Source organism: Scardinius erythrophthalmus (genome assembly GCF_964197995.2).
Source record: "Scardinius erythrophthalmus genome assembly, chromosome: 6".
Taxonomy (NCBI): domain Eukaryota; kingdom Metazoa; phylum Chordata; class Actinopteri; order Cypriniformes; family Leuciscidae; genus Scardinius; species Scardinius erythrophthalmus.
Genome location: NC_138226.1, coordinates 23,585,713 through 23,698,634, shown reverse-complemented (window position 1 = coordinate 23,698,634; position 112,922 = coordinate 23,585,713). Strand labels below are relative to the sequence as shown.

General features: G+C 39.7%; 2 protein-coding genes across 10 annotated transcripts; both read left to right on the top strand.

Moving 5' to 3' along the window:
- Positions 1–23,758: 23,758 nt before the first annotated feature.
- On the top strand, positions 23,759–91,951 carry LOC308692964 (UDP-glucuronosyltransferase-like; the record flags this gene model as incomplete). 7 transcript variants are annotated; one of them, XM_081369626.1, is made up of 5 exons in its annotated part: positions 23,759–24,111; positions 88,089–88,220; positions 89,792–89,879; positions 90,054–90,273; positions 90,608–91,951. In XM_081369626.1, 5 exons carry the CDS (start codon positions 23,845–23,847, stop codon positions 90,885–90,887), a joined length of 987 nt encoding a protein of 328 aa, XP_081225752.1. In that variant the 3' UTR covers positions 90,888–91,951. The 7 variants fall into 7 exon arrangements, with proteins under 7 accessions (XP_081225752.1, XP_081225749.1, XP_081225751.1 ...); XM_081369623.1 differs by having other exon boundaries at positions 23,866–24,708; XM_081369625.1 differs by lacking the exon at positions 23,759–24,111 and adding an exon at positions 51,230–52,072.
- A 2,305-nt stretch (positions 91,952–94,256) lies between these two features.
- prmt2 (protein arginine methyltransferase 2) lies at positions 94,257–100,531 on the top strand. 3 transcript variants are annotated; one of them, XM_081368092.1, is made up of 9 exons: positions 94,257–94,461; positions 95,378–95,551; positions 95,710–95,871; positions 97,741–97,905; positions 98,092–98,267; positions 98,837–98,966; positions 99,056–99,192; positions 99,366–99,528; positions 99,712–100,531. In XM_081368092.1, the coding sequence occupies exons 1-9, from the start codon at positions 94,378–94,380 to the stop codon at positions 99,742–99,744; spliced, it is 1,224 nt and encodes a 407-aa protein (XP_081224218.1). In that variant the 5' UTR covers positions 94,257–94,377; the 3' UTR covers positions 99,745–100,531. The 3 variants fall into 3 exon arrangements, with proteins under 3 accessions (XP_081224218.1, XP_081224219.1, XP_081224217.1); XM_081368093.1 differs by lacking the exon at positions 99,712–100,531 and adding an exon at positions 99,622–99,701; XM_081368091.1 differs by having other exon boundaries at positions 99,366–99,759.
- The last annotated feature ends 12,391 nt before the right edge of the window (positions 100,532–112,922 follow it).

Genomic DNA, 112,922 nt, shown 5'->3' with positions numbered 1-112,922 from the left:
GCTTGAGTGACGGTCATCTTTTCGAGTTGGCTCATCATGTAGCTGATGTCGGCTTCAGCGTGGTTGAGGGCGGCTTCGGTCCATCTGGCACCCGCCCAACTGTACTGGGCGATTGCCTTCGGGTAATGTGCTCGGTAGACGTTTCGAGGGTCGAGTCGCACGTACACCTTCTGTGTGTGTGTTCGGCAATTCGTGACAAGCAGTCCGGGCTGCTCTCTCAACACAATTCCCGAGGCTGGCCCTGGTGAGATGAGGTCGGATGGTGGCTGGCCTCTAGTCGTCTGAAGGCACATGATGACAATCCACAGCAGCATCCTATTACAGGCAAGAGAGAGAGAGGTGCGGAAAAGCAAAAGGGAAAGAGAAAAGGCACAGGTCAGCGAGGGTTGTCCCGTTGGAGGGTCCAGTCTTCTTTCCCTGTAACGACGGCGGTTGAGGTTAGCTTGCATTGGGCCCTTCCTGTCTGTTCCTGCTAGTAGCCACATATCTTTTAATCTGATTGCGGTGGACCCATTTGAGAACGGGTTCTCTTGGTCCCCGTTTTAGCTGGATTTGGTACGCTACGGAGGAGAGTTTGTTCACAATTTCATGAGGGCCAGTCCAGTGAGGCAGAAACTTTTTTGACAGTTGCTTGGGTGGCAAGGCGAAACTGTAGTACAGGACTTTGTCGCCCACGCTGAGTTCTTGGTGTGATGCCTTTCGGTCGTAATATGCTTTCTGGCCGTCAGCGCTGGTTTTCAGGTGTTGCTGGGCGAAAGCGAAAGTTGTTCTCAAGTGTTTATGGAGCTCGTCCAGGTACTGAGACGTGGTATAGGCGGTGACGAGGTTGTGGTCTCCTGATTGGTACAACAGGTGTAATGGCAGGGTCATCTGCCTCCCGGTCATGAGTTCAAATGGGGATACTCGTGTTGATTCCTGGGGGGTGGCTCTGAGGGCCATCAGCACCAGGGGAAGTTTCACATCCCAGTCTTTCTGGTTAGTTGCCACATATTTTCTCAACATGGCGACCACCGTTCGGTTAGACCTTTCTACCTGTACGGATGAGATCGGATGGTGGCTGATGTGAAGTTTGGCTTGTACCCCTAGGATTCTCCAGATCTTTTGCATGATTTCTGCGGTGAAGTGAGTTCCTCGATCTGAGTTGACTCTGAGCGGTAGGCCGAATCGGGAGAAGATGTGGTTCATCAGGAGATATGCCGTTGTTTGAGCAGTGTCGTTGGGTGCTGGTAGACACTCTACCCATTTGGTAAACTGGCACACTACCGTGAGGAAGTACTTATTGCCTCTTGATGACCGGGGGAGGGGTCCTACCCAGTCGATTTGAAGGTCTGACCAGGGGAACGTGATTCCTCTGCGTTGCAAAGGGGCTCTGTGAGTCAGGTTTGTTGGGTGAAACTGACAGCAGACCAGGCATTCTCTCACATATTCTGCCACATCCTGTTGCATACATGGCCAGTATGCCACCTGTCTAAGTGTCTCATACGTGGCTCTGGTACCGTGGTGCCCAGCATATGGTGCGTTGTGGGCGTGATTCATCATTTCCCCCCTTTGACAGCGGGGTACCACGAGTTTGAGCGAAGTGGTGTCATCGTTGAAAAACCAAAGAATGTCGTCCCGCACACGTAACATGTGTCTGGAGTTGTATAGATGTCTGAGATCGGAATCATCAGTGAGATTTGAAGGTGTGAGAGGGGAGGTGGTGGGGTCGAGGAGGTGCGTTTTAATCGCCTGTATGGCAGTGTCTGATGCTTGCATATCTGCAAGGTCGTTGTTGGAAATTTGTGGTGTAAGTGACAGAAGTTCTGACGCAGGTGCTGTTGCAGGTGTGGTTTGCTTGCTGCGGGTTAGCACTGCTACTTCTGGGGTGGGTGGGGCTTTTGGGGAAACCCACGGTTCCCCGTGTAGGGCGCCCGCTTTTGCGAGGGCGTCAGTGTGGTCGTTGAGGTCTTTGTCTTGGCCTGGGAGTTTAGAATGTCCTTTCACCTTCTTCCAGTACACGGTAATGTCGTGTGTTGTTGTGATGTTGACACATTCTTGGAACAGGTGTTGATGCTTGACAGGTTTGTTGTTAGCAGTTGTGAAACCATTTCGTTTCCAGGTTGGAAGATGGCATACAAAACTGAGTCTGGCATAGTTCGAGTCTGTGCAGATGAGCAGTTCTTTGAGGTTATGGGCTGCTGCGATTTGCAGAGTAATGAGAATTGCTGCTATTTCTGCGTATTGTGATGACTGGGGGCCCAGCTTGAAGTGTTGGGGAGGGCATGGTTGGTCGTTTACCCACAGTACCCCTGCTCCAGCTTTTAGGATGCCCTCGCTGTTGTAGGAACATCCGTCGACATAAGCTGTTGGCATACCTTCGCACGCATTCTTGTCAAAGTACCTGTGGCAGGTCAGTTGTGGCTGCTGGGGCTCAGGTGTATTTAGCGTTGCGGCAGGTGCGTTGTCCGAGCAATCTTGACATGCCGCCAAGCCGTTACCTAGAGCGGATTTGTGGTTTTGTGCATATCTGGCTTCGACGTTTCGTCCTTGGAGAGCCATTAGCCATGTAGCTATGCGTGAGTTGGTGACCACACCGTCTCTTATCCGTTGGCTGTTAAGGAACATGACGGGCTGGTGGCACGTCTCGATGATGACCTTCTGTGCTCCAATGTAGTTGGAGAAGCGCTGAATGGCCCATACCGTACAGAGCAAAGCTTTTTCACAGTCAGAGAATTTGCATTCTGGAGGAAGAAGTGTTTTGCTGGCATATGCGATCACTTTTTTGTCTTGGTCGTGTCGTTGGTATAGGCCAGCACTGAGACATTGGTCTGAAAACCCAGCGTCGAGGTGGAATTCTTTTTGTGGATCAGGGTACGCAAGGCAAGGGGCTGAGCACAAATGTCTTTTAAGTTCTTTCATGGCGTGTTCTTGAGCGTCTGACCAGACGAAAGGGCAGTCCTTCTTCAACAAAGCTGTGAGCGGTCTGGCGATGTCTGAATAGTGTTCGATGAATTGCCGGGAGTAATTGCATACTCCTAGAAAGCTACGAAGTTCAGAGACGTTGGTGGGAGGCTTGATGTTTTGGATGGCATGAATGCGGTTTGATTGTGGTTCAATGCCATGGCGTCCAATGAGCAGGCCCACGTAATTTACCTTTTTGCGACACCACTGCCCCTTGTGTTGGGCTATTTTGGCGCCGGCATCAGATAACTGGCTCAAGACATAGTCAATTTCTTTTAGGTGGTCGGCCACCGTCGTGCTTTTCATGAGCACATCGTCGACGTAAATCAGGTTACCTCTCACCCTGGCGTCTGGGCAGGCTTTGTTCAGGAAGATGTTGAACTCAGCTGGTGAATTGGCGTACCCAAACGGGCACCTTGTGAAGGTGTATTGGCGGTTGCCGAAGGTGAATGCCAACTTGTGTTGGTCGTCTGGGTGCACTGGAATCGTCCAGAATCCCGAGGCCACATCGAGTGTAGAGAAGATGGTGGCTCCCCTGATTCTGGGAATTTCTTGCTCCAGTTGTGTCATGGGCCATCGTGACAACGGCACCTGCTGATTTAGTTTGCGATAGTCGATCGTGGGTCTCCACTTTCCGTTCGGCTTGAGCACAGGCCAAATGGGGGCGGAGTAGGTACTGTTACAAGTTCGTATCACACCTTTCTCAAGCATAGATTCGATGATTTCCTGCACTGGCTCGTGTGAGGCGATTGGAATCTTGTATTGCTTGACAAAAGTGGGAGGAGCCTCGGGGTGCGTGGGGATACGCACTGTGTGGAGGTTGGTGAGACCACAGTCTAACGAATCTTTAGCAAAGTCTTCTTTGAATTTATACAGGACTTGTCGCAGCTTTTGGCGGTCTGCGTCGTCTTGAAGTGCGTCAGCATCTTGTAGGATTTGTTGCACTTGAGATTCAAAACCTGGATAGGGTTCGTCCGTTGGCTTGTCATCGGTCGAGTTGATTGTGACAGGCATGACAGGTGTATTAGTCTCAGTGACAGGCTGTTGGGAGACTGTGTACACTGCGAGTTGTTGGTCCTCTGTCAGCTCCGTTCTGCACACAAAGTCTTTGGCCGCTGACATGACAGATGTGATGGCAATGAATTGGAAAGGGGCTGTGAGCAGTGTGTTGTCAGTATGCCCTTCAGGTATCAGTGCAGGTGGAATTGGCCCTATGACGGGTAATGTCAGATCAAAGTCATGGAAGGCGTGACTGATTAGCCATCCCAGCCGGTAGGCTTTGGGGATGCTGATGTCAGTTGCTGTGCAATTGTTGAATAAAATGTAGACTACCCGAGATGACACTTCAGTGAGGGGTGTGGCTTCAAGGGTGAGTCTGAGTTCCACACACTCGGGTGACGGTTGGAAGAAAGCCAGTGTGTGGTTTAGGGTTTGGCCCTGTCGCAGGTTGAGTCGCACGGCGACCCCTTTTGTGTAAGCAGGTACCACCGTTCCCTGTTCGTTGATGAGAGTGCAGACTTCTGGGATGGTCTGCCCTGATAGTAGATTGTCATGACTGATGGGAACAGGTGGCTGTAAAGTTAATGGAGCCCATACAACTTCATTTATTATGTCCACATGAGCCTTGAGGCGAATCAAGATGTCTGCTCCGATGTAGACGTCGTGGGCTGGGTCCTCCAGGATCAGGAAGTAATGGGTCAACTGCCGGTGGTTCCAGTTCAAGTTTAAAGCACAGATCCCTTTGGCAGATGTCATTGAGGATGGATCTGGGTTCAAAGGAAAACGTGTGCGTTTGCAGGTGTAGGGCAGGTCTGGAGTCTTTTCAATGATTGCATTGAATAGGGAGAGACTTATGGCTGAGTTATCTGCCCATAGTGCCAGGGTAATGTCTGTTGTGGTCACATCCTGCAACTGCAGGGGAGTTTTCACTTGGGGGTGGTAATTATCAGAGTCTGGCGTTGTTCTGAATGTGCAGAGTAGCGAACTTGAACCCTGATCAGCTGTGAGGACTTTGTCCCCTTGTCTGGCTGATGGAACTTCCGTGAACCCTGTGGCTTGACAGTCGTTTGATGGAGTCGTGTGGTTGGAGGGGGTGTGGTTCGCGCACCTGCGCCCAAACTTGGAGGTGCTTGAGGTCTAATAATGGTTCAAAGCGGTCCAGCAGGTCCTTGCCTACGAGGAATTGATACGTATTGACAGGTGAAATATAGACGGGGTGGACTATGCTCATCGGACCGATAGCCAGGTGAATGGGAGCTACGTTCCGTAGCTGGATGTCATTTTGGCTGTATGACTGCACGTTCAGCTCACACGTGTGGAATTTAAGAGTTCTGTTTTGTCTTTGAGCTTCAAACTTCAGTTTTTCAAACAGTTGAGCAGAAATAAGCGTTAGATCGAAGCCGGTGTCCACCAGTGCTTCGATCTGCATTTCCTTTTCCAAGGTAATTGTTAAGTACAGTTTTCGTGCCACTCCTCTCTCAATTAGGTTACCCAGAAGTTGTGGTGTTGAATCTTGCGTGTTGATTGCCAAGCAGTGAGGGTAGGTATCGGGTGGCTCATTGTGGGTGCAGATCAACAAGACCGCACTGTCTGGTACTTTACCATGAGAGCTGCTGCAGTTCCGTTCAGGGAGTGGCGTTGTCAGCTGGTTGTGGTGAGTGCCGCGGTCATTTGGTGCTGTAACAGCAGGTTCAAAAGTCTGTGGTTTGACAGCAGGGTTTTGTGGGGCTGTCAGCTGAATGGAGTGAGTGGAGCTGTCATTGGGTAATGAAACAGCAAGTTCAAAAGTCTGTGGTTTGACAGCAGGGTTTTGTGGGGCTGTCAGCTGAATGGAGTGAGTGGAGCTGTCATTGGGTAATGAAACAGCAAGTTCAAAAGTCTGTGGTTTGACAGCAGGGTTTTGTGGGGCTGTCAGCTGAATGGAGTGAGTGGAGCTGTCATTGGGTAATGAAACAGCAAGTTCAAAAGTCTGTGGTTTGACAGCAGGGTTTTGTGGTGCTGTCAACTGGATGGAGTTAGTGGAGTTGGTAGTGTGGGAAACATTGTGTCCAGGCCGGTGGGTTAGTCATGCAGTGTCTGGTTTATCTTTGTCTTCCTTGTGGGGTTTCCTTTGGAGAAGCTCTTTCAGGATGTTTACAAGTTCTGTTGTGTCAGGCGTGGCTGCACTGTTCCCGCTGGATTTGGGCTCTATCTTGAGCTTACCGGTGTCTTGTCGGGAGGAGTCCCGTTGCCGGTTCTCTGGGCTTGTGTTTCGGGGAGATCGGGGTCGGCCTCTCCTGGGGTGTCGGTCGGCATCCCAGCTGCCTCCCCCCTTTTGGTTGTGGGAGAAGTGCTGCCGGTCCCAGGATCCCCTGAAACGGTCATTTTGTGGTTTTGGGCGGGCTCCCCCCCGCCCACGCTGTCCTCTGCCAGCTTGGAACGGTCGTGGCTGTCTGTTGCCAGGTCCGTAGTTGGTAGGCTGTGCACCTTCTAAGTTCAGTTCTGGAAAGGGTGCAGTGACGGGGAAAACTGTGGGGTATTTCCCAGGTTTGTCAGGCCCAGTCTTTTGTTTTACGTATGCTTTGTGGGCCAGGTCACGTAATTGTTGAATTGACAGGGTCCGTGGACAGACTAACACGCCCAGGTGGGCACTTTGAGTGGGGTGGAGATTCCGCAGGAAAAGCGTTTTGAAACTAACGTCTTCCTCCATATGTGCCTCATTCCTCGGTCCGAAATAGGCGAGTCGCAGACGTTCGTAGTAGGCTTGCGGTGTTTCCAGACGAGCTTGTTTGAGGTCCATCGCCGCGATGATGCCTTGGTCCGAATCTGGGTCAGAGAACTCGCGGATCAGGGCTTGTCGTAATTGTGGATAATTCTGTTTCACAGATTCTGGCTGTCTGTCAAGGAAACTTCTTACATTACGACCAGAAGTGGTCCGAAGGAGGTATAACTTGTCCCAAGTCGTGACGTTGTCCACAGTTTGTAAGTGGAATTCAATGTCGGTTAAGTAAGAGTACACGTCATTGCCCCCGGCTGGATTTGGATTGAATGTAGGGATATTTCTTGCCAGCTTGTCCAGTTCTTTGGATGCTGTGCGGTGACTGGTGGCTCGTCCTTCCGGGACGGGGCCAGCAGGTGAGATAGCGTCCAGACGTGGGTTTTCCTCTTCTTCTTTAGCTTGAAGGGTTTGGCTGTGACCTGCAGGTTTACGGGTGGGGAGAGACGGGGTGATGTGTGTCTCCCCCACCCGCTTACCTTGTAGTTCGTACGCATGTTTGAGTTCACGATGGATGATATCCAGCTCGTCCTTGAGATCATGTCTTTGTTGGACGAGCTCGTCAATTTCAACTTGGGCTTTCTGCAACAATGTTTCGCAAGCTTTGACTCTAGCGTTTCTGTCTTTTAATTCTGTGCGTGCTCTTGCTAGCAGTTCCTCTCCACGTGTTAGATCGTCACTGAGAGCTGCAGTGGTCTGTCTCTCCGCCTCCACTGTCCTGTCTGTGTCCAGCCGCAGGTCCTCCAGGGCCTGTTGTAGTCTCTCCACTTCCTGTTGTAGTTCCGGACGTGTGTCCTCCTCATCCTCCAGAAGTAGTTCCTCCAGACGCTGCTGTGTTTGTTCCTTTTGTTTGCAGGCCTCCTCCAGCTGAGTCTTTAGTCCAGCGGTGTTCTTTTCCAGCTTGGCTTTGTCCTCCTCCAGTAGTCGTGCCTGTGACACAAGATAGTGAGAGAGACTCCCGATGATGCGGCTCCAGTCTTTTGAACTGTAGGCCTGTGTGGGGTCCTGGGACATGATCTGGTCCACTTTGTTGTCCAGTTCATGTTGGGTCAGGAGTTTTGGATCACCGAAGTCTTTGGCTAGACAACCCGAAGTCATGGCGGATAACCACGCCTCCAGGCTGTTCCAGTATTCCGCAGGACTGGATGTACGTGACATTTTGACTCACTGTAGGCGAGAGAAACACAATACACAAGACACACAAGAAGGGCCAATGCAACCGGGTCATGAAACTAATAAACTATAGGACGGTGTGCCGTCTATAGAAATTTTGGGCTAACTGACTTTAGACAGTTAGGCGGGTCAGTTTGGGACCCGGAATAGAGACTGTTCAGTTGTCCCTGTGTTACTTAGCCTGTTGGGATCTCGTTGATACACTGAAAAACAGGTTATAACAGAACATGCACGGCACGCGTAGGTGAGGATTGAAAAGGAAGGAAGAAACAAAATTAAACAAAAAGGTCCGTGACTTGATCTGGACTGTAATTTGGACACTAATAGCACGAGGGATGTGCCCAGAGGAAAATATTTACGATTATGTGGTTCATAAGAAAGACAAGGGTTTGTTTTGTTTTTTGTTTGTTTGATTATCAAAGTTCAGTTTACCTGAAATGGACGGAGGTCAACCCAGCCGGCCCCTGCTGAGCTCGTTCAACCTTCCTGGCGCTCCAAACACTTGGCCGCCGTGACTTTGGATTCTCCGTTACTCTGCTCACGACCACGCCCACTCAAACAGAGTGACCGTAAACACAACCCTGGTAGTCCCGGAGGTACCAACCAACCAAACGCAATGTAAAGGTGGGTACTACCCAGAACCCACTAGGCCGTAGGCCTAGAGTGACAGGGACTGTCGTTGGTTTGTGCAGTGGTCCCAACAATTAACTTTTGCGTTGGCGTAGAGGCTGGCACTCCGAGGCACCGGATTGCTGATGTCACTACTGCGTGCCGCGGCCAGTGGCAGAGACAGGAGAAACTCAAGAGTCACCTGCACGGTCAGAGTCGGTAACGTCAGTCGGCCAACTTGCCCACAGGGGTCTGCTCGGGGCTCCCCCCTAGTCCACTGCAGGCGCTGAGAGTTTTGCCTATAGGACACACAAGATGGAGTGAACAGAGTAGCTTAAAGTGAATTTAAGATTTCTGGCTTACACCAAATTGAGTTATGGGGAAAATAGGACAAAAGTCAGATGGGCCTGCGAGGGGTAAATGAAAACAATAATAATACAAATGATAAAGAAAACTTTGAAGAGAGAAAGAAAATCAAAGTAACCTGGAAGAGGGTGTGGTGGACTGCTGCAGTGGGTTACTTAGACCTCAAGGGGGGCGTCTCTCTGTGGTGCACCCTAGTTGTTTGACACAATTTAAAATCTTAATTCAACATTGGTTCAAGATCACATCCAACTAAGCCTGAGGAAGAGTCACAAGTGAATTAGAATTGATTTCGTATAATAATCACAATAACTGAAGTTATTAAATTTAGTAACTCTATAAATTTGTAGCAGGCAGATGGCTGGCTTGAGAAAGGCTCGGCCACCAGAGGGCGGTGTCCTGCTCAGGGCTTAAGATGACTGGAATGTGAAACTGGAAATAACCAAATTAAATTAAGTTTAAATTTCACCTCAAATCTAAATTTCCTTGGAGAGAAAAGCTTGGTTGTTTTAGAGAAATAGGAAGATTTCTAAAAAAAAAATTAAAATAATTACTATAACATTGAATTTGTTATTAAAATGATTATTGAATGGGAATAAAACCAACCAAAATTACTGAGCGAAAAGGGAAGAAAGTAATAAAACAAGGGTTTTTTTTTTTTGAAATAGGAAGATTTCCAAAGCTGGAAATAATCAATATAACATTGAACTTGCTATTAAATGATTATTAGATGGAAATAAACCCTAACAGAATCATCGAGGCAGATTTAGAAATGGAAGCAGCAGAGTAGAGTGACCAGGAGAGGAGGAGGGATAGTTGACCCGGAGGGGCGTGGCCACGAGGGGCGCTGTTCGCTTCCGGGTGAGCTATCAGTGCTTTTGGATCGAGACACTCTATAATTTCCGGTTCCCTTTCTGGGAATTTAATATTCACAATAAAGTCTCAGTCCAAAATAACAGGGTTGTTTTAACGAACTTAGCGTGCTGTAAATACAAATAGGTATTTAAACAACTTCTTAGATACTTACGACCGTGAATTTTGACTCACCACGAGTCAGGGCGGAAGGAATAACGACCAACAGGTCTTTACCTGTGGTTGACCACGCGGTGGCAGTGTTACGCTAACGCGGAACGCGTCACCGGGGCGGTAATTTGAGACGTATCAGAAATTACACTTTGCAAACGTGCAGGCTTTCGCACGGCACCAAACAACGCTGCAAAATAAATTCTTTAAAGACCACGGCCGGTCTTTGCAAACATAAAACAACACTGCAAATCAAAAGTTCGCGGCGGAACTGTTTCTGGTCTTTATAGACGCTTGAAACGGGGTTTTTCCTTCTGGTTAGCTAGACCAGGGCTTTAACCCGTATTTTATCGTTTCTTAACGACATACCATCAAATATATATATTTGTTTCTGACCGGAGTAGCGTACTTTTGCTCTCGGGTTTTACAGAAATACCGGTAACAATGCCTGAGGGACTCCTCTGTTCCCATACAGGTCTCAAAACAGAATTACATGTAGGGTCACAATAAAAAGAGAATTTTTTTATTTTTCTCTAATTCTGGACTCGCAACAACACTGTAAATACTGCAGTTTCCCCAATAACCAGGCTTGCTGGCGGGTAATGGCTTTTCGCCCTTTGATCAGTTTTCGAGTCGACTTAGTACTTTTCAATAACGTTATAAGATTCAAGCGCGCACACAATCATTAAACTTTTGAAAAATCACACATGAATACAAACTTGCACAATCTGTATCAAACTGAGTATGAGAGTGCCCGCATTCTCCACCAATAAATATGTAACAACAATGACTTATGTTAGGGAATTAATTAGCTCAAATTAGCCTTAATGTGAATATGCATACGTTACTTACATGAATTAAAGAATTACCAAATAGGGAATTGGTCAAAACCTCGGCTTATATCAGCGGTTACACAATTACTTGTAGTACTCCCTGATATAGACGGGTAGAATATGTTCAATTTGGGGAAATTGTAGGTATAAGTTGAAGAATGTTCATTTATTGTACGAACTGTATGTCCAGCACACAAAAGGTACAATATCTGAACGGAAATCTCACGTCTTTAACACTGATAGACAATTTCTTTTCTGTGGCCACAAGAAAATAACTTATCTTAGTGTTTTGGACCATTTGAGATTTCTTTCAATAGCAAAATTTATCGTAGAGCGTTAAGAGGTAAAGATCTGCACTACTCAGGGACTCAGTATTGAAACAAACAGGCAAACTTAATTCAAATGATTTAACAAAGTTTATTCAAACGAGCTACTGATTACATATACTAATTTTAAATCACACAGGAGTAAATATGCATAAACAAAACAATATACGATCGCAAATAAGGAATATAACAAAATAAACGTAAGATCAAAGGTTAGAGCAGGGGAAGAAAAAGGGAGAATATAAGAGAGAGAGAGAGAGAGAGAGAGAATTTTAAGAATGGGTTTTGTGTGTGTACACTGAGAGCGTGGTAAGGAGAGGTGTGTGTGTGTGTGTGTGTAGGAGCACGCTTTTAGCAGCACGTGGCCGTGTGTTGCTGTCTAGGACCACGTGAATAGGTGGTCGTGTATGTGTGTATGTGCAGATGTGTGCGTCAAAGAGTGTGTAAGTGTGAGTGAAGAGAAATTAGAGATAGGTAGAACAGTTCAGTCATTCACACGAAACCCCAATAGACACCGTAATGTTAGACACTTTAAACAGCACTTCAGATTGTAAATTTAAAATCTACGTTACTCGGGGTGAAGCTCGGCCTTTGTGTGTCCGTGCGTCGAGTCGGAGTAGACAAAGCGTCTGGTCACGTGGTCACCGAAACAGAGGTCACAGCGTCTGGTTGCTATGGCGACTGGAAACGAGCGAAAACTTAGCAAGATGACTTTAGCTTTAAGTTGATTTCGTTGGTTGGTTGAAGGAGACTATCAACTGAAGTAAAAGTAGTTTCAAGAAAATAAAACTTGGAAGAAAAATGAAAATAAACGCGAACGAAGCTTCCAAGGATGGAAGAAGGCGTGTCGTTTCTCTCTCTCTGGCGATGTGCCCTGAGATCAGAGAAGCGCGGCATTTTGAAGGGGTTAAGCCCAGCCTCTTTAGGTGCATGACCCAATCGCCTGGAAGGGCGATTGTGACTACCTCCTGACGTTTTGCGGAGGCTCACGCCCCTTCTTAATAGTTATGGAGAAGCTAAACTTGTTCCTATCGTTAATAACACTGGATTTAATAAAATAATGCGTCTTCGGAGATTTTGGGTTAAAGATTCCACACCGTTGGGATTTATGGAGCACAATGATACCACGAATGGTATCTTTATGACATAGTCACCCGCGGATACATGATTTTTCGCGATTATAGTCACATCAAATGGATTACAAATCAATAAACTATATAGGCATAATATTTGGGACAAGGGATCATGCATACATCAAGAGAATACATTTTAAACATTTCACAAGATGATTTTGATTCACACGTGGTAGGATCTGTGTGTGTTTCCTTGTGTGTGTGTGTGCTGGAAGAGTCACTGAAGGTTCATCCTGCTGCGTTGAACTTTTGTCCCCGAGCACGGGATGAGAGTCTATGTGTGTGCGTGTTACTAGTTTTGATTAGATTAGCGGTCGAACAGAGTCTGGTTGTTTTCTTACGTGTTGACTGAGTGTCTAAATGTAAATGAATGTCAGAGAGAGGATCCTTGGGGTTCTCTCGAGATTGCTCTTATTGGTCAGCGGATGTTCGCCAAGCCATAATTCCGAGGTCAGCAGTAAGGAATCTCTGTTTTCAGATTAGGCAGTTAATGATTTGCGCCATTTATCGGCGCCGTTGGGTCTGGTGTCCAGGAAGGCAGAATCTTGAGGCAATAGAGGTGTTTGTGGATTAGGACACCAGTGATTTAATTAGGTCTCAGAGCAGAAGACAGGCTAATTTCAGTACATTAACATATAGAGAGATAGAGCTGGTGATCTGACCATCTGTTGTGTGTTACACCCTTTAAATGCAAATTAACTGCTGCTGCCGGCCCAGAGGGTGGAGCTTCACGAGCTCGTGCTCAGAGCCAGGACATTGGACAATCTCATCTGATAATATCAGAACAGAAACTCTCAGTTGCGGAGTTCATTTCAACTCGGAGTCAGACAATAATGTAGCCTGGGAAAACCCAGACAACTTTCGCAAATTTAGATTTGCTCTGCAAGTAAGTCTGGCAAAGAGCTCATTCACGTCCATTTCCCCATGCCGAGAAATCAAGGCACCAATCAGAAACGTTGAGGCGGGCTTTACACATGACGATCGCTCTGATTGGTTTTAGGTCTAGCCTATCCAGAGGCATTTGAGCGACGTCCACTCCGACGTCCGTTGGTGAAGCTTTTAAATGCATTATTATATTCAAATTGCAAACACATGAGGACAGTCTCCATGAAAGACCCACTGGCAGATGAACGTGCTACTAAATTTCTCTCCGAAACGGTAGGAAATTAAATTAGATTTAATAGAGGATTTTAACTGTGACAAGATTATTGACAGGGCAGTTTACATGACGGGATGCACGCGACAGATCCGTCCGATAAAGATGACGAAGTAGTATGTCCCAAAGTTGCCTAATTTTTTGCTACACATTCAAAAGTAAATACATTTTCTTCACAAAAAGAGTACATATGTTAGAGTTAGAGTTTTAGGTCTATCCAATTGTGCCCAGAGGCATTTGAGCGACGTCCGTTGGTGACGCCCCTTTGGAAATGAGTTATTAATGCAGCTTTGCCAGACCATATCTCAGTTACTACTGAGAATGGTCTGGTTTTAACCAGGCTAACAATAATGCCCACAGAGCCAGAGAACATATGCTGTATAGAGATAGAACAGGTTTAGTTTAGTTTAATTATGGTTATAATTTATTTGTCATCATCTGCTTTTAATACAAGCCTGCTGTAGCAAACCCCATCCGAATGATGACCAAAATATACTGATGTGTTCAGTGAAGTTTATTGTACATCACACAAAAGATGAGCGTTAGTTTTACTCCAGAGAATCACAGTAAGAGCTGAATAAACACAGTATAAGATGTGAGCATTAAAGTCTTATCCATAAACTCTCTCTCTCTCCCTTTCATTATCAACAACATACACAGCGAAATACACTAAACACTCGTTACAACTAACAGTAAACAAATACACACCTTTTCAGTGGGTGCTAAATAAACTGGTAAACCTTATATCCGTAAAACGACTCGATGAGCTGTGATAAAGAGCGCGCTCTCACTTTCATTTCTTCCGTGTCCAGTCACGTTAGTCCTGTTGCTCTGGAGACTGTAAGCTGGATCACAAACAGTACAGATCCATCCTCGAGTAACAACGAGAGTAAATGAAGACTGCTATGTTCATTCTTACATCCAACAACAAAACACCTCAATCGCTAAGGAGAAATTCTTGTCTACAGCTGCTCAAGCGTCGAACAATGGCGGACTCTGTGTCCAGCTCACTCAGGGCGGGTCTATGCTCAAACTGCAGTGTCAATCAACAGTCGTGGGATGGGCCTGTGCAAAGTGACATCACATTGCCCCTAATCTGAGAACAGCTCGTTCTGAGACAGTGCTTATGATTTATTGAGATTGTTAAAAAAACACTGGGTGGATTTTTATCATTCTAGGGTGGTTTTGCTCACACACTGCCAACATACATTTATGTTCAAACACCATGTAAAAGTGAATTTTGCATAGTAGGTGCCCTTTAAGAATTTCATACTTTTCAATCTTCTTTTTTTTTTTTTTCATTTTGATATCAGGACAGTTGTATCAACCAGATTTTTTTTTTTTTTTTTTACTTTATGCCTAAAAGTATCTATATATATATATATATATATATATATATATATATATATATATATATATATATATATATATATATATATATATATATATATATATATATATATATATTATTTTTATTTTTTTACTTTTACCTTTTTAAAAATTATTTATTTAAGAAAACAATTTATTAATATAGGTCAGTGCTGATTTGTAATAATTATTATTCATTGTTGTTATTCATATTTGTTTATAATAGATTACAATTAGTTTAAACAGTTTAAAAAGTTAATTATAAAGAAATTAACTTATATATTATATATATTACAGATATTAATAAATTCTGTAAACGTTTATTGTTATAGTTCATGGTACCTAATGCTTTAACTAATGTTAATATGACAAAAGTGCTATATCAGCTTATTAAGCTGGTGCAGGTCCTCTTTACCTTTGTATGAACAAAGCTCTTTATATAACTGTGAAAGTACTGTGATATGCTCGTACGTTCTTGAAATATTAACCCAGAGCTACATTTAACCCACTTGTTAGACTTTAAACCACAGTGCAGTGACGTAGCGTAAAAGTCTGAGCTTATTAGTTGTGCTGTACGCACATGCAGCCAGTGACCTATCAACACTCCTTTTGTTTAGAAGCACCTCCTTATTTGAAAACATTCACAGGCGTCTTAAATGTATCGTATATCCATTTGCTGTCTACTGTACGAATTTTAGAGCTATGGTGAGAGCACTGAGTTTTCCCGCTCTGGGTCTATTAGCCTGGCTAAGCTTGTTCTCCTAAGAGCATGTGCAGGCTGGAAAGGTGCTTGTCATGCCAATGGATGGCAGCCACTGGCTGAGCATGAAGATCTTGGTGGAAGAGTTGTCTCGGAGGGGTCATGAGATGGTGGTCCTGGTCCCTGAAACCAGTTTTCTGATTAGGGCATCTGGTAATTACACCACTAAGTCTTTCTGTGTGCCCTACACCATTGCTGAGCTAAATGTCAACTTGGACAACATAAAGAAGAATGCGTTTGAGAAGCCTCTGCAATTTACTGATGTTTTTGAGAATTTGGGGAACCTGATGCAGTTCACAAATATGCAGGTGAAAGGCTGTGAAGGGCTGCTGTACGACGAGCCCCTGATGAAGAGTCAAAGAGAGAATGGATTTGATATTTTGCTCACCGATCCTTTCCTGCCATGTGGCACTATCCTTGCCGATTCCTTCTCACTTCCCGCCATTTATTTATTGCGTGACTCATCAACCCTGTCGGCTTGATGAGTCAGCCGCTCAGTGTCCCTCGCCTCCATCTTTTGTCCCGCGCTTCTTCACTGTTACTCAGATAAGATGACTTTCCCTCAGAGAGTAAAAAATACGCTTATACGCAGGTTTTGAAATGTTCCTTTGCTGTAAACTGTGAACTGGCCAGTAGATAGAGCACGCTGCAGTTTGGCTTCATAGGTATGTCTTTACCTTTGAGTTCCCCAAACCTCAAATGCCAAACATGGTCCAAACAGGGGGCATACACCGTGCAAAGAGGGGTCCACTGACAAAGAATGTTCACAAGCACAGTCATTCTCAGATGTTTTAAGTTGTGCACAATATACAGTTTTCACTGAGTCACATGTCTTTTACAACAGTGAAAGGCACTTACTGGTAAGACAGTTAATGCGAAAAATTATTAATCTATGTTAATATTAATTAAGGTCAGGTCAATGCAAAGAAAAATATTTTTATCGCAGGATTAACTGAGTTGTATAGGCAGGGCAGGACTTAGGGGGCTGGGGGCCCCTGGGCTTAAGTTTGTTTGGGCCCTACTTACGCTACAAACATCATCAGGGCTCTCAAGTGTCACGCATTGAGCGTGGCAGTCACTCATTTCGGTCTTTTGTCACGCAGTCCCGCCACACATTGTATTCCTCACGCGGAAAAACTATTTATAATATATTAAATATGCCACAGAGCCAAAAATGTATCTAGCCGTGCCGCTCTTACATCGAGCCTGCCACTTATCAACCAATCAAAAAAAAAGAAAGGGGCTACACGATAGCCAATCAGAAAATAGCACTATTGTATCTGGGTAAGATTTAACGCAACAACTAATGAAAAAAAAACATATCCTGGAATTGTTCACGTGATTCTGCTACAACATCTTCCGAAAATTTCATTCACCCACACTGGAGCTCCAAGCTTCACTTTGAGCAATGTTACAACAAATTCACAACTTGTTTGACACAAACAATGACAACTTGACTGCTGTTTGAGAATGTTTCCCAGATAATTAGCATCAGTTTTTCATGAGTGTCTACTAATAGCCAACAAGTAGTCTAGGCCTAGTCATATTTTCTTTATCACACGATGACTGACATATTGTCAGATTATAAACATATCTCTCTCCAAATAGGTTTAATAATTTTATTGGCACTAAATAAATTAAAGTGTATTGCATAGTCAATGTTATAGGTCACTTTTAAAATCAGGTCAAATTCTGTAATTATATCCTGGCCATGGATGTCACTCTGGCCTGTCTTCAAAACTTGAGAGCCCTTCATCATTATGGAGTAGCACAAATTACACAAAAATTTAAATAGCCTATGCTTTGAGGTTCCTAGAACAATTAATATGCAACATGCCTATAGTCAAATTTTAGTGGTAGGCTAATATTAAATAGTCATTATAATACAATATAATGCAGGATGTGCTCTCTCGGTTGAGAGAAGATCAAAACTCTAATAATAAAGCCAAGAGAAAACAGTATTTTTAAATTCATTGTCATAGCTATCTGTCCTCTTAAAGGAGAACTCTGGTCAATTTTAACATAGAGCTCATTTTTTTGTAAATTTGGAGTGCTGTCAAAACAGAGAACAATGACAAAAATCGGTGTTGCCTACACCGAGTTATTCTATTTTTAAAATTTGCACCCTGTTGACTTCAATGGGGCAAGTTTTAAACCTGCTTTTAGCCTCTTAACATCCTTGATGTGTCATTACAAGTGCACAGAAAATGTGAGTGATTCCTTCTGAGTGAACACGAGTGAATCTGACTGCAGTAGATGTGAAAGAAAAATGATGTTATTTAAGCCAGCGCAAATACCTGTGTTTACATCCTGTTTTCGGTTGAAGTCCAGAGTAGCCGATTGCCGAGTTCACGCGCGTGATCATAGGCATAGATATCATATAAAGGCTAGATGTCTCGTCCGCGCTGCTGGCCAATGGAGGTCGACGTCCGCACACGGCGGCCATCTCACGACAGGGTGCTCGCTCACTCGTAACATGGTGCATGTACTTTTAAATAACCATAACTTGCTCAATTTTCTACCGATTTTCAAACGGTTTGGTTTGTTATAAACGTCAGAGATGTAGCTATGAAACTGCATACATATGAAAAATTATACAAATGGACTTCCATATGAAAGAATTATAGCCACGGTAATGACGTTTGTAAGAAACCAAACCGTTTGTAAGTCCGTCAAGATTTCACCGAGATAAGAGGATTTGTGTGCATGCTGATCACTCACCTTAATTCACAGAGCCCTGTAGTAAGATGGCCGCCGGTGATGCCGGAAGTGACTCCGCCTTAAGACATCTAGCCTTTATATGATATCTATGATCATAGGTAACTAAACCTATGCGCGTGAACTCGGCAATCGACTACTTTGCCGCACAAGTCCTGAAAAGTGAAGCCAAAACGTCTCGATCGCCCCCCGGTGACTGGTCCTAGTATAGGTCATAAGCCCCGCCTCCCCGTGTTATTCAACGGGACGTGAGACCAACTAAACAATTAAATTACACTTCAAATATCTTTTTTTTAAAGGTGGTTTCTTTCATTTGCTGTCATTTTTATCACGCTGATGTAAGTTCAAGTGTCTGTTTAAAAAATACTTTGTTTTTTACGTGATGCGGTGGTGTAACGTCATGATTGACAGCTGTGATTGACAGGTTCTCTGAGCGAAGTAGTGAAGCACCAACGGACATTTTTTTTCGGGATCTTCGGAGGACTGAGGAGATTGTATTTACTTTATTTTAACAAGCCTCTTGTCGTACTGAAATAATTTTTTAAAAAAGTGCACTCAGGGAGAGTGCATTCTGCGAGAGTGAGGGCGGAGCGTTGATTTCGCAGCTTTACTTCCTGCTCACTACTGCGCAGGTCTGGTCCCGAGATGGCTACTGCCAGAGCCCGTCTACGGAGAGCCTGCCCACTCCCTATTAAGTCCTATTGTACCGAATTTTGGTTGTAGTTCCACCAGAGTCCCACTGGGGGCGATTGCCAGGAGTGCAAAATGAATGGAAGTCTATGGGGCTAGACGGCTAAATGTATCTCTTTCACCCAATTGCCGTTGAGAAATCTCAGATTTGAGTGTAGGTTTTGCAAGTTCAACATGGGTTATAGGTCGAAAGTTGAATGAACAAGTACTTATGTCATTTCGATTTCTTACAGGTTGAGTTGTTGTTGCCCATAACACACTAGCATTCTGCTAATGAACGCTGATTGGTCAGTGAAGGACTGATTACGATCAGAGATACCGCTTGATGGCATCGTGGCATCCGAAGCGGGACCAGAAACAAACAAAACAAAAACTCTTCTAGCACGTGCATTTACCTGTGTCAGCTGTGTTGTCGATGCCTCGAGAGAAAAGAAAGTGCAGAGCGCGAAAGCACCAAAGTGACTGAAGGATTGCGCCTTATTAGACATTCTCTGCTACTGCACAGACTCTAGTTCCAAGATGTCAGTGCCATATCTGGACACTGGAGGCTTCAGTTCTCACCAATGGAAGAGAGCGAAGGGGAGTCGTCCATCTTTTTTTACAGTCTATGATTCGAACACCTTCAGTTCCACTAATGTTCACAAATCTGTTTAAAATCTCTTTTCATGTAGTCGCGATGTTATATTGTGTCATGTTTATCAAAATAAAACTGATAAAAAAACGTAGACCCCACTACATTGGTATTTAAAATGTATAGGCTTATGTTGAACTTTGTTATTGTACAAACAGACACTATATAAAGTAGCCTATTAAAAAGAAAAGTATCTGAAACGTAGATCATCAAATGTATTTGACAAATTGCATTTATTTCACTTCAGCTGTGATAAAATAAATGCAAACACCACAAGCTTCACTACGGGAACCAGCAAGTGTTCTACTTCACGTCTCCGTTTTCATCTCCTCCCCGACTGCACGCGGCAACTCTCGCCGATCGGCATCCAACCGCATTGTTGATACGCTGGAGCAGAATGGCGTCTAAACGATTGTGGTGTTCTGTTCTTGGGTGTAATAACACAGCATCATTTTGATGTTCCTGAATCCGAACCGCTGAAGACGCAGTGGCTGGGTTTTGTTTTCGAAGGGAATATTCCCCACGATCAACGCCAATGCTTTCATGTTTGCGCGAATCATTTCTCACCAGACCGCTTTATAAAGGAGGGTTAGTATAAAGCTGGTTTTGCTAAGAAGCTGCTCCTGAAAAAAGGATCGGTACCAACTATTCGTGTTCCTGCTGCACTTCCAGAAGAAGTGAGTGTAACGTTTTATTAACTTTTATATTAATCTTTATATTAATCTTTGCAAATCGCTTGCACGCTTCACGATGAATGCGGCTATTTTTACATTCAGGGTACATTACGGCATGTTTTCTATGTACGACGTTCTCAATATAATTCATAATCCCAAGTTTATAATGAACAACGTTATGGTTATTGTGTTATTATTACAAACGGTGTACGCACAGAACAGAGGGGCGGGGTGAGCAAAGCTCATTATCATTTAAAGACACATGCACTTAAACGGTGTGCTGAAAACAGAGCTGTTTTTGACCAGGTAAAATTAGTGTTTTCTTACAATACTAATGAGAATTTTTTAATTAAAATGTATTACAAACTTTTCATTTAGACCCTAAAGAATCATAATAACTTGTACAAAAATGGCATTATATGACCCCTTTAATAATCTTTAGTCAAATTGTAATAACACTTAATTTAAAAATAAATAAAAATATCACTCAGCTTTATTTATTTATGAGATCTGGATACTTTTCTCACTCTGCTACTAAGGGCATGCTTTGCCTCTCAAGAATCATTTTGAGATTGTCAACTTTTCAGGCCCAGCCTACTGTTGGTTGTTGAAACACCTCTTTTAGGATAAAAGTGTGTGTCGCGGTGCTTGCAGACCAGTAAAAGGCCAGTATTTGAAGACAGGCTGTGTTATATTGTTATCTTTAAGCTCATATAGTACTTCACTCTTGAAAAAGTTTAAAAGAGCACAACTTGCATTAATGATCTTTAATTACACATTATAGTGTCTATGTTATAGCATTTTAAAGTATGTTGGTTTTTTGTTAGTGCTTTTTATAGGTTATAAATTATAGATAAGTATTGCATTGTATTTTGAACAGATGCAGTTCCTTAAGTTTCTAAAGAGTGAAGGCACAATATTATTTAGGCTAATTATTAGGTTAATAGATATTAGGCTAGTTTTGCACCATTTGGTTGACTTGCATCATAGTTTCCATTGTATGTTGTGCAAAACTTTGTCATTTGTGATATTAACTGCTAAAAAAAATGTCATCTCTGTAATCACGCAAATAGAGGCTGGTTTTATTTGAGTTTGATCTTTAAGTTCATGCCTCACTTTAAAATACATGGGCGAAAAGCACATGTCTTCCTTCTGGATTACTGTAAATGTATGCAGTTAAAGTCCCCATGAAATCAAGATTGAAGTTTTTTGGCTTTTAGTATGTCTATGTTAGCCTTACTCTTATCTATAAACTAGTGTGCTCCAAAACAATGACAAAATTAGCATTTAGAAGATATAAGCATTCAAAACTCAGTCTCTCACTTCCGCCAATATGGATCAATGATTTTGATGACATCACTCTGCACTTAAGCTTCTCATCAGATTTTCTGTCCAATCAAATGCTCTCTAGAATCTAAAGCATCCTGCCCCCTACATTACACTGAAGCTGCGGCTAAAATAGGTCACTTGTTCATACATTTACTATTTTCTACATGGTGAATGGCACATATGGGATAGGGAATGATTCAAATGGTGTAAATATGCTTTCCATTGGGGCAAATTAAGTCTGGTTTCACGTTAGCACAGAGCGGATCATATGCGAGTTGGCGCATACCAGAAAACGTATCGGACCATTTGAATCCTGCACAGAATGTTAAAGCGATATGGAGGAGATTAGGAGGAGAAACAGTTACAGTGCGTGTCCACTGGTGCACGTCAGCTCACAGGAAGGACACGCGCTGTTAGAGATTAGGAGGAAACTAGGGCTGTACTGAGCTCAACTGCTCTGGCCGAGCTGTGATATAAACATAAAGCTATTAGCTATTCTTAAAAAGGGGAGGGGCTGTTCGATATGTCCCGCCCTGTCTTCCTGTTTCGGTGGAAATTACGTCAACACATTGAATAATGCTGCACGTTTCAAGGCACTTCATTGGGCCTCTAAACTGTGAGAAGTGCAACTTCAATGCAGTTAATGCAGTTCATGTGGATAAATGTGTCAACAGCGCCACCTTGTGAGTAAAAAGCTAAACTATTTAGAGTGCTATTTTGTAGCCTGTTCTTTTAGATATCAGCTGTTCTTTTGATAGTAAATACATAAATAATGATGATTGCACTTTAAATGATGGGTAGTATGGTATTTAATAGTCAAACTATCTAGTCAGAAACTAACTTAAATGAAAATATCAAATGTTACTTTTTACACTGTATTGTACTTTTGGAATTGGCAATCAAAGTGGACATGTCATTTTCCCATATAACTTTGAGGCCACCTTAAGTCACTATTTTCTCAGTGTCGTAACTATATAAGGTAGACAACACCAGATGTTAACTTCTTTTATATTCCTTTTAACAAATTATTTGCAGCATCATACCTGCGCTATCAGAGCATCAAGAGAAACATACCTTTTGTCATATAACCACATTCCAAACTTTCACGCAGTTTGGATCCCCAATGCAGTGCAAGCAGGAGCTTGCACATTCTAATAGAGATAATAAGTAAGCCACAAGCAGTCGATGTACTTTGTAAAAAAGTTGATGTGCTCGGTTGAAATGCTTTGATAGCTAGAGGACTCAGAATCTACCTTTTGTCCGAAAGGTGTCTTTATAAAAAATCTGAATCTGAATCTGAGAAAAATATGAATATTTAAAACTTAATCAAGTAAAATAACTAGCTTCCGGCCAAACGAACACACAGATTCCACTTGAGTCTCATATTTACTGCTCATATTTACACTATGATGCACGACGCTACTTCTGACATCATAAGTTTCGTAAGTTGCGCATTAGGGGCAAGTAGACTGCGTATGGACGTTTGGGCGGAAGCTAGAATTTTACTTTGTAATGTGTTAAATATGAATATTTTTCTTACACAAACTAATCACTTTGCTTCAGAAGGCCTTTATTAACCCCCCGGAGCCATGTGAAGTTCGTTTATGATGGATGGATACACGTTTTTGAGCTTCAATCTGTTGGTTGCAGTCCACTGACATTATAAAACTTTGAAGAGCCAGGATATTTTTAAAAATAACTCTGATTGTATTTGTCTGAAAGGAGAAAGTTATATACATCTAGGATGGCTTTAGGGTGAGTAAATCATGGGGTAATTTTCATTTTAAAGGGAACTAATCCTTTAAGGTTTAAAATCAGTAAAACAAGCAATTTACAGAATGCAACAGTGGCACCAAAAAGTATTTGGAGACTCACTTTTAAATGTTTGAATTTCACTGGTTTTTCCCACAAGAAATTCAATATAATAGCTGTCATCTTGCCCTTGCTGCTTGTCATCAGCTTCAAATGTAAAGAGAACCAGCATGTTCCTGATCTTGTTGTAAATGATTCACTAGTGAACTTTGTCTCAAAAAGAAAAAAAAGGTTTGCCTTCAAAATCTTTAGTCAAATTGTAATAAATTAATTTTAAATAGTTAAATATGGTTAAAATATCACTCAGCTTTTTTTAATTTATGAGATCTGGATACTTTTCTCACTCTGTTACTAAGGGCATGCTTTGCTGCTTAGGAATAGAGATTGTCAACTTTTCAGGCCCTGCCTACTGTTTGTTGTTTAAACTCCCCTTTCAGGATAAAAGCCTGTGCCGCATGATGTGCAAATTCATAAGTGCTTGCAGACTTATAAGACAATCTTCTTAGCTCTTACCAATACTACAAGCTCATATGCTTGTAATTATTGCTGATTATGTATGATAGGATTTTTAGAATGGCTGCTTCTGTGTTGCTCTTGTGTCTTTTCTGCCTGGGATCAGCAGAGGCTGGAAAGTTATTAGTAGTTCCTTCAGATGGCAGCCATTGGACAGGCATGAGGCCTTTGGTGGAGGAGCTTGGCCGTAGAGGAAACCTGGTGGTGGTCGTCATCCCAGAAGCGAGTCTGAGTATGGGTCCAGCACAGCACACCACTACTCTGACATATCCAGTACCCTACACCAAGACCCAGCTGCAAGAGCAGGTGAATGCAGGTGTTTCTACTTTGATAAGTAAAAATTTATCTACAGATTTGGCCAGGTTTCAGAGTTTCCACAACACTATGGATCTGCTTAATTTTCTTATAACCCGGAATGCTGAGGGTTTGCTCTCCAACGAAGCTTTGATGAAGAAACTGCAAGATTACAACTTTGATGCTATTCTCACAGATCCATTTGAGCCCACTGGAGCTATAGCTGGTGAATATCTCTCAGTTCCAGCCATTTATATACAAACAAGCCATCCTTGTGGTGCCGATGCTCTTGCCAGTCAGTGTCCAATTCCAGCCTCTTATGTTCCACAACCTTTAACTCACTTTACTGACCACATGAATCTTTGGCAAAGAAGTGTGAACCTGGTAAGGACTCTCCTGCAGCCCATGGCTTGCGGACGTATGTTTGCTCGTGCAGATGAGATTGCCTCACGTGTACTGCAGAAAAAAACATCGATGGTGGAGATCTTGAGCCGTGCAGCTCTCTGGTTTATGCATTCAGACTTTGTTTTACAATTTCCACGTCCGTTGATGCCAAACATGATCGTAGTCGGAGGAATGGACAGCAAGAAAGCAAAACCTCTGACACAGGTTAGTAATTTAATAGCTCTTATTTTGCCACTACTACTTATTATCATCCTCAAATGTAAAGTAAAATTTGCCAATATCACAGTTTCAAAAGGAAGACACTTCAGAAATAAACTTATTAATATATTCAACTGGAATGAAATACATCTCAATAGGTCTTTTCATGATCAGACAGCAGTTTTTTTGGAACTTTTGAGAGATTTTAAGTAATTTGTGAAATTTGCAACAGTAAGTGGGATCAAGTAATGCATGCATTAAGATGTTGGAAGAGGGAGAAACTCTCTGAGCCTTATCACAGTTCTGTGTAAGAAAAGAAAACAAAAGTTCTAAAACATGTTTGACAGTTTCTGGAATTTTATCTTTTTACAAAACTCTACGAACTAGTTCTTAGAGTTTCTGTGTCTAGTTCTCCAGTTTCTGTGTCCAGGGGCAAAGTGCAAAACCTCCCCAGCGCCCACACACCTCCTCCTCCAGTCCGTTCAGCACAATGTGCTCAATGAATGAATGTATAAACAGAAATATATTTAAATTTTCTCGCTCTAGATGTCATTAATATTTTAATCATACCATCCATTTTATTATTTATCTTTTCTGACAAATCCTTAATTTCAGTTGTCAACTAATTTACAGTAATTCCAGTAGCAGTGTGCAATCTCGCTCTAAACTGATGCAGTTGCCTTGCAGTTCCTACAGAGGGAAGTCTCACTTTTGGAAACTGTGAGGCATGCATGGTTTTGGACCGTTAGTTTTTGTATAAGCCAATCATGCCATACATGATCACAATTTGCAAGCTTATCTGGTCAACAAGGCTTCTATCCCTATAAACACACATGCAGATAAAAGGCCAGTATTTAAAGACAGGCTGTGTTTGATTTTTATCTTCAAGCTCATTCTTCACTATTTTAAAAAGAAATGTTTAATAGGGCACAACTAGAATTAGTAATGAACTTTAATAAGAAATTGTTTCACAGATTTTAGTGTCTGTTTCAAATGTAGCATTTTAAAGTGTCTTGGTTTTTGGTTAGTGCTTGTATAATAGGTTATAGATTAGTGATAAATAGATTTAATAGTATTCTGTAATATTTCGATTTCTGTTCAAATGTGAGGTAAAATTGAAAATACAAATTTTAACACGTCCTCATCCATTTTTAAATCTTTAGTTACTCTACCAGCACATCCAGTATTTTGCTTATGTTGCACCTTATGACATTTCATGCTACCATGAGTTTTGCATTTGACAAAAATCATTTATAAAAAGTAGTTTTCCTCACCCCCAACCCCCCACCCCCCTTTTTAAAAATATTTGTAAACTTTCACCCCGATTGGTTGTTTCGCCACCTTATTTAGATAAAGTCCCACCCAGCTGCAAGGATCTCCACCTCTGCTTGCATAAACCAGACTTATTGTGAGATATTGGAGTAGTTTAAGCTACACATTTCCTGGTTGTTTCTTGTCGACCTCACCTACAGCTGGCAAAAGCCACAGTGAGAGATTTTATTATACCACTGATAAAATGGCTGGCGTGTGGTTGCTCCTGGTTCTGTTCCTCTTGGGTTCAGCTGAAACTGGGAAACTGTTGGTTATTCCATCAGATGGCAGTCACTGGTTAGGAATGAAGCCTATTGTGGAGGAGCTGGGGAGGAGAGGAAACCAGGTGGTGGTCGTCATTCCAGAGGCGAGTCTGAGTATGGGTCCTTCACAGAATACCACCACTCTGACATATCCAGTGAACTACACCAAGGCTGAATTAGAAGCAGACTTAGCAGATCAGTTAAAGACAGTTCTAAGTATTGATATCTCTACAGACCTAGCCAAGTTCCAGGTGTTCATTATTTCACTGGATCTTCTTCAAAGCTTCATAGTGAGGAACGCAGAGGGTCTGCTCTTCAACAAGGACTTGATGAATAAACTGCAAGACTACAGATTTGATGCTATTCTCACAGATCCATTTGAGCCCATTGGAGCTATAGCTGGTGAATATCTCTCCATTCCAACTATTTATATGCAAATAAACCTTCCTTGTGGTGTTGATGCTCTTGCCAGTCAATGTCCAATTCCAGCCTCTTATGTTCCACAACCTTTAACTCACTTTACTTACTGCATGAATCTTTGGCAAAGAAGTGTGAACCTGGTAAGGACTCTCCTGCAGCCCATGGCTTGCAGACATTTGTTTACTCGTGCAGATGAGATCGCCTCACGTGTACTGCAGAGAAAAGCATCGATAGTTGAGATCATGAGCCGTGCAGCTCTCTGGTTTATGCGGTTTGACTTTGCCTTGGAATTTCCACGACCGTTGATGCCTAACATGGTCATGATTGGAGGAATGGCAACTAAGAGGCCAAAACCATTGTCACAAGTAAGCTCCCATAATTACATTTGCTTGCAATTGCATGTAGCCTACATGTGCACTAACAGTATCGTTGCTTACTTTAACAAGTGTGCTAACAATGTTCACAAAATAAAAAAGGACAAAGAAGTCATGTCAGCAAGGTTCCAGAGTCTTTTATTGTTCTCTCTCATAAACAAAATAAACAACGAAACGAAAGTAGCGATTCTGTGTCTTCAACATAATAACGAATGTTCAACAACATAAAATGTGCTCAGCGTCTTCCCCATTCCCAGGTCTGCTGGCTCTATTTATCCGGAATTAGTAACAGGTGTTAATCATTTGCACTTGACCCACTTCTCACTGCTCTTCTCCACACTGCAGAATCCACTTTACCACGCCCCCTTCCCAACAAACAACATCGAAAAGTCTGTCTCTTGTCACTGAGACAAAGTAGGCTACCTTTGTTGAAGGTTGACATCCTCCTTCCTCCTGAAATACGCTGACATTTGACCATTTTCGACCATTTTCGATCGCACGTTATAATTATAGCTGAAATAATAATTTATTTGGGCTAGCTTGTGCCAAATTAAGGCAGTATGTTTTACTTTGGTTTTCGTTACAGTTCAGTGTTGTGTTATATATAATCTCTGATTATAATTGCTGCAATCTTTGTTTTTTTCTAACAGATCAGCAATTCTACAAACTGATTCTGTTTCATATTTAGACATTTCAATTTCTTGTTTTCTCTCTTTAAAACGGCTAGTTTAACCAAAAGGCTTAAGAATGAGCAACATGTTTAATATAGTGTAAGCTATACTGTAGCTTTCACATTGGTTGGAGATATAGGCAAGGCAAGGCAAGTTTATTTATAGCACATTTCATACACAAAGGTAATTCAAAGTGCTTTACTCAGAAGAAATTAAAATAATCAATAGAAATAAGAATAATTAAAACAGTTTAGAATAAAAAATAAAATAAAATACAGTACAAATAGTCGAACGAACAGTGGCACAGTGCTCATAGCTAAACAGATACAGATAAACAGATTTGGTTTAATGGTCATTTATTGGCTTTTTTTTTTTTTATGAAACCACACATATAGTGGCTGGGTATGGTTGTAACATCACCACCAATTCCACCAATCAGGGATAAGCTAGGATTCATATGATCCTTTAGTTATACCCACTTCCTCCCCATATGGTTGTCAATGCTGTAAATACATGCAGATTTTATAAAGACAAAAATAGATTTTTAGTTAAGAATGTAATTTTATTTACCAAAACTATATTTTGTTTAGTACTTAAAATTTTGCAGATAAAATCATATAAATTATATTAGATTAAATTGTATAGTTTCTCAGGCAAAATTTGACGATTTTAACCTGCTAATACAGCTAAACAACAGCTGACAGATGTGGTTTGTAACATTTTTAAAATGAGCACAGTTATTTTTATTTTTGATAATACAGAATGCCTAGACAGTGGAAAAGAAAGACAGATGTGTGCCGGCCAGTGTTTTTATTTTATTTTATTTGAGTAATAAATGTAAGTGTGAGTAAATCATACCTTATATTCAGTTTCTGGGCCGACCTGCACTCCAGGGTTAACAACATTGATTTTTCACCATTGTGACTCTGATTGAGAATAATCACACATAGACACACAATCTCACACACACATTAACACATTTTTGTACGAAATGTGAAAAGGGTCCATTATCTGCAGCCTTGTTCCCACAGCGGAATCAGAGCAGTTTTGTCATCCGAAATGACACTAAAGTAAATAAAAAAAATAAAAAAAATATATTATTTTATTTCATAGGCCTATATAGACAAGAACAGCAAACCAATTATAGTATCAAACTGATTAGAACATTAATAGCTGAATTTATAAGGCCTTACAGTATTCATATATATTTGATATTTATGGTATTTAGGCACTGGATTTGAATTCAGTGTAGCCTATAATACGATTTGTGTGACAGAATAACCAGAGAGAAAGAGAGAGATTATTTTATGTAAGTAGGGTTTGTGGATGCATTCTAATCTATGTATGCTAGCATCTCTTTCGGTATACATGACAACCTTTTAAAAGTACATTTTTAAGTACATTTTAAGTGACCTACTAAAGCCACTTTTTCCACCTGCATCATGAAAGTGCTTTGTGAGATTGACTCTTGTATATATTTTAACAGTATGTTGGATCATGTTAGATTTACATGGGTACTGAATTGCTCTGAAACCAGTGCAGGATTTATATGTGTTTGGCTTTCTATAAATTCATTAGAATCGCATAATTGTTTTGAACATTTTGTCAAAAGGTAAAGATAAAAGCAGTAACTTTAACCTCTAATAAACTCTGAATGAACCAGAAAAAAATTTCTGGATTTATAAACAATTGTGAAGGGGAAAAAACTTCAGTGATTACAAATTACTATCAGTGACCTTACCTTAATTTTTTGTCTGATCAATTAAAAATGCAAATCATATATACAATGACTTGAATACACCTGTTTTATGATTGTGATGTTTTACATCTTTTTTTAATAGTTTTGAAAATAAATACACATGCAGAAACTGGGAGTTGTCTCAGAACTATTAAACAATATTAAGCCAAACTACGGTACTTCATAATACATTTTTAAGAATTTCATACTTGTCAATCTTTTTTTTTTCATTTTGATATCAGGACAGGTGTATCAACTGGAATTTTTTTTTTTACTTTATGCCTGAAAGTATCAATATATGTATGTGTGATTATTATTATTTTTCATTATTATTTTCTTTCTTTTTTTTACTTTTACCTTTTTAAAAATGATTTATTAAAAAAAATGTATTAATATCGGCCAGTGTTGAATTATAATATTTATTATTCATTGTAGTTATTCATATTTGTTTATAATAGATTACAATTAGTTTATACAGTTTAAAAAGTTAATCATAAAGCATATCTGTATATGTAGAAACTGACTTGGTACCTAATACCTTAAATTTTCATGGTACCTAATGCTTTAACTAATGTTAATATGATAAAAGTGCTATATCAACATATTAACCTGTTGCAGGTCCTTTGTACCTTTGTATGAACAAAGCTATCTTTATATAACTGTGACAGTTCTAATATGCTCGTACGTTCTTGAAATATTAACCCAGAGCTACATTTAACCCACTTGTCAGACTTTAAACCCCAGTGCAGACTTAGCGTAAAAGTCTGAGCTTATTAGTTATGCAGCCAGAGACCTATCAACACCCACTCCCCTTTTGTCTAGTTTAGAAACACCTCCTTAATTAAAAACATTCACAGTCATCTTAAATGCTGGCTGGCAGTGGATGGCAGCCACTGGCTGAGCATGAAGATCTTGGTGGAAGAGTTGTCTCGGAGGGGTCATGAGATGGTGGTCCTGGTCCCTGTAACCAGTTTTCTGATTAGGGCAACAAAATGCAACAAAAAACAATGCAAAACAACAACAACAACAACAAAAACACAGCAATTATTAATCTATGTTAATATTAATGCCTACCAGGTTCATTAATTGGGTATACCTTGGCTGCCTGGTCAGGTCAATGCAAAGAAAAATATTTTTATTGCAGGATTAACTGAGTTGTAGGCTATTACCTACATGTGTTGAATATAATAACCATAATGACCTTATTATAACAAACAAAGCTGAGACATGATGTAAATAAAATATTAATTGTGAAGTTGATTCCTATAATGGGCGCCGTATAGAGTCAGAGCGCAACGCGTCATAATCTGAAGACCACGCCCACCGGGGGGGGGGAAACAGTCCAACGGTCTCCATTGAATTTGCATTGCGAGAGGCTGCCTCCTTGTCATTTCTTGCTTCTAACAAAAGACAGAAAAATGCCTAAAAGCTGCTGTGTGACAAGGTGTACAGCAAACAAGCTTAGAAACCCAGAAATAAGTTTTCATAAGCTGTCAACCCCAAAAAACGAGCGTTTGAGGACATAAAAGTGGATATAGGCTGGAACGAATGGGTAAATTGTGGGATCCTGACACTCAGTATGCACTAAAAATACACCACGTGTGCAGTAAGTTAAACATTTGGTCACTGGTGAGTCAAATATCCAAATGTCAGTTTTATATATTATATTTCTGTAAGATAAACTATCCTGTGTTGCCGATTACGGTCTCCTCCAGCGGGCGTAGGTAGCCTACGTTAGTTCTCAGAGTAATGAGACACGTGACGCTCTGTCTCAACAGCCTGTATCCACTTTTATGTCCTAAACACTTGTTTTTTGGGGTCGAGAGCTAATAAAAACGTATTTCTGGGTTTTTTAGCTTGTTTGCTGTACACCCTCTCACACATCAGCTTTTAGGCATTTTTCTGTCTTTTGTTAAAAGCAAGAAATGACAAGGAGGCAGCCTCTCGCAATGCAAAGTCAATGGAGACTGTTGGCTTGTTTCCCCCCCGGGTGTGGGCGTGGCCTAAATGGCGGGAAAAGTTAGGACAATTCCAAGGGCCCCTGACTGACAGGGGCCCCAACAATTAGTTAACGATTAAGTAAAAACTTTTTTTATATTATACACTATATAAACCATCATCATTGAGTATATTTCAAATAATAATAACATGAATGATGTCTTTGATTTAACTTATTTTGGCAATACAAGTTTAATATCCCCATTGACCAAAAAGTAAACATTCATATTGACCGACCACACCCCCCTGTATCTGCATGAAATGGTTTGGTCCTGTGTTAGCGTGCGCGCAGTGTTTAAAGGGATACTTCAGGATTTAGCATTAAGCTTTGTATTAGTAGAAAACCTGTAGTATTTTCGAATTACCGTGCTTTCCACCCTCATATCCCCCTGAGACAAGAGATTTATGTATTTTTTGTCTGGAAAAAATCCTCCGATGACGCAAAAATCGTCATTTTGCGTCATCGGAGGATTTTCTGGCCAGAGGCTGAAGACTACAGCCAGTAGAAGGCGTTGTTCCGCATGTTTTCAGCCCGCCTATAGAGGGTGGGATCTCACTCACAGAATGTACACAGTGTCAGCCGTCTTTCTTTGGAAGCTAAGCTAGCAGGCTCTTGTTCTGTGGTCTGTGGAGAAAGCTGAATAGTAGGAGAAAGCTGAGTAAGTAGGGATTACCATCTTCCTTTTCCCGGACTTCCCGGCGAGCGAGATCGTTCAAAATGTCCGGGATTCAGCTTTTGCGTTCTGCGGTCGCCATTCATTGTTTACATGCACACCTTTTGTTTCAATCTAACTGAATTCATTCCGATTGGTGAATCTGAATGTAGTGTTTACATGAACGCTAAACAAGTGATCGGTTGATGTGCGTTTTACCCTTGCTAAGAAAATTCCCGCTCCTCCGTGAGAGATGGGAGACCCGGCGCGTCTCAGTAATGACGCCACCGGCCTCGCGCCGTTCTCCCGCGGCCGCCAGCCTCGTCCTGCTCGCCACACAGTAAACAATGAATGCCGACTGTAGAACGCAAAAGCCGAATCCCGGACATTTTGGACGATCTCTAGAGATCCCTGGCAAATCCCTGGCAAACTCATCACGTAGGCTAAGTTAGCCTTGTTGTTTTCAACTGCGCACTCTTACCGGTAGGTGTGGCCTCCTAAGGCAGCGAAGCAAGTGCATTCTGGGAGTTGTTGTCTTTCATCCACATAAGCCAAAAATACATTTTCTGGCTTTTCTCAGTCTAGAAAGCTCCAAATTCAAAAATTTCTTCACATTTCTTCTACTTAAATGACCTATTTTAAATACACATTCATCTTCCCAGAGGTGAAGTATCCCTTTAAACTTGCAGACAGTCAGTCAATGCGCCAGAAACACACAGAGACCACAATGTTGCATAGTAAAATAAAATCTGGTTTTCAACAAAGGATAGAGAGAAAAAAGAGAGGGGAAAGACAAAAGAAAGGGTGTCAATCTGTAACCCAGTTTTTCCCCAAGAAAGGTGGGTAGCCTTTAGTCTGTGAGTGGTATTAACCTGTTGTCCATAGTGAAATAAGCTAGCGTTAACTAGCTGCAGGCTAGTGTTAGCCTACATTTCATCAACATTTAATCAGTGCAGGGAAACGTTTAGCAAGATATTCATATTAAATCATTGTCCATGCCCATTTTAGTAGACTAAACAACAGACGAGTCAGCAGCACCCCAGTCTCCCCATAACTACCCCTCCCTGTCCCAGTGAAGAAGGTGAGCAACACTGTGTTAATGACTTAGCTGCATCATTCCAGGGAGTCTGTGTGGGGTTCTCTGACTGTCTCTCTTGCTCTTTTTCCCATAACAAAAAAAGAAAATGAAATATTTATTAATGACAGAAATCAAACACAAATTATTTTCTCACATAATGACCATCATGACAAATAAAATTAAAAAACAACCTCCTGTCTGTACTGGATGCAGTTAGAAACAATGAGCTTACCTCAACCTGCATGTAAGTTACAGACAATATTAAAATAATCCAGTTTGATGTGTTCATTTAGACTGAATTTTGGCCGTTAAATGATACAGATTTTATTATTCCCATCATTCCAAACCTCAAAACCTATTGTTTTAGTGATCACTTGATCTGTTTTGTAGCACTATAATAACCCTGATGTGGAAATTCCGTTTTACACGTCGGCTTTATTTTGTTGTTGGCATATATGTGCAGTTATGTTAAAAAATCTGCTGGTTTTTTTTATAGTTTTTCTTCTTTTTTTTTTTATCTGTCATTAATTTTACAATAAAAATACATTAAGAATGTGTAAAGGATTGCCTTAAGGACAGTTTTATGGTGGCTTTTAATCTTGCATCAAATAGTGAACTGCAGACTTGCATTTACAAATCACAGCATTAAATATTGTGCTAGTACTAGTATTGAACTACAAGAAGCAAGACAGTTGCAAGCCTTTGATTAGAGTTATGTAAAACTTTTGATGGGACAGTAAGGTCCTAGAGATGTGGTGACAACAGCTGCGCAGAGGGGGCCCAATTCGATTTTTTTGTCATGGGGCCCAAAATTCCTGGTGGCGCCCCTTATAAACTTCACACTTCAGTACAAGTGACAAAATATATTTTTAATGTTAGCAGCCCACACTGTAAAAATAAAAGGTGCCTGGAGGAACCTTTTGGGGTTCTTCACTTTGCCACACCGGCGGAACCGTCTGTAGATCCTCTAGGCACCCTTTAAAAAGGGCCGGTTCTCTGAGGAACCACACAGGTTTCCTGAGGAACTCTTATATAAGGCACTGTGTGGAACCACTTTGGGTGCCTCCAGGAACCAAATTTCATTTTTTTTAATATTTAATTTCATGGTGTTACTATGGTTACCTTTGACTTCTATTATAATAAACAAATTGAACCAAATACAAAATAAGAATTGTTTATTACATATTTGATATTCATTTTTATACATACACTTCCATGCACATGGGAAAAAAAGATAACTATAGATTAAAGGTCCCATGACATGCTACTTTTTGTAGGCTTTAATATAGTCCTTAGTGGTCCCTAGTACTGTATCTGAAATTTCTTTCCAAAAATTCAGCCTCGGTGCAGAATTATAGCCACTACAAGCCAGTCCCAGAATGAGCTTCCTTCAGACGGGCCGTTTCGGTGTCTGTAGCTTTTAATACTAATGAGGAGGAGAAAGGCGGCGCAAGGTGGAGGGTGGGTGTGGCCATGACCATCTTGCGCAACCGTACCATGCATGTTTGTTTACGTTGGATAGATTGCAATGGCACGAAGACACGCAGTCGTTCAAGCATTTCAGTTTAACAAAGAATCTGATCCGGATGGAGAAGCAACGGATGAAGAAGTTGCAACTCAGCGGCTCCAGCAGGACGTTTCCGAATGGTTAGTTTAAAATATTATGTCTGGATACGGTACTTTATTCGGATGGTTTATAGTTATTATCATGTAGCTAACGCTAACCTACTGTTGCCTTTTCATGAGAGATCTGTAACGTCTGTAATTTATCATGCGGATATCGCGCGCGCCATATAACCAACAGGAAAACGGTTATCTAAATAACAAAGAAATGTACAACACTCGCGTTACAGTATATGTAACTTGATGCTGTCTACCTTTACATTAGCGCAAGTAACTGCATTGCTGCATAGCTAATGTGACAGCCACATTCTACGAGTAACAAGCTAGGTAACCAAAACCAGTAAAGCAACACACTTATATATAATTTGTTGACTTACTTGTCCGACGTTCAGCAAGCCCAGCTCTGTATTGACCATTCGATGTTCATTTGTACATCCAATTATTGAGCAATTATTATGCTTCGCTCGCTCAAAAGCCATGATATCTCTCGTGGACAAACTAAAATCGCGCGTGCGCATTCTACTTCCTAGCTCATTTCTCATGGGCGAGAAATATTCTCTGGGCGGGCAAAGCAGAGACAAGGGAGGTAACATTCCTCCTTATAACGTCATAAGGAGGAGATTCAAGATCAGCGCGATTGAGCTTCCATTTTCTCAAAGGCAGAGAAAGATAGCAAAAGCTCAATTTACACTGATTAAAATTTCTAGAAACTTTGGGACCATATACAGGCTAGGGGAACTCATATTAATGTTAAAAAACCTCAGAAAGTGGAAATTTCATGTCATGGGACCTTTAATATCAATGAATACACAAAAAAATAGTATAATACATAAGCAACATGAATAATCAACCATGTATATACAATAGATAAACAAGAAAAGACATATCAACAAAATGCATGGAAACACATATGTTCCACGAAATAAATCAATGTAAAAAAATTACATTTTGACTAATTAAAAATGTCCATCTTTACTTAACTTTAAAAAGATTTGTGTTTCAGTCCGATGGTCCAAGTCCAAAACTCTATCAGATGCCAAAAACAAACAACAAACAGTGCTAATATGCAAGTGCTCATTGTGCTGTAATATTCCTGAAAATTATGATCCTAACCTTTATCTCTATACCGAAATCTCAGATGGTTAGTTATTCAGCTATTTTGAATCATAAAATGTGAAGTCTGGGATGCCATTAGACTGGAGACTGTAATGTTCACTATAGCTTTTGAAAAGCTTAAATGTGTGACTTGAATCAACAGTGTTCATAAATGGTTGTTGAGTATTCTCATGAAACAAGATAGAGGAAGTAGAGGCTTCGACCCGGAAACAGTATTAAGGTGCAGTAAAATGATCTGTTGTTCTGTGAATGTTCACTGGTGAATTCCAGTCATTTCAATAAGAATCCACACGATCAGCAATTTCGTTTGTGGTCAAAAATGTCACTATGGGACCAAGTTGGTGTGAGGTAGCCTACTTAAAGAGTTAGAAAAGTGAAAAGGTACAGCAGATTCGTTTTCCGTCTGGTTTCCCTCTTTTCTGGTGGATGGTCCAGGCACTTCAGTGATTTTCAGGTCTACAGGAGGATTTTTATTCTTGTTCAAACTTGTATTTCAGCTTACCGAGATCCCTGCAAAGTACAAAATTTACTGTTAGTAATGTTATTAAAGTGATAGTTGTGAAATTTAAATAATTTCCTCAGCTTTGTGATGTTCCAAACCTGTTTGACTTTCTGTCTGTGGAACCCAAAAGCAGATCTCAGGCATAATGCAGCCCCAGTCACCATTCAGTTTCACTGCATGAAACACAAGCAGAAAAAATTGTGTAAATCATTCATGAAACCATTCTTATGTACACTTGTCTAGTTCAATTCAATGCAACAATTTATGTAAAAATGGTTAAGCTCCAAAAATGTCCCAGAAAAGATCCTAAAAATAATCAATGAGTTCACAACTCATGTGTTATGGGTTGTGTTGTAAGTCTTCTGGAGCCATATAATATCCTAGCTTTTTCCTTTTTTTTTTTTTTTTTTTTTTTTGTCGAAAAATACTAAACTTGAAGTTATAATTCAGAGTTAAAATGTCTTATATTCAAATGCAAATGATAAAGATATAAGACAAAATGCATAGCATTATTTGTGAACCAAACCTGTGATATTATTTTTCTGAGTAACATGATTGAGATTTGAGAGCATGAGGGAAGATTTTCAGAGAATAACTGATTAAAAAACACAAGTACACAGTCAAACAATACAATTTCACACAGAGAAAGTTCATAGTAATAAAGTACTTGCATGTGGTGCAGGTAACTTACTGTAATTCAATGTTGCCACTGATATGTTCAGATCATTTTAGAAATGTAATGGTTGTTCTGGGGAAACAAAAGAACAAAGCTGATTATTCACAACATAATATTTATTGACCAGTAAATGGCTTTAAAATGGTATTTGAGAGAATGAGGGCACCTGTAGCAGTAAATTTAGGCTATAAAAATAGACCAAACTATATTAACCTGCTTTTGTTATTCATAACAAACGCCAATGACGAAATAAATTAGTTAGGCTATATCAGCAATTTGAAGACACAGTTGTACAGAATATGTTGAATTGAATGACTAAATCAATAATTTCCATTTGTTCATTAGATCAACGTAGTTAGCATCGCGGCTAAAACCTTCATACCAGATACTGTGCAATAAACAAATGGTAAACACTGTAAAAACGTAGTAATGTATAATACATTTAGTTTATATATGTGTGTGTTTGAATATATAGTAAGTAGACTCTGTATTTATATTTATTTGGCGAGTTTACAAACCTTGTAACGGAGAGCCGAACAAATGGCGGAAGCTTTGATGAGAGGAGCCGTTACTTCAAACCCGATGACGTCGATCAGCTGAGCTTTGTTGCGCGCGAGCAGCGCGAGCATCACTGAAGCGACGACAGCAGAGGAATAGCAGCAGTTCTCTTACGAGAGGTTCTCTCGTATTGCGTAGTTGCTTACGCTACGGGAAAGCCTTTCTTTCTCGAGATACTGAAGCCAAAAATTATCCTTAATTTTTATAATCTTGTCAACGCAGTGCGGCAGCCTGCAGACCTAGGGCAAGCTTACTAGCGTGCCCATTGGCTGCCCTGCGGCAACTGCAGCAGCCTACCGCTGAGCCCTTGGCGTGACGTCACGACCAATGAGCGCGCTTGGCGCGCTTAATGCGTCACAGCCCGCGAAAAGGGGTGTGGCTTAGCGTATATAAACAGGGCTCGGAGGCTGCTTCTCTGATTTCTGTCTTTTCAGCGAAGCTCTACGCATCGCTGCTCTCTGAGGAAGCCGCCGTCGAATCAAGCGACCAGCACGCCGAGGATCTCAGCCTGAGGACGCCGGCCGCCTTCGCCGCCTTCAGCTTTCCCTGCCTGCTTCGCTATCCGGCGAATATATCCTTTTACTGCTCTGTGTTGTATGTGTTTGTGTGTTCGCCCCGCGACACACTTTGCATCTAAAAGAGCGCGAGGCGTTGTTGCAAATGCCTCGCTCATCCTGTGGCTCGTGCAGAGCCGCGCTCAGCGACGGAGACCGCCACGTGATCTGCGCTCTCTGCCTGGGTTTCGACCACGCAGCCCGCGCCCTTCACGGGCGGCTGCGAACAGTGTGAGGACTTGCCGATGTCGACCCTGCGGGCTCGACTCGCCATGTTTCACGATCCTCCACCTTCTCCGGCTGCCTCTTCCGGGCCGCGTAAGAAAAAACGCCGCTCTCAAAGGCCTTCCGAGCCGGTGGTTATAGCTGAGCGCTCGCCGGAGCCCCTCCCGCGAGCCTCGCTCTCTCCTTCTCCCCCGCCCTTCACCGACGCGCAGCGGCCGGCCTCTGCCCGCACTGCCGTCGCCTCAGGGGATGAAGCAGACCAGCTGGTTACTCCCCTCTGTCAAGCCGCGCAAACGGCGCCGCTCACAAGGGATGTCAGAACGGACGGTCACGGGCTATAGCTTCCTTTACGTTACAAGGAAGCTACCCCCCCCGGATGACGCACGCCCTCTCCCCCTCTGTTCGAGCCGCGCAAGGCGCCGCTCACAAGGGATGTCAGAAGTAGACGGTCACGGGCTGGCTTCCTTTACGTTATAAGAAAGCTACCCCGCGTCTCGGTCGCGCGGGTCACTCTCCGGCCACCTCCGTTTCTCACACATTTCTCAGTCCCCTCCTAGCTCAGGCGACTAGAAATATCTATATTGCAGTAAACGAGCCTGTTATACACGCACGCCTGCAAACAAACGATGTCACAGCACATAATGACATCTTCCCGCTCTCTCTCCCTTTGTTCGAGCCGCGCAACTGCGCCGTTCTCAAGGGATATCAGAGCGGACGTCACGAGCACCGGCGAAAGGAGGAAGAGAGAGTGTTTACGTCCCGCTTAGGCCGGACTCCCTCCAATCCTCGCATATTTCTCAGTCCCCTCTAAGTTCAGGCGGCTGGAAATACTATTATTGCAGTAAACGAGCCTGTTGTAATACACGCGCGCCTGCAAACAAACGCTCGGTCATATGCTCGCACTGACTGGAAGCTCATGTGTGCCCCTGTGGCTCAGTGGCAGAACATTAGACTTCCGCACCAGAGACCCGTGTTCGAATCCGGCTCTGGCAGCAGAAAAACTTTTTTCTGCTTGCTTCTCTCGAGCTCGCGGCCAGCTTTCTTACATACAGAAAGCAAACCCGCATCTCACGGGATACAGATTTCTCAGTCCCCTCTAAGTTCAGGCGGCTGGAAATACTAATACTGCAGTAAACGGGCCTGTTTTAATACACGCGCGCCTGCAAACAAACGCCGAAACGAAACACGACGCTCGGTCATATGCTTGCACTGACCGGAAGCTCATGTGTGCCCCTGTGGCTCAGTGGCAGAACATTAGGCTTCCGCACCAGAGACCCGTGTTCGAATCCGGCTCTGGCAGCAGAAAAAAAAAAAAAAAAAAAAACTTTTTTCTGCTTGCTTCTCCGAGCTCGCGGCCAGCTTTCTTACATACAGAAAGCAAACCCGCATCTCAAGGGATACATATTTCTCAGTCCCCTCTAAGTTAGGCGGCTGGAAATACTAATGCTGCAGTAAACGGGCCTGTTTTAATACACGCGCGCCTGCAAACAAACGCCGAAACACGACGCTCGGTCATATGCTCGCACCAACTGGAAGCTCATGTGTGCCCCTGTGGCTCAGTGGCAGAATTTTACTGGAGAACCGTGTTCAAATCCGGCTCTGGCGGCAGAAAATATTTTTTCTGCTGTCTTCTCCAAGCTCGCGGCCAGCTTTCTTACATACAGAAAGCAAACCTGCATCTCACAGGATGGTGCTTGAGTATTTATGAGCGTCTAAACATATGAGCCATCAAAGCATTTGCTCTATAACGCCGATGGTGTTACAAGTGTAGAAAATGTGCCCACTCCCATGTGCTCACTGCTACACACAAACGCGGTCCCCATGGTAACGCGTTCAGAGCGCTCTCTCATAAAGCGGTCACACGCCGCTCGAGTAATAAGTGTAGTAAATGTGCCCACAACTCTGTGCTCACATCTACCTGTAACTCGCTCTGCCACTCGGTTACCCCGGGCAACAGCGGCTCAAGCCGAGGGTGTTATAAGTGTAGAAAATGTGCCCACTCCCATGTGCTCACTGCTTCACACAAACATGGTCCCCATGGTAACGCGCATAGAGCGCTCTCTCATAAAGCGGACACAAGCCGCTCGAGTACTAAGTGTAGTAAATGTGCCCACAACTTTGTGCTCACACCTACCCGCTGCTCGCTCTGCCATTCAGTTACCTCGGGTCGCACACCCTCTAAGCTCCCAAACTCTGGCCGTGTCATAAGTGTAAACTCTGCGCCCGCTCAGGTGCACGCGCACTCACTTTTAGACATTACAATCCCCACGCCGCTTTCGCGCCAGGGGTGTTTGTCAGCAAATCGCGCTCCATCCTCTGGGACCGAGCTACCGAACGCTGTACAGCCGGCCAATACTGTTCACCAGCCCCCGTGTTCGAGCACCAGCGGCGCGCACGCCGCTCCATCCTCTCTGATACAGGTTCCCCAATCCCGCGCAGCGCGGCGATCTGAACCCAGAGACCATTCGACCCCTAGCTATGCATGCGGAAGCATGGGAAGCTATTCAGGGCGCGTCAGAATGGGTGCTGAGTACTATAAAACACGGCTATTCGCTTCAATTCGCTCGTCGCCCTCCGCGCTTTCTAGCACAGACGGAGACGAAAGTGAGTTCAGAAGCTGCGCACCTGCTTCAAGCCGAAATAGCGAAGCTACTGCGCAAAAGGGCTATAGAACAGGTTCATCCTTCTCTAAGCGAGTCGAGCCTTTACAGCCGCTACTTCCTCGTACCCAAGAAGGACGGAGCGTTAAGACCTATTTTAGATCTGAGACATCTGAACAAAGCCCTCATGAGACGGCCGTTCAAAATGATCACAACCAGAAAATCCTCGCGCAGATTTGCCCAGGAGACTGGTTTATCTCTCTCGATCTAAAAGACGCATATTTTCAGATCCAGATAACTCCCCGTCACAGGCCATTCTTGAGATTCGCCTTCAACGGTCGAGTATATCAGTACACAATCCTGCCCTTCGGCCTGTCTTTGGCACCCCGTACATTACGAAATGCATGGACACGGCTCTCGCTCCCCTGAGAAAACAGGGAATGCGAATACTGAATTATCTGGACGATTGGCTTATTCTAGCGCTGTCAGAGACGGAACTTGTGTCTCACGGAACAGCGCTTCTCAGCCATCTGGAGGAGCTGGGTCTCTCGGTCACTGGACCAAGAGCTCGCTATCGCCCCGTCAGTCAATTTCCTTCTTGGAATAGAACTGGACTCGGTGGCTATGACGGCCAGACTGTCGGAGCAGCGCGCGCGCCGCATCCGCCTCCTCGCCGCATCCCTCCAAATAGGCAGCCGGGTTCCGCTGAGGACATTCCAGCGTATCCTGGGGCATATGGCCTCAGCTGCAGCAGTGCTCCAGCTGGGCTTACTGCGCATGCGCCCGCTTCAACGCTGGCTGAAAGCGCGCGTGCCCCACCGAGCCTGGGCGGCCGGCGGCTTGCGAGTCAGAGTGAATCAGAGCTGCTTTTCAGCCCTGCAGCCCTGGCTGGCAGCCGAATGGTATCACACAGGAGTGACTATGGGAGTGATTTCACACCGGAAAGTTGTCTCGACAGACGCTTCCAACCTAGATTGGGGAGCGCTCTTCGAAGGCAGACCGGTCTATGGCCGCTGGTCAGACCAGGAGAATCTCCTACACATAAACTGTCTAGAGATGCTCGCGGTCGAGAAAGCTCTCAAACACTTCCTCCCATTCCTCCACGGTCACCATGTTCTAGTCCGCACGGACAATACATTGGTAGTGGCCTATGTGAATCGCCAGGGCGGTGTCAGATCAGACGCTCTGCACCCTGGCGGAACGCCTCCTCGTGTGGGCTCAGTACTCTCTGCGCTCGCTGAGAGAGCCGCGCATGTGCCTGGCCACCTGAACGAGGGCCCCGACAGACTGTCCAGGGACAGCGTTCCCCCTGGGGAGTGGTCTCAACACCCCCAAACAGTCCAGTCACTGTGGCGCCGTTTCGGCAAAGCGAAAGTCGACCTTTTTGCGTCAAAAGACAACGCTCATTGCCCAGAGTTCTTCTCGAAGAACGAGGACACGCTGGCCCAGACCCGGCCCAGCGGCCCGCTGTATGCTTTTCCCCCGGTCTCTCTGCTGCCTCAGGTCATCAAGAGAATCAGGGAAGCGCGCCACACAGTGCTCCTCTTAGCCCCATACTGGGAGAACCAAGCTTGGTTCCCGGATCTAATACAGCTGGCAGACTCAGCCCCCTGGCCGATACCGGTGAAGAGAGACCTTTTCTCTCAAGCCCGTGGCTCGATATGGCATCCCCATCCAGAGCGCTGTCTCTGCATGCGTGGAGCCTCAACGATTACACGCTGATCTGCCAGACGGGGTCATGAACACGATCATACAATCTAGAGCCCCCTCTGCGAGGCGGCTCTACATGTCGAAATGGTCAGTGTTTAACAGATGGTGCACTGCTAAGGGGCTCGATCCACAGACATGTGGGGTATCGCGAGTACTGTGTTCCTTCAAGAGTTACTGGACGCGGGCAGGTCCCCCTCCACGCTCAAAGTCTATGTCACGGCCATTTCAGCGCTCTCTGTTCAGAGCTGGGCCGCGCATTAGGAAGGAACGAGTTCGTCATCCGCTTCCTTAGAGGAGCCAGGAGGATGAACCCCCCGCGACCCCCCTCGGTTCCTATGTGGGATCTTTCACTGGTCTTGGAGGCCCTGAAAGCGCATCCCTTCGAACCCTTGGAAACTGTGGATATGAAATACCTCACGCTCAAAACCGTTTTTCTGATAGCACTGTCTTCAGTCAAACGAGTGGTGGAACAGCTCTTTGTTTCGTTTGGCGGGCGCACCAAGGGTCTCGCCGCCTCGAAACACAGCCTGTCCAGATGGATAGTGGACGCTATTGCTGCTGCTTATGCGTCTAAAGACCTGCAGTGCCCATTGGGCATTCAAGCTCACTCCACCAGAGGCATGGCCTCGTCGTGGGCGTGGTCCAGCGGGATTCCCATTCATGACATTTGTGCAGCGGCAGGCTGGGCCTCCCCCTCCACATTTGTTAGGTTTTACAACCTGGATGTTCCCGCCTTGCAGGCTAAAGTGTTATCAGTCTAAGTCTCGCGTATGCCAGCCCACTATCTGTGCGCGGGCTACGTTGTGTGATTTAGCTCTACTGGTTGAGCTGCACTATGCAGGGAATTGTCAGTTCGGACCGGCCGTGCCGCTCCTAACCCCCTAGTGTGTGCTTATGTACGGCGCTAGCCCTCTTCGGGCCGCCCGGCTCTCTGCTATCACGTTCCCCGGGCTCTCCCTGGGACTCATTCAGTGGATGCTGGGCGCGCACGGCGTTGACAAGGGCGTTCCCGTAGCGTAAGCAACTACGCAATACGAGAGAACCTCTCGTAAGAGAACGTTTCGGTTACTCACGTAACCTCTGTTCTCTCTAGAAGAGGGAACGAGTATTGCGTAGCCCGCCGTGCTCGCACCACGAGCTCATTTCGCTTCATGCGACAGAAACCAGAGAAGCAGCCTCCGAGCCCTGTTTATATACGCTAAGCCACACCCCTTTTCGCGGGCTGTGACGCATTAAGCGCGCCAAGCGCGCTCATTGGTCGTGACGTCACGCCAAGGGCTCAGCGGTAGGCTGCTGCAGTTGCCGCAGGGCAGCCAATGGGCACGCTAGTAAGCTTGCCCTAGGTCTGCAGGCTGCCGCACTGCGTTGACAAGATTATAAAAATTAAGGATAATTTTTGGCTTCAGTATCTCGAGAAAGAAAGGCTTTCCCGTAGCGTAAGCAACTACGCAATACTCGTTCCCTCTTCTAGAGAGAACAGAGGTTACGTGAGTAACCGAAACGTTTCGTGACAGAATAAAACTTCTCTCCTCCTGGTTCTTCTTCATATTATTAATATTATTATTATTTAGTGTTGTTGTTTAAGGTTTAAATTACTTAATAAAATAGGCCTATACTAAATAAATGTAAGCTACCCAAGTGAAAAAGACGTAGGCTACTGTTAAATATATTAAAATGCATTAAAGTATATTTGTATTGTAGGTCTACTAAAAACACTCAAGTACATTTTTAATGCATTTAATAGTACGTCTTTTTCACCTGGGTATGTATACTGAATCAAACTTAAGTAGCCTATAATAATAATAATAATAGGATAATAATAATCTTATTCTGGCCTCACTGAACCATTGGGTTCCTCCAGATGCTGGCTTTAACATAAGAGATCTTCCAGGAACCACTTAAATGTTAAAAGATATTCCAGTAACCCTTTTATCACATTCAAGTTCCTCTATTTTCCCCCAAAGCACTTCGAGGTCTCATGGTAATGAAAAGGTGACTCCAGAACCTCTGAACTAAATACAAAGTGCTTAAAGGATCCCATAAGTTCCAGCAAGAACCTCAAATATTGTCAATGCTCCTCCAGTAACCCTACTATAGGAGAAAGAGCTTTGAGGCACCTAAATTACATTTTGAAGTTCCTTGAGTATCCGACAGGATATTTGAGGCTCCTTTAGTTTTTACAGTGCATGGGCCGCGCCCAGTAGGGGGCCCCCTCTCTTACCCATTTTCGTTTGTTTGTTTTGTTCGGTAACGGTTAACTTGTATGCCAGATATCCAGAAATTATTAGCCGTAGCGCTATAATCAGCCCAAAGTAGTGACTTGACCGCTTGAAAACGCGTCTTTCCGTGCTCACGGAGTAGTTTGAAAGGCTATAGTTTGAAAGGCGGGGGGAGCACATAATAAAATACCCGGGCCTTAATATCCTCCGACTGAGAGCTTCGAGGCCATAATCAAATGGCGCAACCTGATATTTATCTTTATTTCACAAAGAATAGCACGTAGGTTTATCCGCATCTGCTCCATTGCGATCGGCTACTTTAAAGAGCTTCAATTAGGCTTTTAGTCCAAAAGAGCGCAATATTTAGAAACATCTTGATAAATTCTCATATGTTCACGTCTCATTGCTTACAGAGAATGATCATTTCTATCAAATTTTTCACTAAATGATGTGCTCTGGAGAGTTTTGAGCGCAATATAGGAATAGACATTTACATATCATCAAAATGATAAAAACAAACAAAAAACATTTAGGCCTAACGAGTTCCCGTTTTATATATTTATAACACAAGCCTATGATATGTGAGTTATCACACCAGCAAGAGTGCTGTTTTTCTGAACATCTGCACAATCGCAAATGTGACATTTATACAACAGTTCAATAAAGTTACTGAGTAACTTTTATAGATACATTCTGTTTTTGCTCTGTCAAAGATAACGGAACAAACAGCAGAACCGCTGCGCCTCCGAGCAACACGTGTTTTGTTCCTCAAAATATCTGCATTTTTGACAGAATCAGACGAGTAAATGATTTAATTAGGCTACCCATTCATAAATACAGTCATTTGCTATCTTAAACAAATTAGGATTTTTGAAGGAATCTGGTGAATAAAGGATTCAACTCCCTCATTAAGATGGAGACTTGCCGCCACCTACTAGCAATGTTAGTTTATAGTTAAAAAGTAGACTTTTTAATTTTTTCAATCATTTCATATTTCTACATTAAAATGTTTACATTTTAAACATTAATCTCTTAACATAATTTATGTGTCAATCCAAAAATGGATTTTAATGATACCGACTTAGCCATACACCGTGTCTTTGAATTCTGATTGAATTTGTTGACTAAATGTAAGAATCTGACTTAAGAGGACAGATAGCTATGACAATGAATTTAAAAATATTGTTTTCTCTTGGCTTTATTATTAGAGTTTTGATCTTCTCTCAACCGAGAGAGCACATCCTGCATTATATTGTATTATAATGACTATTAGCCTACCACTAAACTTTGACTATAGGCATGTTGCATATTAATTGTTCTAGGAACCTCAAAGCATATTTTAATTTTTGTGTAATTTGTGCTACTCCATAATGATGAAGGGCTCTCAAGTTTTGAAGACAGGCAAGAGTGACATCCATGGCCAGGATATAATTACAGAATTTGACCTGATTTTAAAAGTGACCTATAACATCGACTATGCAATACACTTTAATTTATTTAGTGCTAATAAAATTATTAAACCTATTTGGAGAGAGATATGTTTATAATATGACAATATGTCAGTCATCGTGTGATAAAGAAAATATATAGGCCTAGACTACTTGTTGGCTATTAGTAGACACTCATGAAAAACTGATGCTAATTATCTGGGAAACATTCTCAAACAGCAGTCAAGTTGTCACTGTTTGTGTCAAACAAGTTGTGAATTTGTTGTAACATTACTCAAACTGATGCTCGGAGCTCCAGTGTGGGTGAACGAAACTTTTGGAAGATGTTGTAGCAGAATCACGTGAACAATTCCAGGATATGCTTTTTTTCACTGGTTGTTGCGTTAAATCTTACCCAGATACAATAGTGCTATTTTCTGATTGGCATTTTTGTAGCCCCTTTCTTTTTTTTTTTTTTTTTTTTTTTGATTGGTTGATAAGTAGCAGGCTCGACGTGAGAGCAGTGCGGCCAGAGAAATTTTGACGTGAGCACGTGAGTTCCCGAACATGATGCATGCTGGGATACTCTTAGCTTTGAAAACCACTCCGAAGCAGTATTCGAGATAGTGTGGGTTTAGTGTGCATTCAGGGCACTGCGCTTTGACATTTTAAGACATGGGACAGTCTTGCGCACTTCCTGTCTCATGCATGTGCTCTCAAGTGGCCAAGACTGCAAGTGTAGGACAGGACCTCATTACAGTTTACGTTACACAGTTTCTTGTAGAAAGCGTGTTCGTCTTGTGAATAATGTGTTATATCTATGGAAGTAAAATAATCTCAAATGTTTTTGAAACAAAAAGCCTGTTGAATTGCACTACTTGAAAAATAATAGGCATTGCATTAACCATGCTTGCATTTTAATGCATTGTATTTTTAGGGCTTGCATTTTTATGGGCTGAAATTCAACATGGTTGAATATTTAAGCTGTCAATATTTCAATTAAAAACATTTCAAACACATTTTCATTATTAAAAATTCAATAATCCATATTCACCTTTCATATTTCACTTCCAAAATATTCAAACTGTTTAAAAATACAACCTATAATATTCAACAGGCAATTTTCGGTCCATTTTATTTCGCTTCCACAAATTCGCTTCCACAAATTCAGTGGTTCAAATTCGACAGTAAATTCAACGGAACTGCAGGAAAAACAATAGATTATCGAGCATACTATCCATCTGCTGTTAGTCAACCTCACCAGCAGGTGGTGCAAAAGCGCGTGTTGTTGACGAAGACCAGCAACTGTTAGAGCAAGCCATTCATTCATTAAACTCATTTAACAGCAATGTAAGTGTATTTGTGATTATTATGACGGCGGTTGTATGTTAAATTCAGTGTCTTCACGGTTACTTTCCCTGTGTAGCCTACAATCATCTTTCTCTACCGTGAACAAGATTATAATGTTATTCCCCGATGTGGATACGCAGATCCAATGTTACATTTTTGAGGTTGACATATATTTCTCTTGGTTGTTTAGTTGCCTTAACTTTATATTGTGGCGATGTGCTGCATGCAAGCTATTAGGGTTTCCCTCAAAACGTCAGGATTCCCCTGCTGGACATATAAAACGCTTAACGTAGCTTAATGGACTAATTACAGTGGCAAGCAGATTGACTCAGAATAACGCACAAAGTTTAATGCTGAGCGTTTCCCAGTGATAGACTGGCATTGACGTTGGACATTCGCACATTTAGGGACCGTCTCTAAAGTGTATACGTCTTTGGTATACACGTTTCAAACTTCAATATCATTTGAATAGAACGACTTACAGTCATAAAACCAACTGTAAAGTGTTCATGTGGTGCCAGCCATAATGCGCACCCTTTGGATTTTTGATATTTATTCAAATAAATTAAAGTTTGCTATTGAAGTTAGAAACGTGTATGCCAATGTTGTATGCAACTTTTGAGACGTTCCCTAAATGTGCGAATGTCCAAATGTCAAGCCAATTTTACATTTATTAGGCTACATTTAGTCATTTATTTAGCAGACGCTTTTATCCAAAGCGATTTACAGTTAAACTAACAGTAGGAGGACAACAATATGCAAGTACTATGACTCTTCACCGTTTAAGCTAATGCAACGTACTACTCTCTCTCTCTCTCTCTCTCTCTCTCTCTCTCTCTCTCTCTCTCTCTCTCTCTCTCTCTCATGTGTGTGTGTGTGTGTGTGTGTGTGTGTGGAGAGAGAGAGAGAGAAGAGAAAAGAAAGTGTTAATGATCAAGTGTTGATTTTATGCCAGTATATCACGAAACGCTCTGCATGAAACTTTGCGCGTTACGTTCATATTCTTAGTCCATAGTAGCCTACATCCCCATAAAGGTGCGAGTTTGGTCTTTCATATCACTGTATTAGTCCATAGCGTTTTGCCCCGACAGAAGGGGAATCCTTGAGTGTGAGGTATTGAGGGAAACTGATTATAATCCTGTTCATGTAGGTAGAGAAAGCTGATAACATGTAGGCTACAAAATGTAACAATGAAGTTATTGAATGAAACATAAACACAGCTTTTGTGTCTTTATCATCTTTTCCGCATATACTAATCATTTTCATTTTATGAATGAATGGCTTGCTCTAACTGTTGCTGGTCTTCGTCAACAACACGCGCTTTTGCACCACCTGCTGGTGAGGTTGACTAACAGCAGATGGATAGTATGCTCGATAATCTATTGTTTTTCCTGCAGTTCCGTTGAATTTACTGTCGAATTTGAACCACTGAATTTGTGGAAGCGAATTTGTGGAAGCGAAATAAAATGGACCGAAAATTGCCTGTTGAATATTATAGGTTGTATTTTTAAACAGTTTGAATATTTTGGAAGTGAAATATGAAAGGTGAATATGGATTAAGGAATTTTTAATAATGAAAATGTGTTTGAAATGTTTTTAATTGAAATATTCACAGCTTAAATATTCAACCATGTTGAATTTCAGCCCATAAAAATGCAAGCCCTAAAAATACAATGCATTAAAATGCAAGCATGGTTAATGCAATGCCTATTATTTTTCAAGTAGTGCAATTCAACAGGCTTTTTGTTTCAAAAACATTTGAGATTATTTTACTTCCATATGTATCGCTAGTAAATGTACTGGAGGACTGCAATGTGGAATGTGTTTTACTGAGTGGTACAAAGAGCGTGAATTGCTCTATAGCTGTGGAATACTGGTCACTATAGTGTGCATAAAACCACATTTAAGATTAGAGTTGAATCTGTTCATTAAAAATAGGTTTATTAGGCATACATAGCAGTGATAATAGTCACTAAAAAAGTAATTACAATGTAATTGTTGAAATTGGGAAGCCATAGAAAGAATACATTTATTTATTAAAATCTTAATATTTTGTTTACCTTCATTCATTAAAAAGCGTTATCATTATTAGGCATACACAGTAGTCATAATTCATTACAATTCAAGTCTAATTCATTTGTTGAAATGTGGTACCCATAGAGAGAACGCATTGTTATTTTTTTATTGTTTTATTAAACAACTGTCACAATACAGCTGTCACCTCTGCACTACACTTCCCATCATCCTCCCTTGCTCCCACCTGCTCTCACTCCATAATCCCCCACACCTGCCAGCAATCACCCTCATCTGATCCACACTACAAAATCCTGCACACCAACAGTGAATGCAGTTGTACAGTTCATATGGATGAATGTGTCAATAGCGCCACTGCGTGTCTAAAAATAGAAACTATTTAAAGTGCTTTAATTTGGTAGCCTGTAAATTTAGAAATCAACTGTATTTTTGATATTAAATACATAAAAAAGGTTTGACTTAATCTTTAGTCAAATTGTAATAACACTTAATTTAAAAAAAATAAAAATATCACTCAGCTTTATTCATTTATGAGATCTGGATACTTTTCTCACTCTGCTACTAAGGGCATGCTTCGCCTCTCAAGAATCAATTCGAGATAGTCAACTTTTCAGGCCCAGCCTACTGTTGGTTGTTGAAACACCTCTTTTAGGATAAAAGTGTGTGTCGCGGTGCTTGCAGACCAGTAAAAGGCCAGTATTTGAAGACAGGCTGTGTTTATGTTATCTTTAAGCTCATATAGTACTTCACTCTTGAAAAAAAAAAAGTTTAAAAGAGCACAACTTGTATTAATGACCTTTAATTACACATTATAGTGTCTAGCATTTTAAAGTGTGTTGTTTTTTGTTATTGCTTTTTAATAGGTTATAAATTATAGATAAGTATTGCATTGTATTTTGAATTGTTGGTAAAACATGAGGTAATAAATGCAATTATACTTTTTAACCTGTGTCCTCATCCTATTTTTTTAAACTCTACAAGCATATCCAGTATTTTGCATATCTGAAAAAAGTCAACATATTTGAATAACAAGACCTGACATTTCATGCTTTCCATTAGTTTTGCATTTGTCAGGAAGAATCATTTATTTGAAAAAGTATTAAAGTAAACATCTGTGCAATGGTTACTTTGTACTTTTGCCTTTTTCTTTTTTCCATTTTCATGTATGCCATTACAAGCCATATGCATTTTTCTGTTTCATTTTTTGCATGACATGACATATTTCTAAACTTTCACCTCTATATGGTTGCTTCACCACCTTAGATAAAGTCCCACCCAGCTGCTGATCTCCACCTCTGCTTGCATAAACCAGACTCATTGTGAGATATTGGAGTAGTTTAAGCTACACATAACCTGGTTGTTTCTCGTCAACCTCACCTACAGCTGGCAAAAGCCACAGTGAGAGATTTTATTATACCACTGATAAAATGGCTGGCGTGTGGTTGCTCCTGGTTCTGTTCCTCTTGGGTTCAGCTGAAGCTGGGAAACTGTTGGTTATTCCATCAGATGGCAGTCACTGGTTAGGGATGAAGCCTATTGTGGAGGAGCTGGGGAGGAGAGGAAACCAGGTGGTGGTCGTCATTCCAGAGGCGAGTCTGAGTATGGGTCCTTCACAGAATACCACCACTCTGACATATCCAGTGAACTACACTAAGGATGAACTACATGCATCATTAGAAGGCAATTTAACTGCAATTCTGAGTAATGACCTTTCTTCTGACCTGTCCAAGTTTCTGCTTTTCTTCTACCAAATGAACCTTCTTCAAACGTTTATAGTGAGGAATGCAGAGGGTCTGCTCTTCAATGAGGACTTGATGAAGAAGCTTCAAGACTACAGATTTGATGCTATTCTCACTGACCCGTTTGAGCCTGTTGGGGTCATTGTTAGTGAATATCTCTCCATTCCAGCTATTTATATGCAAATAAACCTTCCTTGTGGTGTCGACACTCTTGCCAGCCAATGCCCAAGTCCTCCTTCTTATGTTCCACAACGTAATACCCACTTTACAGACCAGATGAATTTGTGGCAAAGGTGTGTCAACTTGGTAAGGACTCTGCTGCAGCCCATGGCTTGTAGATACATGCATTCTTGCGCAGATGAGATCGCCTCACGTGTACTGCAGAGAAAAGCGTCTATGATGGAAATCATGAGCCGTGCAGCTCTCTGGTTTATGCGCTTTGACTTTGCCTTTGAATTCCCACGACCGCTGATGCCTAACATGGTCATGATTGGAGGAATGGCAACTAAGAAGCCAAAACCATTGTCACAAGTAAGCTCCCATAATTACATTTGCATGTAATTGCATACATTTGCACTAACTGTATCAGTGTCGTTGCTCTCAGTCCCTCTATCCCTCTATGCTCACTTTTCTCTATCCATTGCTGTCATCAACTCATCATCATGGACTGTGAAAATACCCAGCAAATGCACAAGCAAACCTCACACCATTATCTATACTATATATAGTGAGTGTTTTGTCTAAATTAATGGTGTCTAATGGGCTGAGAAAGAGCAAGAAACTGTTTGGGTCTCTTTTTTTTCAGAGCATGTCTGTATTAGGACAGAATCATTCCAGAAATATGCTTCTCTTTAAAGATCTTTGCTTTAACAACATGACAATTTTATCTATCTCTTGTCACTGAGGCAAAGTTCTTTAGTCGAAGGTTATGGAAGTAAAATAATGTCAAATGTTTTTTGAAATAAAAAAGCCTGTTGAATTGCACTACTTGAAAATAGGCATTGCATTAACCATGCTTGAATTTTAATGCATTGTATTTTTAGGACTTGCATTCAAACACATTTTCATTATTAAAATTTCAATAATCCATATTCACCTTTCATATTTCACTTCCAAAATATTCAAACTGTTTAAAGGTCCCATTCCATGGATTATTTTTATTATTTTATAATGTTTCCAGGGGTGCCCTTATAATGTTAGTATGTTTTTTAGATCAAAAATTTTTATTATTTAGAAATAAAAGGCATATTTCCTAGCCTGATTTCATTCCCTGGTTTGAACACTCTGTTTGAAGGGGCGTGTCTGCTGTGAGACTTCAATGTAAACACCCTCTGCTGTGATTGGCTGACATGCTTGCATATGAAATATCTGGCATTACATGTGGAACTATCTGGAAAACTTTTACTATTACAGCTATTATACATTTTTACTATTACAGCTATCAAGATTAACGAATCGTGAGAAGTTTTTTAAGTATTTAGATCTATTACCATCACATAAAAGGTTGCAGTGATGATGAGCATTGAGCAGATAACAATCTGTTGATCGCGTGAAAGATCTTATCATTGCAACGCAGTTTCTGCACTCTCACTAATGATTTCACCAATGCAAACATGAGGTATATAAATACAGTAAGAGATTCGTTGTGCAGTGTTATAGCGTCATTGATTTCATAACGAGTTTTGGCAAGTGTCCAGATAAACTCGCGCTGTGTGATTGATAGCTTGGGCGATTGGAAAGGGATTGTTCTTTGATCACTTTCTGTATATTAATCACAGTTTAAGTAAGATTATTTTCATCCTACTAAGAGAAACGATGTGAAGTTGATCGCTACTTCCATATTAAATCACTACTTACCGCTTGCTGGAATAGCCTATAGTTGAAATTGCCCCCTTCGTCAGTATGAAACGCTGAGAGAAGCCTGCTTGATATTATCCCAGGTTAGAAAAACAGTCCGTGGTGAAATGGACAGAGCAAACTAACAACTTCCAATTAAACTTTTGCGGTTTCCGATATATTATAGATAAACATCAACCACGTCTGTTGACATTTCGCCATCAATACGCCTGTGTTCCTGTGGGCGGAGGTTACGGTTCTAGTGACATCATTAAAGCAGGAAGTAGAGGGGTGTAGTCCAATCCAGCTGTTTTTTTTAGTCAACTTCTGTTAAATAAAATATCTCGCTTGGCATTGAACTTTGAGCTTTATAATTTTACAGATATTATTTATACTCTAACAACAACATTACACACCAACTAAAGTTTGAAACATGGGATCACGAAGAACAGGACCTTTAAAAATACAACCTATAATATTCAACAGGCAATTTTCGGTCCATTTTATTTTGCTTTGCAAATTCGCTTCCACAAATTCAGTGGTTCATATTCGACAGTAAATTCAACATTGACATCCAGGAACTGCAGGAAAAGCAGTAGATTTCCGAGCTTACTCTCCATCTGCTGTTAATCGACCTCACCAGCGGATGGTGCAAAAGCGCGTGTTGTTGATGACGACCGAGCAACAGTTAGAACAAGTCATTCATTCATAAAACTCATTTACAGCAATGTAAGTGTATTTGTGATTATTATACCAATTATTACACCAGTTCCACCAATCAGGGATAAGCTAGGAGTCATTATTTACCCACTTCATCCCCTTACATAAAACTAAACACAGTTTATTTGTTATAATCCCACATAATGCGTAGACAGTGGAAAAGAAAGACGTGTGGCTGCCAGTGGTTTTTGTGTGTGTGTGTGTGTGTGTGTGTGTGTGTGTGTGTGTGTGTGTGTGTGTGTGTGTGTGTGTGTGTTTTAAGGAACTGGTGAGCTTTCAAAGAACAAGAAGTCAGTCAGATCAGTTGCAAAGAAAATGGTGAGAACCAGGGATGAGGATTCTGAGACCCCAGACAATGAAATATTTTGGCTGTATGGAATCATTTGGCAGCTCTAAGCCAAAGGAAGTGTGAGAAAATGGTTCCCTATGCAGAATCTGGGCCCATCTGCACTCCAGGGTTAACATTATTGATTTTTCACCATTGTGACTCTGAGAAATAACCACATTCTTTCATGACAAGAAAAGTAAACCGATTTTAGTATCAAACTGATTAGAACATTAATAGCTGAATTCATAAGGGCTTACAGTATTAATAGCTACCGAAAAATGTGACCGCTCTTTATTTATTTATAACTGACTGTAATGTTCAATAAAGTGACGAATGTGATGTGTGACCATCTCTGTTTATTCAGCTGTATAATCAAATATGAGGCAGACATGCGAGTCCCTTTCCATTTTATAAATCATATTGATAAGGTATGGTATTACCCATTGACACATGGTCACGGAATCTGACGGGTCAAATTAATCGACCTAGCCTTTTTTGGGTGAATGTGGAGAAGGTCGAAGGCTGGTGACATCATCGTCTATAATTCAGTGTCTAATATTTTAAACAACGAAGCAGCACACGAAACTTTAACCGGCACAAACAACTGAGACTATTCTGGGTGAATGTGGAGCAGGTAGGGGGGCTGAGTGACCTCAGAATGACCAATAAATATTATTTATTATTATATTATTTATTTAAGAAACCGAAGCAGCACACAATAAACGTTTATCGCGCGCAAATAAACATATGAGTCTACTCTATTTTGGGTGAATGTGGCCTATTTTACAGACGTTTTGCATTGGGTTGGGGGCGGGGCCAACTTCACGCAGTGATTGACAGGGCGGGACGGGCACGTGATCGGCTCAGAATGCATTTTCAAATTGCACATTGAATTTTGCTACATTCATTGCGTGACACTTAATGGAAATGCAATCGCAAGTGTCTTAACTGTGAGTGTAAATGCAATTAAGAAAAAATAACATTTAAATTACAATTTTGCCACAGTTTTTGCTTGAACATGTTAAACATATCTAATCATTTCTGTAATACATTTTAATTTTGCAACTTATAAAGCGTTAAATTATGGATTCAATGTACATATTAAAACTAGTGTATGAAATGGCAAATGTAAATTTTATAATTGAATTTTCATTTTCATTTTGCACCAAACATTGCACAAATGGATGGGAAAATTAAAATTGAAATACAGAAATGCATTGCCATTTTACATATTGCATTGTCATTTTGCATATTACATTTCAAATTGAATATTGCTACCCATGAGCTTCCATACTTTTTCCACCTGCATCATGAAAGTGCTTTGTGAGATTGACTCTTGTATATATTTTAACAGTATGTTGGATCATGTTAGATTTACTCGTGTACTGAATTGCTCTGTATTTTAGATTTAGATGTGTTTATCTTTAGTCCTTTTGTCAGTTCTATAAATTCATTAGAATTTTAATCAAACACACTCATTTGTTTAAGATTAAGTTGCAAACAGGTCATTTTGTGTAAAAACATGTGCTCTGTAATCTTTCTCTCAGCACTTTCTTTCATTCAGAGTTTGCTTTTTGACCACTTAAAGGAGAACTCCGGTCAATTTTAACATTGAGCTCATTTTTTTGTACATTTGGAGTGCTGTCAATACAGAGAACAACGACAAAAATTGGTGTTGCCAACACCGAGTTATTCTATTTTTAAAATTTGCACCCTGTTGACTTCAGTGGGGCAAGTATTAAACCTGCTTTTAGCCTCTTAACATCCTTGATGAGTCAACAGGGTGCAAATTTTAAAAATAGAATAACTCGGTGTAGGCAAGGTTGTTGTTCTCTGTATTGACAGCACTCCAAATGTACAAAAAAATGAGCTCAATGTTAAAATTGACCGGAGTTCTCCTTTAAGCCCCTCTTGCCACCGCACCTTGTATGTGAGAGTTCATGTGTTTGCGTGACTGCCTTGTGTTCCTGTGTGTTTAGAGAGTTTGCATGATATGTGGGGCAATCCTGTACTGACAGACCATAGTGACTTGCAGAATTGTTTTGAACATTTTGTCAAAAGGTATATAAAAGCAGTAACTTTAACCTCTAACAAACTCTGTACTTGTGAACCAGAAAAGTGACTTTTTTTCTTACATTCTTGAATGATTTCTGGATTTATAAACAATTGAGAGGGGAAAAATACTTGGTTATGCTTGCAGCTTGATTCAGATTGTTAATATTACTCTCAGTGGCCTCACGTTTATTTTTTGTCTGATCAATTTCAAATCCAAAATACAATTACTTGATTACACCTCTTCTATGATTATGATGTTTTTAATTTGTTTTGTTAAAAGTAATTTTGATATTTTTAGGCATAAAGAATTGAGAGGTTGATACAACTGTCCTGATATCATAATGAAGAAAAAATTAATCATATAAGTAGTTTGGCTTAATCAGGGTTTTTTATAGTTCTGAGACAATACGATACTTTTTGACATATATATATATATATACAGAGCCGGTTCTAGACATTAGGAGGCCCTAGGCAAAATTCATGTTGGAGGCCCCCCACCCCCAATAAAAAAAACACTTGAAACAAATATGATTCCTAACCTTTTTATTTATACAACATTTAATTTTAAAAGCAGTATATTTTTACTTACACAGTACATAAGTTTGGACACATTACTATTTTTAATGTTTTTGAAAGAAGTCTCTTATGCTCATCAAGCCTGGATTTATTTGATAAAAAAAAAACAGAAAAATAATAAAGTGAAATATTATTAAAATTTAAAATAATGGTTTTCTATTTTACTATACTTTATATTTCTGTGATGCAAAGCTGAATTTAGTGCCACGTGATCATTCTGATTTATTATCAAATGTTAGAAATGGTGCTTAATATTTATTTTATAACCTGTGATACTTTTTTTCAGGATTTTTGATTATTAAAGAGTTGTTTTAAAAAAGTCTTCACTATCACTTTTTATATATTTAACACATATATATTTTTTTCTGTATTTTTGATCAAATAAATGCAGGCTTGTAGAGCATAATAATAAACTTCTTTCAAAAACATTAAAAATAGTAATGGGTCCAGACTTTTACCGGTACTGTACATATTAATCAAACTTTATCTACGGTAATCTCTTTTTTGTTTAATGAAGATGTTATTGTTGTTGTTGTTATTTTGCTGTTTTATTCAATTTATTCACAGTTCCAGAATCCCACTTCAGTAGATGAGCATAAGTGCTTTTATATTGCATTGCTACCTTAAATATGCTATACACAAATCAAGTGGAAGAGAAAGACACGATCGCTATACTGAGCAGAAAAAAATATATAAAGTGAAATTATTGGCGTAATGTCAGGAATCTAATCATCAGCAGAATTTAGAAGATAGACCCATAGATATGAGATCCTTTAGACTATTTGAAACATTTAAAAATGTTGTAGTGTGTTGGCTTTTTAACTTAGAATACAGACGTCTTGTCTTTTAATTTTGTAGCTTTTTTACTAGTCAGCTCCCGACGCGATGTTATTCATTGTACGCGCAAATTCAAAGCGTCGCGTCTGGGCACGTTAATGACGCTCGCGCTCTTTTAAACTCGTAATAAAGCGGTGAATGATTTTTCCAGAAATGACGCTGATCTACAGTACAAGTTTATATTTAGAATACATTGCAATCACTCCAAAATAGATGACGACAACTCTCACACCTGCATTATGAGCTGTGCTTCTTTGTGTGCTTATTAGGCTTTAGCCTCGCAGCATCTGATGGATGCGTTCGTTACACATACTTTCAGAAGCCGGCACACATTAATTGGTTTAACTGCAGTAATGTAACAGTCTATGGTTAAGATAAACATCGTCACTATTTATAGTGAATTAATAAATATTGAAATAAATTGTAGATAGGACATTTGTACTTTTTTTTTTTTTTTTTTTGTCCCTCTGTCTGGGCCCCATCCCGCCAATCGGGCCCTAGGCACGTGCCTAGTTTGCCTTTGCGTTAATCCGGCTCTGTATATATATATATATATATATATATATATATATATATATATATATATATATATATATAAAAATTAACTTTTACCTTTCTCAAAATGAATTATTTTAAAAAACAATTTATTAATAGGTCAGTGCTGATTTATAATTATTATTATTCATGCTTGTTTTTCATGTTTGTTTATAATAATGTTTGTCCACAAAGTTTGAAAAGTTAAAACTATCTGTATTTGTAGAAATTAACTAAACATCATTCATAAATTCTGTAAAAGTGTATTGTGATACAGTAGTTCATGGTATAATGCTTGAACTAATGTTAATATGACAAAAGTGTTACCAATATATTAACCTGTTGCAGACATTTAGTCCTCTTTACCTTTGTATGAACAAAGCTATCTCTAGATAACTGTGACAGTTCTAAATCCTTGCACATTCTTGAAATATTAACCCAGAGCTACATTTAACCCACTTGTTAGACTTTAAACCACAGTGCAGTGACGTAGCGTAAAAGTCTGAGCTTATTAGTTATGCTGTACGCACATGCAGCCAGTGACCTATCAACACTCCTTTTGTCTAGTTTAGAAGCACCTCCTTATTTGAAAACATTCACATTTACATCCTTAAATGTATCTCCAGTTGCTGTCTACTGTACGAACATTAGAAGAATGGTGAGAGCACTGAGTTTTCTCTCTCTGGGTCTATTAGCCTGGCTAAGCTTGTTCTCCTCAGAGCCTGTGCAGGCTGGAAAGGTGCTTGTCATTCCAGTGGATGGCAGCCACTGGCTGAGCATGAAGATCTTGGTGGAAGAGTTGTCTCGGAAGGGTCATGAGATGGTGGTCCTGGTCCCTGAAACCAGTTTTCTGATTAGGGCATCTGCCAATTACACCACTAAGTCTTTTCGTGTGCCCTACACCATTGCTGAGCTAAATGCCAACTTGGACAACATAAAGAAGAGTGCGTTTGAGAAGCCTCCACAATTAACTGATATTTTTGAGAATTTGGGGAACCTGATGCAGTTCACAAATATGCAGGTGAAAGGCTGTGAAGGGCTGCTGTACGACGAGCCCCTGATGAAGAGTCTAAGAGAGACGGGATTTGATGTTTTGCTCACCGATCCTTTCCTGCCGTGCGGCACTATCCTTGCCAATTCCTTCTCACTTCCTGCCATTTATTTCTTGCGTGCAATTCCCTGTCGTCTTGATGAGTCAGCCGCTCAGTGTCCCTCGCCTCCATCTTTTGTCCCGCGCTTCTTCACCGGTTACTCAGATAAGATGACTTTCCCTCAGAGAGCAAGAAACACGCTTATGACTGTTTTTGAAATATTCCTTTGCCGAAAACTGTTTGCCAGCGCTGATGAACTGGCCAGTAGATATCTGCAGAAGGAGACTACATACAAAGAGCTATTAGGACATGCTGCAGTTTGGCTTCTAAGGTACGACTTTACCTTTGAGTTCCCCAAACCTCAAATGCCAAACATGGTCCATATAGGGGGCATCAACTGTGCAAAGAGGGGTCCACTGACAAAGGTAAGATGTTAATGAGCATGGTCATTCTCAGATGTTTTAATTGTACACAAAATACAGAGCTTTCACTGAGTCACATGTCTTTTACAACAGTGAAAAGGAACTTACTGACAAGACTGTACAGTTAACCCCCCAAACAAACGGCAATTATTAATCTAGGTTAATGTTAATGCCTTCCAGGAGCATTAATTGGCTATGGTTGTTGCCAAAATAATGACCAATTAGAGGTGTTTAAGTTACCGGTATTGAAAATCTGCTCAGTATTTCCCAAAATGCTGAATGAGTTTATGTTTAGCGAACATTTACTAAGTTTTACACTTGCACAAATCCTCTCATTATAACAAACAAAGCAGAGATACAATGTCAATGAAAGATTCATTGTGAAGTTGATTTTTAAAATCATAATTTTATGATTTGGTGTCTTAAAATAAATTCAAAAATAAAACGTAAAAAAATGAGTGCTCCTTTGCTGCAATTTACTGGTTACAGTGGTAGTTCCATAATGTCTTTTTTAGATTTTAAAATAAAAGTGTTTGTTCCCTTTCAAGGGAACTTGTGCTGCGTCAGAGTGATCGGCACTTTCGAATCAATGGTTTGGAGTGCGTATCAAACTGCAAAAGTCAGGTGATTTTAGTAATCAAGGCTTTGTTACGTCATAACTGTTTCGAAATGTTTCGGAATTTCAATGGTTCACCGTTTTGAGCAAGTTGAAGTTGAAGTTTTTTACCTGAACTTTCATCTTTGTTGCATTGACCAGCAGGCATCACCAGCGTGTAGTGTTTCGAATGCATTGAAACAGTGAGTAATTTTGCAAAGCAATTTGTTCAATAGATTCGATGCATTGAAAAGCTTAGGCTACGTTTACACGGAAACGATCTGAAGAGAAAACGCAAAAGTGATCACTTCATATTCTGTGTTTAGACAAGCATTATGGGGGGGAAATCTGCGTGCATATGGTGACGCAAAAGTGTGTGAAATTCAATGTAATGTGCACTCCAGGCGGCTAGGTGGCAGTGTGAAGCACTGATCGGTGCCTTCACTGTCTAGCAGACTTTTGCGTTTTTACCGTTTAGACGGAAACGCGACGGTGGTGCGTTTTTAAGATTTCCACTCTGGAGGGTGGTTTCACTTTTTTGCGTTTTTAAGCCCCAAAAACGCCGTCGCCGTCTAAATGAAAGGCACATCTGATAAAATATTTTTACGTTTTCACCTGCGAGCGTTCTCGTGTAAACAGGGCCTAAGTTTCTCCCATCACTACGTCAGTGTAGCACTGCAATGGGAAAGCCTCTATGTGATTGCGTCTTAAAGCACATGTGAAATCAGTCCAATGGCATGACAGAACATCATAAGCAGGTGACGTCATGACCAGGAAGCTATGTAGCACACCCAGACCAAACAATAGCTATGTCCCAATTTAGAGGCTGCATCCTTAGAAGGACTCGGACTTCAGAGGCTGCATCCTTCGAAAGCAGTGAAGGTTGGACCAAGAGTTGTTAAATGTGATGGTCTAGCCTACAGACGATTGTTCTTGTCGCCTTTCACCTGTGACAGCTGCCATTGATGAGTGACAGTAACATTTGTACGGGACTTATTTGAAAGTTAAATTGAACTCTCTGAAAACAAAACAGGGTTCACAAACTGTCTAAATTCCACCATGGTCCATTTCTGTATATAATAAAGAGTATAAACTATATAATCGCAAACAAGGACGCATTTGAAGGAGCCTTCAAATTAGGAAAGCTTTTGTCGCTCAGTGGTGACCCAATCTGCCTTTGAATGTGATTTTAGTGTCTATGTTTAAAATATAACCTTTTAAAGTGTCTTGCTTTTTGTTTAGTGCTTGTTTAAAGGAGTCATAACCTAGTCTTACCTTGGATACCCACGCTCTATTATAGTCTTTCAGGCCCTTCTAAAAAAGAAAAGTGGAATTCACTAGTTCACACTTACAAATAAGTCAGATAGAATAAATGCGTATTTGGCGTGCTGTCCGAGGAGAGGGCTCCGGGCTCGGTATTCGGCCCGAACCCAGAGTACTCCCCCCGTATTCCTGGCTGTAAAAGATTGAGCCAAGAGTGAGGAGTCGGGGTGGTGGAGGGATGCTGGAAAACTGTCAAGGAATATTAGGTGAGTTGACAGAGTGGATATATATATACTTCTTGTCATGCTGATTAGGGTAGACATAATTGTTTGATGACGAGTAGATTGGATTGATTATTTGAACGTGCTCCTCCCGAACTTTGTTTATAAAACATCATAAAAAAAAATAAACACAGAGCTCCTCTGACCCTTATTTCTGAAGGCTGCCGCAGGGTGCTGGCGTTACTGTGGCTGCAGATGCCATATTCCCCAGGAGCCTCTGAAAAAGTTTCAGTGGGGCCGCTGTCCTGCCCTTGAGCGAGTTCAGACAGTTCAGCACCGACCGAGCACATTCCTCCGCCAGTCATGCTGTCAGTTTGATTGAGTCCAACTCCATACTGAGAAAAGAGATCCTCTGCACGGGGGAGAGTTTGACCCGAAGTCTCAGAGGTGATGGAGCACATGGTCCCTGTGCTCTCGCGAGTGGGCTAGTATGAGGCAGTCGTCGAGATAGTTGAGGACGCTAACGCCCTGTTTTCTCATGGGAACAAGGGCCGCCTCTGTGACCTTCGAAAAGATGCGGGGCGACAGGGACAGCCTGAAGGGTTGGGTACTGATATGCTCGACCCGGGAATGCAAAGCATAGAAACGGTCTGTGTTGAGGAAATATTGAGACACGAAAGTACACGTACTTCAGGTTGATTTGTGCAAACCAATCTCGGGGACGGATGCATTCGAAAGTGCGTTTCTGCGTTAGCATTTTGAACAGGCGCTTGTGAAGTGGCCGATTCAAAACACACAAATCCAAGATTGGTCGTAACCCACCACCTTTCTTGGGTACAATGAAATAGGGGCTGTTGAACCCTGACTTTATATCGGCTGGAGGGACCGGCTCTATTAGGACTGCGATTTCTGCCCCCAGAGATCGTGCAAACAGGGTCAGAAGGACCACAGATGTCCCCGCAGTGGGGCAGCGAGGTGGAGCACAGGGACCAGACCCGGAAGGTACAGTGTCCCGGAGGGGGGTGCTGACTGCACAGTGCAAGACTTACCTGGCTCCACGGTTCGGCAGCTGTCAGGCACGTGTTATTTAAATAAACTCCTGATGTACTTACAAACTTTCCAATGCCTCGTTTTATGAGAACAGAACCTATTTGTACTACTGTATAAGTTTGATACCATTCTGGGAATTATTAGTAGGGTAATTTACGAGATACATCATAGGATCCGTTAGCGCCTGCAACGGGGGGTGGCTCGAGGTCATGGTGCAAAGGACTCTAGGTTGATTTTACTCCGAACCATCCCTTTAAGTGCTGAAATGGCCGTGGCACAGCTGGTAGAACTATTGCAGCCTGCAGTGTGCAACCGAAAGCTCTTTTAGGCTGTATTAGAACAGCAGGAAATGCTCTTTGAAGTTGTGACCACCGCTGCAGCACCGACACTGACTGAAAGGGAACTTAAAGAGCACCGACCTGTACCTGCGTACTGCTGCAGATTAATTTCGCTGTTGATAGTGTTACCATTGAAATGCATAAATTCAAGTCATGAACTGCTCCGAGTATAATGTCGCGTGTTTCCATCTCTTCCAAATTACAGTAGTTATGTTGTGAACCAGGGCTTGAGAATAACGGCGTCCTATCGTCCTGGGGACGATAGAAAATGTGTTTAGGATGAACAGAAATATTCTCCAGGACGCCTACAGGACGAAAGAAATTTTTGTATGTGTGTTCATTTATTACTAGCCTATTAGGGTAACTTGCATAGAAAATGGCAAAATTAACCGACCAAGCGCTGACTACAACGGGGCGCGTCTTCTCATGCTGTTACTATAGTTACTATCACCGGCCGATTACTCACCCGGAGACTTGTTTCACGGTACATCTATCACATGGCTTAATTCCACAGACGAAAACGAGATGATAACCAAATAAAACTAGTTTTGAATGACAAAAACTATGACGTAAATATATTGACATTTTCGTCAACGAATAAAAACTAGACAAAAATGTTAGATAGTGACTATTTGGGAAGCGATCCAGTCAGAACTGATGTCCTGCGTTTGTGGTAGATGCGCTCATTTGTACTGTGACGTGCTGATCTACCCAGCGGCACACGGGTTGACATGTGCTGCATGTCTCATTAAACGTTAATTAATGTAAACGTCTGGGAGAATGAGTAGAGCAGACATATAGATCTGAATAAGAGTGACGACGCAAAAAAAGAGCTATATTCGGTACAGTTTTCTGTGCGCACACACCCGACCCGAAGCGTGCAGCCATGCACATAGACACCTATACAGCGCGTGAGGACTGAATTGAGCTCTCTTTCGTGTCTGAATGGACAAATACACACAACATTATGTCGAAATGTCAGTTTTGGAGAGTATTCACGTAAACTATGTCGGTTATGTCTATAACAGTTTTGAGTGTATCGGGTGTGCACATAGTAGGGCTTGCATAGACTAGTCGAGTAGTCGATAGATCGACTACTTCAACCACTAGTCGACGCTGTCGGAAACAATCGACTACTCGAGCGTCCATTAAACATAAATAAATTAAAAATGGCGAACGTCACCAATAGACACCACGCGTCAGATGTGTGGAAGAATTTCATCAAGGATGACAAAAATATTGTAATTTGGCCAACTCTGCAAGAGGCCGTTCACATATTGCTTCTAAAAACGTGTGGAAAGCGCGCGCGGCCGTGCCGCTGTCTCCTACAAGCGCTTGCGCTCCCGTGGCGTCTGTCGTTGCTATGCAACCAAACTGCGCTCTACATGATGACGACGAAGAAGTATCATTCAGCAAAGGATTAATTTATTTCTAGCCCTTGCATTAGCTTTACTACTTGATATATTTCTGGAGATGAGAAGGAAAAACCCGCCTGGACAAACTAGCGCACCACGTCCGTTGCTTTCATTATGAGCGCGCTCGCCGCGCGCCTACTTTTGAAATGTCGACCTTGAGCGCGGAAAAGACGCGATATGTGAACGGCCCCTAGAAGCAGACGTCTGAAATGAAAGGCAAGAACGGCTATTTATTTGGCTTTAGACTGTTACATGAAAATTTAAAAATGAAATGTCATAATTATAATGTTTTGAGAGTTTACTTATGTTATTGTTGCATTAGGCTATGAATTAATAAATGTTTATTGATAAGATCTAGCTATTTCATGTCTTTTCATATACAGTAGCATAAACGACGAGTAGTCGAGTAACTCGAGTATTGTTTTGATAAGAAATCGACTAGCAGAAATCAGTAGTCGTGCAACCCCTAGCACATAGACAGTATATAAACTGGACACAGCGACCCCATTGGATTCAACGGAGGAAAGTGAAGTCAATTAGAAGCACTAACTTCCTGATGGTCGAGCGTACTGCGCAGACTCAAACTGAGCTTGACGACGTAGATGGGACTTGAGCAACCCGTCTGTCTTCTAGTAGCTGTGCCAAGAGAAATCTGAATCATTCCCTTCTGAAACTTGCAGAGACGGAGAGTGTGAGTTGAAGTTGTCCATGAGATAGGAGCAGGAGAAACTTTTCCTAAGTATTTTGGTTAATTACTTTGCCATTTTGCCTCCACGTCCCCCCGATTGGGCGCGAGCTTCTCCTCCTGTCCATACGGTAATTCTCTACTGTGCGACAGAGAGTCGCGTGGGTATGACGCAATCGTTAGCCTATTTTTACAAAAACTGCTTCTACGGGGCCATAACGTAAGATACAAGGTAATGGAGCCTTTTATACATTTTCGTGTTTCTTTAGAAATAAATAATGGACAAATGGAGTCTTTAAACCCCTCAGATGTAAAGTTATTCGCTGTCAAAGTGATGCCAAAATGAATGGTAGTCAATGGGATGCTAACTGCAGGTGATGGTCTGATAGCCAATGGCGGCGCCCGGGGAAGCTTCAACATAATATGAAACACTGCCCCCCTGGGTGTGCATCAGTGCATTGGATCCGCATGTCATTGGACATGATCCGATGTCTTAAAGTGACAGTGGGTAATAAAACTAATGCGGTCTGTGTCCTTAAAGGAATAGTTCACCCAAAAATTAAAAGTCTGTTATCTCAGGGCCGGATTATCCATAGACGGGATTGGGCGAGTGCCCTGGGGCACCAGCCAATAGGGGGCACCAAGTGATTAAGATAATGACTAGGCTTTAAAATATTTTTCATGTTTTGTATAGGGGTGCACCGAAATTTCGGTCGCCGAAATTTTCGGCCGAAAATGCCATTATCGGTTTCGGGCCGAAATAAAAAAAACTGCCGAAAACGTAAACCGAAAGTGAATGCACCCGCCCCTCCCATCCGTGCGCAAGCGCTTAGGTTTCACTCACGGTCGAGCTGTTTTAACGCGTCTGCCTATCAAAGATTAAGCATGTCAGAGGTCTGTCACTTATAGGCGGATCTTTTGTGACGTCATTGTTTATGTTTGCCGCGTTGCATCACAGGAATCGTGTGGCAGGAAACACCGCTAGATACCTGTAATTTGATTGTTTTGCACGTTTGGAGGAGGATTTAGAGAAGAGGATGGTTCACTCTTGCTGTGTGGTCGATTGTACGGCTCGTTGGGGGCCTGATAAAAAGTTTTTTCGAATTCCTTCAGTAATGTTTTTCATTGATGTTATGGCAGTCAGCATTGCTGACTTGTGTGCGTCTCAAGCGCTCTCTTTACGTTCGTCCTAATGCCTGTTTAGTTGTCCGTGGATTTGTACGGTGGCCCAGTAGTGCACAACACAACGAAATGTAAAAAGCAAACATAAGTTCACAACACAACGAAATTAAGCCACAACACAACGGAAACAAGCCACAACACAACGGAAAATCCACAACACAACGAAATAAAGCCACAACACAACGGAAAATCTACAACACAACGAAATAAAGCCACAACACAACGGAAATGCTCCCGACCACTAGAGGGCTCTCGGAGCCCAGTAAAGTTAGTTTTCCAAGCCATTGTTCATTAGAGAGTCAGCAGTCTATAAAAATATATCAACACCACGATTAGTTTTAACAGTATGTAGCTAACCATTGTTTATCGACATTTATTAATTCAAAATCACCTACGTGCATTATAGCTGCATATTTATACTCTAGAATGCTTTGACGCGCTACCACGGCGCATTATCCCTGAGGGAGCGTCTGCCAATTCCTCCAAGTTGTTAAAACGTATAATTTGTTTTAATTAAAATTACTTTTAACATTCAAAAACAGACATGTTCAAAATCCAAAGCTTGATTGTATTTGATAGTAGACTGACTTAATAAGACTTTTATAATGACTTAATAATGACTTTTTTCCAATACCCTTCATGTATTTACAGTAATTAACATTTTTTTTTTTTAGGAAATTTCTGTAAAAGTTTTTTTTTTCTTTTATCATGTTCCTAGTGACCAGACTGACTTATTATATGTGGAATTGTGCCAATTCCTTCCAATTTCACCAAATGGTTTTTATTTTTATTTATCAAATTATATTATAATAAATTATACGTTTTAACCACTTGGTGGAATTGCCAGACGTTCCCTGACGATCATGCGCTGTGGTAGCGCGTCCAAGCATTCTCGAGTATAAATCAAATACGCAGCTATAATTCATGTAGGTTATTTTGAAGTAATGTTGATATACACTGTTAAAACTTATCGTGGTATTTATATATTAAGACTGCTGACTCTATAGAACAATGACTTGGAAAACTAACTTTACTGGGCTCCGAGAGCCCTCAAGTGGTCGGGAGCATTTCCGTTGTGTTGTGGCTTTATTTCGTTGTGTTGTAGATTTTCCGTTGTGTTGTGGCTTATTTCCGTTGTGTTGTGGCTTTATTTCGTTGTGTTGTGGATTTTTCGTTGTGTTGTGGCTTGTTTCCGTTGTGTTGTGGCTTTATTTCGGTGTGTTGTGGATTTTCCGTTGTGTTGTGGCTTGTTTCCGTTGTGTTGTGGCTTTATTTCGTTGTGTTGTGAACTTATGTTTCCTTTTTACATTTCGTTGTGTTGTGCACTACTGGGCCACCGTAGATTTGCCTATGTTGAAAACGGATCAACGCCAAATATAGGCAATTTACTAACGATTCAATGAACACTTATGTCTCAAAAATCGAACAGGATTTTTTTCACAAAAGTGACAGCCCTATACGTGAGGACACCAAAGTTGCAATAAATAACATTTGTTCTGCAAAAATCTCCAAAATTGTGGATTTTTTTTTTTGCTCAACTTTTAAAAAACTATTTTATTTAATGGAACATAAAACTTGAAGGATAATATTATTTGGTATTATTATTTATATTTATTATTAAAATATTTTATGTTTTGTTATGTAACTGTTAATAAAAGTTTGATTATTATATTGTGATTTTTCATTTAAGATCCATTAATTTCAAGCAATTTAAATAGATATATAAAATGTATAAGTTTTTTAAAAGAAGCCATTTTCGGCTTCAGTTTCGGTTTTCGGCCAAGTGCATCCTAAATTTTCGGTTTCGGCCCAGAATTTTCATTTCGGTGCATCACTAGTTTTGTATATATATTATTTTGCTGGAAGAGATGCAGATACAAAATGAACGGTTAATGATACAATATATACAGAGAGAATATTAATTATATCCATAAAGAATTGACCGTTCGCAAAATCCCGCCCTCGAACGCCCTCGTTTCTGGCTTAATGTACCTAAACAACGATCACCAAATTTCTCTCTTATATTGCCCCTCATAACCACTGAAAACGGTAAAAAAAAATCGAACCCAAAGTCCAATTATTATGGACGTTAAGTTAAGGAGGGGGGGGGGGGCAACTTCAAATGTTGTCACCCAGGGGCACTACACGGTGTTAATCCGGGCCTGCCAAACCTGTAGGCTATGACTTTCTTTCTTCTGCTGAACACAAAATAAGATATTTTGAAGAAAGTCGATAAACAAACGACTGATGGACCCCATTGACTTCCATAGTAGGAAAAAAAAAATGTTTTTATGGATGTCAGTGGGGACCAGCAACTGTTTAATTACCAACCTTCTTTAAAATATCTTCTTTTGTGTTTAGCAGAAGAAAGGAAATCATACAGGTTTGGGACAACTTGAGGGAGAGTAAATGATGACAGAATTTTCATTTTTGGGTGAATTATCCCTTTAATATTGATCAAGCAAAAAAAGAAAAAGAGAAAAGCATTCACTGCTTGTTAATAGCTTTAATAAGGATTCATTATATTTAATTCATACAAATAAATATGTCTGCTGCTTGAAAGAATAAAGAATGATGATATTTTTGAGATATGTAGTCACCAGTATTTATTTGTTATTGTTTAATCCAACCAACTCAACAACGCTTTGAGCTGTGTGTATTTTTCTCTTAATTTTCATATTATGTAAAAAAAAGAAAAGAAAAAAAAGAAAAGATTTGTTCTGCATGAATACAAAAAAGCATTTAACTCCTGTTATTTTTTATTAAATCTATTTTTTACCTGTTTACAGATAACTACTTTGAATGGAGCTAAATAAATATAATAATATATATCATAAACATTTTAATGGTGTTTTTATTATGTGACTAACAACTATAGATGATAATAACAAAGTACAGAAACAACATGTTTATTTTGGGACGGTTGACATTCACTTTAGGACGGTTCAAATAGTTTTTCAGGACGGTTCCAGGACGGAGGTGAAAAAAGTTAGTCTGGAGCCCTGTTGTGAACAGTAGTTCTGTTGTGAGTTTGGTTCAGGAGGAACTGTAAAAGGTGGCTGCTGTATCGGTTGTGGTGCTCAGTGATTGACGTCTGTCTAACTCTATATAGCATGAAACACACTGATGACACACTGGTGCATGGAGGTATGGAAATACATACTTTGATAGGCAGGAAGGACATTGTATCATTACATTCGGACTGAATTCAATGATACATTTTATGTTCCTACGCCTTCCACAGAAAAGATATATACATACATTTAGACCACCTAACTTAGTTATTGTTATCAGGATGTGAAGAGACTTTCAACCAGCATAACAAAAAAAAAATGATCTGGAACAAATCACCTACCCTCCTTTTAATAAATGCTGTAAAATTATTGTTAGTTCATGATACCTAATGCATTTACTAATGTTAACATGATGAACCTTATGTAACAATGTATTAACCTGTTGCTGACATTTGGTCCTATTTAACTTTGTAACAAAGCTATCTCTAAATATCTTTGATAGTTCTTATATGCTTGTACATTCTTGAAATAAATAATCCAGAGCTACATTTAACCCACTTGTTAGACTTTAAACTCTGAGCTGTTGCAGCTGGCAGCCTATCAACACTCATTCCCCTTTTGTCTAGTTTTGAGGCCCCTCCTCTTTTAAAAACATTCCCAGGCTTCTTAAACGAATCTCTGTATGCTGTCTACTGTACGAACATTAGAAGAATGGTGAGAGCACTGAGTTTTCCCGCTCTGGGTCTATTAGCCTGGCTAAGCTTGTTCTCCTCAGAGCATGTGCAGGCTGGAAAGGTGCTTGTCATGCCAGTGGATGGCAGCCACTGGCTGAGCATGAAGATCTTGGTGGAAGAGTTGTCTCGGAGGGGGCATGAGATGGTGGTCCTGGTCCCTGACACCAGTTTACTGATTAGGGCATCTGGCAATTACACCACTAAGTCTTTTCGTGTGCCATTCACCCAAGCTGAGATGAATGCAAACTTGGACCACATTAAGAAGAATGCGATTGAGAAGCCTCCACAATTAACTGATTTTTTTGACAATTTGGGGAACCTGATAGAGTTCACAAATATGCAGGTGAAAGCCTGTGAAGGGCTGCTGTACGACGAGCCCCTGATGAAGAGTCTAAGAGAGACCGGATTTGATATTTTGCTCACCGATCCTTTCCTGCCGTGCGGCACTATCCTTGCCGATTCCCTCTCACTTCCCCCTGTTTACTTTTTGCATGGAATTCCCTGTCGTCTTGATGAGTCAGCCGCTCAGTGTCCCTCGCCTCCATCTTTTGTCCCGCGCTTCATTACCGGTTACTCAGATAAGATGACTTTCCCTCAGAGAGTAAATAATATGCTTTTGACATTTTTTGAAATGTCCCTTTGCCGAAAACTGTATACCAGCTTTGATGAACTGGCTAGTAGATATCTGCAGAAGGACACTACATACGAAGAGCTATTAGGGAACGGTGCAGTTTGGCTTCATAGGTACGACTTTACCTTTGAGTTCCCCAAACCTCAAATGCCAAACATGGTCCATATAGGGGGCATCAACTGTGCAAAACGGGGTCCACTGACAAAGGTAAGATGTTATTGAGCATAGTCATTCTCAGATGTTTTAAATTGTGCTCAAAATACAGAGCTTTCACTGAATCATGTGTCTTTTACAATAGTGAAAGGCACTTAGTCGTAATACTGTACAGTTAATGCAAAAACAAAAACGGGTCTAGGTTAGAATGTTAATGTTAATGGCTACCCAATTAACAGAGTTATTACTATGTGTAACATATAATTTGTAATTGTTTAATAAAAGAGAAAAGCAAGTGATCTGGTTGTTATATTCGTGTCACGTGAGTTCAACGGCGCTGTAAATGTGTACATTTTTAATGTTATGATACTGATTTGATAATGTCAAAAAAAAAAATTATAAGTATAAATTAAAAAGCAAAAAGTGTGAAAAAAAATGGGCTATATTATGGAGTGGAAATGGCTAACAAGCTAATAAGTGCTCCTCTAAATAACCTCATTTACTGGTTATTGTGGTAATTTCATGTCTTGTAGGTTTTAAAATAAAAGTGTTTGTTTTCCTACATTGTGAAACTTTTAGTTTTACAAATGGTGACAATCTAAAAAGTTTTTAGTAATCACATTAAAAATAACATTTAAATATATAACTTTGATGATTTTGAGCTTTGAAGACCTAGAAATAGTTGTGTGAAGTACTTGAAAGTTCTTGAAAAGTACTTAATTCTTTTAACAGTGGTCTATAGCTTTCTAATTTGCTGGGTTATTATCAAATGATTTGGACGCGACACCACACACACACTTGTCGTATTGTTAGTCCTTGTTGGTTGATTTTTTTCCAATTTTTTTGAGCATGTTTAAGGTCAGGAATGAAAGAAAATATGTGGGATGGTCACATCGAGGGAGTAAAATTTGATGACGTTATCAGGGTTCGCTATACCTTGGCTTATGGTGAATTGATGCCACTAATGCCTACATGTCAAAAAATATATATATATATATATATATATATATATCTTTTTTTTTTTTATTAATTAACATTGATGCAGTTGATGCATTGATGCAGAAAATGCAGTTTTACTGGCTCTCTAGAGCCTTACATCATACAATGTTCAATAAACAGTGTCAGGATAATCAAGATCTAATTTAGAAAACTCCAAGTTCATTCCAACAAGGTTACAAATTCATGTGTGCGCACATGTAATGGGGGGAAACTTTTTGTGGGAAGTTTTCTTGTGTGCACAATGTGAAAAATCCACAAACAATTATTTGTGAATAAGACCCATTGATTACTTCAATGCCATATTTGGACTGAGCGCATCCTACTAGCTGCAAACATCGCCACTCCCTTGAACCCTGTTCTAACTCACTCAAGATAGTACTTTAACCTTTGTGGTTACACTGCATAAGTGTTTTTCTTACTTAATCTCCTTCAACTGCCTCTGTCCTTCACACTACTGATAAAATGGCAGGCGTGTGGTTGCTCCTGGTTCTGTTCCTCTTGGGTTCATCTGAAGCTGGGAAACTGTTGGTTATTCCATCAGATGGCAGTCACTGGTTAGGGATGAAGCCTATTGTGGAGGAGCTGGGGAGGAGAGGAAACCAGGTGGTGGTCGTCATTCCAGAGGCGAGTCTAAGTATGGGTCCTTCACAGAATACCACCACTCTGACATATCCAGTGAACTACACCAAGGCTGAATTAGAAGCAGGCTTAGCAGATACAATAAACACACTTCTGAGTATTGATATCTCTACAGACCTGGCCAAGTTCCAGGCGTTCATTATTTCACTGGATATTCTTCAAAGCGTCATAGTGAGGAACGCAGAGGGTCTGCTCTTCAACAAGGACTTGATGAATAAACTGCAAGACTACAACTTTGATGCTATTCTCACAGATCCATTTGAGCCCACTGGAGCTATAGCTGGTGAATATCTCTCCATTCCAGCTATTTATATGCAAATAAACCATCCTTGTGGTGTTGATGCTCTTGCCAGTCAATGTCCAGTTCCAGCCTCTTATGTTCCACAACCTTTAACTCACTTTACTGACCACATGAATCTTTGGCAAAGAAGTGTGAACCTGGTAAGGACTCTCCTGCAGCCCATGGCTTGCAGACATTTGTTTATTCATGCAGATGAGATTGCCTCACGCGCACTTCAGAGAAAAGCATCGATGGTGGAGATTATGAGCCGTGCAGCTCTCTGGTTTATGCGGTTCGACTTTGCCTTGGAATTCCCACGTCCGGTGATGCCAAACATGGTCATGATTGGGGCAACAGTTAGCCAGAAACCAAAACCTTTATCAAAAGTGAGTCTTTATTTTTCAGTTCCTAATAGGCTTACTAATGATGTAGCTGTGTATAAAGTTTATCTTTGGTCTTGTGAATCTATAATTTGTTCCCTGGCCACACACTTTACTGTTGTAACGTTAGACTAGAGCGCTGACTTTGTATGTTTGACTGAATATTTGCTTTATTCCTTATTGTATAGCTTCTTGTACTTTTTACTTACAGGCTACTTTTATAATGGCTATTATTGATAAAACTGAAATTTAACAAAAAGAGACAGGGTTTAGGTTTGTCATTTTTTATTTTATTACAGTGTAGATGATCAGAGTATAAATGCACATATTGCCTGAACCATATTAATAAGTTTAATATTTTTTAAATTTAAACGAAAAGAGGCAGGGTTGTGTTAAAAAAAATGTTTTGTTATAAATAGGCTAACGTTACATGTACTGAATATAATAAATACGCGTTGCCTGAACCACATTTGTGTGGCTTTAATGTGTAAGATTTCTTTAAATGAAAACGTTTTATAACATATTTCGTTTTATTGTTGACTAAAATGTACATACAGAGATAAGTAGCAGAGCGCGCTGTTTCATTTGCAGAATAACCGGACTCGCGTCCTCGGGAGTCATTCTCCTGAGCTGGACTTGGCATTGAAGTCCGAACTTTGCGTACTTGCTATTGAGAAACGCCTAATGTCGGCGCTTGGCTTCTTGTGACAAACACTAGAGCAGTTTTTAACGCAGCAGTGACTTCCAGGCATAACAGTGCGGAATTGCGAGAACCTCCTCTACTACCGAGTTAACAAAACACGTGTTTTGCCGCCGGAATCCTGCCAACATGGCGCAGAGGGTGGGGATCCCGCGAGATACCGTGATATCGAGGGGAGGGGCTCTGTACCATGACGACAACTCATCACTCTCTATCTGTTAGGTGGATATGTATGGTATGCGGTTCAGGGGCCTGTTTCAGAAAGGAGGTTAAGTGAAAACTCTGAGTAGGCTATGTTAACCCTGAAATGAAGGAAACTCTGAGTTTTCTGTTTCAGAATGGGAGGTATGTTAAACCTGAGAAAGCAGAGTAAGTCAAGCCCGTTTCTGAAAGAGAGGTAACTTAAACTCAGAGTCAGTTACCATGGTAACTTACTCTGTGAACCTAACCTGGTCAGAAGCAGGTTTTCTTCGGTAAACCCAGAGTTTCTATTGGTCTCCTCCCCTTTTTTTAAAGAGGAAGTAGTGTTTGAACACCTTATTCATTCTTTCAGTACATTTCTATTAATAAAATTAATATTTTATTAATAAATAAAATATTGCTATTTTTACTGCAGTTTTTTTCTTTCTTTTTTTTAATAAGATGAAGTCTATATAACTCCTTAACTGGCAACTAAAAATACAGTAGTAGATTAGAGTTACATAATGTAGTTCTGAACAAATTGTACAGAATTAAACTGTGTTATTTACTGGAAATCACTGAACTGTTCATCTGTGCAACAGAAGTTGATGGACCGTCCTCGGGCGCGGGGGGGGGGGGGGGGGGGATACGAATACCTGTTTATACTTAGATTTAAACTTAGATTCTATAGGCTACTCCACATAAAAATGTGAAAAAATGTGAATGTGTAGATTGTTTGATGTGTAGACACATAATATTAACATTACCTCTGTAGCTCTGGCAGCAGAAACTCTTTATCCCCATGTGATGAGCATTTGGTTGAGTGCACTTTATAACACTATTTGTCATAATAATTTCTGGTTGCTATTTAGTTATTTAATATGCCAAATGTTTGTAAAATCAGGTAGCCTACACCCATGATATGCTCAAGCCTTACTTGATTGAATTATGTTTTTATATTTAATTTTCAGCTGCTGCCATGTTCTTTTAATGCCTGCAGGATTGCACCTACATGAAAATTAAAATTAGGTTGAATAACATACTGTTCTTCCAGTTTCACCTCTGATATTATAACAGTTGGGTAAGTTATTGTAATTCTAACTACAAATGACATCTTCTACAGTGTAATTAGATTAATGTAATAATGACAATCTTTAGAAAGCATTGGTTTACTTATTACTAATTACCATTTCAGCCTCAACCACTTGAACAGTACAAGGAGAGACAAGAAACAGCACTTTTAATGCTTTCAAATAAACAATATACAATTGCATGAATTATTTATGAGAATTAAATAAATATGAGAAGGTTACATTAAAAATATACCTTTTAAAAATGTATGTTAAATATACAGAATTGTTCTATAGTCTAATGCAATTACATCAGATTTTACTTTAAATTACAGAAGAATTAAGAGTAATCCCTTTAATTACATTACAGTAATGTTCTAATACTGTAAACTTACAGAAATAATGTTCGCACTGGTGAGAAATATGAAGACCCTTTTTTTGTCTGGCGCTGTTGATTGGTGACTCATAATATCTGTGCTCCATTGATAATGGCTTTTTATAGTTGTGGTGCACGCGCTAAACTCAGAGTAGGTCAACTCAGAGTTGATTGAACTAACTCAATTCAGCTGTTCTTAAACCGAAAACTCAGAGTTTCCCATCTCAGGGTAAGTCAACTTAGGCTATGTTTACACGGAAACGATCTGAAGAGAAAACGCAAAAGTGGCGTTGCGTTATCACTTTTTTATTCTGCGTTTAGACCAAGCGGGAAGGAAGTCGACCGGAAGTTGAAGTCGGCCGGGTGCCGCCATCTTGAGCGGAACTTCACTTGCGTTAGCAATCCCATTGACTTCCATTCATTTTGGCGTCACTTTGACAGCGAATAACTTTACATCTGAGGCGTTTGAAGACTCCATTTGTCCATTTTTTATTTCTAAAGAAACACGACAATGTATAAAATGCTCCATTGCCTTGTAGCTTATGTTATGGCCCCGTAGAAGCAGTTTTTGTAAAAGTAGGCTAACGATTGCGTCATAACCAAGCGACTCTTTGTCGCACATTAGAGAGATTACCGTATGGACAAGAGGAGAAGCTCGCTGGCTATCGGGGGGACGTAGAGGCAAAATGACAATATAATTAATCAGAATACCTAGCAAAAGTTGATCCTGCTCCATGCTCATGGACAATTCCTACTCACACTCTCCGTCTCTGCAAGATTCGGAAGGGAATGATTCAGATTTCTCTTGGCACAGCTACTAGAAGACAGACGGGTTGCTCACGTGGTCCGTGTAACGCTTTGCTCGGTTTGAGTCTGCGCGTCAGGAAAGGAAGTGCTAAGAAATCGCTAAAAATGGGCTTCACTTGTCTCAATTGAGTTCCAATCTGCGTGCATATGGTGACGCAAAAGTGAGTGAAATTCGATGTAGTATGTACTCCAGGCGGCTAGGTGGCAATGGACCGGTGATCGGCGCATTCACTATCTAGCCAGAGCCCGTCTACGGAGAGCCTGCCCACTCCCTATTAAGTCCTATAGAGCTGGTAAGTCCCGCCCTTTCCGCAAAACCCCGCTGGACCTCAAAGTTGAAAAACCGTCAATACAAGTGAATGGGAGAAAATAATTATTTTCTGATCCCGTTTGAATTGTGCCATGAATTGAACATATGTTGTCTGTGAATTTTTTATATAACTTTTCATGTTACAAGTTTGACAGTATATGGTATGATTCTTCGGCTAGCAGTTGTGGAAAAGACATAACGAGAAAGACTACATATCGCCTATGTGACGTCACCCCATAAAGTTGATTTACCCGTGGTTTTCACCAACCTCAATGATTTTGTCCTCTCCCTGAAAGAAGGCGGTGAAGTGCACCAAAGACACAGCCATGTTTAGCGGGATCCGTGAGCTAGTCCGTGTGCTATTGGTGTTGACGTTTCAAACGCGTCGAGAGTTGTATATGGAAGTAAAATAATGTCAAATGTTTTTGATATAAAAAGCCTGTTGAAATACTACTCTCCATCTGCTGTTAGTCAACCTCACCAGCAGGAGGTGCAAAAGCTCGTGTTGTTGACGAAGACAGAGCAACAGTTAGAGCAAGCCATTCATTCATAAAACTCATTTACAGCAAAGTAAGTGTATTTGTGATTATTATGACGGCTGTTTTATGTTAAATTCAGTGTCTTCACGGTTACTTTTCCTGTGTAGCCTACATGCATCTTTCTCTACCGTGAACGAGATTAATGTTATTCCCCGATGCGGATGTACAGATCCAATGTTACATTTTTGAGGTTGACATATTTCTCTTGGTTGTTTAGTTGCCAAGCTTAATGCTGAGCGTTTCTCAGTGATAGACTGGCATAAAGTTGGCTTGATGTTGGACATTCGCACATTTAGGGACCGTCTCTAAAGTGTATACGACTTTGGTATACACGTTTCTAACTCCGATAGCATTTGAATAGAACGACTTACAGTCATAAAACCAACTGTAAAGTGTGCATGCAGTGTCAGGCATAATGTGCACCCTTTGGATTTTTGATATTTATTCAAATACATTTAAGTTTGCTATTGAAGTTAGAAACGTGCATGCCAATGTTGTATGCAACTTTAGAGACGGTCCCTAAATGTGCGAATGTCCAATGTCAAGCCAATTTTACATTTAGTCATTTAACAGACGCTTTTATCCAAAGTGATTTACAGTTAAATTAACAATAGGACAACAATATGCAAGTTCTATGACAGTTTAAGCTAATGCAATACACGTAGGCATACTATATATAGTATATCAGTATATGTATATCACCAGTAGGCTTATGTATATCACCAGTATATCACGAAACGCTCAGCATAAAACTTTGCGCGTCAAGTTCATATTCTGAGTCCATGCTTGCCTGTAGCCTATATAGTAACCTACAGCCTACTTCCCCAATAAGGTGCAAGATTGGTCTTTCATATCACTGTATTAGTACATTAAGCTAGGCTACGTTAAGCGTTTTGTCCCAACTGAAGGGAAATCCTTGAGTATGAGGTATTGAGGGAAACCAATTATAATCCTGTTCATGGTAGAGAAAGCTGATGACATGTAGAATACACAGGGAAAGTAGCAATGAAGTTATAGAAGGAAACATAAACACACAGCTTTTGTGTGTTTATCATATTTTCCGCACATACTGACACAGATAATCATTTCCATTTTATGAATGAATGTCTTCGTCAACAACAAGCGCTTTTGCACCATCTGATGGTGAGGTTCACTAACAGCAGATGGAGAGTATGCTCGGTAATCTATTGCTTTTCCTGCAGTTCCTGGACGTCAATGTTGAATTTACTGTCGAATTTGAACCACTGAATTTGTGGAAGCGAATTTTGCCAAGCGAAATAAAATGGCCCGAAAATTGCCTGTTGAATATTATTGGTTGTATTTTTAAACAGTTTGAATATTTTGGAAGTGAAATATGAAAGGTGAATATGGATTATTGAATTTTTAATAATGAAAAGGTGTTTGAAATGTTTTTAATTGAAATATTCACAGCTTAAATATTCAACCATGTTGAATTTCAGCCCATAAAAATGCAAGCCCTGAAAATACAATGCATTAAAATGCAAGCATGGTTAAAGCAATGCCTATTTTTTTCAAGTAGTGCAATTCAACAGGCTTTTTATTTCAAAAACATTTGACATTATTTTACTTCCATAGTTGTAGTCCACAAAGTGCTCTCACACAAAATCGAACCGTATCAAACTTCTACCCGCTAAATTGTATCATTCTTTACACGAAAAGTTATATAAAAAATTCACAAACAACATATGTTCACATTCATGGCACAATTCAAACGGGACCAGAAAATAATTATTTTCTCCCATTCACTTGCATTGACGGTTTTTCAACTTTAAGGGTCCAGCGGGGTTTTGCGGAAGGGGCGGGACTTACCAGCTCTATTGTACCGAATTTTGGTTGTAGTTCCACCAGAGCTCCACTGGGGGCGATCGCCATGAGTGCAAAATGAATGGGAGTCAATGGGGCTAGACCGCTAAATTTGTCTCTTTCACCCGATTGCCGTTGAGAAATCTCAGATCTGATTGTAGATTTTGCAAGTTCAACATGGGTTTTAGGTCGAAAGTTGAATGAACGAGTACTTATGTCCTTTTGATTTCTTACAGGTTGAGTTGTTGTTGCCCATAAAACGGTAGCATTCTGCTAATGTTTGCTGAATCTTGGTCAGTGAAGGACTGATTACGACCAGAGACCCCGCTTGATGGCATCGTGGCATCCAAAGGGGGACCACAAACAAACAAAACAAAAACTCTTCTAGCACGTGTATTTACCTGTGTCAGCTGTGTTGTCGATGCCTCGAGAGAAAAGAAAGTGCAGAGCGCGAACGCACCAGAGTGAGTGAAGGATTGCCGTTAAGCAGTATCTCTGGTCGTACATGTGTATGACGTCATTGACACTTTAAAAGACTTTTTAAAGCAAATAAGTGACTCAAAAAAATCTAACACCCAGCAATGTGTAATCTATTTGCATCTCCTTTCGAATAAAACATTCAAACTACTAGACAAAAAATGATATCCTGAGAAAAGTGGATTTTTATTGGTATAGCGCCATAGACCTCCATTCATTCTGCACTCGTCCTGTGAGCGCCCTCATATGGAATCAGAGAGGAACTGCAACCAGTTCAGAAGCCGGAAGTGTACTGAGAGTGAAACTTCTCGCCATATTAGACATTCTCTGGTCTAGCAGTATAACTGCCCCCGGTGGGTATAAGCAAGATGTGGAGAGTCTCGACTGATGTCTTTACGGTTTCTTTATTTCCTTTTCCTTTATCCGTAATACACCGTGAAAACTATAAAAATATACAGATAAATACAAACATAAGTACTTTTATACACGTTGCCTTAGCTAAAATCACACATACTCAAGCAATAAACCTAAATAAATACACCACTAAACAACCATCATTTTCCACCAAATCTATATTCACTATACCATAACCTTTAAATTACACACGGATTAACATATCAAAGCGAAATGGCTCTTTGTCAATACATATCTTAAATAACTTACAACAATAAACATGAACACCTCACTCCCGCTACATCCACATATAAACAACTACACGTACCTCGTTCCGCTTCCCAAGGGCGTTAAACCAAACCCGGCAATTTCCTTTGTTCCTTATCGTTCTTAAGTTTACCGTCTTGACTGTGTACTCCCTTCGGTTCGCTCTTTCTTTGTTTATGAGTTGGCCACAGCTGTAACTCGTAAGCACGGGTTTATTTAGGATTAGTTTAGCCTAGTGGGAGAAACTATACTGCCCACTAGTGGAAGTCACTGGTGCCCGCGCAGAGTGAGGTGTTCATATCTACGCCACAATCCCAATAAAAACGTTCTTTATAAATACACAAAATATGCATTTACACTCATTAATCAAGACCTTTTAAGTAACTCCAAGCGGACAGTTACACTACCACCAAATTCTGCTTAATATACAACTACTCTACATAAACCAAGCAGAATTTCTTACATCACATTCGCCCATCTTTTAAACAAAAACACTTAAATGTGTATAATGTATATGTGTTGTAGTGTGAGTGGTGTATATGGTGTGATCGTCTTATTTGCTCTCAAGGAGGAGAACCAGTTTCTGTACTGGACGCTCAATGATTGAGGGTTTACGAAAGCAGTTCCTTTTCTTTATGGCGGTCCTTTCTCCCACCATAAGAATCTCAAATAATTTCGGCATTCTGGAGTAACACTGAACTGATGGAACATTCTTTCAATGTCACATGTTATGGCCACCGCTTTCTTCCCAAAACGACACAGAACTCCTAGTAGGGAGTTAATCAAGTCAAGTCCCGTCAGTAGAGTATCATTTAAAGAAACACCTCTGAACTTAGCCGAACAGTCGAAAACGGCTCTTAGTTTGTCTGGATTCTTTGGGTGATAAATGCCATGGTGGGGATGGTACCAAATACTCTTACCATCTACTGGTGTAGTTACCAATTCAGCATCCCCTCTACTCACTGTCTCTTCCATAAAGGTTCTGTAGTGGTCATGATAGCGTTTGTCTGCTTTCAACTTTCTTTTCAAGTTCTCCAGCCGAACCACTGCGAACTTCCTATTATTTGGTAGCACAGGTGGGCTGCTGCTCTGAAAAGGAAGGGGCATCTCAAGGTGTCCATCATCTTTCTGTCTGATGTTATTGCTAAGGAACTGAATGAACTGGACATCGTTTTGAGACACATATTTGTCCTCATAGATGCGTTCGTTGAAATCCGCTTCCCGGACTTTCAAGACATCGGTGACTGTTGGAGCAGGTATATCTTTCACTGTGACCCGGTGCACAAAACTTTGGCTTCCTTGCCGATCTAAATGAGGGTTTGTCGAACCTATTATGCTCCAACCAAGCTCAGTACGTTGAGCGAAGGGTTCATTCTCTTTACCTATAACTACTTCAAGCGGAGCTAATGCTGAAGGACAATTATATCCTATTAGTAATCCCACGTCACAATCTTGGAGAGGCGGCAGTCTATCTGATAAGTGTTGAAGATGGGGCCATCTTTGTGCAGTTTCTCGAGTCGGGATGTATGATTTATCCACCGGAATAAAACTACGAGTATAAGCTTGATTTATCTGGAGTAGGTTCTCATAATGAAGCCCTCGAACTTGAAGGTCTCTGATGCCTTTGCTCGTAAAAACGGTATCAACAGCAGTCATCGTACTCAACTTTAGCGTCACTGGTCGTGGTGTCACACTCAGATGCCCAAGCAGATCCTCAAGGATGAATGTAGTATCACTTTGTGTGTCGAGTAGGGCATAAGTAAGAACCTCCTTTTGTGGCTCTTGCTTTGTGGATACCAGGACTGGAACTATGCTGGCAGTAGCTGAGGCATATCGAGTAGATGCATACGACATGGCTCTGTGGACTTCTTCAGTCGTGTGGTTACTCGCAGAAATTGAATCATTTGTAGAGATTTCTGTTGGTCTTTGTCTCCACTCCTCATGCAAGCATGTTGGATGACGACGACTGCAGGTGCCACAAGTGTGACGCCTTTTGCAATCCTTGACTGCGTGTCCCCTCTTTAAACATCCAAAACAGAGATGGGTTTCCCTGATGAACCGTTTCTTTTCATCCATGGCCTTTGCAGCAAAGATGAAGCAGGTTGCAATGCCATGCGATTCTTCCTTGCAGAATGGGCATGGTGGCCTCCTGTAATCTGATGCTTCTTGTCTAACTTGTGAGAAGCTATTTGTTTGAGCACTGGTAATAAAAGCTTTAGCTCGTTTTGGTGTTCTATCCTCTCTCTTGAAGTTCAAAAGGAAGGGTGAGACAATGGGGTTGCAGGCTATCCGGACCTCCTTGTTTAGGAATGTGCTGAAACATTTAAAAGCCGGATCATTTCCAGATTTATCTAATTCTTCAACCACCATTCGACTCCACTTCCTCACGATCCACTCTGGCAGTTTCTTCAGAAGTTTATGATTTTCTTCGCAGTCATCCAAGATGGCTAGTCCCTTAACATGCGGAATTGCTTCTGCACACCCTTGCAGAAAGTCTGCAAACTCTCTTAAAGCCAGAGGGTCAGTTGAACTGATTTTAGGCCAGCTAGCGAGCTTATCCCTAAATGCCTTTTGAATTATGAATGAGTTGCCATACCTTTCTTGCAGGACCTTCCAGGCGCCTGTATACGCATCTTCTGAGTTTCTATAAAAGAAACCTTCCACTGCTTTACGTGCATCCCCCGTGAGATAAGTTTTCAAATAGAACATTTTTTCGTTTGCTGAGAGTGGCTTTTGGTCAATGAGAGTTGTGAAGGACATTTTCCAGTCAACATATTTCATGGGATCACCGTCAAATGTTGTTGGCTCTGGCACACGCAGACGATTTATGCTCATGGAGCTTGTTATTGCTTGAACTAAACAGGCTGTGTCCTTATTCATAGTCGTTCCTGTAAATGTTTGTTGGGGTAGAAGCGAGGCAGTGTTCATGTCAAAGTGAGCAGCAGGTTCAGGTTCCACATAAACAGTGTCTGTCGCCAGATTTCTCTCCTCTTCATAGTCGCTTCCAGGGCTGTCGTACGCTCTCACTCGAGCAGCTGCTATCTGGACCTCCTTTTCAGCCTTTAACTGTGTCAGCTTCGTTCGTTCTTCTTCCAGTTTTAGCCGTCACTCTTCCTTCTTGCGCTCCAAATCAGCTACTATTTTCTTTTCTTCAAGTTTCCATTCATTTTCGAGTTTGTTAATATGTGACTGATGAGCATGTATGTCCTTCATTGCCTTTGCTTGCTCTCTTTTTGCTGCCAGCTCTGCTTCTGCGTCTTGTCGTTTGCTGGAACTGCTGGAGCTTGCACTGGAACAGTCAGTATGCCGAGAAGCCACAGTGTTAGTTTTTGAATTGCCGAACACAGATCCATATTCTTCTTTATTTAAGACAATCCTCACTCTTTCTTTCTCTACTCGCTCATTGTAGTCTTCATCCATAGCATCTCTTCTTTTGTTCACTAGAGCAAGCGTTTCGTCGGTGAGAATGGCACAGGTATCCATTTTTCCCACGATCTCTGGAGTATTGGTTTGGTTGCGCAGGATGTGCTCGTATTGGTGTAGAAGCCCCTCACGTTTAGTTTGAATATTTTGTTCAATGTTGTCAAGATCATCCATAGAGCAAAAATATTTCATTGTTGCCCTGCTTTCCTTTGCCGTCTGTTTCCATGCGTCATAAGCCTTATAAAAGGCCCTTTTATCTTTAATGGCATTTTGTTCATTTACCTCTTGCATTTTCCCAGTCACGGTTCTCTGACGAGAGCTTGATCTGCCAGATGGTAGGTCTGAGGGTTTACTTGTTTCTGCTGTGTGGAGTGACATTTGATTTACACGTCTTAATTGACTGTTATTTGAATGTTATATAAGACGTTTGGGATTTAATTTCTGCAAGCAGTAGTTATAACCTACCGGTATTTTAACACTACCCCTTTTAACCAACGTTAACAACTTAAATTAAACACTCAAATTATTTAGTTTGTGCAAAATGCAAATATTGAAATTTGAACAATTTCATACTTTAAATTAGATCATTTTCACACTTTCAAACCTCTATTTAAAGACCACTTTAAAAATGCTGTTTATAACCCTTGAACACATCTTCACAATAATCACCAACCGTAAAACCCTTTATCTAAAGGATAATCAAAACACTTTCACGATCGCGTCTTTCAACATTCAAGCACAGTTTATGTTACTGCAATTAACCACTTTTATGAGCGTATGAAATCCAATCTTATTAATACATATTTTTGTAAAATGTCTCTTGTTGCACCCGTTATACACCCTTTTACGTGTGTTATCTTCCCTCTTGCCTGACTGTAGTCCGTTTTAGTTGATTTCTTCGATGCGGACATGCGGACCACGGCCAAGGCTGCGAGTCTCATTTGGATGCAGCAGAGTTTCTCATTTTCCTACGTCACGTGGAGTTTCTCACTCTCTGGCCTGCGGTGAGTTTTCACTATAACTGCCCCCGGTGGGTATAAGCAAGATGTGGAGAGTCTCGACTGATGTCTTTACGGTTTCTTTATTTCCTTTTCCTTTATCCGTAATACACCGTGAAAACTATAAAAATATACAGATAAATACAAACATAAGTACTTTTATACACGTTGCCTTAGCTAAAATCACACATACTCAAGCAATAAACCTAAATAAATACACCACTAAACAACCATCATTTTCCACCAAATCTATATTCACTATACCATAACCTTTAAATTACACACGGATTAACATATCAAAGCGAAATGGCTCTTTGTCAATACATATCTTAAATAACTTACAACAATAAACATGAACACCTCACTCCCGCTACATCCACATATAAACAACTACACGTACCTCGTTCCGCTTCCCAAGGGCGTTAAACCAAACCCGGCAATTTCCTTTGTTCCTTATCGTTCTTAAGTTTACCGTCTTGACTGTGTACTCCCTTCGGTTCGCTCTTTCTTTGTTTATGAGTTGGCCACAGCTGTAACTCGTAAGCACGGGTTTATTTAGGGTTAGTTTAGCCTAGTGGGAGAAACTATACTGCCCACTAGTGGAAGTCACTGCTGCCCGCGCAGAGTGAGGTGTTCATATCTACGCCACAATCCCAATAAAAACGTTCTTTATAAATACACAAAATATGCATTTACACTCATTAATCAAGACCTTTTAAGTAACTCCAAGCGGACAGTTACAAGCAGACTTTTGCGTTTTTACCCTTTAGACGGGAACGCGACGGTGGAGCGTTTTTAAGATTTCCACTCTGGAGGGTGGTTTCACTTTTTTGCGTTTTTAAGCCCCTAAAACGCCGTCGCCGTCTAAACGAAAGGCACATCTGATAAAATATTTTTACGTTTTCACCCGCGAGCGTTCTCGTGTAAACAGGGCCTTGGAGTTCAAGTTTTACCTCAGAGTTGGTTGAACCTCCTTTCTGAAACAGGCCCCAGGTGTCCAAATCACACCAAAGTGACCGGATTATTCACCACACCGGAACATTTCCGTTGTGGTCTGTGCATTTGGTTGTTGTGAACTTTTGCAGCGCGTTTCGTATTTGGTTGTGTTGTGAGTATTTGGAGCACACGTGTGTTGTGAAACTGATAAAGATGTTTTCTTAATTTGCGAGTGTTTTTCTATTTGCATGTGTTTTCTTCAGTTGCAGCGCGTTGAGCTCTCTCGGTCACCATACTTAGCCTATATTAATAAACACTGTAAAAGTATTGTTCAATGTTAGTTCAAGTTACCTAATGCATTAATTAATGTTAACATGTTGAACCTTATGCTAACATTTGGTCCTCTTGACCTTTGTATGAACAAAGCTATCTTTTATATAACTCTGACAGTTCTAATATGCTCGTACGTTCTTGAAATATTAACCCAGAGCTACATTTAACCCACTTGTTAGACTTTAAACCACAGTGCAGTGACGTAGCCTAAAAGTCTGAGCTTATTAGCATGCAGCCAGAGACCTATCAACAATCACTCCCCTTTTGTCTAGTTTAGAAGCACCTCCTTATTTAAAAACATTCCCAGGCTTCTTAAACGAATCTCTGTTTGCTGTCTATTGTACAAACATTAGAAGAATGGTGAGAGCACTGAGTTTTCCCGCTCTGGGTCTATTAGCCTGGCTAAGCTTGTTCTCCTCAGAGCATGTGCAGGCTGGAAAGGTGCTTGTCATGCCAATGGATGGCAGCCACTGGCTGAGCATGAAGATCTTGGTGGAAGAGTTGTCTCGGAGGGGGCATGAGATGGTGGTCCTGGTCCCTGAAACTAATGTTCGGATTAGGGCATCTGGTAATTACACCACTAAGTATTTTCGTGTGCCATTCACCATTGCTGATTTAAAGGCAAACTTGGACAACATAGAGAAGAATGCGTTTGAGAAGCCTCCGCAATTGATTGATATCTTTATGAATTTGGGGAACCTGATAGAGTTCACAAATATGCAGGTGAAAGGCTGTGAAGGGCTGCTGTACGACGAGCCCCTGATGAAGAGTCTAAGAGAGACCGGATTTGATGTTTTGCTCACCGATCCTTTCCTGCCGTGCGGCACTATCCTTGCCAATTCCTTCTCACTTCCCCCTGTTTACTTTTTGCGTTTGATTCCCTGTCGTCTTGATGAGTCAGCCGCTCAGTGTCCCTCGCCTCCATCTTTTGTCCCGCGCTTCTTCACCGGTTACTCAGATAAGATGACTTTCCCTCAGAGAGTAAATAATATGCTTATGACAGTTTTTGAAATGTTCCTTTGCCAAAAACTGTTTGCCAGCGCTGATGAACTGGCCAGTACATATCTGCAGAAGGACACTACATACAAAGAGCTATTAGGACATGCTGCAGTTTGGCTTCTAAGGGACGACTTTACATTTGAGTTCCCAAAACCTCAAATGCCAAACATGGTTCATATAGGGGGCATCAACTGTGTAAAAAGTGGTCCACTGACAAAGGTAAGATGTTAATGAGCATAGTCATTCTCAGTTCTATATGCTGTCTCAAAATACAGAGCTTTCACATGTCACATGTCTTTTACAACTTTTACTGGTAAGACTGTACAGTTTTATTATACGACTTCAGGACAACCAAGATCTGTATAACTAAGTGTTTAAGAGTGCCAACCTGCACAATCATGAACAATGTTTAACTGTCTTATCTGCAATAAACTATAGTCATAGCTGTACTTCCTAAGATGTGTATAAATAAATGTGTGACTGTGTAACTCAGAGAGTCAGTTTAGGAGTTAAGATATTGTGCATAATTTTTGAATTTTCTGATCCAGCATGATTTTAATTGGAGGCTAAGTATTTATTTATTTTCATTTGACCACTGTAATCTTCAAGAGGAAATAAGGGGCCCTTTTGTGTTTACAGCATGAAGCACAGGGGAAATGAGACACATTGTCTTTGTAATTATGTTGTGTACTTTTCAGTAAGCAAAAAGGGAAAGGTACTCTTTTACCAAGAGGTTTTATTGATGCAGTATGCTGCTTTTCAGAAGTTCAAAGTTTGAAGTTCATGTTGGTATTTGTATGAGTGAGCGAGCAAAAAAAAAAATGTAAGGAAGAACTGCTTACATTGAAAAGGAGTATAGTTAACAGTGAAAGCTTGCGCTTTTGTGTCCATGAAATGTGATATCTATGCTTAATACTGATGTCTGTCCTCTGTGCAGGAGCTGGAGGAGTTTGCGAATGGTTCTGGAGAGCATGGGTTTGTGGTCTTCACCCTGGGCTCCATGGTGTCACAGTTACCCGAGGCCAAAGCCAGAGAGTTCTTTGAGGCATTTAGGCAGATACCTCAGAGGGTAAGTGTGGCTTATCTTAACCACGGATAGGAAAAGGGTATTACAGGAGCTTCCTGACTCCACAAAAAATCCTAAAAACTGTCTTAACTTTAGGACAACCCCAAATGGTGTCCTAACGTCAAAATTATTTGTGAAATTAATTATTTCTGCAAAAATCACATTATAATAGCCCTGTCTGAGAATGGCGTCACATTTATTAATGACACAAGCTGAAGAAGTTTGATGTTTGATGATGGACTACTACTACTACTACTACTACACTTTGACGACAAAATTCTGAAAAATAATTACAGACTCCTATGAAAAAAAGGATTTGGCTTTGCCTTTTCTGAAAAGCACCACTTATTTTGTTTCTCCATTCTCCAGTTTTTTCCGTTTTACTTCCCAGCAGCTTTTTGCATGTTGTTGGTTGCTTGGTAACAGACCTGAGAGTTGATTACCGAACTCAATGGAGGGGTTTAAGATTTCCTAACTACAGATAAGATGAGATTTTATAAGATAGGATAAGAATTCTAAATCAACTTGAAATTTGCTTCTGTAATACGAATTTGTGAAAATTCCAAAATTAACTTGTCAGATCTTAACTTAAAACTTAAGATAGAAAGTAAGTTTCTGTAATATGCCCCCTGGTCTGAAAAAAAAAAAAAAAAAAATCAACCTGGGGTGCGTTTCCCGAAAGCATCGTTGGCCAACTATTGTCGCAAGTTCCGTCGTTACCAATAGAGTTCAATGGACATTGCGATGAACTTGCGACCATAGTTGGCCAACGATGCTTTCGGGAAACGCACCCCTGGTCTGAAAAAAAAAAAATCTGGTTTTGGGTGGTAGGGCATATGCACATCATGCAGTCTGCATAGGGCACCCCATTTGAAAAGGATTTTTTTTCCTCCCAGTATTCTCATTTGTCCTGTGAAAATAATAATAATAATAATAATAATAATAATAATAAATAAATAAATAATTCCTTGAACCATTTCTTGGACTTTCTATGTCTTCCAACTCCCCCAGGATGTTATTCAAGGACCAAACGGCCATCTCATCACATTATAAATGCACTGAATTAAAAACTGATTTTATTGTCCACAAAACTCATAAGACATGTAAACTCCAGCCACTGATTGTCTAAATAAGACTATTTACAAATATACAGTAATGTGTACATTGATGGCTGCATATTTTATTATTTAAGAAATGTCTTAATTTTGCACCAAAAGCATATAAAGCCATAAATATGTTGAGTAAAGTAACTGGAGATAGTAAAAAAAAAAAAGTTACAGTCAGTATGTGGGTTGTAACGTTAAACCAGGGGTGTTCAAACTTGGTCCTGGAGGGCCACTGTCCTGCAGAGTAAAATGCATAAAACTCTGGCTTGAATAACGGCACCATTTCAGTCAAAAGAGCAATACTTGCATCAGTAACATTGCCGTGCTAAGGACTAAAGCAACTCCGATGGCCAGCCATGTGTTTTGTGAAACAAAACAATATTATGCAAAATAATGCATGTTACCAAACTGTATCTTCATGATTACATGGCTTCAAAATATTAACCTTTAGCTCTCTTTGATTCGTAGGTGCTATGGAGGTACACTGGACCAGTCCCTGAAAATGCTCCAAAGAATGTCAAACTGATGAAATGGCTTCCACAAAATGATCTCTTGGGTATGTTTTATTCTCCATTGACCCTCTGACCTTCCTGGAAGAAATTTTATTTAAATAAGTGCTTTTTTTTTTTTGGAACTGATCATGATGTTTGAATTACCATGGCATATTCACTACAAAATCATTTGATAACACACTAACATACTGAATGTGTTGTTTTCTTGTATTTTATAGGCCATCCTAAGGTAAAGGCTTTTATCACACATGGCGGATCACATGGAATCTATGAAGGAATCTGTAATGGGGTGCCAATGGTGATGCTTCCTCTGTTTGGAGACCAAGGGGATAACGCCCAGCGTTTAGTGGCTCGAGGTGTTGCAGAAGCCCTGAGTATCTTTGATGTGACCTCAGAAAAACTGCTGGTTGCATTGAGAAAGGTCCTCAATGACAAAAGGTAAACATACGTATTACGTTCAGCCTGTGCATTAAAAATGCAGTTTATGATACATTCTGTGTTGACTCATACAACATTTATTTAGTATTGAACTCAAAGTGGCATGTTTGCATGTGTGAATAAAAAAAATACTATTTTAATCTTTCTACTTCAAAATTTCACATTTAATAAATCGTGTTACTTGCCATTTATTTGTAATTATTTATTGGATTTACTAGCAATTTCTGAGTGAAAATTGTTTCAGAGTAACTCCTACAACAAATAGTTTTAAGTGTGCAATCCTTTTGTATGCAACAAAAATATAAAAATACTTCCTCCATTTTTGACTCAACAGCTACAAGGAGAAGATGTCAGAGCTTTCAGCTATTCACAGAGACCGTCCCATTGAGCCTCTGGACCTGGCTGTGTTCTGGACTGAGTTTGTCATGAGGCACAAAGGGGCAGATCATCTCAGATCCGCAGCCCATGAGCTGAACTGGATTCAGTATCATTCTCTGGACGTCATTGGCTTTCTCATTATCATTCTAGTGACTGTTATTTTTGTGACTGTCAAAAGCTGCATGTTCTGTTTCAGAAAGTGCTTCAGGAAAACTCAAAAAAAGAAGAATGAGTAGCGAAATAAAGTCAACTTTTTGTCCATTTTTTGTGGGGTGATTGTAAGTAACCTCCTTAATCTGTGTTTTTGTAACTTTAATACCTCCATGACCTGGATCCATGACTTGAATAAAGCCTCACAAAACCTATACTGAGTGTGAACATTTACCTTTTTTCTACACTAGTACATGTTTTAGTTTTGCCTGGCTTTGTTATTTCAAATCACTGTGTACAAATGCATGGGTATAGAACAGATTGTGAAAATGCTATAACATTTTAAGTACTTATTTCAGAAAACGTCTATGAATCTTTTTGCTTGGTTATCTCTGTAGTTCTGTTACTATTACAGATAATTATTAGATTGCATTGTGGTGCTTTCAAAGTCTATCTGAAGTTTGCTTAGCAGGTGACTTCATATAATTGCTGTCTGTTAAGTAATTTACTCACTGCTCACTGACAGAAGAAACAGAGCATCTTCTTACATTCTAAATCCATGCAATAGGCTTTCTTGATTAAAAAAAGATAATATTAAATATTCTCAATAAGGGTATCTAATATTAGATATTAATACTATTCTGTCTTGGCCTGCAATTAACAAAAAACCCTGGTTTGTAAGCAAGCCGAGGTGGCATTTGTTTTGGACATTTCACCAGTCCATAAAAAAAAAAAAAATTCTAACTTGTAACTGAGATGCAGTCAAAGTGGCAAATATTTTGTTGCTTTGTGATAAATAGACCCATGCAAGATTAAATAAACAGAACATTAACACATAAATGTGATGTTATTGTGGGGGTATTTTGGTCACTTTTAACCATGCAAAGTCCATTACTTTTTGACCCTTTTTAAAACACATTTGATAACTGTAATGATCTACTATTGGTATACCACATGTACCTACACTTTTTATTTGGATACATCGTTTCTTAAAAGGGCCATTCCACCGAATGGGTGACATTTGCTTGTTGTAACTCTTCAAAATTAAACTTAATTTTTTTTTTCAACACTGAATCTAATACTGAAATATTTAACTATTCAAAATGTGTATCAACTTTATTTAATTTTTTACAAGGTTTCTAAGCAGAAGCACAAAATGACTTATTTTCAATATAAAATGTGAATGTGGACTGGATTTTTTTTTACCTTTTATCACAGTCTTGGACATGTCAAAGATTACAAACAACTTTGGTTTTGATGCATTGTTAGTTTTTGTGCAGCATCAGATTTTAACTTTTTCTCCCTCATTTACTGTTCGTGGCTGTTTTTGCCCATTGACTTCCATTATAACCACATTTTTTGATTGCAAAGCCATGACACCATATAATCATGCATTTTTGATTGTTGGTGGTTTTCCCTGTTGGGAGGAGGTAAAATTTGTCATTTTTACTGTTGATAACCAGGTGGCACCATTAACCCTTTAGATAGGCCTGTGCAAAAAAAAAGCTTAATTTCTGGCTTTTACATGGAGTTATATGGAGTATAATAGCATATTTGTGTGTGTGTGTGTTTTTAAAACATTTAGTAGTTTTGAACAGGACTGAGGTTGATTAATAGATTTATGCAAAAAAAAAATGTATCTGATACATTTTTACAGCAGTTTAAAGTAGTGGCTGTTTTCAGCCGAACATAATGAAAGGGTAGTGAATTTTCCCACAGTGTACTGAGTTTTTGAAAAATTTCAAAGCATTTTCCCAAAATATGTGTCAAAATAAGATTTGTCTCTAAAATCATTCCACTTGCTGAAACACAGAGAAAGTTATGGCCAAATTAAGACTCAAAAATACCCCGTAGTGGATGAAAACATCCCCAACAGCACATAAGGGTTAAGGCAAAGTGTATTTTAATAAAAAAACACAAAGCCATTTTTTTCATTTTAAAGAAGACCGAAGCCTCAAGTTTATATATATTTTTTATAATTTAATTTATTAAACAATTGTATAAATGATGGACCAAACAAAACTGATAAAAACAGTGATTTAACTTTATTTTTTCAGAAATAAATAACAGGAATGAACACTTGGTAACAGGAACGAACTATTTCATAACAGGAATGAGGAACAGGAAACAGGAATGAGTGTCCATATGTGTGTGCACGAGAGAGAGTGTACATGACTGTGTGTGCATAAGATTTCTATGTTGAAGTGATGTACTATATGCTAGTAGTACTTCACAGCAAAGGAGGTGGAAAGAGAAATAAGGAGAGAGAGAAGAAGAGAGAGGGAGGGAGAAAGAGGGAAGGTAAGACAAAAAAGGGAGAAAAGAGAGGGTTGCGGATGTGTTTTGCTCCTTCCATTGCAATATGCCATAGGTGGGTGTTTCTGGCACCTGCATAGTATGGGTTTTCTCCGTCTTCTACAAAATATAAGGAAGACAAAGACAAAACGTTCGAGTCACTTTGTGGTGGACTGGCTTCCTGGAAGTACGGTTTTACATTGTAAAACTGCTAATGTCTACAATATAAGTAATTGCAACCTTAAAACTCATAATTCAGGTGAATAGTATTATATCAACTAATATTTACAGTATCAAATCAACAAAACAGAGGACTCTATTCACTCCTGTTACTTTAACTCACTCCTGTTATGTTTCATATAAGTAACAGGACTGAAAGTAACAGGATTGAGTTTTTAAGCAAAAAGTTATCAAATACATGACATATGGCCACATAGCATACATGCTAATAGCATGAGGACACTGAGCAAATTCTAGTAACTTAACAAAAGTTAATATTTTTAAAATAAACAAATTCTAAGAAATCATTTAGGTAACAGGACAGTATGTTGAGATTGACCTTCTCAGTCATAGTTACAGTTTCATCAAATATACAGAAATTAAAATGAGAGGACTTACTTATGGTCTTCCCATTGCCTTTAGAAGATCAAGATGATGCAACTTCCTGTTGAAAATGTGTCTTGTGGAATATTCCAAGTTTTTCAGAGGGGGAATGTGTGAGGGTAACAGGACTGAGTGAAAACCCGGGGACATGACTAAAATGTGTATTTTATCTAAAATATTAGATCAAAAAAAAAATTCTCATAAAAACAAACAAACATTTTAAATAGATTGGATATAAAGTCACACAACAATCCCCAAAACTTAAGATTTCTGAAGGATTTTAATATATCATTATATTTCATGGCAAAGTTTAGAGACAGAGAGTGGTGACATGCAGAAAATGCTATTTTTTTTTCTATGTAGTTTTCATTAATGTTTTTAATTATAAATTTTAAAATTTGTAGTTAGCATAATATGCAGGACATTTTGCTAATTAATAAAATGTATTTTAGAGTTCATTTTCATACAATTTTATACATATGATGTTCTGGGGACAGAAAAGTCACCTATTCGGTGGAATGGCTCAAAAACATCCCAATTTCAACAGGACTTTTATTTTGAAAATGTGGTGGGAGAGGCGGCGTAGAATGTTAAACAGTTCCTATCACTTTTTGTTATAGCGGTTCAACACGTTTACGGTTCGTGATTTGTGTGCATTTAGAGGTTTGACGTGCTGAAATGCATGAAAATGACATTAGCGAGGGTCATGAAGCTGAAGAGTATGTCGGACTTGCGGATTTTGTGGCTGAAGGAGATGAGCAGGTATATGTTGAGCACATGATGGTGGCCTTTCAAAATAAACTTTGATTTCACAGTGAGTGAGTGTGATTCTTGCTGCCTTCACAACATGCTATTGGACATCCTTATTCCACGTCTGAAGTCGTGATAAGTCGAGCTCGTCGCTTTCAATTGCTCTGCTGTCGGAAAGAACAGGAGTCATTGAGGACACCGGGCTTATTCTTATTTTTTGGGGAAATCGTATTATAAAGCCAAAATGATATTAAGCGTTACATTAATTGACAACCGTAAACATTCACCAGGTTATCTAACGCAGCTTGCTGACGATTATGGAATTTCAGTCAAATACAGGCTATTTTTGCTAAACATAACGCTACACTACGCTTCAAATGTTTATTCATATTTGTAGCAATATTTTAACGACAAGATAACGCGATGTAACGTTAGGTGTTGTGGGAAAAACTAATAACGTAAATGTTCTTCCCTTCCGCCATGTTTAGCCTACAGTTTGTGGCCCGCCCATAATTTAGGAGCTTCCCTCAAGTTCCCGTGGTGGTAACGTTACTACGACTTGTCACTTGAGAGAGCATTTATGTCCAATTTTTAACTATGAAACTCCGATAGCACGTGAAGGCAGCATATACTCATTATTGAGCGGAAGCATTTAATTTTTGGGAATAGTTAGATGACCAAATGCTACAGCTCAAATTCAACATCTGGTTTGCTTAAGAGAAACATAGGCATATCGATAAAAAATTGTTTACATGTGACAATTACTTGTGGTGACAATATACGCGAAAAAGGAACAATATATATATATATTATATCTATCCTATATGTGTGTGTGTGTGTGTGTGTGTGTGTGTATATATATATATATATATATATATATATATATATATATATATATTTACTTTTTTAACTTTCTTTTAACTGACAGCTTAGTTTCTCAGTTGGCGATAAACTGCTGGTCCATGAGAGGAGTTCAGACGTGTGGTGGTGGGCTGAACTGCAGGGTCTCTTTGGTTATGTCCCATCCAGCTATTTGCACAAAAGAGTAGATGTAGAAGATGCTTGGCAAGATGACGAATACTTTGGCGATTATGGGACATTAGTAAGTACTAAAATGTTAAGTTAGTCAATCTAAAGCCTAGCAAGCATTCAGTTAAATCAATAAAATTGCTTCAATACAATGGTAGGACTAAATTCAAAGGATTCTTCATACAGAAGCAAACTATGTGTTAACATGTATTATCTGGGTCTTTCTCTCAGAGGCTTCACCTGGAGATGCTGTCAGATAAACCCCGCACAGATACATACAGGCAGGTGATCCTGAGTAATAGCGCCTCCCTGAGGGGGAAGGTGGTCATGGACTTGGGCTGTGGGACAGGCGTTATCAGCCTCTTCTGTGCTCTTCTAGCACAACCTGCAGCGGTGAGACAAACAAAATATTTGCAGAATGCTTTTCAGTAATTAAAGGTTTATTTCACCCAAAATTGAACATTTTCCCATAATTTACTTACCCTCAAGCCACCCTAGGTGTTGCCTAAATGAGTCTAGTCTTCTTTCAGCCAAACACAATCAGAGTTATTAAATATCCTGACTCTTCCAAACTTTATAATGGGAGTGAACGGTACCATTTTTTTAGCCCAAAAAAGCAATTACGTCCATAATAAATGTAATCTATACAGCTCTAGGGGGTTAATAAAGGCCTTCTGAAGCGAAGCGATGTGTTTTTGTAAGAAAAATATCCATATTTATAATTTTATTAACTATAATCACCGGCTTACACAAGTCGAGTTCTAGCCGAAGAGTGAACTCTGACTCAACGTATTGAAAAACTGAACCAGTCCCTGTAAAGTCTACTGTATCATATTTGATACGTGAATTTATGCTTAGAAATTATAACAAAACTTTGCTGAAAAACCTGTTGAACTTTCATAGAAAATCTTATTCATGCCTTCTGCACTCTGATTGAAAGTTCATACCCTTTTTGTTAGAGATAGGACCTAGATGCAAATGAGCAGACAACGGATTTTATTACCCAGACTGAAGAGTGTGAACCACAGTTCAAACAGTAGGGCAGGGCAGACGACACGATGACAGGCAGGATGGATGACCGTCGGTAAGATGGCGATGACGTGAGTGCAATAGAGGCAGATCCAAAGGAAAGACCAGGCAGGAACACAAGGAACTCGTAGCTTGATGTAGATCTCAGATGTTGCGCCAGTCTTGCCGCCAGGTAGAGGCTCACGGGACCAGAAGCTTGAAACAGGAGTTAGAAATCTGCACCAGTCAGGCAGTTAAGAGTCAGTGGCCATGGAACTCAGGATACATGGCAGGAACACACAAGACTCAACTCAAGACAGACAAGACAAAAATAAAATTCTAAAACAAAAGAGAAACCCTGACACTTTTTTTATGAAGTAAAAAAAGTCCACCTTCAGGTTGTGGTAAAAATGTTTTTGCTTTGGAATTTTGCATTTTTTTGTAAATGTAAATGTAAGAATTACTTTTCTAATGTTAGTCATATTTCAAGATGAACATTTACTGGACTGAAGCAACTTTCTTTGCTTGTTTACTTGATTGTCCATACATAATTAAAAAAAATCATTTTACAATTTATGTATCAGTATAATACAACAGGCTTTTGAGGAATGCTTATTTATAAACCTTCAATCATCATTGTATTGCATTGCCAACCCCCACCCCACACCCACAATAAAAACTTCAGAGGTTTGATCATAAAAATATCTTTCAAAGAAATTTCAGTAGAAATAAAATTCCAGACAACATGAGGTGTGCAAAATGATAAGGGATCTTGGAGCTTTATACAGCTTTTAACAGCAGACGCCATTGAAAACACGGTTTGAACAACTGCTCTGAATAAGGTCTATAACTGAAATGATAACTGAAATGTATATGCATTTCATGCAAGTGGTCAGTTATGCTGTTATAAAGATCTCATAGATCAGAATTTCATATTACTTCTTGGTCATATAAACATTAGCAACTGCACCAAATAGCAATTTCTTCTCAGTGTTTTTTTCTTTCCTCAAGTGTGTCATATCCCTCCATATTTTTACTATATCATACTATATGAGCCATAATAGCCTGATTGAACTACAAACAAAACATATCCAAACTTTTTTTTTTGTCCAAAGTTTCAATAAACTGATCCATTAAAAAAAGTAGAATTTCTACTTATAACATCATATGTCAGGCTTTACAGGGTTAAAAAAATCCATGTTTAATATAAAAAAAACTCTCTCATATTAATTTTTACAGTTTTTGTTCCTGTAGGTATATGCTGTGGAGGCCAGCTCAATGGCAGAACACACTGAGGAACTAGTGAGGCAGAATGGCTGTGAGGAAGTTGTGACCGTCTTTCAGGACCGAGCTGAGAATCTCACTCTTCCTGGGAAAGTGGATGTTCTAGTGTCAGAGTGGATGGGCAACTGCCTACTGGTATGAAAGCAGCTTTGAACTACTGCTTAATTTCACTTCAATATTTACAGACAAAAATAAACTGAATATCACTACACAAACATTATGTCTGTTGAGTGGATGAACAATGTCACCTTTGAAATTATTTTCACTTTAACTGTAATATTACTCTTCCATAATTGTCACGGTTTAAGCACTATCTTTCAGTTTGAGTACATGTTGGAGTCAGTGTTGCTGGCACGTGACCGCTGGCTGAAGGAGGGTGGAATGATGTGGCCGTCTTCTGCCTGTCTGACCGTCGTTCCTTGCCAGGCCTTCTCTGACTACATGGAAAAAATGGAGTTCTGGGAGAAACCCTATGGCCTAGACTTCAGCTACCTACAGTGAGGCCTTTCATATTGATATTACAGCTCTTTCTGACATGTGTTGTGGTTATATGAGCATTTTGCCATTGCATTAGGTGGCAAAATATCAAATCAAGTGGCTTTAAAATGATAATGTTTACAATATGTTGTTCAGAATGAAGGCAAACATTATTTTAACACTTTCTAGTTGTCAAATGTTAGTGAAACATGCTCTTATTTAATGTGATGAACTACAGCTGTGGTTGCTCTGATAGGACACCTGTGAATTTGAACTTCATACATCTACTAAAAATGACCTTGAGACCATTTGGACCATAGTAGTCAATGAAAAAAAAAGAATGTAGATGTTCTTAAACTACTGCACATTTTACTTGTGAAAATAACTAATTTAATTAAGAAAATATTTGTAGTATTATTTATTTAATTAAATTGTTGAATTATTAAATAATTAATGGTTAAATAGAGTAATTAAAACTGTACTTTGAATTTTATTGAAACAAGATGACCCAATTGATCAGCTACATACATCATTGTTATATTACACTTGAGTAATATGATAACTCTGACTGTGCATTTGTGTATTGTAGGTCACTTGCACAGAAAGAGTTTCTCTCAAAGCCTAAATTCAGCCATCATCTTCTAACGGAGGACTGTTTGTCCACCCCAGCTGATGTTATCACTCTTGATATGGTCACAATACAGGTCTCAGACTTAGAGGTAAATGTTAAAATTTGGATTAAATTATATAACCATTATTTAAAATGAAGCACATGTTAACTACACTGCTTTTCCCCACTTTTGTCCAGAGGCTCGAAGGAGAGTTTAGTTTCAGTGCTGAGAAGTCAGGCATGTTCCATGGTTTCACTGTCTGGTTCAGTGCACATTTCCAGAGTTTAGAAGAGGATGGACCATCACTGGAGTTGAACACCGGACCATATTCAGAGTATGATGCATAAACAGAAAAAGGACCAAATACATAATAGCACACTTGATATTCAGTTCGCAATTTCAGATCTGAATGCAGGTTCTAATTTAAAATTTACAGTTCACAGGATAATCTGTGAGTAAAACATTAATCTGAAACTAAAAGTAAAACAGAACCTGCCTTTTTCCCAGGATCACTCACTGGAAACAGACTCTTTTCATGTTGGATGCCCCAGTGACAGTCGAGGAAGGAGACATTATAGCGGGGTCCATACGTCTGCAGAGAAATCCAATCTGGAGACGTCACATGTCAGTCACATTTTCATGGAACATAAACAGCACAGAAGTTTCTAAGGTGAGTATCTATACGTATCATTGCTTGATCTCCATAAAGTCAATCATATTATTTGTTTTGCTTAATTTTTGGCTTTATTTATCACCTTTCCAGTAGATTTCTACCTTGTGGGCATTAAGAAATCTCAATGTAATACCAACGTGAACATTTGAAGCATCATTCACATTCTGAATATTTTTGCAGGTCCAGACAAAGTGTTTTCCAATGTGGAGGTGACCATAAGCCACAGCCATGCACTTTAAACAGAACCTTGTATTTATTTTTGCTGTTATGCAAACAGCAGTGCATAAAACATGACACTACAAATCTTAACCTCATTTGCAGGCTTTATTTAGCTTGGTAAAACTGACAAGGCTAAAGTAAAATTCACTAGATTAGATTTTGTTAACAAATCTATGAATCCAACAGAACTTAGGCCTATTAAAAATGCAGGTCTCAGTAATTATATAATTATTTGTATTTTTTTTAAATATAGTAATAAGATGGTTCGAATAACAATAATGGAGTAGGCAAAGCCCCTCTATTCTCCATCCACTTCATTAATGGCAGTTCAGCATTTTCTGGAGCAACAGCACACTCTGCTAGCAAAGATGTGTAGTGCAACTCCAGCTTAGGGTTTTCAGTCAGGCTGACATGTTGAATTCTTGTGTGATTCAAATTCCTTTATTACTATTGCGTCTTCCTTCTCATCTAGTTTCGCAGTTTCAGTTTCTGTAGTGTCAGGAATGTCCCATGTGGGCTCTGAAACGGTTAACCTTAATCAGGCTAGCATCAAATTTGTACCATAATGAAAAGTAGGCTGTGAGGGATTTAAGTAGTTTTTTCAGTGAATTGTTTTGTAGTTTAATAACGTCAATTGTTCAGCTGACAAAACAACATTTAAAAATAAAATTATACTAGTGGCATGCAGTGGTTTTGAAATGAGGAAGCAAATTATTCACTTTTTTTGTAATCTAATGTAAATTCATGTTGACACATTTTAATAAACATTACTTATGCCATCAAAAAAATACAATTGTATTTTCTATTGTTACATTAACAGTGTTATCAATGTTATATCTTAAAACCAAGTAGCCTATAAAACTCAAGTTACTGTTTTTAAGAGTTTTTACATTTTATTCCAAAACTACTCAGAAACAGATTTGATGTATATTCTTTTTGTTAACTGATGTTCAGCTGTTTGTTTGTTTGTTTTTTAATAATCACTTATTTTCAGATCATCAGTCATCAAAACCTGTTAAACACTGCAGGTCACATGATGGTCACAGACACTGAGATGTACTTTTAAATTCACCAAACTGATTGCTCACTAAAAAACTGTATATTAACAACTGATATCAGTCATGTCCTGTGTGTGTGCACAGAACCAGCAGGTTTTTAATACATATCCCTGCATTTGTCAGGTGTCAGTTAAAGACATGACAGTCAAATACACCTACTCTGTGCTCATGAGAATCACAGTTTTATGTTGTGATGTTGCCCTTATTTTGGCTTATAGTTGATGTACATTTGAGTAATTGTACCCTCTATCTGGTAGACACTAAACTAAACTGGATACTGGATACTGGAAACTTATTCTATCTATACTATCTAACTAACCCATCCAAAATGAAAAATCCAGAACCCACAATGGTTCAATAGATGCGTAGAGAATTATTTGATTGATATACGTGCTGTTTCATTCAGCAAAAAAAAAAAAAAAAAAAAAAAAAAAAAATCAACTGACCTGTTATTGCCTATAATTCAGGCATAGACGGTGTTGGGGGGTAATGCATTACAAGTAACACGAGTTACGTAAACAGATTACTTTTTCAAGTAACTAAAGTAACACATTACTTTTGAATTTGCAACAAAATATCTAAGTTACTTTTTCAAATAAGTTTCGCAAATTACTTTGTTTTGCCAATTATTGGCTGACATCTCTCCTGTCGGGAAGAGAAATCGGGAGCAAGTGCTGATGTGGGCAGTGCCAGTGAGTATGCATTTACTCATCTCACTTGCACAAAAAGAGATTCAGTATTCCTCAAAATGCATAAAATCAGGGAAATGCAAACTCAGAAGAGAACAGGTGTATCTTACCTTACTTTTCGTTTAGATCACCAACAGAAATACTATATCTTAAATGACATGATAAAGATGCAGATTCAGAAGGAATTTGAAAAGTATCTCCAAAGTAATGACAATGGAGAAATGGCTACAAGTATTTTATCCAAATGTATGCAACAAATACATTGAACAATCCTTTGAACTATATCACAAAGAGTTATACAGTCAAATAGCCAGGGTTTCCAACAGACATTTGATGCTCCCGATATAAGAACTGAATAGTGCTATCTGGAAGACGTGGGCAAATTAGGTACTGGTCACAGAAGTCCATTTGTACGAAACTTCTAGACCCCAAAAAACACCTATGTTGCTTAATTGCTTTTAATATATATTGAGAACAGGGGAATTCCTACAATCACGGAGAGACCAACACAATCTCACAGCAATTCGCACATATTTTATGAGATGGCTAATTCGTACGATTTGTCTAGACACCAGTGATGGGTAGGTTTTGGGGTGGACCTTCCTGATGATGCCTTTTGAAAAGTCGCAGGAATTAGCCACCTCGTAAAATACGTACGAATTGCAGTGAAATCAGGTTGGAGTGACACAGTCATCTTTCTCAGTGAAAAGGAGGTATAAGGAGGAATGCAACTCATATCAGACCTAAATGTAAACTTAAAATGATTTACTTCAATCCTATCTAAGAGTCTACAGAGGTCATTATTTGGGCATTGGTGGATTTGTCTCAAACTTTCATACAAAAATGACAGACACAGGATAATATATGAGAGCATTTCAAGTCATGAGTCATATTACAACAGAAAAGTTAAATGTGGGATAGAAATAGTAAAAATATAAATAAGATTATTTTTGACAAGTAAGTTAGTGACCGAACACTCATTGTTGCCAGATGTTTCAAGTAATAACATGGAAATGTGGGTTTAAGCCAAATCAAACTTCAAAAGTCCAACAAATGTTTGCCAAAGTATTTGTAATTGTAACAAGGGACACTATCCTTTTCAGTTTTTTTTTTCTTCACCTACACCTTAGTGATAAATTGCCATAATTCCAGACACACCTTCGCATAACCCACTCTTGCTATTTCTGACATACCTTTATAGTATGCTGTTCTGAATTATGCTGTAAACTTATGTCCAACAATATACAGTATATGATTTTATTAAAAGTAAAGTTTTGGTGAAAGCTTTTGAGGGTCATGGCAGTTTTAAAGGTCCCGTATTATGCCCCTTTTCACAAGATGTAAAATAAGTCTCTAATGTCCCCAGAGTGTGTATGTGAAGTTTTAGCTCAAAATACCCAACAGATAATTTTTTACAGCATGTTTAAATTGTCATTTTTGGTGCTCAGAAAAACGCGCTGTTTTAGTGTGTGCCCTTTAAATGCAAATAAGCTGCTGCTGGACGACACAGAGGGCGGAGCTTCACGAGTTTGCGCACAGTCTCTCAGGACAATTAGTGTTGCCAACTTAGCGACTTTGTCGCTATTTTTAGCGACTTTTCAGACCCCTTTGGCGACATTTTTTCAAAAAAGCGACTAGCGACAAATCTAGCTATTTTTGGACAAACCTCAGTAACCTTCAAATGTTGCCAGTACTGTCCTGCGACTGCGAGCGCGAGCTCTTGCGTTCTCCCTGCCGTCACACCTGTCTCTGCGTCTACCCTGTTCAGTGAATGGCTGAGAGGAGCAGCGGGCAGCGGCTCATTCTTCTGTTGAGCGCACGGCAGCTGACTGACGCGAATCAGCAGTGTTTTTCACTGACTTACCACTTATCTGCTTCTCTTTTGTTTTATATTTAATTTAAACCATTTTAATTTGCTTTCTTTTCTTGTGCTTAAAGGGATAGTTCACTTTGAAAATAAATTTTGGTATGTTTTAGCTTACCTCAAGGGCATCCAATATATCAGATATATCTATACCCGCCCGCGCCCTCAGATCATTTGGACGTGTGCTGTGTTCAAGAGATAACAACGATGTAAATACTGTTCGTTTTCTCACACAAACCGCTCGTTTCGTGTCTTAGGCCATCAATGTGTACTTACGATGGGGAATTGTTTAATTTGGACGATGGGGAATTGTTTTAATTTGGACTCTGTGCTTGCTCTTTGAGACAGTGACCATAGACCTGCATGAAATGACTGACAGACAAGAACGGTTTGACCTAAAATATCTAAATTGAAACTACTGCGGAAAAAAAGACACCTACATCTTGGATGCCCTTGAGGTAAGCTAAAACATACCAAAATTTATTTTCAAAGTGAACTATCCCTTTAATACTTGTAATACTCACTATCACAGAGCTTTAGTTCATCCGATTCGCTAACTCTCTCAGATAATTTTCCATAGGCCTATAAAAAAATGTAGTCACTATATTATAGCTACTCGTCAGACAAAAAAAGAAAAAAAAAAAAAGATAGGAAATGAGACCAGCTTTACTTGAAATTCGGCTATAATAATAATAATAATAATAATATGTTTATTTTATATAGCGCCTTTCAAGAACCCAAGGTCGCTTCACAATGCAATACAAATAGCAAACAAACAGTAAGCAAACAGATACAAAGGCCATCTGCTTATTACAGACAAACAGATGGAAACAAGCATGAAACTAATAGACAAGAATCAAAGAAAAACACATTGTACTATTTACCCAAAATATACAATTACGACAGAGTATGTAGCAAATAGAACTAAGAAAGTGGAGAACAAAGAAAACGGTGTTGAGGATACTTATTTATTGGGCAAGCTTGAAAAAATGAGTTTTGAGTAGTTTTTTGAAGGTCCGGATGTTGTCGGTCGCATGAAGATTCAGGGGCAGCTTATTCCAAAGCTTAGGGCCAACAACACTAAAAGCCCTACCGCCCACCGTAGAGAGTCTGACCCGGGGTACCACAAGTAGGTTTTCAGTGCTGGACCTAAGGGCCCGAGTTGGAACGTATGGCTGTACCAAATCAACAAGGTATTTGGGCTATATTATATTATATTATATTATATTATATTATATTATATTATATTATATTATATTATATTATATTATATTATATTATATTATATTATATTATATTAAATACAGATTGTGAGCATTGTAATTTAGAGAGAAAATACATTAGGCAGGCATAACGCAAGTACGAAGCGATTACGTCATGAATATGCTAATTGACGTATGACGTCATCTAGCGACATTTAGCGACTTTTAGGGAAGGCGTTAGCTACTTTCCTGTGAAAATAGTTGGCAACAGTGAGGACAATTTCATCTCACGGAATGATGATAATATCAGAAACTCTCATTAACGGTGTTCAGTTCGAGTCGGACAATAATCCCTACAGAGTCAGAGTGCTGTATAGAGATGAAACAGGTATAGTTTAGTAGTTTAATTACGGTTATTATGACGTTTTTTTCATCTGCTTGTATGTATCCATTATTTATTAATAGCCTACAAGTCTGCTGTCTGAATGATGATCAAACATACTGATGAGTTTAATAAAGTTTATTGTACATCACACAAAAGATGAAGCGTCAGTTTTACTTCAGAAAATCACCGTAAGAGCTGAGTAAACACAGTAAGTTATTAGAAGTGCGCAAGTACATAAACGAATTTCGGTAGAGTTGAGGGAGCATTCCTGTGGGCGGAGGTTAGTCAAAAAGCGGTTCTAGTGACGTCATTAAAGAAGGAAGTAGAGGGATGTAGTCCAAACAGGCCGTTCGATGTAGTCAACTTCTGTTAAATAAAATATCTCGCTTGGCATTGAACTTTGAGCTTTATAATTTTACAGATATTATTTATACTCTAACAACAACATTACACACTAACTAAAGTTTGAAACATGGGATCACGAAGAACGGGACCTTTAAGGAATCGTGCCTTCTCATTAAAAATGAATTGTGTGTAACTTGTTTCTAGCCTGTGCTATATTGAAGTTCCTTTTCTTTATGCTGCTTCCCCTCACCTTTGATGCTGTCTGCCTGTCCACGTCAAAGTCCTCACCTGCAAAAAGTCACTGGTGTATTTATTAACCAGGAACTTTACAAAGGCTATTATTATATCGATATTTATATCAATAGCTTAATCTGATATCATATTTACCTAACAGCAAACAATAATATTAACAATATACAGAAAAAAGTCAATTGATTATGGTGCTTCGTTGATCTTTTACATATCTTTAAATAATAAAAAAGTATTATTTTATAATTAATAAAAAAGTAAATTAAATTAATGAAATTATTGACCTGATATCACTTTAATAATCATAAAAGTATCTAATAAAGCTGTTCACTTTAAAAATAGCAGCATCATTCAAGATGTATAATTATGCACTTCAATTTAAGTCACTATATGGATTTTAACATGCTGGTGTAAGTACTGATATATTTAGATAACCGTGAGAACTTTTTTTTTTTTTTTACTCTGGCTGTTAAATGCAAACATGTAGTTCATCTAAACTCATCATCTCAACCGTTATCTTTGTGCCAAACAATGATGTGGGTTAGGTCTGTTTCTAACCACATAGGACTGTATGCTCAAGCCCTTTGCTGCAGCTCACGTTTGGCACTCTGCTTGGTGTTTATGGCTTCAGCTTGTGCATGAGAATTGATGTCAGTTGTAGGCAATTGGGGGAAGTCAGGTTTAGCCTGACTGAACTTGAAATAAAAAAAATCTGAAATATCTGATGTACTTTGCTACTGCTGTATCACAAAAAAAAGACTTTAGCATCCAACTGCAAATACTGTTATGAATAAACTAAAGTGTCATGTAAAAAAAAAAAAACACATTAACAAACAAAGTCAGGTGTTCAGAAGCAACAGAAGTAAATCAGTGTTGGGACCTTTTAAATCCGAGACCATTGTCTTAAAATGTTGATGGGTAAATGCTAAGTATAAGACGTTTTAAGAAGCTTCTAATCATAAAAAAAAAAAATATATATATATTTTCTAAGGCAGAAATTTGACAGGAATGTACTTGGGGAACAGGAATGGATAATCATGACCAGGGTTAATATTTTTAAATGTAAAATGGGATATACACATAATATTGCACACTATATGAGACATAATGAGGTTTATAAGCTTATAATTATGTGCACTGAATCTCTTCTATTTGCATAATCTTAAATAATCTAAAATTGAACAGTCGAGTATTTAATGCTGAATGTTTGTATAACGTGATCCATGCACCACTTACCAAATTTGTGCGTAACCACATACAATACATCACAGCATAACTGTGGCTTTCCATATGAGTAAAGGCTTGTATCTCGGGTGGCATCGATACATCTGCAACACAAATGAGAGGGGGTGGAAGTTCCTGTGTGTCTGTGAGAAAATATGCTCACCTGCAAGAAGTTAAAGATGAAAGAGTCAAAGAGGGGTTAATGTTCTTGTTAATATTCCCATTCAGGATAGGTAAAGTTAATCAATTATATTAAACTACAAATAAAATGCAACCAAATGAACCCCACTTTATAACCAATTGCCTGAGTTTTGATCTTAGATGGTCAGTGATCAGGTTGTTGGTGGTTCATGTGTTTAAACAATCTACATGGTTTTATATTTGATAGTTTTGTATGCTTCAAAATACTATAAACTGTGTAATGTAGCATATAAGAAATCAAGGCTCCTCTGGCTTAACGTATAGTAGAACAGTATTGATGGGTGCTAATGTGTTTTGAAACACACACACACACACACACACCACACTCATGCAGGCTATCTGCTGTACATTAAGGGGAGGAGAGAGTAGGCTACCTTTTAACTAATGTATGAACCCATACTACTCCAAATGTGTCTGAGAGATCTGTAAACATGGTACATCCAGAACATCCAACGATTGAATCCACAATACTGAAGAATCTGCTCGCTCCTAGCGGTGCATTTGCAATTGCTTTTCTATTTCTTGTATTTCAGATCACTTATAAAATGGAATTTAAATGCCCGTGTAATACTGTTAACAACCAGATGTTCTGTATAATCTATGTTTTCCTTCCAGTTGTCGGACTTATGATAATACTGACATTACCTGCTAAAACGTGTACAATAATGTGTGCACTGTGTTGTTCAAGACGTGAATGCCGCTCTGATGGATCGAGCTCCCAATCCCAATCCTGGGCATGCCGTAGGGTTTTAGGTAAACATGTTTTTAGAAACATGTTTCTTACTTCATTTTGGATCATAACGATTTTGATTGATGGAGACGCTTTGGTTTGCTGGACCCTAACAAATGAAAACATTACGGAGTGGTACGACCAAATTCCTTGTAAAAATGAGGAGAAACTTACAGCTGAGGAGTCCAAGAGGCTTAGACATTATCGGTCTCTATCACAGGTAGGCTACATTAACCATGTAATTATAGGAATGCTATACATAAACTTTGTTAATTATAATGATGTTTTCCCATACAATAGAGGGAAATGTTTATATATATATATATATATATATATATGTGTGTGTGTGTGTGTGTGTGTGTGTGTGTGTGTATATGTGTATATATGTGTGTGTGTGTGTGTGTGTGTGTGTGTATATATGTATGTATATATATATATATATATTATTTTTAAAATATTTAACATTACGAATATTACGATTCACACTAACAGAATAAATTAAAATTAAAATGAAGACATTTTTAGAAGAACATTTTGCCTATTTAAAATGTATTAGACTTCTAGTTGTCACATTCACGGACTGAAAATATGTTTTTGGTATTAGGCTACTCCTCTTGGGCAGGCGGTAGCTTATGATTTCACTACTTGTGTGACTGTGAGTATAAAAGGGCACTTTGGAAATACGCTATCCACTTCTTGTCTAAAGGAAATGTGTGCAGGAATACTTGAAGCATGGCAAAGGGATGCAGCGTCTCATATAAAACCCAGATCTAAACTTTGCTTAATTTAGGTTAATCCTTATTGGTGCAACCCATCCTGAGCCCACGTAACATATGTATAAGCACTTTCTTAAAACATAAAATAATTCTTAATATAGTATTATATGCATATTTTATTACATTTCTTTATTGTTTTAGCTAAGAGAAATGAAAATGTATTGTATTAAATTGCAGCTTTTACAGTTCATCCTTTCAGTTTCTTACAGTTCAACCTTGTTTCCATGTATCATGGAATGCATTTTAGTTTGGAGGACTAATCTAATTTAAGAAGGTTTTGAGCCACAAAAGCATTGAGAAAAAATACATTTGCATTATTAGACTTGATTCAAAACCTTATTAAGATACAGGCTAACCCTGGTCTTTTCTATTATTATAAATTGTTCATTCTAAAACATGCTGATGTTTTGTCCACAGATAATCGGCTTGTCATTGCTCTTTGGCATACCAATAATTTGGTTGTTGGTATCCATGATTATTCAGCTTTGTAAAACATCCTACCAGTCTCTATTTGAAGATGTATATGAAGAGGAGACAATAACATCTGCAGAGGTGGAAATGCAAAAGAGGGTAAAAATAAGGGCTACGAAGGAATGTGAAAAAGTTTTTAACAAGTACACAACTGGGAATAGTTTTAATTGGACTAACTTGTCTAACGAACTGATTGACGTAATAACTAAAGAAGACCCTGCAGATCTCCGCAGACCTTCTTCAGCCACCCCAGAACCATCTTTAACCACCACAAAGCCTTCTTCAGCCACCCCAGAACCATCTTCAGCCACCCCAGAGCCTTCTTCAGCCACTCCAGAACCATCTTCAGCCACCCCAGGACCATCTTCAGCCACCCCAGAGCCTTCTTCAGCCACCCCAGAGCCTTCTTCAGCCACCCCAGAACCATCTTCAGCCACCCCAGAGCCTTCTTCAGCCACCCCAGAACCATCTTCAGCCACCCCAGAGCCTTCTTCAGCCACCCCAGAACCATCTTCAGCCACCCCAGAGCCTTCTTCAGCCACCCCAGAACCATCTTCAGCCACCCCAGAGCCTTCTTCAGCCACCCCAGAGCCTTCTTCAGCCACCCCAGAACCATCTTCAGCCACCCCAGAGCCTTCTTCAGCCACCCCAGAGCCTTCTTCAGCCACCCCAGAACCATCTTCAGCCACCCCAGAGCCTTCTTCAGCCACCCCAGAGCCTTCTACAGCCACCCCAGAACCATCTTCAGCCACCCCAGAGCCTTCTTCAGCCACCCCAGAACCATCTTTAACCACCCCAGAGCCTTCTTCGGCCACCCCAGAACCATCTTTAACCACCCCAGAACCATCTTCGGCCACCCCAGAACCATCTTTAACCACCCCAGAGCCTTCTTCAGCCACCCCAGAACCATCTTTAACCACCCCAGAGCCTTCTTCGGCCACCCCAGAACCATCTTTAACCACCCCAGAACCATCTTCAGCTACCCCAGGACCTCCTTCAGCCAAACAACCCCCCTCTTCAAGCAAATCAGGAGGAGAATCAAGAGATTGAGGGTCGCAAAGTAGTACAAGTGTGATTTCAGCACAGATTCACCCATTTAAATGATTTCTACATCCAGCAGTTTTTTTTTTTTTATTATTTTTTTTTTTTTTATTATGCTTGCAAACAATAGAGATGACAAACATGGTATACAATTTTGTATCAGAATTACAAAAATGTCAATACAAAATATAGTAATAATGTACAATGTCATCTGAACATACAAATTATCATAACATAACTAAGACAAATAAAAATAACGAGAAATGAAGAAGGAAAAAAAAAGAAAAAAGAATCATGAGGGTAAGACATCTTATACATCATTTAGTGTATACAAATTAAAATCATTACAATTTGAAATAGTTTTAATAGCTTTCTTATTTTCTGAGGATGAAATAGTGTTAAGGTACATTTTAAATTCTTTCAAAAAAACAATAAAAATTGGTTTGTTATTGGTGAATTTACACTTATGAATGTAAAATTTGCCAATAAAATAAAATAAATTAATAACAAAGCAGGTTTTTTTTTTATTGGGGTCAGACTCAAAATATCCAAAAATAATGTCTTTAAAGGTTACTGATATATCTTGCTGGATATTATCTTTAATAAATATTTCAATTTTCTTCCATAGTTGTTCAGTATAGAAACAAGACCAAAATAAATGATAAACAGTTTCTGTGTGAACTTGGCAAAATGAGCATTTTGTGTCAATATTACTTTTATATTTAATCATAAAATATTTAACAGGGTAGAATTTATTTATTATTTTAAAGGACACTTCTTTTACTTTATTAGTTAGAAAATATTTCTGTTGTAAGGACCAAATCTTTTTCCAATTTAAGTTTTTAAATAAATTACTCCAATAAGAGATTGCAGGAGAAACAGAAATTATATTTTCAAGAAAAAGGGATCTAACTTTATTATTTCTTTCTTTTTTTCCTGAAAAACATATTTTACCTATTGGAGTTTCGGTTGGCTCAGGAAAAGTAGTAATTATAGAAGGAGAGTGAATGTAGTTTTTAAAGAGGACACAGATTCCTGCTGGTATTGCTCCCATGACTATGGCAAACTCTTTGGGGGTAACTGGCATATTGTATTCAGAAAGAAATTCACTGTAAGTCATTAAAAAACCTTGGTTGTTAAATAGTTGACATACTAAAAGAAAACCGTTATTAAACCATTTATCAAAAAATAAAGATCTATTTTTGTATAAAATATTTTGATTATTCCAAATAAAGAATTTATGGGGGGTGAAATTGTGTTTATATATTAAAGCCCATGCCAAAAGTACCTGTTGGTGGAAATTTGAAAGTTTGATGGGAATTTTAGATATATTGTAATTGCACATTAATACAAATTTTATACCTCCAATTTTTGAAAATGCTTGTTGTGGGAAGATATTCCAGATGGAGTCTTGATTTTTCAAAAACCGATGAAGCCAGTTTATTTTAAAAGTATAATTTAAAGAACTAAAATCAATCAAATTTAAACCACCTTTGTTATAGTTGTTTAGAATAACCGATTTCTTCATATAGTGGTTCTTATTTTTCCAGACAAAATCTGTCAGATCTCTATCAATTAATTTACATGTGGACTTATCAACATAGAGAGATTGGGCCGCATAAGAGAGACGTGAAAGTCCCTCGGCCTTAGTGAGCAAAACTCTTCCTTTAATAGATAGATCCCTTTGAAGCCAACAATTAAGTTTTTTCTTTGTTTTAGCAATAATCGGATTAAAGTTTGTTGCACATCTACTTTTATCTTTAGTTATTGCCACATATTGCCACATATTTAGCTATGCCACATATTGAAGAAACATTACAATTTTTAATGGGCAATAATTCACATTTATCATTATTCAGACTTAGACCAGAAGCTCTAGAGAATGACTGAAGGATATTTAAGGCTACGGGGATTTGAGAGGAGTCTCCTAAAAACAACGCTGTGTCATCAGCTAATTGACTTATAATTAACTTTTTGGTTCCTACAATGATGCCTTTTAGGTTACTCCTTGTAATATGCAAATTAAGAAATTGCACTGCAATTAAAAATAAATAAGGGGACACTGGACAACCCTGTCGAACACCACGATTAAGGAAAAATCTGGGAGAGGTACCGTTTTTTAGTTTAATTGAACTATTTCCATTTACATATAACATTTTAACCATCTTACAGAAAAAAATCACCAAATCCTATTTTTTTAAGAGCTTGAAATAAAAAGCTGTGTTCTAAAGTATCAAAAGCTTTGTAATAATCTAAGAAAAAAATTAAGCTGTCATTATTAATTATATCAGAATAATCTAAAATATCTAATATTAATCTTATATTGTTAGATATGTGTCTATCTTGCATAAAGCCAGACTGTGCTTCATCAATAATAGAATGTAATACTCCTTTTAATCTTTTGGCTAATACTAAAGCAATTATTTTATAATCATTGTTTAGGAACGTTATAGGACGCCAATTATCTATTAAATTAATATTTTTATTTAGTTTGGGAATTAAAGTGATCAGCCCTTGGCATAATGTAGGAGGGAGAGACAATTTATTTATGCTTTCCTTAAAGACATTTAATAAGAAAGGAGCTATGTTTTCACTGAATATGTGATAGAATTCTGACGTTAGTCCATCTGTACCAGGGGATTTGTTTATTTTTAAAGATTTAATTGCTTCCTCAATTTCTTTTAAAGTAATGGGAGAATCGCAGAAGGCTTGATCATCATTACCTAATTGATTAATGGAAAGTAACGAATCAAAAAAATTATGAGCATGTTGCTCGCTAAATTTAGATGTGTATAAATCATGATAGAATTTGGCACAAAAATTAGCAATGACTCTTTGGTCTTCACAGAGAGTTCCATCAATCATTAGCTTTTCAATCTGATTTTTTTCCATTTGTTGTCTTTCCAATCTAAAGAAATAAGAAGAGTTTTGCTCACC

Coding starts and splice junctions, on each gene's coding strand:
- prmt2 (XM_081368091.1), top strand. CDS start 94,378: ATGCATGAAAATGACATTAGCGAGGGTCATGAAGCTGAAGAGTATGTC. Junction 95,872..97,740: donor TTCTAGCACAACCTGCAGCG/GTGAGACAAACA, acceptor TTGTTCCTGTAG/GTATATGCTGTGGAGGCCAG. Junction 97,906..98,091: donor GGATGGGCAACTGCCTACTG/GTATGAAAGCAG, acceptor ACTATCTTTCAG/TTTGAGTACATGTTGGAGTC.